Source organism: Sorex fumeus, unplaced genomic scaffold (genome assembly GCF_029834395.1).
Source record: "Sorex fumeus unplaced genomic scaffold, SorFum_2.1 ptg000098l, whole genome shotgun sequence".
Lineage (NCBI taxonomy): Eukaryota > Metazoa > Chordata > Mammalia > Eulipotyphla > Soricidae > Sorex > Sorex fumeus.
In genome coordinates this window covers 78,640,468-78,784,646 of record NW_026606155.1, presented here as the reverse complement: position 1 = coordinate 78,784,646, position 144,179 = coordinate 78,640,468, and the positions used below count along the sequence as shown (strand labels likewise).

General features: G+C 39.1%; 2 protein-coding genes across 2 annotated transcripts; both read left to right on the top strand.

Annotated features, from left to right (window-relative positions):
* Positions 1-25,091: 25,091 nt before the first annotated feature.
* ZNF770 (zinc finger protein 770) lies at positions 25,092-34,449 on the top strand. Its single transcript, XM_056133321.1, has 3 exons — positions 25,092-25,192; positions 26,769-26,911; positions 30,048-34,449. The coding sequence occupies exon 3, from the start codon at positions 30,107-30,109 to the stop codon at positions 32,195-32,197; it is 2,091 nt and encodes a 696-aa protein (XP_055989296.1). The 5' UTR covers positions 25,092-25,192; positions 26,769-26,911; positions 30,048-30,106; the 3' UTR covers positions 32,198-34,449.
* A 5,920-nt stretch (positions 34,450-40,369) lies between these two features.
* Positions 40,370-140,176, top strand: AQR (aquarius intron-binding spliceosomal factor). The gene is made up of 35 exons (XM_056133320.1): positions 40,370-40,546; positions 46,671-46,727; positions 47,495-47,535; positions 53,425-53,460; positions 55,332-55,452; positions 57,716-57,856; positions 62,721-62,789; positions 63,930-64,030; positions 67,394-67,470; positions 71,827-71,891; positions 74,447-74,563; positions 77,997-78,110; positions 80,241-80,344; positions 82,449-82,551; positions 84,266-84,386; positions 87,483-87,624; positions 91,688-91,866; positions 96,383-96,550; positions 97,033-97,202; positions 99,993-100,234; positions 103,017-103,163; positions 107,218-107,287; positions 110,277-110,387; positions 113,862-113,971; positions 117,398-117,533; positions 117,773-117,982; positions 119,675-119,812; positions 124,300-124,371; positions 125,328-125,515; positions 126,299-126,470; positions 130,076-130,246; positions 131,235-131,320; positions 134,320-134,494; positions 135,430-135,543; positions 139,351-140,176. Exons 1-35 carry the CDS (start codon positions 40,472-40,474, stop codon positions 139,663-139,665), a joined length of 4,458 nt encoding a protein of 1,485 aa, XP_055989295.1. The 5' UTR covers positions 40,370-40,471; the 3' UTR covers positions 139,666-140,176.
* Positions 140,177-144,179: the final 4,003 nt, after the last annotated feature.

Here is a 144,179-nt window from a genome sequence, read left to right as displayed (position 1 = left end):
CTGAGGCAGCACCCCATTTCTTTTCAACAACTGACAGTGGGGACTAATAAGACAAAAATAAAAGGAAAATGCCTTATAGAAAAACAGATTTCTTTATAAGAGAATCCCCAGAAAAAAAGAAAAAAATGATCATTTCAGACTCAGAGACTATAAAAACCAGCTCCCGGAAGAGAACAGTGCAGTCTCCTGACCCCGCGCCTGGCTGTCCTCGTCAGGGCCCCTTGGAGGGGAGCGGGTTGAGCTTTCCTCCCTGCCCCGACCAGGGCTCCGGCAGCCAAAGACCTCTAGGACCAGCCACCACCATGCTGAGACCACTCTCCACACACATGAAGGTACTGGCAGAGGGACAAAGCCACACGGGTTCCGGGGCCAAGATCTTTAAGCCTATTCGGATTGGAGTCGAGCATCCTCCACCCAGATCCTCCAAATTCCAGTAGGCGGGGGTCACACCCACCAACTGGCCCCTTGGCGCCCTGTAATCCCATCAACGGCCAAGACTCAGAGACTATAAAAACCAGCTCCCGGAACCGCGCGGCCGCAAATCTTATTGTGACATCTTATTATCTCACTCTTACTTTGGACAAACTGGCAGGCTACCGAATGTAGCCTGCCCACACGGCAGAGTCTGGCAAACTCCCCTGGCATACCCAATATGCCAAATACCAGTAATAATGATGGGTCTCATTCTCCTAAAGAGCCTTGAATATAATCTCAGGGCTAGCATGAAAAAGATGTTACTGGGGCCTGCTGGAGGCAATCGACAAATTGTGGTTTGTGATCATTTCAGCAGGAAGTAGTTTTGACTGGAGACCCCAATTTCCATAGATATGGAAGAAAGAACAGACAATGGGGATTGCAACCAAAGTAAAGACTAATATTAGTCAAGGACAACTGTCCTTGCACTAAAGCCTAAAGGAGAGTTTATCCTCAGTTTACTCCTACCCCTAACTTGATTGAAGTTTAACCCTTACTTTGCTAGATTTTTATATAAGATGGAGTGTGCTTCAAGGAACCAGGCCATGAGGGTATTTTATTGATCATTTCTGGGAGCTTACCCATTCTTTTCTGCTCTTGCCCTTCAGGGGGTAAGAAAAAAAATACTGCTTGTGATGGTGTAACCAAGATGGTTACTATGAGGACATGAGTCCACCATCTTCCAACCTGTTGTCAATAAAGCTCTTTCTCCACTCATCACTGTATCTCTTGTTCGATTGGCCCTTAAGCAACAGTGGAACTGATACTCAGGATTAAAGTCCCAGGACATAATGTTGATATAAGGGCTCCACTTTATTCTGAATTTGTCAGTGGTACTATGCTTCCCCCTGCCACCCTTTCGCTTTTGGATCTCACCCAGAAGTGCTTGAGGGTTGCTTCTGGTTTGTGCTAAGAATCTCTCCTAGTGATGCTCAGGGAGGAGCCAGGTAATCCAGGAATTGAACCCAGAACCTCACATTTGCAAGGCAAGTAATCTATTGCTGAGACAAACAGCATACCAGCAGTACTGCTCTTGATCTGATCGGGAATTATCTTTTGGAACAGGGAAGCCACAGACTTTCCATCTCGGGATCTAGCTTGAAGCAAGTTCTAACACGAAGATAATGTATAATTTGTCACCTGATCTTCATTTTGCCAAACTATAGTTACGATATTGTGGACATACAGTTGACACATTAACCATCACAACAAGAATTATTGAATCTATCCTGATTCTTAATTCTCACGTTGATATTCTTTTTATTTTATTTATTTTGGGGGTAACACCTGGTAGTGCTCAGAGGTTACTCCTGGCTGTGTGCTCAGGGATCACTTTTGGTGAGGTTCAAGGTACCATACGTGGTGTTAGGGATTGAATAAACCTAGGTAAGCTGCATGCAAGGAAAATTCCCTCCCCCCAGCTGTACTATCCAGCCCAATATTATTTTTATTTCTATTGGTATACTTCCCTCTACTCTCTCCTCCACCAAAATAAAGTTCATTAGGTAAAACAAATAATCAATTAGCTGACTATACAATCTTCAATTAAAACTAGTACATTTAATCCAGAATTATGCCTATTGAAAAGTATGTTAACACCACTTCTCATTTAACTTTTCTCTTATCAGTGCATTTTTTAGGATTATGAAGTGTGATTCTATAAAGTTGGTTCTATAAAAATGTATGCATATGATACTTCAAAAGAATAAAGATGGAAAAGCATTTCCTTATAATGATTTAGATGTAGTTCTACCTGGGTGAAAAAAATTAACTTGGAAAATCTCTTCAGTTTACAAATAAACTGAATGACATCAAACATATTATTTACTCTTTTGAGGACTTAAATTCTCTAATTGTAAAATGAGGGAATTGAGTTGAATAATCTAAGTTCCCCTAAAAGTCTAAGGTTTTATGATTGCCTATGATTTTTGTAAGTTGTTCACCTCAAGCTATTTAGCAGAGAAAACTGCAAAGCATGACAAACTTTAGAACTTAACAAAGTAGTGGAAAGTCCATTAGTCAGGAAATGAGGTTAAGTTAGAAAGCAAAGAGTGTAGCTGTCTGAAAAACTTGAGTTCGAAAAGAAATTATTTCTGTTAAACATAAGACTATATAGGCAGTAAAAGAAAAAGAAAGAAAGGGGACTGGAGCGATAGCATAGTGGGTAGGGAATTTGTCTCGCACGCAGCCAACCCCGGTTCAATTCCCAGCATCCCATATGGTCCCCGGAGCACTGCCAGGAATAATTCCTGAGTGCATGAGCCAGGAGTAACCCCTGTGTATTGCCGGGTGTGACCAAAAAAAATTTTAAAAAAGAAAGGAAATTAAACCTCACTCCATCTTTTCCTATTGCTGTCTTGAAAGACAAAGTATGTGATAACTGCTTAACTCTTTAAAATAAGGTAAGGTATAACAAAAATACAGATATAAATCCCCCTCATATGTTGTCTATCATGGTATCTCCTAGAGCTTTAAGTTAATTCTTAAGTTTGAATAACAGTTCTCCCTAGGTATTTTACTGAATACACACAGCAAGTTCATTTTCTCTCCGTCTTTCAGCATAATTTTTCCCCATTCAAATTTCTACAATATGATTCAATGTTGAAACTGGAATTGAAATCTGGTATCAATTCACCCTACAAAAATCACCATCATCATCATCATAATCATCACCATCACCACCACATAATCTCTAGTGATACTATGGAAAAGTCTATACTTCACTGTGAAATTAAATAGTAATACACAAACAAAAATACAAAACTATTTGGGCCAGGTGATTGATCCATTGTTATAGTTAAACTACTCTAGAGAATAAGAATATAGCTAGGAGGAGTAGCTATTTTGTTTTGTATCTTCCTGCTAAAGGTAATTTCCTTTGCCTTCGATACAAAACCATATTCAAGGAAACAAATATACCAAATTCCACAAACTTTGTGATTAATCAAAATGAAGGAAATTGTAAAGGTACAGTGGAAAGGAAACAGTAAAAAAAGACTTGCTAGCTTTCACATGTAGCTAATGAGCTCTTTTCTACATAGTAATGGCTTTATTTCTAAGAGTTGCAGTACTGAAATGTTAAAATGTGAGGTATAAACATATACTACTGTATAAAATCCAAGGGCGGCCAGGGGGAGGCCCTGATGGCTCTTCCCCTTGCCACCTGCTTTTGGGGTGGGCCCAAGTCTCTCCCTTAACCTGTGCGGCCCAGGCCGTGGGACAGACAGTGGAGGAGACAAGGACCAAGCCAGTTGATTGATCAGTTGTCGTTTACTCCATTCTCCCCAAGCACCTGCCCCAGTCTCTCTGAGTCCCCCATTCTAGTCTCACACTGCTCCTCATTCCCGTCTCCTTCTGTCTCTTCCGCTCATCTCTCCGCTCCATCTCGCAGCCTGGGCTCTCTCTCTCCATGTGCCTGCTCCTGTATTTTTCTACATTCTTCTCTCTCTGTCCCCCTTGCTGTTCTCTCCTTGGTCCATCTTGCCACCCTGCTCCCTCTCTCCACCTCTCTTGTCTTTCCCAACTCCCCTGCACTCAGGGCTGACATTGCACCTGATCGTCAATACCCTGCTTTGGGGGGTGCTAGGAAGTAAAGGCAGCTGAGGCTTAGGTGAGAGAACATATGCCAAGGAGGAAAATATCACTAAGAGTTAATAAACTCCCACATTACAAAAGCATAGTGTTTACAATCTTCTTGTGTCCATACAAAAAGGACATTTCTCTGAATTAACTATGCAAAGGACTTAAGGAGAAGAGAAAAACAATATTTATAAGGCACAGAGCACAAAGAAAGAAGTTACAAATAAACACAGAGGAATGGAAACACTGTGATGGGAGCAACCCGATAAACCTAAACTACCTGAGGCTACGCAAGAAGGACAAAACAGTGTTATCCTAAATACTACAATGACTTTTTATTTATTTTCTTGCATTTGGAAAATTTAAAATTCCTGAAAATCCAGAAAACAAACACTATACTTAGGCTTCTAAAATATAACACTCTCTTCTATGCTTATTTTTACAAATTTCCTCTTCTTGTTTTAGTAAGAGGTGGCAGTGGGACAAACCAGTGGTGCTTGAGAACGACTAAGGGGTTGCTCCCAGAGGTGCTCAAGGACAAGTGGTGATGGAGATCAAACTAGGATTATCCATATGCAAGGCAAACAGCAAAATCCTGGTAATATATCTCTAGCCTGTAAATCTCTCTTTGATAAACAATTTCATTGGAAAAAAAACCTATATACTAACAACTGTTTAAGAAACAGACACCTGATATCAGTTTATTTCTTTGAACCCATATTACTTAATTAAATATTATTATTATTATGGGTTAAAAGAAATAATATTATTTCACATCACTAGTTTAAACATCCAGGACAGACAAATAAAACATAAGGATACCGTAAGCACTGAATAGGGAAATGCCTATTTAGAAAAAGGAATAGTAAAGAGGAGAAGGAAAATTTTCACATAATGTTTTGGGCAACTTCAGCCAAATTTGAGGTTTAGGGAAGGTCTTATAACACGTATTATATGCCAAGTCCTTTTATTACTTTACAAATATTAATATTAATCTTTTATTTTTCAAACCAACCTGATAATTCATTTCATTACCATCATTATCATCATCATTACCATTTAAAGTTACTTGCTCAAAGTCTACAGCTAACAAACAACACAACCCACTGTACAGCCACAGAATATATATCCCTAAACATATATTCAGTAAGTCATTATTTGAAACAGAATTTGATGCAGAGAGTAGAAAATGTCCTAGATGCCAGGAGCTTTTAGAATGTCACTTATGGAAATACATCTTTAACTTGAATCTCTTTAGCTTGGAAATTCTTTCTCAGGCTAATGCTTCTTAGATATTTTTGAGATAAAAAGAAATGAAAGAATTTCATTCACCAAAGAATTTTAAGTGTAATCTCAAGAATGACCTTACTTAAGAAGCTGATATCAGTAAACTAAGTGAGAAAATGGCAAGATTTTAATGGTTTCTACTGCATTTGAAACCTCTTAGTCATTCTCATTATTTGCATAAAAATCAATAAAATGTCACCTTTATCACATTCATAAAAATCAATAAAATGCTTTTTGTTGCTGTATTTTTGTTAATATGAATGACTTCTTGCTTACAAAGAAAAGAAAGTATTTTTTAATAAAATCTATATCTTTGTCAAGGACCTTAGGAAAGTAAGGTCCTTTATGTATAACTAGTATTATAAAGTATTATAAAGATGACAATTTGAGGGGGTATGGTGCCGCAAGCAGGTCAATCTGTACCTGTGAGGTGAGTGCATCAGCAGCTTGACGGCACTGTCAGACTTTCAGATACCCCCAAATTGCTACTGTGCCTCTGGCTAGACCCCAAAAACTTGGGACAAAGTTTACCAAGAAAGTAAACGGCCAAAAGTTAGGTATGTGGGAGACACACCCACAAACCACCTCCGGCCCAGCTATATAATTGGAAGCATGGCCTCTCTGGTTCCTGATCGAACTGCTTAATGGCCATAATCCCAGAGACTCAGAAACGAATCTCGGAACCCAAAGGCTTTTGGCAGAAATGCATTCTGTTCCTGCAGTAGGTTTCTGGTGATGGGCCACTCCAGGTGGGAATAGGTTTCATTCCTTGGCCTGTTCCCCTTGGTGGCCCGGTGACCACCATCCTCCAGAGGCCACTGGACAGTCAGGTTTGGGCCTACAGTTATGAGACACCGCAGGGCCTCACCAGATGGAAGTAACTCAGACATCTGTTTATCTTCATGTCTACCTGGCTCCCCATGATTTACAGCTCAGGACACCTGCATTCCGGTGGACGGGGATAAGGGAAGAGTTGCTAGCGGAGGGGCAGATAAGGAAGAGTTACTAATTAGCAGAGCTTAGCTCTGAAATTTCCCTCGGGGTCCCACGGGACTTTACAGTAGAACTACAGCAAATCTGATAGGAAAATTGTGTAGAAGACCATTAAGACCATTAATGAGAGAAAAACAAAATAACACAGAAGGTTCAACTAACACCAACCAGCCCAGAAAATTCTAAAACAATGACTTTATTAATACCATTGTTAGATAAACCAAATATCACAAACTGACTTTTATTGATGTTTTTTGATAATTTCATTTGCCTTTGCATTGCAACAAGCAATATAAATAAAATATGTTTGTGCTTGCTAAGTGGGCAGGCTTGGATAGTGGGTGGGAAACGGAGACATTGGTGAAGGGAAGGACACATTCATAGTGGGATTGGTGTTGGAACACTAAATGCATTAAACAACTGTGTTATAAGCAACTTGGTAAATCACAGTATTATAAAAGATAAACTTTTACTTTATAGACCTCCATTTGATGTCGGTGGGCCCCACGGGTGACTTATGTGAAGCAGGGAGGAGAAAGACGGTCACTTTCTCCCCAACCACCCCTGCCACCCGGGACCAAGGGTTACTGGGTTCTTTTCTCACCTCGCAGAAAGGAATTTCAGGAGTAGACAAACAGTGAAGTAACAGATTTTATTTGGAGCATTTTTAGGGTGTGGAGGGGGATAGAGTGAGAGAGTAACATACTCAAAAGAGAGCACGGGCTTCTCCAAGGGCAGAGAGAGCCCCTACACACATCGTAGCATTAGACACAAAAGCATGAAAGTACACATCTCAAGAGGGGAGATGCTGGCTACACATGTGCTCAGCCCACCACATGTGCTCAGCCACATGGGTGCAAGCAAGACATGAGCTCAGGCAGCATAATGTGCGCCCTTCCTTTGTCCAAGGTGGCCTTTATAGGGTTTCTCCAACCTGCCCCCACGTGGGGCTTCTTCCTAAGTAAAAGTTGCTAAGGAGGTTACCAGGGAGGTTGGGAGTGGTGATGGTCTTCTTTGGGCTGGATCACATTTTAATCAGATTACGGGAGAGGTCCGAGGGTTTGAGGAACTTCATGGAGAGGGGGGGGCAGGGGGGGGGTTGAGGAACTTCATGGGGAGGGGGTCTATATTGTCAGGGTCTGCCAATGGTCTTATCAGGTCTTTGTTTTCTATATCCACAAGGTGGATCAGTCCTAGAATTCTTCTTTCATGAAACTTTGTAATCCAAGTTTCATTGTCAAGGGCCTTTCCCTATCTACCTGCCTACCTCATATCTCCTTGTGGTAGAGCCAATAAATGCATGTGAGTTAAAACTCATGCAAGCAAAGAAAAACAAGCAACTGGAAAGAGATTAATAAATAATTATAAAATGTATATAAGCTAGGGGGATGGAGAGATAGTACAGAAGGTAGGGCATTAGTCTTCTACATGGCTGAACCTAGGTTCACCGCATATGGTCCCACCAAGCCTGATCAGGAGTGAACCCTGAGTACAGAGCCAGGAGTAAATCCTGAGCACTGCCAGTTATGACCCAGAAAACAAAGCAAAAATTTTAAAAGTTTACTTGACCCAGCTAGACAAATTTATCCTATTTAGCATAACAAAGGGATGAAAAATGAATTTAAAAATCTCTTTCTTGTTAATAAAACCTCTTTTAACAAAAGAAAAAAGTATGCATGTACCCAAGGGCATATAGGTCATGTCATTCATGAAATGAAAGATACAAAACTAAATAATATTCTTGGCAATTGCTTCTAAACATTCTCAAAGAACCAAAATGTTAATTAAAATTGTAACTGCAACGCATTTTTTTTGTCATTTACACTTTCATGTTGTTTTCTTCTCATTTTCAATGACTTTCTCTCCTGAGCATGGATAAGAGTTTCTGTCTGAAGACTGGGTGATATCTGGCTCACGAAATGTGTGCTGAGACAGGAACCAGAGCAGCCAACAATCATGGAGTTAGAACTGTCTTAGCCAATTTTGAGCTTTTGGTCACCTTATCCGAGATTATATATAAACTCACTTTTCCACAACTCTCAGAGGCAACTTTTATTATGCAATTTTAAAAGAACTTATTTCATGTACTATTTAATGATTTGAGTTAATTTTAAATAAGCTCTTATGAAATGTGAGCTAGTGCCAGGAAAATGTGAATCTATTGTTGCTTCCCTAGAGAAAGTAATGGTGTTTTTAATAATAGACCCTGGTAAAATATCTATATTTCTTTTAGGACTTGAAAGACAAAGCAAACTATGAGTTGGATAGAAGTTTTTGGCGCTTATGTAAACTATGTTACATATGTTCTAGTAAGAAAAAAGAAGTTCTAATTAACTTTTGTTTGTTCTAAGCAGATAATCATTTAGGTGCCCTTGAAAATAAAGAAAGTATGTAGACATTATATAATTTAGGATTAACACTGCTGCATGTGATAACATTACAGAATACTGTCAGCTTAATAGAATAACATTTGTCTGGCTTTGGGATAGAGGGCATACCTAGCGGTACTCAAGGCTACTACTCCTGGCTCTGTGCCCATGTGTTCCTCTTCATGGTGTTTAGGGGACCATGTAGAGCCAGGGATGGAACAGCGGCCTCAGGCATAAAAAACATTGTCTCAGTCTGCAAAGTTACTTCTCTGGTTCATAATATTTGTTTGTTTTATGAAAGACAAAGGGCAATTCAGAACTGACAAGGCTCTATGATGTCAAAGGATCATTATTCTTCTGATACTTACTACTGGGAATCCTGTAAATGCAAATAAATGTTATGTAGTTTGAAGGGCGAGAGAATGGTATGTTCTCTTCCTCTTAAGACAATATGCCAAACTGCTCATTCCCTAAAATCCCAGTAATCTAAATATAATCACATGGGTATACATAGCCACTTGGAAGGCTAGGAAACACAGTCTTTGTATTAGGAGGTAATGTGCCCAGCTAAGAACTAGGAAACATGGCAAGGGCACTTGCTTAGGAACATGGCAAGGGCAGGTATTGGGGAAAGCAAAGAATTTCTACCTCAAATACACAAGGACTGTGATAAACAAGCCTTTAGACTCAATTTCTGCAGTCTTTGTCTCTCCTGCTCAGATAACTAGTCTTCGTATTCTTAATCTGAAGTGAAAGCTAATTGAAAGAGCAGTAATCCATTCACTTAGTTCATTACTTTGTTTCTATAGGACAGCACACTTTATGGATGGCTGAAACTAGAGCCATGCACAGATTGGGAAACAGGGTCCAGTAAAAATCAAGGCGAGAGAAATGCCGAATAGAGCATAAAATGATACGCCATAGCCATGCCACCGAACCTGGCGCCAGGCTGTTTCATTCGGGGCAAGGCAGAGGGGGAGGGGGAGTGAGGCCCCTCCCCATGCCAACGGAGCTAGCCACGGCAGCCCAAAACCTTCAGAACTCAACTACTACTATGCTCACTGCCACACTCTCAGACGACCCTCGCCTAGGAATGAATCTATTCCTGGACATTTCGTATTTTACACCACCAATGTATTAAGAGTAGCACACCACATTTGATTGGGTTTAAAATAGAAGGCAACCAATCTTAGGGAGAAATAAAAGCACATAAGCCTCAACCTTTAACAAAATGTTACTAATCTCATAGAAGGGCTCCTAAGTGAAATTCAACGATCGTCACATACTTTCCTCTAAAAAACATTTTTGTCTTGTTTTTAGTGGATTATTCATAAGAAAGCGGAAGCGGTCACTGAAGCCCTAGCCAATCAGGGCATTCAAGCCCAATACATCAGGATCCTCCGTGAGCTGTATTGCGGATTCACTACCAGGATCTCACCATTCTACAAAGAAGTGATCATTGATGTCAAGAGAGGGGTGCGGCAGGGTGATATCATTTCACCGAAACTCTTCAGTGCCACCCTCGAGAACATCATGCGACGACTGGAATGGGAAGGAATGGGAGTGAAGATAGATGGTCGGCAACTACACCACCTCCGCTTTGCTGATGACATTGTTTTAATAACACCAAACATCAGCCAAGCGGCACAAATGCTGGCCGACTTTGACCGTGAGTGTGGAAAGGTAGGACTACAGCTGAATCTTACGAAGACAATGTTTATAAGAAACAGCCTCGTTCCTGACGCCCCATTCGCTCTCAACGGAACGACCATCTCCGAATGCAACAGCTATGTGTACCTAGGTCGAGAGGTCAACATGACAAATGACCTGGCACCCGAGCTGCGCAGGAGGAAGAGAGCGGCTTGGAACGCCTTCAAGAACGTCGAAGAAATAGCTAAGAAGACGAAGAACCTCCGGCTCCGGGCACATCTCTTTGATTCCACTGTTCTTCCTGCATTAACATATGCCTCAGAGACCTGGGCCCTACGCAAACAAGATGAGAACGCTATTCAGGTCTCCCAAAGAAGAATAGAAAGAGCTATGCTTGGAATATCACGTTTCACTCAAATGAGAGAAAGAATCCGGAGTTCTGACATCCGTTGACGATCAAGGATCAGGGACGCTGTCTCATTTGCCAAGGTGTCGAAAATCAGATGGGCTGGTCACGTAATGAGATTTAAAGACGACCGTTGGACTAGAGCTGTTACTGATTGGATTCCACGGGATGTCAAGAGACCGCGTGGCCGCCCACCTACCAGATGGTCAGACTTCTTCGTCAAGATCATGAACGATCGGTTTGAGGCCCTTCATGTTCCCGGAGCGAACAGATGCCATTGGGCTACACTAGCACGCGACAGGGACAAATGGAGACGTTACTGGCGCCCACTTGAGCAAATCGACGACTAACGGGAAGTTAAGTGATTAAGTGATTCATAAGAAGCAATGCAAAATAATTTAGACTCTGCTTTGGGGACAGGGTTTGGGGTTTGGGATGGATATATGGTGGGAAGGTGTAATGGTGGTGGGATTGGTGCTCAAATATTAAATGCAGGGGCTAGAGTGATAGTACAGCGAGTAGGGGCATTTGCCTTGCATGCGGCCGACCCAGGTTTGATTCCCAGCATCCCATATGGTACCCTGAGCACCACCAGGAGTAATTCCTGAGTGCATGAGCCAGGAGTAACCCCTGTGCATCGCCAGGTATGACCCAAAGAGAAAAAAAAATGCAACCAAATATTGTGAACAACTTTATAAAAATAACATTTAAAAAAATTTTAAAAAGAGAGAAATAAAACCTGGGAAAGCATTTAACAAGCATATTAATTACCATGATGTATAAGAGTCATCTCTAAGGTACTAATTTAAATTTCAAAAGTCTTTATATAACCTGTGAAAATGCATTTCCAAGTACACTATCATCTCAGGATCTTTTAAAACAAATATCATAAACGTAATACTTGAGCCTCTTTTCCATTCAGTCTGCAAGAAAGCAAGTCTTGAAGATTCCATGTTGCTCCTCATAAATGCACTTACTTTAATTTCTTATTCCCTCTTAGTCTTTACCCTATTAATCTTAAAAAAAAAAAGTTTTCACACCGTGCATGTTCAATCAGGTCCAGTTTATGAATGGAGGGAGAAACAGCAAACATCAAATCCTCTAAAGAGATTCTAAAAAAATTATCATGTAGGACCAGTGTTTTCCATGCACTCACCACATATGGCCCCCTGTGGCACTTCCAAGTGGGATCTCTGAATACAGAGCCAGAAGTGATCCCTGAGCACCACAGGGTGTGGCCCCAAAACAAAATGAAACAAACAAAAATCATGCAGAAGGTTAAAAAATTTGAACTAAAATAAAAGACACCCTACAGAATGAGAGAAAATATTCTCAGATAAATATATCAGATACAGGATTAATATTCAAGATATATAAAGTTCTCACAAAGTTAACAATAGCAAAACCAATAGTCCCATCAAAAAAATTAAGAGATGGACTGGAAAGAGAGTACAAAGATTTAGGTGTTTACCTCGCACATAACCAATTTTCATTCTATCCCTGGCACCACATACAGTTCCTTGAACACTACAAGGAGGGACACCTGAGTATAGCTCAATATGGTCCAAACATCTCCTCCCTGAAATGAGGAGAAAAGATAAACAGACACTTGCTCTGAAAAATACACATAACTGGCCAGTAGGCATATGTAAAAATGTTCATTGTCACTTACCAGGACATGCAAATCAAAACAACAATGAAATACCATTTCACTCCTATGAGAATGTCATATATTAAAAAAAAAAAACTAAAAATAATCAGAATTGATGAAAAAGGATACCTCATTCACCTTTGGTAGGAAAGGTGTCTTGTTCAGTTTTTATGAACATAATTATGAGGTTGCTCAAAAGTTAGAATCCCCATACAACCCCGTGATTCCAAGCACTTACCCCCTAAACACACCTAAAAAAAGATCTATTCACACTTAGGTTTATTATCACACTTGTACAATGAAACCAACCCAAATGCCCAGTGAGAGATGAGTGGTTAAAGATGTTATGGTATATAATGTGGTATATAATACTATGATGATTAAACAAAAAAAATGAGTTTGTTAAGGAAGCAGTCTGCAGAAAGTGGAAGAAAGTCTTGGGACATTGATGAAAGAATGCAGATACTGGTGGTGGATTTAGAATTGGAACATTGTATGCCTGAGACTATTACTAACAGTTTTCCAAATAACACTTCCTAAATTTTTTTTTAAAAATTAAAGAATCTGGGGCTAGGGCGATAGCACAGCGGGTAGGGTGTTTGCCTTGCACGCGGCCGACCCGGGTTCGATTCCCAGCATCCCATATGGTCCCCTGAGCACCGCCAGGGGTAATTCCTGAGTGCAGAGCCAGGAGGAACCCCTGTGCATTGCCAGGTGTGACCCAGAAAGCAAAAAATAAATAAATAAATAAATTTTAAAAAAAATTAAAGAATCTGTGGTTATATACAAAACAACACTTTGTAGCTGTAATAAAAGGTGAAATCATGAAGTATGCTGCAATGTGGATGGAATTAGAGGGCATCATGTAAAGTGAAATACAGTAAAAGAAGGACAAATACCAGATGACCTCACTCATCTGTGAAATACTGAGAGACAAAACAAGAGAATAGACAGTATTGGATATGACTAACCATTGGTCTTATATGTCAATTACCAATCACTGTGAGATAGGGTCTGAGAGGGAATTGATACTGCACTAAAGATGACGAGAGGACAGTGATGGAGGGCTATGACCACTTTGATGATGAGGGTGAAAGAAGAAGCCTCAGTTTCCCCTTGCCAACAAGTGGGGAGCCCACAGCTTCCCCTCACCAGCAATTCCATTTCTCCCAATTGACCTACCATGCCTCACCCCAAAGGCCCTATCTTTAACATTCCTGGAGTTCCCCAGGACTGTATTCTTCTGTCCCAGAAATAGGAGTCACAAGACTTAGATAATGAACAATATCCAAGGCAGGTGACCAGAAAGACAAACCAGTCTGACTATCCTGTAGATTCCCTGAATTCTCTGTCACACAAAGACCTGATTTTCCTATAAAAATCTCAAAAAAAAGAGTCATAGTTAACTTAGTCCTGACGTCAGTGGGCCCCACCGATGGCTTGTGTGAAGTGGGGAGGAGAAAGATGGTCACTTTCTCCCAATCTGCCTCTGCCACCCAGGACCCAGGGTTACTGAGTTCTTGTCTTGTCTCACAGAAAAGAGTTTCAGAAGTAGACAAACAGTGAAGTAAAACATATTTTATTTGGAGGTTTGAAGGGGAGGGGAGGGGAGGGGGGAAAGAGAGAGAGAGAGAGAGAATCAAGAAAGAGTGTGGGCTTCCCCAGAGATGGATAAGCCTTGAAATGGCCTTTAGGACTGTTTTTAATATGCGTATTCTTAAGGATGCCTTAGTCTGGAGTTTTTCTGACAGAGGTGTGGATTAGTCAGTGCCAAAAGAACAGATTTGGAGTTTCTGGTGAATCTCTTTCAGATCCTTAATTGGTCTCTATTTTCTGCTGCTGTCATTCCCATAGAGATAGGGGCCCAGCCTCCTCAGGGTCTGTTACAGACTGGCACAAGTTAGTTCTCCAGGAGATTAGGGCTATTACTTCCCAGAAGATTTACTGCCATTGCCTTGGGAGGGAGTCTTCCCTATCTGCCTGCCTTCCTACATCAGTCCTATGCTAAGTTCCTACCCACTTGGAGAGCTCTTTTTTCTTTCTCTTCTATTTTCAAATAAAGAGTCTGAGCATCTTTATTATTAAATATTTTCATTCTTGAAAATATTGAAGAACCTGGGAATTGTGAATGAACAGAGACCTGCTGCCACCGCTTCTGCCTCATTTGCATCAAGGGGGTCGAATAATTTTGTACATCAATGCCATGGTTATTATAACCATCTTACATAAGTTATAATTAAAAAAATTTTGTTTCCTGGAAATGGATGTTGTTTAACCAAGTTTGCTCAAATTTTTATAGGGAACAAACCATTGTTGGCGTCATTCATTAACCACTGATGTCAGTCCAGACTTCTGTAAGATGGCACTCTCTTCTCCCCTAATCTACAACCCTTGAAGTCTTCTAACTTTCTTTTCCAGCCAACCCTATATAAGTGTCTTGTTCCAATCTGAGAGAAAGATGTGTTAGAGGAAATAAGAAGCCATTTTCTCGTGTTGCTAGGCACATGAATAAAAAAGGTTTATTTTTCACATCAAGTGCCATTTTTGAGCCATTGTCTTCTACCTGTTCCTCAAATAGTAAGAGGTCATTCATGTCAGAGGGCCGTTGTACCAGCTGCCTACAACTCTCTTCCCATTGGTCAATCCTCATATCATTAGGCATTTTCAAGGCAAAGAGGTTTTAGAGAAAGAGAAAAGAAAGGAACTGTCTAATACTGTCTATCGAATACTATCTATGGAGATATTCTGTCCAGCTGTGTCAGCTTGATGGTTCTGTTAGGACGCAGATCGTGATCTCCCTTTAATGACAAAGAGACTTCAGAGACTGCAAACAGCAAGCAGGGTTTATTGCAAGACTGGCTAGCCAGGGTCGAGCCACCTACACAGACAGGCAGGTCTGGCAGGATGAGCAAGACCCCGAGCTTCTCCAAAGAAGATCTTATATAGGCCTTCACCGGCCTTTACAGCAGAGTCGCGCATTTCACAGGCAATAGATTTGTAACAACCCACACTTTTCTGACCAATCCATTTTAAAACACATCACTCCTTAGCCTATAGTTTAAAGATCAGTATTTGCGACAGTGCTTAGAACGTCCTGGTTTTTAGGGCAGTCCTGGGTCTTGTGAGAGACATCTGGTTATCTGGTCTGACCCCCACCCTTCTCGTGACTTGCAACTCAGGGCAACTGTATATGAATTCCTTGCTCAGGGCCAGAAAAACCAGTTATTTTGCAATGCAGGTTACTGTTAAGCTAAATTAATTCTGGTGGTCCATTTTGGGCCTGTCCCTCACAGGTTCAATATTAGGGTTCAATGATAAAGAGACGGGGGCTTTCCCAAGTACTGTTCAAAGGATCCAAGGGCCACTTCTGGAAATACTCTTCCAAACTGTGCCTGCCAGATGATTCAGTGCTCACGTTCCTCTGCCACCTTATGTCTGACGCTTTTTATTTACCCCCTCCATTCTCTCTCCTTCTCTGGTCTTTTCATTTTTATAACCTAGGGTTAAGGGTTTTTCCACCTTTGGTACCTTACATTCTCTTGTCATATTATTCTATACACCACAGATAAATGAAATCATTCAATATTTAACTGTTGGATCCCCTGCAGACTCTGCCTCCAAGCCATGTGGGCGAGGCCACGCTGTTGATTATACATCCAAGGATTCTTCTTGTGGAGAGAGACTTGAGAGACTTTGCCCCAGAAGTGGCAAAGGGCAGTGCCAAAAGGGGCGCTGTCTCTCCATATTTGTAGTTAAGTGTGGCAAGCTACCCATAACGTATTCAATATGCCAAACACAGTAACAACAAGTCTCACGATGGTGACCTTACTGGGCCCGCTCAAGCAAATCACTGAACAAAGGGAGGACAGTGCTACAGTGCTACAGTGCTCCTCTATTAGAAGCATTTTGGCTTGGCTATAGGCCTATTTTTTTTTCTTCACTAGGTGATTGTGTTAATTGAGTTATCTGCCATCCTTTTGTTTCACTGTTAGCAGTGCTATCTGAAACTTTGACACCCTGGGGATACTCACAAATCCCCCCAACCTGTGTTAAACTTCTCCTTTGTGCTATACTTCCCCTGCATTGTTTCCATTCAATCACTACCCCTTCCCCCCCCCCCCCCCCCCCCACTTTCTGGTGGTTCCTCTTCCCTATATTAAGCTTGTTTAATTTGAAATAAAGGTTGCTGATTATTTTCTGGTGATCTGTCTACAACCTGTTCCTCCTCTATCAGCCAGAGATTGTCTATTGTCCCAAACACACCAGGAGACCCCATCACTGTGAATGGAGACTAAGACATTTAGTCTTTTCCTTCTGACTTGCCATACTTAATATAATCCTCCAGTCCCATTCATGTTACAGAAAATCATATAAGTTCATCATTCCCTGAGGCTGAGTGTTAGGATCATAGTACTTATTAGGATATGGATCGTGATCTCCCTTTAACGACAAAGAGACTCCAGAGACTGCAAACAGCAAGCAAGGTTTATTGTAAGATCGGCTAGCCAGGGTTGAGCCGCCTACATAGACACGCAGGTCAGATAGGTGAGGCAAGACCCCGAACTTCTTCAAAGGGAATCTTATATACGCCTTCACTGGCCATTACAGGAAAGCCCGCGCATTTCATAGCTAATAGATTTGTAACAGCATATACTTTCTTGCTCGAGCGGGCCCAGTAACGTCTCCATTGGAGACTTTGTTGTTACTGTGTCTGGCATATCGAACCAGTCCATTTAAAAGTACATCACTTCTTAGCCTATAGATTCAAAGATAGGCATTTACGTACATGGGCATTGTGGCTAGTGGGTATCTGGTAACTCAGACATTTGGTTATCTTCTATGTTTACCTGGATCCCTTTGATTCTCAGCTCATGGCTCCTGCATTCTGCTGGAGGAGGATAAGGGAAAAGTTACTAACAGAGGTAACAGATAAGGAAGGGCCAATAAATGGTTTCAGAATTTACATCCCAACAGGGAAGAGTCAACAAATGGTTTCAGAATTTACATCCCAATAAGGAAGGGAATGGTTTCACACTAAAGCTCTATTAGGGAGGGGGCAGGAAAAGGAGAGTTACTAATTAGCAGCATTTAGCTCTGGAATCTCCCTCGGGGTCCCAAGGGACCTTACAGTACTAAATTCTGGTTTTGTTTTTAGCCACACCTACTACCAGAACAATAACACAGCCTTGCACTTGGTCGACCCAGGTTTGATTCCTCCACCCCTCTCAGAGAGCCCGCAAGCTACTGAGAGTATCTCTCCCGCACAGCAAAGCCTGGCAAGCTACCCATGACATATTCGATATGACAAACACAGTAACAACAAGTCTCACAATGGAGACATTACTGGTGCCCGTTCGAGCAAATCTATGAACAACGGGAGGACAGTGCTACAGTGCTACTACTTTTTTTTTTTTTTTTTTTTTTTTGCTTTTTGGGTCACACCCGGCAATGCACAGGGGTTATTCCTGGCTCATGCACTCAGGAATTACTCCTGGCGGTGCTCAGGGGACCATATGGGATGCTGGGAATCGAACCCTGGTCGGCTGTGTGCAAGGCAAACACCCTACCCGCTGTGCTATCACTCCAGCCCCTACAGTGCTACTACTTTTCAGGGACTAATTCTGATGCTTAGGCATTGCTTACAGCAGTTTTCACAGGACCAAATGGTGGGGAATCTAACAAGGGCTCTAGCATGCACTCTGACCCTTTGTGCTATTTCCCTAGTTTAGCACAAAGGGAGGTGCTATATACCTAGCCTGGTATCTGACTTCTTAACAGTACTTTGCAATATGATAAATTGCATTGGTTTGTAAGTCAGATCTTTGAAAATATAGCAAGTGGAAGGAACAATTTCCTCTGCATTAAAACTTTAAAGACTTTAGCAACATAGAATTCCACTGTTCTATTGGAAAACAATGTGGAGAAAATCAGGCTTGAGAAAGTTTCTGTGAAAGAAATTTGAAGCAAAGAACGATAGTGATGTAGGTAGGTAGACAGGGAAGGACCCCTCCCAAGGCAATGGCAAAATCCAGCCCTCTGCAGAAAACAGGAACTAAGACCTGATAAGACCCTCACCTGGTTCCAGCAAAAAACCCAAGGTAGCTCCTACTGAAAGAAAAGGCCAGGAAAGGAATTTCAAAGAAGATCATCACCATTCCCAATCCCCCTGGTAACCTTAGCAACGAACTTTGATCTAGGTAGAAGCCCTATGTGGGGGAAGGTTGGAGAAATCCTATAAAGGCCACCTTGAACAAAGGAAGGGCGCACATATGCTGCCTGAGCCCTAGTGCTGCTTGCGCCCATGTGGCCAAGCACATGTGTTGCCCTGGCACATGTGTTGCCCGCATCTCCTCTCTTGAGATGTGTACTTTCATGCTTTCATGTCCAATGCTGGGGTGTATGTAGGGACTCTCTCCGCCCTTGGAGAAGCCTGCATTTTCTCTTAAGTGCATTACTCTCTCTTTCTCTCTCACTCTCCCCCTCCACACCTTTAAAAACCTTCCAAATAAAATCTATTTACTTTGCTGCTTGTCTACTCCTGAAATTCCTTTCTGCGAGGCAAGAGACAAGAAACCAGTAACCCTGGGTCCTGAGTGGCAGAGACAGATGGGGAGAAAGTGACTGTCTTTTTCCTCCCTGCTTCACATGTCACCCATGGGGCCCACCGACATTAATAGGAGTTCAGAACCTCCACAAAACTTGAGTTCTTTTCCATTCCATGCTCTTATAAAAATGATTTGTAAAAAGGTAGAAAATTTTTTTACTCAGTGAACTGTTTAAGATTAGAAATATACCCCATAGCTCCCGGAGAATTCTCCAGGTCCCAAACAGAGCCGATATCACTGGGAGGTCCCAGATGGGGTAGGTGCTGCATCCCGCCTTCTCCAGATGGAACCCCGATGACCATGGGCCTGCAAGCAGGTACCAGGACATTCTTTCCAAACTGCATTGTGGCCGCCCCGACTCCCAGGCAACCTCTGATTCCGGAAGTCATGCCCACAATCCGCCCCCCAGCGCCATCTTACAGCACACAGCAACAAAGAAGAAAACCGGCTGGGGGTCCCCAAAGCTCCCAGAGAATGCTCCAGGTCCCAAACAGAGCCGACATCACCAGGAGGTCCCAGATGGGGTAGGTGCTGCATCCCGCTTTCTCCAGATGGAACCCCGATGACCATGAGCCTGCAAGCGGGCACCAGGACATTCTTTCCAAACCGTGCGGCCGCTTATGCGGCCGCGCAACATCTCCTTATATTCAAAGTGATCAATGGAAAGCAAATCACCAAGGTTTCTCCCTGAAAATCAGACTTAACTCTTTTGCAAACCACAACACCCAAAAGGAGAGAGAGAACATAGGAGAATGCCCTGCCACAGAGGCAGGGTGGGATGGCAGGGATGGGGGGTGGGAGGGACAGTGGGATCCGTGGTGGTGGGAAATGGGCACTGGTGGAAGGATGGGTATTCGAAATAAAAAAAAAAAGATTAGAAATATAAGCACCAGTCCAACTTGGACTGAAAAGAAAAATTTTTAGTGGTCATTTTTGGCAGTGATGCTAGGGGACCACCAGGATTACTGGTGGTGATGCCTGGGGAACGATCTTGTGCCAGGGATAAAAACCAGGCTTGTGCTCTACTCCTTTAGTTATATCCTCATCCCAAATACAGGAAGTTATAACTTCAATTTGTCTACTGTTGTAACTCCAATACCTATAACCAGGCTTGTGATATAGCAGCTCTTTAATAAATATATGTAGGATGGATGCATATATATGTGTATGGATATCTGTACATAATCTCAGCTTGGGAACCATCTCCACATGAAGTTCCCAGAGATTTAGATATTCCTTGATACTCCTCCCCCTGCTCAGCCTATATCTCCTTTTATCACACAATACTTGTCAATAAATTGTTCTGACCTGAACAATACAGTAAAGTCAAAGGGTCAGACTATTTCATCCTGATATATATAAAAGAATTATTTTGTGTTTGATAGATGACAATGTCACTCGGTAAACAAATGATTGATTATATCCTTATTTTAAAGTGGAGTAAATGGGGGTTCATAAGGTTAAATAACTTCCAAAGACACACTAGCTATACTGCAGTTAAAGTACAAAGCAAAACAAATGCAAGCCCATTTCTTTAATTTTCCTTATCACATTACTGCATCTCTGTATGATGTTCTATACTTCCACATTTTCTATTTACCCCATACTGTATCCATAATAGAGTTCCAGTTCAAATCTCGTCTAATTCACTGAAGTTTTCCTAATGTGACTATGTGACTAATTCCTCTATGTGACTCTTACTCACATTAATTTCTTCCTTTATTTCCGCCAAAGCCTCCTGAGATAGCTCTCAGGATAAATAAGGGTGGTTTCGAGAGAGTGTATGTATCCTTGAAGAATATCTTATTAATGCCCCAACCACATTCTATAAGCCATGCTCAGGGTTTTGTTGAAAGTCCTGTTTATTTTGCAGATAATATACCAACACTGCAATCCAACCTCAAATTAATATCTCATACTCTATATGCATTTCCTAATGATTTGTGTGGCTGGTAATAGGTATACTTGTTAGTGAGGTTTGGTGAACTGAGCTCACATGGGGGAACTTGAAGAATGAAAATCATCAAGAGTTTTTTGAACAGTCTCTACTCTGAAATTAGTAATATTCAGGACACCTAAAGATTCTCCCACATCTTTCCAGCTTTTGCTTATGTTGACAGAAGGGGCTTTAACCTTTCCCAAATGTGACCCCTCTAAGGTTTCTACAGTAGAAGTAAAGGTTTATTTCCTGTTAACTATTTCTACCTTTATTACCATCCAAAAAGAGACTTCACACAGACCCAAATTTATCTTTTTAAATACAGGGGCATATCACGATCACGATCACGACCACCCTGTTGTTCGTCGATTGCCTCGAGCAGGTGCCAGTAACGTCTTCTTCGTCTTAGCCCTGAGATTTTTTTTTTTAAGTGCCATATTCAAGGCTTTTTCAGGGTTAGGAGAATGAGACCCATCATTGTTACTGGTATTTGGCATATTGGGTATATCACGGGGAGTTTGCCAGACTCTGCCGTGTGGGCATGTTACAATTGGTAGCCTGCCAGTTTGACCAAATTAGGAATGAGATGATAAGATGTCGCGCGGCCGCGAATGCTCTGTCTTGTTCTCTCCCAGGAGCTGAGTGTGATGATCTCTGGATCCTGGCCGTTGTTGGAGTTACACGGCAGTTGGTGGGTGTAACTGTCTAGTTACTGGCAGGTCCAGTCCCAAACTGTACAGGCTTGGAGATCTCAGCCCCGGGTCCCACACACCTGGGTTCCTCTGTCAGTTCTTTTATGCGTGAGGCTCATCCAAGTGTGTGGAGAGTGGTCCCAGCATGGCCTTGGCTGGGCCTCGGTGGTCTTCAGCTGTTGGGCCCTGGTGGAGACAGTCAGGCATAGGGTAGGAGACTCTGCCTTGTTCTCTCCCAGGAGCTGAGTGTGATGATCTCTGGATCCTGGCCGTTGTTGGAGTTACACGGCAGTTGGTGGGTGTAACTGTCTAGTTACTGGCAGGTCCAGTCCCAAACTGTGCAGGCTTGGAGATCTCAGCCCCGGGTCCCACACACCCACAGGGGCATATACCAACATTAAAAACAATTGTCAATGATCTTTGAAAAGTAATGCCAACAGTTACTTAAAATCCAGAATAATGTGCATATCACTTGTCTACTTCCTCATCTCTAAGCCAATGCCATCAGAACCTGCAAAATTTCACAATAAATTCTCTACTTAAAATCTTCAATAGACGCACAAGCATCTTATTGAGTACCAGTGAGTAGGCTTAGATCTTAATTGAAGGGCTAAAGTGTCCATATAAAATGTTGTATTATCTAAAATGTAGGAAGCAGTAGAAGGTTAGAAGGTCAGTCATGGTAGTAAGACTATGGAGAGATGATTCTAGGAACAGAGCCTGTGCTTCCATGCTTGAGGTCTGGGCAAAGCAGGGGAGAATAGAGCACAGATCTGGGAGAAACACCAGAGAATCCCAGGATTGGCTCCAACCAGCCCTTGTAAAACAAAAGACTATTTGTGTTCAAATCTCACTTTCATCTTTCATCAGCTGCTAATGTTAAGTTCCTAAATATGTTTTGCTTTTTCTATTTTAAAAAAAATGGAGGTCACCCGGGTTGGTCCCTGGACCCCACATGGTTGCCCAAGCCCACCCACCAGGACTGATCCCTGAGTCAGAGCCAAGAGTAAGCCCTGAGCACTGCTCACTGGGTATGGCCCAAAAAACAACATAAAAAATGAGATAGGGGGAGTCGGTACACTGGTAACGGGTGTGGTGTTGGGATTATATGCACGAGGAATCATTATTAACAGTATTGTAAACGATGTAATCTCAATCAATAATCACAATCACTATCATCCTGTTGTTCGCCGATTGCCTCGAGCAGGCACCAGTAATGTCTCCTTCGTCCTAGCCCTGAGATTTTAAAAAGTGCCATATTCAAGGCTCTTTCAGGGTTAGGTGAATGAGACCCATCATTGTTACTGGTATTTGGCATACTGGGTACGCCATGACACGGGGAGTTTGCTAGACTCTGCCGTGTGGACAGGTTACATTCGGTAGCCTGCCAGGTTGTCCAAAGCAAGAATGAGATAGTAATGAGATAATAAGATGTCTCCGGGAACTGGGTTTTATAGTCTCTGGGTCTTGGCTGTTGATGGGATTACATGGCGCCAGGCGGGGGTTGGGGGGTGAGGGGGGCAGTTGGTGGGTGTGACCCCTGCTTACTGGAAGATGGAGAATCTGGGTGAATGGCTCGGATCGGGGCTGAGCATCCTCCACCCAGATCCTCCATCTTCCAGTAGGCAGGGGTCACATCCACCAACTGCCACCCCCCGCCCCGTAATCCCATCAACGGCCTAGACCCAGAGACTATAAAACCCAGCTCCCGGAGGAGAACAGCGCAGAGTCTCCTGCACGCGTGCCTGGCTGTCCTCGCCAGGGCCCTTGGAGGGGGGGTGGGTTGAGTTTCCCTCCCCACCGCGAACAGAGCCAGAACCAGCCACAACCATGCTGAGAGCACTCTCCACACGCATGAAGGTATTAGCAGAGGAACAAAGGCATGCGGGTCCCAGGGCCGAGATCTCCAAGTCTACTCGATCAATCAATAGATCAATCAATAATAAGCTCATGATCACAATCATCCTGTTGTTCGTTGATTGCCTCAAGCAGGCACCAGTAACGTCTCCTTTTTCCTAGCCCTGAGATTTTAAAAGAGCCATTTCAATGCTCTTTCAGGGTTAGGAGAATGAGACCCATAATTGTTACTGGTATTTGGCATATTAAGTACGACACAGGAAATTTGTCAGACTCTGCCCTGCGGGCAGGATACTTTTGGTAGCCTGCCAGGTTCTACAATGGAAAAATGAAATAATAAGATGTTGCGCGGCCGCGCTTCCGGGAGCTGGGTTTTATAGTCTCTTTATCTTGTCTGTTGATGGGACCAACCTGGCGCTGGCGGCAGCTGGTGGGTGTGACGCCTACCTACTGGAAGATAGGGGGGGTTTGGGTGGAGAAGGCCCAGCCCCAACCGAGCAGGCTTGGAGATCTCAGCCCTGGGACCCCTATGCCTGGTTCCTCTGCCAGTTCTTTCATGCCTGAGGCCTGTCCTGACGTGTGGCGAATGGTCCCAATATAAATAAGATAAAATTTTAAAAAGGGGTAAGTGTTCCCAAGCAATGCTTTGGTACTCGAGAGTCTCACCAGCATTCACCAGTAGGCTGACGATTCAGTACAAGGACTCAAGATCATGATTCTGCTTTGGCACTGCAATGTGGGGGATACCTAGACAACCAGACACTGGGGACCTCCAGGGTCACATTCATCCGCGCTCAGGTAACATGAGGGGCCCTAACCATTGCACCATCTCCTCATTCCGGTTTTTCCAATTCAGTTTCCATTCCATTCGGTTTTTCCAATTTATTTTTTTTAAATAAGATCCTATCACTTCCTAAGTTTGCGGTCAACAGAAAATCGCACTGAAAGTGATGAAGTCTGCCACTTGAGTGCTTACCACCCACTAGGCATTAAGCGGGCGAAGGTGGGGGTGGGGGGTGAGGGGCATTGTACAATGCGTGTCATCTGACTGTCAGAAAACGCTGAGCACATTTCAACGTGGCCAACCACTGAAGTTTCCAGAACATTGCGGAGGTCCAGGAGAACCGCGTAGGCTGGACATTTGGGAGAGCTGTAAGGGAGTTTAGTCCAGTCCGCCCACACACAACTGCCACTCTCTTCAGACACCGACGAGAGGCCGTGAAAGCGACACCCGGAGACGCCGTAACCTAGAGGGGTTCGCTTCCCCTCCCTCGGTGCTAGCACGGACCCGGCAGGCGACGAGCTCAGGCTCGCCAGTCCGGGCTGCAGTATCTGCAGTTTCCCAGTCAGGAGTCCGGGATGAAAAGGGGACGAGCTCGAAAGCGCTTCTGCAGCCTTGTTTTCTCGACCCCGCGCTGGGTGCTGTGCGCTCGGACCCGCGGCCGGGCGCGCCCCTGGAGGGAGCGGGGTGGAGCGGGTCTCCGGGGAGACGCGGGGCGGAGCGCGCCGCCGCGGGCCCCGGGCGAGGGGGAGCCTGTTTCCAGCCGGACCCGTCCCCGAGCGGCGCTCCCGAGCCGCGCCGCGCCTGCGCACTAGGGCCGTGGTCGTGCCGGCCCGCGGACGCTCGTTCGCTGCCTGCGCGGCGTCCGCCCGGGCCTTTGGAGTGTCGCCGCCGCCTGGCCGGCTCCAGGTGCGTGAGGAGGAGTTCAGGAACCCGGGTGTGCGGTAGAATGCCCTCCCCGCGCGCCCCCCCGGAAGGCTCTGACCTGCCCGCCGTCTGCTCCCCCTCTGACCCCCGCTCCAAGGGCTCCAAGGTGCCCGGGGGATCCGGAGGAGAGGGCGCCGCGTCCTCCCTCCTGCCCGCGGCTCGGGGGACGGGAGTCTCTGAGGATGACAGCGCCAGGGGAAGCCGCTCGGCTCCACCCCGGGTGGCTCCCCGTCGCGTGTTTCTCGGGCTCGCAAGTCCGCCTCCTGCCCCGACCGTTGTCACCCGTGCCCCACCCCCCTCAGCTTGGTCTCGGGTGGAACTCCCGCGGTCCGTCGAGGCGGTGGCGGGTTAGTCGGAACCGGGTTCGCGGTGGGAGCGCCCCGCGAGGAACGAGGAGTGGGGCCGAAACGGCGGTCCGGGGGAGCCGGGCCGAAACGGCTCGTTGGAGCGCAGAAGTCCCGAGCTCAGCGGCCAGAGAGGCTCATTTCCCTCGCCACCGCCGCCACCGCTGACAGGGGCAGAGTTTATCCCTCGCTGCTGCTTTGCTTCGTGTTAACGGAACCGGTTCGACTGGGGGGGGGGGGGGGTGATAAAAAACAAAACACGTTTTCAGCTGGAAGGAATGTTGGAATCTCCCCACCCCTTTCAGTTTTTACAGTCTTCCAACAGAATATTGTCGTTGTCAGGATAAATTCCTGCTGGAACCACTGAGTTTTAGCTCTTCCCCCACTCCCCCCAGTTGAACAGGAAAAACCACCTAGGTTGGACTGGGTTTTTGTTGTTGTTGTTGTTTTTTATTTTCACTATAAGATTTTTTTTTTAAAAAGTGATCAAAAAAGACTCTGTTGAAGTCAGGACTCTTATGAAATTAATATGCACCCTCCGTAAGTCCAGGGGGCCCTGAACTTACAGCTTGGGGATCCCTGAGCTGTCACTTATAAATAGGAGATGAGATCACTACTTGCCATCCTTGCGTCTAGCACTATGGGCTCTTAATGCTTCCCACATGGCGTGGAGGCAGGTGACAATCATTTTCAGCCTTCGTGCTTAATGGTAGGGAATCATCCATAGACTCATTCTGGCACTGGAATTGGAGATCTCAGTTCCCATTATAATCAGAAAAAGTAGTGTGCACTGCTAGTGTGTGAGTGTGTGATTCCCCCTCCCGCCCCCTTTCTATAGAAATGTTTACAGGAAAGGAAGATAGACAAAGGGAATTACAGACTTTGACTCTATACCCAGCCATTGGCAGCCAGCATGGAGAAGCACAAGACGACCTAGCTGCCCTGAGCTGGGGAAAGTTACTCTCCCTACACTACATCTATGCCATTTGGAGAGGGAACCATAGCCATTTTGTGGGAGGCATTTGCATTTGCAGTCAAAGTTTCACCCTTTCCCCTTCCTTAGCCAAGCTCACACTATACTGCATTTCTCACACAGGTACCCAGTATCATTCCGGTCTCCTCCACCAAAAAGGCCATAGTTAGGAGTGGGGAGTGTACATGGGGGAGTTGCTTTTTTTTCATTTTGACCTTTCCCTCCTTCTCCTGGCCTACAGAAGCCGAAGTTAAGAAACTTCTCTGCAGTGAGATGATTGAATGCTATGTAGCCTTCTGTTCCTCACCCACCTCGAATGGTTTCATTTAATGGACCACCAGGGAGGCAGTACTGCATTTATCTTTTCAGTGTTGCAGTCTTGAAGTAAGTGAATAAAGGCTTGATTATTAACTTCAGTTTGGCTCTTTGTCATAATGAACCACCTAATTGAGTACTCACCTGGAATCATAATTCCAGGTTCTTCGCAGTTCATTGAAATTACAACTTAATTCTAATAATTGTGGATGTGGGTATTTAAAGATTTGGAAGTTGATCACCTTCAAGTTTTTAAAATACGTATCAATAACACCAATTGTTGTTTATGAGGATCTAAGTTTTAGCGTGTCCTTTTTAAGTTATAGAGATTTGTAGTCAGATTATTTTGCATAGGTTTGTGTGATATATTCCATTTTTGCCCCTAAGTAGTTTTTTTGTAATAAATATCTTGGATTATATGGATCTATTGAATGAAATAAAAAATATCCCTTTCCATAGTAATCCAGTCTCATCAGATGAACCTGGTCTTAAAAATTACTTGACTGTTTTGAGTACAGTGATTTGTTGTCAGTTTTTCTAGTATTATGTGAAGGGGTATGTGAGGTACAGATTTCATAACTGATTTTTTTTCTTTTAGTGCTTCATATGAAAGCTTCACAAAATGTGACTCAGTTTACTATTTTCTGCCCTTTTTTTTATTAAACGCTGATTATGATCCATTAAGCTGATTTTGCAGGACATTAATAAGTAGTGATATAAGAGTTTGAAAGATACTGTGCGGTAGCTAGTTGAAAATACTTGGGCTGGAAAGAGAGAGCTTAAAGGACTGTAGGACTGAGTGCATACTCTGCATGTAGAATACCAGATCAATTCACAGCACTACATGGTCTGATCACTGTCAGAGTGACCCCTGAGCACTGCCAGGTATTGCCCCAAACCCAGAAATAAATAAGGAGAAAAATTTGGTCATTATAATTTGCGGAGAGGGTAATTCAGAAGACTGTGAGTTTTAGTGTGTTTGTAACTTTGTGTTTTTTAGAATAGGGATTCTATTTATAAACCCTTTCTTCACAAGAAATTTTACATGGCACCAAGGGTATAAGTATACAAAATAAATACAAATATCAAACATTTGCTGATTTTTAAAAAGTCATTTATTTTAAAACAAAATTTTAAGGTTGTTTGCAGCTCCACATTCATATAACCCCGACTCACAGTTGGAAGAAACTAGTATCTAGAAGATACTAATTAGCAAATAGTTTGCATATTGGATTCTTAACACATCAATTGAAAAAAGAATACCAATGAACTTTTTAAATTTCAACTAGAAGACATAACATTAGAATGGGGGACCTAGAACAAATGGTTTCTCTTTCAGCACTGTAGATCAAACCTAGGTCCTCACAAGTAGGAGGTATGCAGTGTACTGCTGAGCCATACTACTAACCCCAGATATTTTTGTTTATTTGGGTCAGACTTCCTTATTTAAGGAAACTGAGTGAAATAAAGTATGAGAGGAAAAATAGCTTATCTGATAAAAGTTAGGGTTTAAGTTGGTTACAAAAGTGCCTGATAAACTTTTACATGTGTCCTATTTTTTTAAAAATACTTTATATTCTATTTTAACTGAAACTAAAATACTTCATTATATTTCCTGAAAAGTGAACCATACTCAACTTTAAATTATTTTAAAATTATTTGTACTTTTAGAAATTCCACAGCAAATTTTAAAAGGATAACTAAAAAGAACTGTGAGTTTACTTATTGTGTCTGAACAGGTATAAATAATAAAATTGATATTAAATAGATAAGAATAAAATTTTGAGAGGCCAGAGAGATAGTACATGCAGCTCTCCCTTACATATAGCTGACCTCTTCAATCTCCAGCACCACCTATGGTCCCCTGAGCACCACTGGATATGCCCCCCGCCAAAAAGAAAAAAGTTTTAAATTTTGATTTAAGTTAAGTAGTGCATTTGCTTATCATCTCAGTTTTCCAACATGTTCAGATGCGTGATCTACACTGAATCTCACAAAAGCTTGATATAGGTAGGCCAGGAAGCATATTACCTTTTTAAGAGATGAAGAACCTATACTTCCTTCTGCTACCAAGATCATATGTGGCAAATTCAGGTCTGGAGCTTAGATTTTATGGTTCTCTTGGTTGTACATGTTCTTATTAATCTAAAAAAGATGTAATTGTCGACTGTCTCGACTGTCCTCCCATTCATCGATTTTCTCAAGTGGGCCCAGTAATGTCTTCATTGTGAGACTTTGTTGTTACTGTGTTTGGCATATTGAATACGTCATGGGTAGCTTGCCAGACTTTGCCGTGCGGGCGAGATATTCTTGGTAGCTTGCCGGGCTCTCCGAGAGGAGCGGAGGAATCGAACTCGGGTCGGCCATGTTGGCTGCGTGCAAGGCAAATGTCCTACCCGCTGTGCTATCACTCCATATATTACTGATATAGATAAGAAATCTAATTTTGATAACCAAGACATTCTATTCTCATATCTATCCATGTTATGCTAAAATATGTCTCATTTGTAATAATGTTTTTATTTCTTATACTAGTTTCCTTTCTTAAGGGTAACTTTAAAAATGACAGCAACTAAATATTCACAAATCTACTTAATGAGTAAATAGCAAAATTGGGATTAAAAATTCTAATGTTAAGAATTTCAAGGATTTTAATATAGTATTTAAATTAATCAGAACTGGAACCAGAGTGAAAGCCAAAGTGGTAGGGCGTTTACCTTGCATGCAGCTGACCCAGGATCAATACCGGACATTACATATGGTCTCCTTAGCACTGCCAGGACTAATTCTTGAGTGCAGAGCCAGGAGTAACCCCTGAGCATCACTGGGTGTGTCCCAAAAAGCCAAAAATAAATAAAAGGAAGAGCTGTATTGCATTTTAAAACATTTCATTTGAAAAATGAAGCATTTATTTATACGATTTCTAAAGTAGTAATCTAAAATGATTATTAACTTACTCCTCTGTGGTGCTTAGGCTCTTGGGGGCATTCCCAACAAATTTGGGGGTCAGGTTTTGTTGGGGATCAAACAGCTTTGTGTATACCATACATACGCATCAGCTCTTTAAACTTCTTAAATTTTTAGCACAGGAAAATATAGATTCTTCTTAATCCTTAATCTCTTTTGTCAAAGGATACTTTAAATTTTACTTGTTTCCTTGTAAATAGATGATTTTAAATTAGCACTTTTTTTTAAAAATTTTTAGGTATCTGTGGAATCTGAAAATACTATGGAGCCCATCAGAGTGTGTCACTGAAGAATAAAATGGCTGAAAAATTTAAAGTGCTAAAGATTCAACAGTGTGTTGTAGCCAACAAACTACCTAAGAATAGACCATATATTTGCAATATTTGCCTCAAGCACTTTGAAACACCATCAAAACTAGCGAGACACTATCTTATTCATACTGGTCAAAAACCATTTGAATGTGATGTGTGTCATAAAACTTTTAGACAGTTAGTCCACCTGGAGAGACATCAGTTAACTCATAATCTGCCTTTTAAATGTAGCATCTGTCAGCGCTACTTTAAAAATATGAAGACATTCATCAAACACCAACAACTTCATAAAGAAACCTACCAGAATGATGTTAAACAGGTCAAAAGATTGTTGGAGGACAAACAAGATAAAACAATGTATGGAGTGTACCACACTTTGACCACAGAGGAGAGACGGACAGTGCATCCACGCTCTAAGTCTGAACCTACATACAACCCTGCAAATAAAAGAAAGAATATTCATGCATGTAAAATCTGTGGCAAGATGTTTCCGTCACAATCAAAACTTGATAGGCATGCACTCATTCATACTGGTCAGAGACCTTTTAAATGTGTCCTGTGCAGCAAATCTTTCCGACAGTCAACTCATTTAAAAATTCACCAACTCACACACTCAGAAGAAAGACCTTTTCAATGTTGTTTTTGTCAAAAAGGATTTAAGATTCAAAGCAAACTTGTGAAGCATAAACAAATCCATACTAGGAATAAGACTTTTCAGACCCTTTCATTAAAAGGAAAGAGTACAGAGTCATGCCCCTTGCCTAGTAAATTAAATGCAAAGCAAGATGGTTTTGAAAATGGTAATGTAGGTGAATCTGAGAAGAATAGTCAACTTGGTATCCACTCTATTTATATCGTCCCTTTTCAATGTCCAGAATGTGAAGAATGTTTTGAATCACAACAGATTCTCAGTGGACACAAGTGTTTTCCTGTCAAAGGTGGCAAAACTCCAAGCAGGCTCAAAAGAAACTACAGCTATAAAACTACTGTTAAAAAAATCTTGACCAAGCTTAAACGTGCTGGGGGTAAAAAATTAGATGACTTTCAATCTGAGAATAAAGTATTTAAAAATAGTTTCTTGAAAAAATATGATCTTGTTTCGGGTGAGCAAAACCCTGAACATTCCCAGAAAGTGCTTATGGGTTCTCTTTTCAATCATGGAACCTATAAGACTGTTGGTAGTAAAAAGAAGAAAGCATTGACTTTGCCATTATCTTGGCAGAAGCACTTCCAAAGCCAAAATTTGGGGAAAAATTTGAAAAGTATCCTTACAGCAGAAAACATGTTGATTCTGGATAACCCAGTGAATAATAAAGATGTGCCTATGTATGACCCATCAGGTGAGAAATTCTCTGATAATTATGAAGTGCTTCAGTGTGGTTTTTCAGTTATAAGCGAAAACATGCATACTGGACATAAGATATGTCCTTGTGACAAATGCGAAAAAGTATTTCCTTCCATATCCAAACTACAAAGACATTATTTAATTCATACTGGACAGAGGCCTTTTGGCTGTAATGTTTGTGGGAAGTCTTTTAGACAGTCAGCTCATTTAAAAAGACATACATTAACTCATACTGAAAAGATTCCTTATAGAAGATCTCTTCGCCAAGTAGAATTGGAACACTTGGACAAACTTTTCAGTTATCCAAGTGATAGTGTTAACTGTAATGCTTCCCAGCAGTGTCAAACTCCTAGTTTTCAAAACCATGAGATCTCAGATTCAGATCAAATACCAGAAATAAAAGTTAAGTCAGAGTCGGAGGATTTCATTCTTGGTACCCCCTACCGGAAAAGGCAGCCCTATCTCTCTAATGAGCTTCTAGACTCACAACAGAACCAACATAGTCATTGCTGTAATTATTCAGAGTCTCCAGAGAGGAATGATGGCCTTCTTTACCAATGCAGTGTTTGTTCTAAGAGTTTTAGGTCTCCATCTAAATTGGAAAGACATTATCTAATTCATGCAGGTCAGAAGCCCTTTGAATGTTCAGTTTGTGGCAAAGCATTCAGACAAGCTCCTCACTGGAAGAGACATCAACTTACTCACTTTAAAGACCGACCATTCGATAAGTAGTTGTCTTAAATTCTCTTATGTAACTGATTGAGCCTTTAACACATTTCTGATTTCTCTGGTGATCTTGTTCTTAGGGCTTGATACACACACACACACACACACACACACACACACACACACACACACACACTTTTTATCAGAAGGCCTACATTAGGTTGAATGATTTCTTAGGTACTTGCTTTTCAAGCATAGTAAAGTAAAACACATAGAAAACTAAATAGTTCATGAACAGCCAAATTCAATATTTAAAAGGAAGAATGTGATGATGACAAACTAAGCGTGTATTTAAGTTTGATAAATACTTTTTATTTATAGTGTTACCTCTCAAAGATGTGCCAATAATGAGTCACATAGGTTTTAGGAATTACTACTTTAACACCTTGATTTCAATACTTAGGTAAAAATGGTGGGTTTTGGCTATAGCAAATAGCCCCACAATATTTCATTATAAAACAGCAGCATATTTTAGTCCATGTATGACTCAAATTCCAGTGCAATCTTTTTCTTATAGTTTTAAAATTATATTAATGAGAAAGTGAAAATGTATTGATCTTTTCCAAATTATAGTTGGGACTCCTGGTTTTACCTCCCTTTCCAACAGATAACTCAAAATGCTTTTTTACCCATCTTGCTTTTGTCTTTCACCAAACAATTTACAAGAGAGAGGGTAGGATATATCTCTATATACTTGCCATATTTACTTACCAGGTATAATGTCCAAGTGCCATATATTTTTGATTTGTATACAGTATTTTGACAGGAAGTACTCTGCTTATTAATGATTGGCAGACTCAGCTATAAACCCTGCATAGCCACAAGAGTTTTGCATTTGTGTTAGTAAAACTTTGTTACAATGCCTCTTTAATTGGATGGTTGTTTTTTGAGTTTACTTGTTAAGTTTGACCAAATGGTAATGACTGTGTGATTTTAGTTTTTGTTACTCATATGATTTGTGCAAGATTAATGCTAAAGAAAATTATTTGAATCCTTAGTAAATTGTTTTAATAAGATAATTTTTAATACTCAGTTCAGAATGTCATTTTTTAAACAGTACTGTCATAATTTGGCAGAGAGGAATATTTCACTTTTAAAAGATTTATAAGGAGAAAGTGTCCTTTATATTTACCATTTTTCTATCAAATCTCTTGGAATGGCATAGACTAGCAACAAAATATTACCAAAATAAAAGAAAAACAGGTGGGTATTTATCCTAGCATGATAAAATACAGTGACAAGCTCTCTATTGGAAATAAATGGCTACATGAACAGTTATAACTTGTACCTTGGACTAAGATCTGTCTTTGGAGGCAGAAAGAGGGATATATTAAGGGTGGTCTGCTGATGTTACAGGTGAATTTTGAGAAACCATTTAAGGAGATGAATACTATTAACATAAAAACCCAAAGATGTGCAAATGTGCAGAATAAGATGTTTTACAAATACTCTCTTTAGGTTTTCTTGATATTCTCAAATGCAAGCAAGTAGATGGTTTGTATAAATTGCTTTACACAAAACCGTTCAAGAATACATCCATTATATGAAAGCAAGAAATAATTAGCTCATATTTTCCAAGAATAAATATTCAAGTGTTTTTTTCTTTTGAAATGCTTGAATTTATATATTTAGAAATTTTCCTAAAATGTTTATGTAATTTTATTTGAAGTAAAATGTCTTGTATACTTATTTCCCACACTACTAGGGAGAGTCCTAATAGTAGGGTACTTGTATGATTATTACACTCTCTCCCCAAGTGGTATTACTATACATTTTATGCTTTTTTTGTCCATCTTTTTTAAAACTGCTTCATATTGAAAGTTGGAATACTGTAAAAATTTGTTTAAAATGTACTGCAGTGCTATTTCAAGTACCCTGTAAGAAAAAGACCTTATTACCTTTGAAAACTTCTTGTAGAAATTTTCATAGGAATGAAAATAAACTATATGTGCATGCTAAGAAGATTAAACTTTGATATTATATAATGATTTTGCTGCGTGCTTTAATGGTATTGTTGAATCAGTGACAGGTTTTCTGGAAAAGAAATAAACCTTGTAAATTTCAAGAGATTAGAAGAAATATTTTTAGGAATTCTAGGTTGTAGCATGGTTATTTACTACAGTAACTTGATTGGCTGAATTACTGGGAATATTTCTTGTTCTATAATAGGGCCTACAATTTTAGTACAAAAATGTGTGTGTGTTCAAGAAAAATAGATGGTGGTTATAATTTTTAAAAACTTTAAATTTCAGAATAAAGTTTCAAGTTAAAAAGTTTGGACTTTTTTTTTCTTTCTTTTTTTTTAAGGGGAAAAAAATCCTGGAACAAGGTACTGAGAGTGAAATACCTTCTTGAGCCTACCTCATTTCATCCTGCTTTGAACTGCTCACATAAATATTCCATTCTTCCTTATTTTTATCTCTTTTATAGTACTTATTACCTACAAAACATGTTAGCTTCATGGCCTGTTGTATTATATGTTACTCATCTATTTATCCTCTTTGGCCTTTCTCTCCAGATTAATGCTAAATAATTAGGAGCCCAGGAATGTGATTCAGTAGTAGAGCACCTGCCTTGCATACATGAGGTTGTGAGTTCTATTTTAGGCACTACTCATGCTAAGTGATCCCTACTTACCACTTCTTGGAAGCTACTCTGTTAATTGTCACTGTAGTGAGTGTCCTTAGTTGTGAACTACACCATTTTTCCCTCATAATGTACCAGTCACATGGTCTGGGTGAAACCCTAAATTGCAGCTCCAGCAGACAGTCATGAGAATACAGCCCATCAGAATACTCTAATCTCCCCTCATGGCTGCTCAGAAATGAGTAACCCAGATCTAGCCCAGCCAGTGTTTAGCATTACCTTGGCCAGAGTAACTGGCTTAGGAGTATTTCACACTATTGACCTTACTGCCTTCTGAAAATTTTTTCTCAATCTGGTTGGTTCCTTTGCTTTCTTTAATTATTGGAAAAATTTGAAAACATGTACAATAAAGAAAAACCATTGAAAGATATAATTATAGAATATCCAAACCATCAACCAAAACTTTGGCTAAGAGAAAAAAGGTGGTGAAATAGTACATATTGTATGGCAACTAAATATATTTTAAACAGATGTTTCCACATGTTTAGATCACTTAAAAGCTGGAGGCTATTGATATAATAGCCTCTTGCTTTAAAAAAAAAAAGACAATTTATAAAGGCATTTAATATGTAAATTGGCGAATTGCTCATCACCTAAATCTCCTTCAGTTACCTGAAACTATATAATGGAAACATGTTTCCTTTGAAAACCTACTTGGGGCTCACTCTAGAGTAGGATATATCACTTACTCCAGGATAGTTAAAGATGTGAAGCAGGTGCTTTGCATGCATGTAATCGTGGATTCAATCCCTGCATATCCCTGGTAACCCCTGAGCATATTTGAGTGTGGCCCTGGTGACCCGCAACACCAGATCTGAGCACTCCATTGGGTCTGCATAGGCAAGTCATCACGAGCAGTGACCTCCAAGTGTCCTAATACCATTGGAGAGTACTGTAGCACTAACACTCCTCCCGTTCATCGATTTGCTCAAGTGGGCACCAGTAATGTCTCACAGCAAATTGTGAGCCTTGTTACTGTTTTTGGCATATCGAATACGTCATGGGTAGCTTGCCAGGCTTTGCCGTGTGGGCGAGATACTCTTGGTAGCTTGCCGGGCTCTTCAAGAGGGGACCATTGGAGAGACCCTGTAAAAATAAATAAAACCTGCTCTATCCTTCTTTGTTGTGCTTTATGATTCCAGTATATTTTCAGTGGTTTAGGATGAGGACCCAGAAAAATGATGCGGTGGCTTAGGATGCCTGTCTCAAAAGCATATGGTCACAATTCAAATTCCCAGAGTCATTGTATGCCACTTGGTGAGATCTTGGCAGTTCTGCTGACTGAGCCACCAGGGAGTTCTACCAGCTTTTCATGGCAGCACAAGCACTTTCTGGCTACACTGCAGCCACTACAAAGGAGTGTGACTACCTGATAAGTTCCACAACTAAAAGATGCATGAGCATCACAGCCAGGAAGTGGGAATCCTGGCAGTTATGATCTACTCAAGCAAACATTGAAACCACAATGTGAGAGCCACAACTAGAGTGCATGCCCACTGGTAAACAGGCATACAAGCACCACAACTAAAAGGGTACAATCCTGACAAATACCACAGTCGAGTGTGCAAGCAATATACTCTGAAATATGACCTCTGTGAGCATCACAACTAAAATGTTAAAGTTACCATGTCTAAACATATTCTTAAATTCTGGTCAGAGCAGCAACATCAACAATAAAGGGAAGGGAAGGAGACAGATGGAAATTTGTTCTAAATTCACTTCGGATTTTTTTTTCAACTCTTTCTTTTCAAGATCGTCCATGGTATTTCCTCTTCACTTTTACTACTAAAAACCAGATTCTGGGCATTTTACTTTGTCTCAGATTTGTAGTAGCCTCCCAGCTGATATTCTCATCTTCATATTACCCAGACCATTTTATTACCATTCCTGAAATAAGCATTTTTGAAAGTTTATTTCATCATGGGAATCCTGATGGACTGCAATAAGAAATACATTTTCCTTCCCTAGCTTTTAAAACATTTTTAAAGATGGTTTATGAAAGTTTATTAAAATTCAAATTCAGTTTACTTTTATTTACTTTTTTTTAAATCCTGAGAATCCATGCAGATACTTTTCAAATGGCCCATGGCATGACTGCTAATATGTCCTTGACATTGCTCCATAGTAACATAACAGAACTTCTACCTCTTTGAAGATAAAGTTTTGTAACTTGACCCTATTTATAATTTCCCTTGTTTTTGTCCTATAGTTAATGGAGGCTTCCTCCACATCAGTGCTTATGCTGACCCAGAGATTTCTGTTGGTCTGGGGTGGTGCCATAGAATTGGATCTAGGGCCTGGAACATGCAATGCTTGAACTCCAAACTTTCAGCTCTCTCTCAGAATCCCTTGCAAACTAATTAAGTAATCTATTCTGTAACACTGTAGCACTGTCCTCCCAGTGTTCATGGATTTGCTCCAACAGGCACCAGTAACATCTCACAACAAATTGTGAGACTTGTTGATACTGTTTTTGGCATAAGGAATATGTCAGCAGGTAACTAGCCAGGCTTTGCCATGCGCCCAAGATACTCTCGGTAGCTTGGCAGGCTCTCTGAGAGGGGTGGAGGAATTGAACCCAGGTTGGCCGCGTTCAAGGTAAACGCCCTACCTGTTGTACTATTGCTCCAGCCCCTATTGAGGGAGATAGTGGATATATCATGAATTGGTGCAAACCCAGTGGACAGTGTTGATTCAAGTTCACTGTTACATCCTGCTCTGGGCACAGAAATGTAATGCACTTGGTGAGGCCTGGCTTCAGTCAACCCCCTAACACTTTCACAATAAAACTAGCCTCACTGTGGAGGCTGGATATTGGGCAGTGATGGGGCTCATGGCAACTTTGTTCAATTTCACTGTATGAATTATTATTTTCTTTTGTTTTTGTTTTGGGCCACACCCAGCTGTGCTGAGAACTTACTTCTGGCTCTGTGTTCCAAGGATCACTCTTGGCAGGGATCAAGGAACCATATGATGTGCTGGAGAATCAATCAAACCAGGTAAGTGCCTTAACCTCCATATTATCTCTCTGGTCCCCCTCACTGTGTGAATCTAAAATTGCTCCAGGGCCAGAGAGATAGCTCAAAGGACCGGATCACATGCTTTAGCCTGAATTCAAACCTTGGCACCACATGGTTGTCCCCGACCCACAGGCATTGAGCACCTCTGCATTAAATTCTCTAAAAACAAAAAAATCCTATTAACCCTTCTTTTTTTTTACTTTCACTTTTCCATTGGAACTAAAGCAGCATAGAACATGTTTACACTAAATCATTAGTTTTCTTTCCATTTATTTATTTATTTATTTATTTATTTATTTTTGGGTCACACCTGACAATGCTCAGGGGTTACTCCTGGCTCTGCACTCAGGAATCACTCCTGGTGGTGCTTGGGGGACCATATGGGATGCTGGGAATCGAACCCTGGTTGGCTGTGTGCAAGGCAAACACCCTGCCTGCTGTACAATCACTCCAGCCCCTGAGGCATTAGTTTTCAAGTAAAAAATTTTTGGTGCAATAAAGATCTAACATTTATTTTCAAGGTACAAGATCAATTTTATAAATATGTTGTCTTATTGCTCACTTCTAATGCTTCATAACTTAACCACATTTTATGTCTTTTTTTATGTCCTCTGACTATCCTAGAAATACTTTGCAGTTTGGGCTTGCCAGAATGTTATCTACCTGGAAGACTTATCATGGAAGCAGTTCAGAAAATATTATACCTATTCTTTTATTCACTTCCTTTATAAATAAATGCCAATTAGACTATTCTGTATTTAACATAAATTGCCTTTGAAATTATCACTTCACTTAATCACTTAACTTCCCGTTAGTCCTTGATTTGCTCGAGCGGACGCCAGTAACGTCTCCATTCATCCCTGTCGCGTGCCAGTGTAGCCCAATGGCATCTGTTCTCTCTGGGAACATGAAGAGCCTCAAACCGATCGTTCATGATCTTGATGAAGAAGTCTGACCATCTGGTAGTTGGGCGGCCACGCGGTCTTTTGACATCCCGTGGAATCCAGTCGGTAACAGCTCTAGTCCAGCGGTCGTCTTTAAATCTCATTACGTGATCAGCCCATCTGATTTTTGACACCTTGGCAAATGAGACAGCGTCCCTGATTTTTGATCATCGACGGAGGTCGGAACTCCGGATTCTTTCTCTCATTTGAATGAAACGTGATATTCCAAGCATAGCTCTTTCAATTCTTCTTTGGGAGACCTGAATTTGAAATTACCAAATTTGAAATTATCAGCATGCAAAATTTTCATCTCTGACTCTATGAACAAACTTTACACAATATTTCAGTGGAAAGAAGAACTCCACATTGAAGCCCGATATCTGCAGATTCTAAGTGAATTTTCCCTCTGTTACAATCTTTATCTTCAAACAGATTAAGGGTTTTAGAATTTCAGATATGGTTAGAATAAATAAAATGTAAAATAAGTCATCACTCCCCTTCTCCATCCTGCCACCTTCCTCTACTGTGGAGGCAACAGTACTACAGGTTTCTAGTGTGTGCTCATCTCAGTAAAGTTTAATGGAGATACATATTTAATGTATGGATGGATTTTGGGAATGGTCAAGGCATTCAAGTTCAGTAATAAAACAAACAATCCAATTGAAAAAAATGGGTGATTAATGAAATATTTTTTCAAAGAATATATATTCTTTCATAGACACAGGGAAACAATACATTATTTGCTATTACAGAAATACAAATTAAGTCCACTGCAGGACTGTAAAATTGGTTAAAATTAAAGTGATGCTAAAAATGAACTGGCGCTCTCACCAGCCACTACAGGATGAACGTAAAATGATACAGCTACTTAAGACAATTGTCATTTTCTTTAAAAGTTAGCTATACATCTACCACAGAATCAAGGCATTCCACTCCTGTGTATTTACCTAATTAAAAGGGAAATGTGCATGTTTCCTGTCTGACTTATGCATAAATATTCACAGCAGTTTTGTTTGCAATAGTCAAATAAGTGAAAGGATCCACATGCTCATTCACAAAAAGCGCAACAAATGGGTATATCAGCGAAACAAACATTAAGAAATAAAATGGAATGAGCTACTGATTTGATTTACTGAAGCATACATAACATGGGTTAATATTAAGACTGTATTGAGTGAAAAAAAAGAGAAAAGGTACATAGTGTATTATTCTATGTATTATTAAATTGCATTATTAAACACAATCCTATTTTTTCAAGCAAATCAATCTATTCACCTATAGCGGCTACACCAGAGATTTTCGACCTTTCTGCACTTGGCGCAACAGAGTCAATTAAGGGGCAGCTGCACGCACACCCTCCACCTGTTACCAGTGGCGTGTCTTCTCACTCTTGATCAACAGGGGGCGTATGCGGCGGAGGTTGAATCTCCTTGCCTCTCTAGCTCAGACCCAGCTCCAGCACGCACTTCCGGCCCTGTTCTTGTCAGTTTCCGTGGGAACGCTGTGGCTACTGTAGTTCCCGGCGGGATCCTGAGGGCTGAGTACTGACCTGGGCCGGCAGGGTTTTCAGTGGCGTAGTCAGCCACAGCCTTTCTTGGAGGAAGAGTATTAGATCCCGGAGTGCTCGGACAGTGCTTTCGTTTCCGTGAGAGCGGAGGGAGAGTGCTGCCATGGCGACTCCTGCTCAGCCCAAGAAAATCGTGGCGCCTACGGTGTCTCAGATCAACGCGGAGTTCGTGACCCAGGTGCGCCCGGGGGGGCTTTGGGATGGGCACAGCGAGACCTGGACGTGGTCTTTTTCTCGAAACTGGGAGCCCCGGCAGGTTTGCGTGTTCGGTTCTTAGGCACAGCCCTGTCGACTCCACTGGCGGCCACCGTGCTAGGGCCTGGGGGGACAGTCGTCCAAGATGCTGCTCCACGCTGAAGAGCACACGTTCCAAGGAACGAACACACACACACACGTACGTTCCAGGGAACGAACGCACACACACACAATGTGCGAGCTCTCGTTCCAGGGAACACACATTCCAGGGAACGAACACACACACACACACACACACACACACACACACACACACACACACACACACACGCATACACGCATACAATGTGCGACCTTTGCTGTAGTTCACTCCATCTCAGCGATGGATTTTGTTTCAGAGAAGGAACCGCTCCACCCGACCTGAGACCGGCAAGAACATTGCATAGCAGAAGTGATGCCGAACTGACTGTTAAAGAATAAATCACCTTTCTCTGGTCTGTAGCGCAACCTTAGTTTTGAACAATTTTGGAGAAGAATCCAAAAACCTTGCTCCAAATAGACGGATCCTCAGAAAACTGTGTTTCTGAGAGCATTCGTATGGAACCTGTACACTCAATGTATTTGGTTGCCTATGAACAAGGGAACATTCCCGTACCCACTAACATTATGCGTTGTTTTAACTATTACTTTGGGCATGGCCTGGGAATTAAAGTAATTTAATGCAGAAAGTGACTTTGTCACTGCTTCTGTTTTTGTCTCAGCATATTTGTGAGGCAGATGACTTGGAGCCTTCCCTTTACTTGGACCACGTATTCAATTTTTTTAAGTATCTTTTAAATTTGCCTGCTTCTCTACACCCTTATATCTTAACCCAAGTCACCACCATTTTTCTGCCTGGACTTAAACATCTTCTCATGTGTCTGGTCCTTGCTCTTGGACTCCAAACCCTCTTTCTTAATGCTGTCAGAGCTATTTTACATAAACACTTACCTGATTAGACCTTAAATTGTTTAGTGTTCTGTGAGATAAGGGACCAGGCAGCGTCAAATGATGAAAAACTCTTGGCCTTTGAGTATAAAACATTGCCAAGAAATAGGGGGGTGTGGGAGGTTTGTGGGTAGGGAAAAGGAAGAGGTAAACTAAGAGTGACTTAGGACAGTGGTGGGAACTTTATGTCCCATTTGGGCACTTGTACCAAAGTGTCCAAGACCATTTTGGTTGTTTGTTTGTTTGTTTGTTTTGGGGATCATACCTGAGTGTTCTCAGGGCTTACTCCTGGTTCTGTGCTCAGACATCACTCCTGGTGGGCTTGGGGCACCTTATGGGATGCAGGGATCCAACCTAATTTTGTATATTCAGTAATTTTGTACATAAGTTCCAAAAACTTAACACTGTTGAAACCATGTTACCTAAACTACAAAAACCACAAAACAAAACTTTAGAGTTCTAATTGCCCCTCAGATAATGACCAAACTTTTTCGGAGTATCGTTTGATTTGCCTTGTGTTAGATTTGTCCTCTCTCTTTCTCTCCCTTTCTAATTCTCTGCTCCAGCCATAGTGGACTGCATTGATTTAATGTCCTAGCTGCGCTTCACCGTTTGCCCCCCCCTTTCCTTTATATGGTTAATTGCTTATCCATTTACATTTACATTATTTTAGAGACACCTTCCTGACAACTTCAACTAGATCGCTGTTTTCCCTTGGAGTTTTTTGTTTGTTTTTTTGAGGGGGGTCAGACCTACATGTGCTCAGGGCTTACTCCTGGTTCTGTGCTCAGACCTCAGTCCTGGTGGGCTTCGGGGACCATATCAGATGTCAGGGATCCGACCTAAGTCAGCCACATGCAGGGCAAGGCCCTACATGCTATACTATCACTCCAGCTTCCATTTTCCTTTTTTTTTTTTTTTTTGAGTAAACACCATTTATTAGTTTCCTTTTCACCTGAAACATACTTTAGAAGGAAGAGTCAGGAACATGAAGTAGTGCTGTGACAAGGACTGGATAGACTGAAAAAACAATAGAAACAGACCTCTCTGAGGTGGCTTTTGAGCGAAGACCTAGTGCAAAAGGAAAAAGAAGCGAGGGTTGGGAAGAACACAGAAAAAGCTCAGGAGATAATAGTGCAAGTATCCTATGATATGAATATAAAGAAGCAAGGGTAGTTGGAACTTAATTGGTAGGCATGGAAATGTTTCAGATAAGGACAGAGAATAATCTGAAGTTTGACTTCCATTTTAAATATAGTAGATATGGAGGGATGCTGGAGATAGTACAGTTGGTAGGGCTCTTTGCATGTGGCTGACCTGGGTTCTATTTCCAGAACCCCAGGTGATCCTTTGCCTCAGCCTTGACAGGAGTGATCCCTGAGTGAGTGAAGAGCCAGGAGCAATCCCTGAGCACTGCCAGTTGTGGCCCCAAACAAACAAACAAAAAAACCCAGTAGATTTTAACTGTCATTTGGTGAGTAAGAATTGAGAAAGAACACTCAAGTTTTATAGGTTTGTATGATTTGGATAAGTGAAAGTAAAAAGTAAAGGCCCTCCTGTTGTTCATCGATTTGCTCGAGCGGGCCCAGTAATGTCTCCATTGGAGACTTTGTTGTTACTGTGTCTGGCATATCGAATATGTCACGGGGAGCACGGCAAAGCCTGGCAAGCTCGATTTGGATAAGTATGTGTGGAATTTGTGGATCCAATGTGTAGTAATTGGAAAATTGAGTAGGGAAGAGAGAGGAAAAGTAACTAATGAGCTTACCACTTCGGCCTGATAAGAAAGGATGGTGGCCTTTATATTCATAACTGAAGGAGATGAAATAGTATAAAACTTGATGTGGAAGGGTGGACAAAGAGACAAAACTAGATCATAGTGTGTACAGCTGGGTGAACGATAAACTCATTTACAAAGATAGGAGGGCTGGAGTGATAGAACAGCGGATAGGGCATTTGTCTTGCAAGCAGTCAACATGGCCAACCCGAGTTCAATTCCTTTGCCCCTCTTGGAGAGCCCAGCAAGCTATGAGAGTATGTTGCCCAAACAGCAAAGCCTGGCAAGCTCCCTGTGACGTATTCAATATGCCAAACACAGTAACAACATGTCTCACAAGGTTACTTGGCCCGCTCGAGCAAATCAAGGAACAACGGGAGGACAGTGACAGTGAACAAGATAGGAAAACCTAGTAAGGACAAGATTTTGTGGAAAATACCTGAAGTTTTTGATCATGTTAAATGTGAGATGTTTAGTTGACATTCAGTTGAAAATGTTGAAAAGGCTATTGAATTAAATTTTTTTTTCCTCTTTGTGATGATCAGGGTCACACACTCATTTGCGATTTTTGCTGAGAGTAATGCTCTGATTGCAGTACTTGCTGGAGTTTGCTCAGTTTATTGTGGCACCAGGGGGTCACAATAGCTGTGCCATCTGATTGTATGTGAGGCAGTGCAAGGAATGGAATTGAGTGACATTATACCTGGGTGGTAGGCACTGTACCTAGCCCACATTATTTGATGAGCATTTAAATAATTAAACAATAAATGAGTGAATTATGGATAAGCATACTAAGATGCAGTGGGAGAATGAAGATTCTCAGTCTCAAGTCTTGGTGATAAGGATCAGATTTTATTCATGTTTGTAGCCTTCAAGAGACTGCAAACATGAATAAAATCTGATCCTTATTTTCTGGGAGTTGAAGTCTGTGGGAGGAGACTTTCAAAAATACATCACAGTATGATGTAATAGTGCCAGAATGTGAAAGAAGTACTTTGATAACCAAGCTTAAAATGCATTTTTGCTGTTGTATTTGTTTTGGGACTACATCCAATGGTGCTCAGGTCTTACTCCTAGCTCTGTACTCAGGAATGACTCCTGGTGGACTCAGGGGACCATATGGGTTGCCAGGGATTGAACCCAGATCAACTGGGTGCAAGGCAAGAAACCTACCTGCTGTTCTATCACTCTGGACACTTAAAATACTTATATATGTGCTGCCAAGTTTTCTACACCAACATTAGAAAAGTGTTCTTCAGGTTGGAGCGATGGTACATTTGCCTTGGACGTGGCTGACCCGGGTTCGATTCCCAGCATCCCATATGGTCCCTCAGCCACTGCCAGGAGTAATTCCTGAGTGTGAGGCCAGGAGTAACATCTGAGCATTGTCGGGTGTGACCCAAAAAGTAAAAATAAATAAATAAGTAATAATAATAATAATAAAGCATTCTTCAGTCTCTGATGTGGTGGCTCAGAGTGAATGGCGGAACACAGGAGAAAAAGAAGGAATATGCAACTCACTCACTGTTATCAGTAGAGCCTGTTCTGCTCCAGAGATGAATATAAAATAATTAAGCTAAAATAAATGATTATACTTGCCTAAGGAAACAATTTCCAGAAAGACTTAATTTATTTATTATTGAATCACTGTGAGATAGTTACAAAACTTTCATGTTGAATTTCAGTCATACAGTGATCAAAAACCCATCCCTCTACCAGTGCACATTTTCCATCACCAGTGTCTCAAGTATAACACCCCCCTCTCCAACCCTCGCCCTGCCTCTGTGGCAGACAATTTCCCCCATACTCTCTCTCTACTTTTGGGACAGTATGGTTGCAATATAGATACTGAGAGACAATCATATTTGGTCCTTTATTTTCAGCACACATCTCCCATCCCGAATGATTCCTCCAACCATCATTGACTTAGTCATTCCTTCTCTATTCCAGCTGCCTTCTCCCCCAATTCATGAAACAAGCTTCCAGCTGTGGAGCAATATTCTTGACGCTTGGGTCTACTGTCCTTGGGTGTCAGTCTCATATTATGTATTTTATATTCCACAAATGTGTGTGGTCCTTCTATGTCTGTCCCTCTCCAGAAAGACTTATCTCATTGAGAAAGTGCCATGTGAGTGGCCAGAAAGGTAGTACAGCAGGTAGGGCAGTTGCACACAGCTGACTCCGGGTTCAATCCTCCAGGACACTCCAGGAGGGATCCCTGAGCTCAGAGCCAAGAGTAAGACAGACAGACAGTCTTTGTATGCGATGTCTTCTACTTTCTGACTCTTGCATCACACTTGGTGGTACTTAGAAATTACTCCTGGCTTTGTACTCAAGGATCATTCCTGGCAGGACTCAGGAGACCATAAGGAGTGCCAGGTCAGCTGCATGCAAGGCAGGTACCTTATAAATTGTACTGTCTCTCTGGCTCCCTCTGACAGCATTTTCTACTTTTCAAGCATTTATTTCTTTAAGAGAAAAATGTTAGTCCGTTCCACTTTGGAATTACCCACATCCCACTTTGGGATGTGCAATTACTTACTTTTACTTCATGAGTCAATCTACTCTGGAGATGCCCACATCCTCTTTGAGCATGCTTTATTTTCTCTCGCTTATAATAAACTCTCTTTACTTCACTTAAAAGAAAAAGAAAAAAATATATCAATACTTGTTTTCTTTATATCCAACTATATGGAGACATTGCGTATGTGTGTTTAAAATTCACAATTTTCAGGTAAAAATCCTCTGAATCTTCTTTCTTTCCCTCTTTGTAATTCTCCATTGATAGACATTAGGTTTTTAGATTTTTCTCGTGTGTCTGACTGTGCTGCAATTTATGAACAATTTCTTGCTTTAAAAAAAATCGATGATATCAAAGATTTTTAGTCTGCTTTTTAGTCTTGGCTCAACTCTCAACTAATTGTAATTTTGACAGCTCATTTAATCTTTCTAAATCTCTGAATTTCCTTATTTGTATACTGAAGATAATTTGACTGGGATTATTTTTTAACTATTGGGGAGGGATCACACCAGCAGTGTTCCCTGACCATGTTTATGAACTGCTGCCTCCTGTTGATTCTGTAGGTATGGTTAGGAAAGTACGTTTCATTTTCTTAAATCTCAGTGGCAGGGTGCAGTGCAGGGCATTACTGGCTTGTACCTAGGTTTGGGGCCTAGGATGCTAACTGGTCCACATATACACATAGACTCTATAGAAGGTAGAAGTATTCCATGCCCAAGTGCCTGTAGTGCCTTTTGTAAACAGATTATCACTAAATGATCTTTATTCTAGCTTTACAGTGCCATGGATCTAACTTTCTCTTTATACTCTTTGCTTTAACAGTTAGCATGTAAATACTGGGCTCCTCATATCAAGAAGAAATCACCTTTTGATATAAAGGTAAGTGTTTATTTTGTTTTGTAACAAACTTTTTGGATGAGAATGCTCTTTCCATCTCTTATGTAATAGTGGATTCAAGAGTTTATCATATTGTTTAAAATATTACAATTACAGTTTTTTAATTACCTAGCCAGTAAATTACTCAGAACAAAAAAAAAAAATTAGACAAAAAATAAAATTATCACACAGACATAATCTCTACTGTCATGTGTATATGGATTTTATCTAAGGGTTCTTAGATTGTTTTAAATTGATCATTATTGAAACTGGAGCAGTAGTACAGCATCTCCAGGTATGGCTCCAAAACTAGACACCAAAACCAAAACAAAAAAACCCAAATTTTATAATTATTATAAATATTTCTTTGAATATATACAAGTTTTTATATACTCTTTGACAGTTCATTTAGGATAGAGTCTTGTTTTTTTATGCTGACAAGCATGAGATACTCTAATAATGGTTAAAAAAAAGTGTGAGTTGTTCAGAGTTGGGGTTTATATGACTTAGGATCAGTATGGGAAAGAATGCCCAATGTCCCATATCTGGTCTCTGGTATCTCACTAGATGTAGCCTATTGGTCCCCGGTGTTGCTGGGATGTTCTGGAAACAAAAACAGTACCTCCTACATATTATTTCAATAGCAGTAACATTTACTAACTTTCTGAAACTTGCTTATTTTATATAATCTCAGTAATTGAAATCTGTAAGCTTAGGGTCTGAAAAAATTGTTGTTTGAGATATTAAACATTTTATATTTTTAATAACAGGTCATTGAAGAAATATATGAGAAGGAGATTGTCAAATCAAGGTAAGGAGTTTAATTTTCATACATTGGGGTTAAGTGAAACCAAATTGGAGCACACGTGAACTTCTACTTGTGATCATCACAATCACAATCACAAATCATCCTGTTAATCATCGATTGCCTCGAGCAGGCCCCAGTAATGTCTCCTTCATCCTAGCCCTGAGATTATATTCAAGGCTCTTTAGGAGAATGAGACCCATCATTGTTACTGGTATTTGGCATATTGGAATGCCTCGGGGAGTTTGCCAGACTCTGCTGTGTGGGCAGGCCAGTTTGTCCAAAGTAGGAATGAGATAATAAGATGTCATAATAGGATGTCGCACAGCCGCATCCGCATCCATGGCCGCGCGGTTCCAGGAGCTGGTTTTTATAGTCTCTGAATCTTGGCCGTTGATGGGATTACATGGCGCCAGGGGGCCAGTTGGTGGATGTGACCCCTGCCTACTGGAATTTGGAGGATCTGGGTGGAGGATGCTCGGCCCAAATCCGAGTAGGCTTGGAGATCTCAGCCCCGGAACCCGCGTGACTTTGTCCCTCTATCAGTACCTTCATGTGTGCGGAGAGTGGTCTCAGCCTGGTGGTGGCTGGTCCTGGAGGTCTTTAGCTGCCGGAGCCCTGGTCGGGGCGGGGAGGGAAGCTCAACCCGCTCCCCTCCAAGGGGCCCTGGCGGCGAGGACAGTCAGGTGCGGGGGCAGGAGACTGTTGTGATCATAACTCTGGACTTTTGGTCTTTAGGGAGATGATGACTAGAAAGAACTTTTAAAATCTTACAACTGAACATCATATATTACCTCTTTGCCTTCTGGGTTTTCTCTCAGATTATAGGTATTAAATTCCATACAACTATTTTACCCTTTTTTTTTTTTTCTTTTTGGGTCACACCCAGCGATGCACAGGGGTTACTCCTGGCTCTGCACTCAGGAATTACCCCTGGCGGTGCTCAGGGGACCATATGGGATGCTGGGAATCTAACCCGGGTCGGCCGCATGCAAGGCAAACGCCCTACCTGCTGTGCTATTACTCCAGCCCCACCTTTTTTTTTTTCAAATAGAGATGGGGTTTGGGGGCTCCCAATCAGCAGCCCCGGAGGGTCAGTCTCTGCAGTTCTTGGCCTTGCTGTGCGGGTTCGTTGCCAGTGCTCTGGCTTGACAGTGCAGTGCTACTCATGCCCACTGGTGATTAGTAACACTGAAACTGCCCTGGCAGCATTTGGGAACTGTCATTGCCATAGTCCGTCTGCCGGGGTTCCTGTGCAGTGCTGCGAATACAACCTGGAGTCTCCACATGTTGCTTATGCACTCCAGGCTCATGAGTCTTTCCCCAGAGTCCTTGTTTAGGTTTAAGAAAGTAAACATGGAGATTTTATGTTAATCCCCTTAAATCTTAACAGATGTTTCTGCTTTATCATTTCATTGAAAAGAGGCATAGCAATTCTGAGCCCAGAGAAATAGCTCAGGGGTGGAGAGCAGGATTTCTTAAACTTTTTTCACTTGCAACACCTTTTTATAAATATATATATATATATATATATATATATATATATATATTCAATTAGTGAATCACCGTGAGGTACTTTTACATACTTAGAAACTTTTGTGTTTGTGTTTCAGTCATATGATGATTGGGTACCCATCCTTCCACCAGTGTGCATTCTCCACCACCAATGATCCCAGTATCCCTCCCACCCCCTCACCCCCATCCCGTCCCCACCCCGCCTCTTTGGCAGGACATTCCCTTTTCTTCTCTCTCTCCTTTTGGGTGTTGTGGTTTGCAATAGAGGTATTAAGTGCCACATGTTCGGTCTATAGTCTATTTTTTTTTTAACGTAACCTCAGGTATACAGGTACATAAAATAGGTAAGCAATATTTACTGATGATAAATCATTAAAAATAATTTTAAAAAAATTAAAAAAAATTTTGTGATGCTCCACATACTGTAGCCCTGTCCTCCTGTTGTTCATCAATTTGCTCAAGCAGGCACCCGTAACATCTCCATTGCGAGTGTGGCTGTTACTGTTTTTGGCATATCGAATACGCCACGGGGAGCTTGTCAGCCTCTGCTGTGCAGGCGGGCTACTCTCACTCCGTAGCTTGCCGGGCTCTCGGAGAGAGACAGAGGAATCAAACCTGGGTCGGCCTCATGCAAGGCAAACACCCTACCTGCTGTGCTATCTGTATATATCCCGACCCTTAACCCTTGTTTCTTTCTTTATGTATCAATCTGTTCTATTCCTACTCTTCCCTACTTTTTTTTTTTTTGGAAGTGTGCATATATACTTTCTGCATCTTGCCTTCTTAAATTTAAGCAGTGTTTTTTTAGGCACAGGTTTGTATCTCTTCCTGTAGACATGTTTTCCAGTGAGTAATTTAGGATAGTTGATTAAGTGTGCTAATATAAAGTAGAAACATTTATGTTATGAATGTTTGAATGTTGCAAACTTTATAACATCTATTATTTATTGAATATTATCAAGCAAATCCTTGACAGTGTCAAAATAGAAACAAAGTGTTTTGTTTCAATAAGGATTCCTGAACTGTAGAAGTAGGCAGGTCTAGAAACCCTATCTCCCTGGGAAGCTTTTGGGAAATGAATCAGCCAGTTCTTAATATTCTTATGATATAAATGATCACTTAAAAGTTATTAAAATTAGGTAGCTCTTTAAATGTATTGCCTAGTTTTCCATGTAATATGTTGCTTATCACTCAATTGAGTTGTATTTGTTTTCCTTATCAAATTTTGATTAGATTATCTTCCAGTAGCTCATTTCCTCACAACAACCCCCTAGGTCACCATTGCGGTTTTCATTTTATTAATGAAGAAATGAAAGTACAATCTCTCTTAACCAACACTCCAATATTCTGCTGAAAACAAAGGCTGACTTGGCAATTAACTTTTGCCAAAAAAGTTGTTCTCATTAAAATTGTTTAACTGGACATGGAGAGTATCATGCTAAGTGAAATGAGTCAGAAAGAGAGGACAGGCATAGAATGACTGCACTGATTTGTGGAATATAAAGTAGCATAATATGAGACTAACAACCTTAGGATAGTAGAGATAAAGGCCAGGAAGATCACTCCATGGTTTGGAAGTTGGCCCCACGTGTCTAGGGGAAAGAGTTGGGATGGAGAAGGGACCACTAAGTAAATGATAATTGGGAGGGGATGAGAGATATGTGCTGAAAGTAGACCAAGGACCAAACATGATGGCCTCTTGGTATCTGTATTGCAAATCATAGCGTCCCAAACTAGAGAGAGAGAGTAAGAAGGATTGTACCTGCCACAGAAGCAGGGAGTGGGATGGGGTGGGGGTAGCAGGAGGCATACTGGGAACAATGGTGGCGAAAAATGTGCACTGGTAGAGGAATGGGTGCTCGATCATTGTATGACTGAAACATAATCATGGAAGTTTGTAATTGTATCCCACAGTGATCCAATAAAGTTTATTTTTAAAAAATTGTTTAACCACCCCTGTACATGAAATGTAATACTGAAAAAGGCATAAAACAAATGTATTGCCTTCTGGATTATTATATTCATTACTCCCACCCAGGTCACACAGTCAACCTTTCCAACAGTTTTTCCTGTATAGTGTGCTTTCACACAATCAGAGCTGGAGAGAAAGCAGGGGCACTTACTGAAGTAAAGGAATTCTCCTTTGTGTACTCTTACCTGTGAGTCCATTAACAAAACAGTTCATGGGCCCCATATGCTGTCCATAAATTCTCTAGCTGTTTTTGATTTAGTGACATACATGTTAAACATATTATCAGGCACAAAACTTGAGAAATAACCATTCCCAAATTTTTCAAGTTATTTGTATTTGTTACTCTTAGAACTTTTTTTTTTATTTGTGTGTGTGGAGTGGAGGTAGTGTGTAAATTATACAAGGGGATACCCCACCAGGGTACTGAACTCTGATTCCTACATGCAAAGCTTGCACTTCTTGCCCTTGAGCTGTTTCCCGGCCCAACTTTTCATTCTTATCATTAGAATTCTTATGGCATGGTGCCTAGTTCCCTAAAATGGATTTTATTTTATTTTTTGCTTTTTGGGTCACACCCGCAGATGTACAGGGGTTACTCCTGGCTTTGCACTCAGGAATTACTCCTGGCGATGCTCAGGGGATCATACGGGATGTTGGGAATCGAACCTGAGTCAGCTGCATACAAGGCAAGCACCCTACCCACTGTACTATTGCTTCAGCCCTAAGGATTTTATGTTTTATTCATGCCTTCAGTTGTATACTCTGTCTGGATCTACTGGCAGAAATATAAAGCTCCAGGTTTAATGACTACCACCAAGATTGCTAAAAGCCAAAACATGTTTTGCTTTTATTTTTGTCTGATGAGACTTCTTCACTTCCCAAGTCATTAGAAGAAAAAAGCTGGCCACTCTTCTCTTTTATACATAAGGAAACTGGGTCTATATTATATGGGTCTATATGGGTCTATATACCATAGACCATGTTTCTATATTATACTTAACATAAAAATGGAGTTAAACAATTTTAACAAAAGCAAAAATTGTGGCAAAAGTTCATTGCTGCCTAAGTCAGCCTTTATCTTCAGCATAATACTGAAGAGTGCTGGTTAAAGGAGATTGTACCTTTATTTCTTGATCCGTAAAGTGAGGATAGTAGCAGTGACCCTATGATCCTCTGGGCTTGTGGTAAGGAATTTAAAAAGATGTGGCCAATTTAACACAGCAAGCCATACTAGAACACAGATTTGTATTATGAGTCAGGATTTTCTTTCATCGTATTGTCCTATCAGTGGCTGGAGAAATTAGTAAGGATATATATATATATATATATATGGATTCAGGAGTGAATTCTATTGCCTGAAGTGCAGCTCAACTAAACATCTTTAGCTGGACATCAAGAAAGTGTCTTATGAGGTACTTTTTCCTCATGTAGCTGGCAGTGCCTTGACAGTATTCTTCTGGTATAATGTGGTATAGTAAAGGCCGTCATTTTATTTGCATTAAAGTTATGTGTCATTGCTTATTTGTGAAGCTATTTCAGAGATCAGAAATATTTCTCCCCTATACTATCTCTTGGGCCCTGTTGGTCAGAGTTTAAGAAATTGAGAAAGGACTGGAGAGAGAATACAGCTGGTAGAGTGCTTACTGTGCACAGGGTCGACCCAGGTTTCATCCTTTGACTGCCACATATAGTTCCTCAAACCCCTCCAGGAGAACTCCCTGAGCAGAGAACAAGGAATATTCCCTGAGCATTATTGGGTGTGACCCAATAGCTCCCTTCCCCCCATACCCCTGAAGAAAAGGAAGACATTTAAGACAGGGCATTGATTGGCAATTTTATGAACCAATATAATGAATATTGACAAATATCCATATGTTGATTAAAGTTATTTGTCTTATTTCATATGCATTTCATTATGTTATAGGGCTGGAGCGATAGCACAGCAGGTAGGGCGTTCGCCTTACAAGCGGCCAACATGGCCGACCCGAGTTCGATTCCTCCGCCCCTCTCGGAGAGCCCGGCAAGCTACCGAGAGTATTCGATATGTCAGACACAGTAACAACAAAGTCTCCAATGGAGACGTTACTGGGCCCGCTCGAGCAAATCGACGATCAACGGGAGGGCCTTTACCTTTTACCTTTACCTTATAGTGTGATTATATTCTTGGTGTAGGATAAGAATTCACCTAAGAAGCTCTTCTTAGTTTTTAAAAATAAAATAACCTGCTATGAAGCAAAATATATAATGAAATCTAAAACAAAATTAACATTTTGCAATGCATATTAAGATTAATATTAATGATTAATATTTCAATATTAAAGTAGGATTTCAAAGTGCATCTGGATTAGTAACAAATATTTTATATTTCCTGAACATTTTTATTTATTTATTTATTTTTATGCTTGTAGGTTTGCCATCAGAAAAATCATGCTCTTGGAATTTAGGTGAGTTGAAAGACTTCAGTTCAATGAAGTAAAAGTTAATGATGTGATAGAACTTTTAACTGAATTCTCTGTCATTTCTGTGAAGTTAAAGAAATCAGAACTTTCAAAATTCATGTTTAGTGATTAACTGATTTTGGGAAAAATGCGTTATATCTTTTATTTTTAGAGATGATATTCTGTTGTCAGTTTAACTTGTATTTTTAAGTTCCTTTGTGAGTTAGTACTGAACAATTTCCAGCTCTCCCTTGGTGCCTAGAGTCATCAGTGGGAATGGGAGTGCATTCTGTTGTCTCTTTTTTCCTACCAGGCTAACTTGTTATAATTGAGGCAGCTCTTTTCTGATCTAGCCACTAATTTATGTCATGGGTAGCTTGCCAGGCTTTGCCATGCGGGCGAGATACTCTTGGTAGCTTGCCAGGCTCTCGGAGAGGGGCAGGGGAATCAAACTCTGGTCAGCCGTGTTGGCCGTGTGCAAGGCAAACACCCTAGGGGCTGGAGCGATAGCACAGCAGGTAGGGCATTTGCCTTGCATGAGGTGGATCAGGCTGACCCAAGTTCGATTCCTCCGCCCCTCTCTGAGAGTATATCGCCCGCGTGGCAAAGCCTGCCAAGCTACCCGTGAGGTATTTGATATGCCAAACACAGTAACAAGTAACAAGTATCACAATGGAGACGTTACTGGGCCGCTTGAGCAAATCGATGAACAATGGGATGACAGTGCTACAGTGCTACAGTGCCACTAATATATCTTATTATTATTAATGTGGAACAAGTTGAGATTCAAGTGGTTATGTAATTTCAGTTATTCATGATAGCACAATAACACAGTTATTAGCAGAGCTGTGATGTCAGTGTTTGATCTCAAACCTCATGACATTTCTGTTTTTCCATGTTACCTAGATGTCTAGTCTGTATCAGAGATCAGACTCTATGCATTAGTAGTTATTTAATACTTCCTATAGTGATTTGATCTTCATCTAAAACAGCATAAGTAAGCAATATTAGCATGCTTGTAGAGGAAAGTTGGAATTTATAGTTACAAAGGAACTTATAACTCAAGTGCCTTCTATTCCTCAGAACTCTGTTACAGTTAAATACTTTATTCTAGTTACTTTCCTCAGTAACCCTTATAAGATCTTTCTTCTTAATTTATAAAGGAGTTCACTGAGGCTAAAAATCAGAACATCTGACTCTTAGATTAGTGTGACCTTTCCATGTTATTATGACATCTTTCCAGATGACAAAAATCAGAAGGATACTCATAAAATTAGAATAGATCTAACCATAATTCTGTTGTCCTGGCAAATATAAGAAACCAAGAGAGCTACTGTGACAAAGCAGCAGAGCAGATTAAAAGGCACCAGTGACTGTGAAAGATTTTTAATAACATAAAACAGAGGACCAAGTATAATACAGCTCAGAAAAAATAACACACAAAAAAAATTTCTTAAAAACCCGATAAAATGGATTATTATATTTTCAGCAACTCTTATGTAAATTTTGTGTGAGACTATACTATTCTTTGTGTTAAGCACCAAATAAAACTAAAGTCTATGATCTATCACAGTGAGAGGTGGTAGCACTGTATCACTGTCCTCCCGTTGTTCATCGATTTGCTTGAGCGAGCACCAGTAATGTCTTCATTGTGAGACTTGTTACTGTTTTGGCGTATTGAATACGCCACGGGGAGCTTGCCAGGCTCTGCCATGTGGGCAGGATACTCTCAGTAGCTTGCTGGGTTTTCCAAGAGGGACAGAGGAATCAAACCCAGGTCGGCTGTGTGCAAGGCTAACACCCTACCCACAGTGCTATTGCTCCAACCCGAGAGATAGTAACTAATGAAATATTCTGTGACTTGTATCTCTTCGCAGCCAGTACCTTGAAAATTATCTCTGGATGAATTATTCTCCAGAAGTGTCCAGCAAGGCCTACTTAATGTCAATCTGCTGTATGGTGAATGAGAAATTCAGAGAAAATGTCCCAGCCTGGGAGGTAACAGATTTCAGTTTAGATTTTAGACTATACTCATTTAAGTCATTATGAAGTAACAGAACTTTTTTTACTGAGAATCACTTGCTTTTAGAACAAAAATTTACCAAATAATAAAGTAAATGTTGAGGGAAAAGGGGATATGTGAAAAATACTTGTTTTCCTCAAACTAATTTTCTGTGACCTGAAAAATTAAGAATGTGTAGTTCATTTTCTGCTTTGTGCTTAAAACAAAGAGTAGCATAAAACTTTAATATTAGATAAAGTTAAACTTACATTAATTAGTATAAATAGATAATGTTCAAATGAAATTGTTTTTCAGTGTCATTTCTCAACATGGGGATATACTTGAAACTATATATGAATAAAGCAGTGTTTTCTAAGAAGCCATATTTATCAATTTACTTTTCTCTTTATTTCTGATTTTGGGATTTGTTTTAGCTTTCCAAAATTTTTAGTAGACTGGTATTTTCTCTTTGTGCTATTTTATGTGATTTCCCCAAAGTGGGTAATCCTATCCCGTTTATCTGGGGATAGTGAAACTGTCCAGGGTACTGGTATAGTTTCAGATACAATTGGGGTATTTTTGTATGCTTGCTTAAAGAAGACAGATTTCGGGGGTGGACTGAATGACTTTTCTTTTTCTGAAAAAAGAGTACTTCACCAATTAAATTTGGAAACTTTTTTTTTTTTGCTTTCTGATAATACTTTTATTGATTTGTACGTAAAATACTATTTTTGAATCCCAGGAATATCACTAGATAATTTTATATGATAATTTTTTAAAAAATTTTTAATAGTGAGACATCATGGGGTACAGTTACAGACTTACACATTTTTGTGCTTGTAAATTTGGAAACATTTTGTACTATTGTAATAGCCAGTTGGTCAATAGACTTCCAAAAATCTACAGAATTTTTTGGCCAACATTAAATGTTCAGTTCATCAAAAAATTTTCTTTCGTTCTAGTTGCACTTTTATCAAAAGAAGAAAAATCCTGAATACTTGTGATCTTCTTTCAGGGAATGATCTGCAAAGTGAGGTGTTAAACTTTTCAACACAAAACTTTGGACTCTTTTCAACTATTAAGTGACAATTACTATCTTAAAGCAAATTAGAGTCCAGTGTAAACTTGGGCCTTGTGTCTTATTGAGAGATTTTAATCTTTCTTGAAGTTGCTTCAAGCTTCCCATAGAAGGGGAATGGTAAACATTTTTGTGAGTCAGGATGAGCTGATCAGTTTTTATGTTTGAAAAATTATGTTAGTAATCAGGGCTTGAAATAGAGAAATGACTGTGTAGGTTAAGAGAAATGGACAAATGCAGACTTAGGAAGTGGAGTTTTGATTGGATTTGATCACTGAAAGCAGAGGTAGGGGTAGGAAAGGGTGTTATTTTCAATAACCCTCTGTACCTGAACACTGTAAATGATAGTACCACTTGCCAAGATCGAATAAAGAGTTGAAAATTATTTGAGATTATATAGAATCATTTAAGTTTTAAACATACTGAGTTTAAATTGTCTTTAGGAAATATTAACTAGGACTCTAAATAGGTAGGGAAATCTGGACTGAAAGTGTATAACTGAAATTATTAGTATATGGTAGTAAAGGGGAAGACTTGAACACCAGAATGCTGTGGTGTAAGTTATTAAAGAATGCACTGAAAAGGAATTTATGGTTAGAATCCATGGACTTGACAGTGTTGATAATAGCTTCAGGAGTGGAAGTCCTATGCTTCAGGCGGATACCGTTTTTGAGAAGTGAATGACAGCATAAGCACTTGTCTATAAGAGAAATTTGATAGTAACAAGATGATGAGGTGGATTAAAGGGATTGAATATATTTTTTACATTTATTTAAGCCTTATTTGTTCAAAAAATAGAACTATATATGAAACAGGAAAAACTATTCTTGGGATTGAGATGGTAATATCAATATTTGCTAAAGGCTTCTTTTGTGTCAAAGGAATCAAAGTACTTCAGATTCTTAATAAGAAAACAGTCTAGTCTAAATATGGGCATACTCCACAAAAGGAAACAATAAAGGAATTACTTGTTTGCTGAAGGTTTCTGTAACTCTCATAGTCCCACCAGAAACCTATAGTTGACACCCACCTTTAATTATAAATAATCTTGTATAACTAAATGATTTTGTTAATGAACTCCTAAAGTCTGTCAGTATTTAAGGGAGAGGAAGAGAGAAACAAGGCAGAATAAATGAATGATAATTAAAAAAATAAAAGAATTTTAATTCTTCTCTTTTCAGACTTTTAAGAAGAAGCCAGATCACTTCCCATTCTTTTTTAAGTGCATCTTGAAAGCGGCATTAGCTGAAACTGATGGTGAATTTTCACTCCATGAACAGACAGTCCTATTGCTTTTTCTTGATCATTGCTTCAATAGTTTGGTAATTTTACTTTTTCTTTTGGGGGAATTTTCACATTTTCTTGATGACCTTTGTAGCCAACTTTTAATTCATAGTAGTGGGGGGGGGGGGAATAAAACTACAAGCTTAAGTTCAGCTACTACTCCATAAAATATTTTAATAAAACCTATCCACTTTTTTAAATATGTCAACAGGTCTGTAGGGGAATTGTGTTTTGAGCTGATTATGTAACTGTGAAAGAATGTTTAAAAAAATTTTTTTTTAATTTTTATGAGTGAAACACGATGAGGTACAGTTGTAGACTTACAAATTTTTGTGCTTGGGTTTCAATTATACAATGATCAAGTACCGATCCCTCCACCAGTGCCCATTCTCCACCACCATGATCCCAGTATCCCTCCCATTCCCCCCTCTCCCCCCATCCCACCCCACCTCTGTGGCAGGGCTTTGCCTTTTGTTCTCTCTCCCCTTTTGGGTGCTGTGGTTTGCAAAAGAGGCATTGAGTGACAGTCATGTTTGGTCTATAGGCTACTTTCAGCATTCATCTCCTATCCTGGGAGTATCCTCCCAGCACCCTTTACTTGGTGCTCTCTTCTCTATCTGAGCTGACTTTTCCCCTAGCATGTGCAGCTGGCCTCCAAGCCATGGAGTGAACCTCCTGGTACTTATCTCAGCTATTCTTGGGTGTTAGTCTCCTATTTTGTTACTTTATATTCCCCAGATGAATGCAGTCTTTCTATGACTGTCCCTCTCTTTCTGATTCATTTCACTTAGCATGATACTTTCCATGTAGTACCACTTGTATATGCATTTCATGACTTCATCTTTTCTAACAGCTCCATAGTACTCCATTGTGTAGATGTACCAAAGTTTCTTTGACCAGTCATTTGTTCTCCGGCACTCGGGTTTTTTCCAGATTTTGGCTATTGTGAACAGTGCAGCAATGAACACAGAAGTGCAGATATCATTTCGACTGTACTTTTTTGTCTCTCCGGATATATTCCTAGGAGTGGTATTGCTGGGTCAAATGGGAGCTCAATTTCTAATTTTTTGAGAATCGTCCATACTGTTTTCCAAAAGGGCTGAACCAGTCGGCATTCCCACCAGCAGTGAAAGAGGGTCCCTTTCTCGCCACATCCACGCCAACACCAGTTGCTTTTGTTCTTTTGGATGTGTGCCAGTCTCTGTGGTATGAGATGATATCTCATTGTTGTTTTGATCTGCATCTCTGATGATTAATGATGTAGAGCATTTTCTCATGTGCCTTTTTGCCATTCAGATTTCCTTTTTGAGAAAGTTTCTGTTCATTTCATCGCCCTATTTTTTAAAGGGGTTGGATGTTTTCTTCTTGTGGAGTTCAACCAGTACTTTGTATATAATTGATATCAACCCCTTGTCAGATGTGTATTTGGTGAATATCCTTTCCCATTCTGTAGACTGTCTTTGTATTTTGGTCACTGTTTCATTTGAGGTGCAAAAGCTTCTTAGTTTAAGATAGTCCCATTTGTCTATCTCTGTTTTCACTTGCTTGGCCAGTGGCGTGTCATCTTTAAAGATACCATTCGCTTCAGTGTTGTGGAGGGTTTTGCCAACTTTGTCTTCAATGTACCTTTTGGATTCCGGTTTGATGTTGAGGTCTTTAATCCATTTTGATCTTACTTTTGTACATGGTGTTAGGCAGAGATCTGAGCCCATTTTTTTGCTTGTAGCTCTCCAGCTTTGCCAGCACAATTTGTTAAAGAGGCTTTCCTTGCTCCACTTCACATTTCTTGCTCCCTTGGCAATACTCCCCAAAGCACTGTACAAATTCAATGTGATCCCTATAATAATACCCAGGACATTCTTCAAAGAAATGGAGCAAACACTTCTGAAATTCATATGGAACAATAAGCCCCCACGAATAGCTAAAGCAATTCTTGGGAAAAAGAAAATGGGAGGAATCAACCTCCCTAACTTCAGACTCTATTACAAAGCAATAATAATTAAAAAATTAATTATTTTAATTATTACCACAAGAGTAATAATTTAAAAATTCCAGCATGGTACTGGAACAAAGGCAGAGCTGCATACCAATGGAACAGGGTTAAATATACTGACATTTTCCACCAAACATAATTTTTTTTAATGTATAAAATGTTTTATATCATTGGCTTACAAAGTTTAGCTTCATGTCTAGCCTCAATATGTGTTTTGTTTTGTTTTGTTTTGTTGGTCACACCCAGCGATACTCGGGTTACTCCTTGCTTTGCACTCAGGAATTACTCCTGGCGGTGCTTGGGGGATCATATGGGATGCCAGGGATCAAACCCAGGTCGGCTGCATGCAAGGCAAACACCCTACCCACTGTGCTATCACTCCGCCACCCTCAATATGTGTTAATACTTCACCACACTGACCACACCAGAGTTTTAGGATCATTCCACTATCAAGTTGCCCTCCTATGTCTTTTCCCTCAAAAACCCCCCTTCCGCTTCTCTGGTACTCCCCACCCCCCTCCATATTTATCATAGTCTGAATTAGTTTTATTACATTTTGTTAGTTTTTTGCTCTAATATGTTTGATCAGAGCGAATTATATATATTAGATGAATGGAGACGTTACTGGTGCCTGCTTGAGCAAATCGATGAAGAATGGGACGACAGTGCAGTGCTGCTACAGTGCAGTGCAGTATATATGATATATTTTCATTCTTCATAAGATTATCTTAGCATTTATTCTGGTTATTTGAAGGCATATACATATTTATGTCAAGGTAAAGTTTCTGAATTGATAGTGTACTTAGACTTACACAGGAGAATGCGTTAAAGTTCTTTCTTATCCTGAGAACTGAATGTTGGTGGGTGGTCCTTAGCTGTTTTTATGTACTGTCTCAAATGGATCCCATAAAGGTATAATAGATTTATAGGACTTCCAGTGGATGAGACTGTTACCTCTTTAATGTATATTACGTTAGAGTAACTATAAGGAGATATCATTCCTTATTAGGAATTCAGTTAAAGCAAGATTTAATTAGTATTAGTAGTTTGGTGTTAGATTTAGCTTATTTAAGGTTTGCTTATTATTTAAATGATTAATATGTAATTTGATACATTATTTTCAGCATAGTAATTTTAGACACTTGACTGAGTTAGCTAAATCTGAGTCATTAGCACTAAGGGTAGTAGAAGTGTGGGTTCCTAAAATCCTCTGGACATGGCATTTCCATCAACCAATTAGTTCATAGCCCGACTTATGTGTGTTTCTATTTAAAAATTCCTTTGTAATAAATATCATTAATGTTAACTCAGTGGCCTTCAGCATTACTTGTTTCATTATGTCTGAATAAAAATATGAATTGAGTAACCATGTATTTCCTGAGCCCAAGACATTTTAATTTTAGCCTTCTTGTGCCTACAGCACTAGGCCACTCTTTGGTAGCAATCTTGGAAACCATTCTAAACTGTAAAATCACCAACAAAAAAACCCACAAAAATACAAAACAAAGCAACAACAACAAAAAAGGTACGAATGAATGATGGATGATAAAAAAGGGCACTTGTTTGCCTAGTAAAGCTAAAGTAAGAAAGGCAAATCACTTTGTTCAGTTTCTGCTAGAAATGTGTGTGTTGAGCAAATTAGTGTTTTGTACTTTGTGTTATCTGTGAATAGCAGTAGTGTTGCGTGTCTTGCATGTGGAGACCCCAAGTTAGATCACTGGCACCTCCCGCTCTCCTCCCCAGCACCAGCAGGTATTTCCTTAGTAGCACCAGCACTGTTAGGCATGAGCTCCAAATCTTTATCAGGCTCACAGAGCTGGACTGACGGTTGTCAGGAGCGACCCTCAAGCCCCCAAGCATGTTGGAGAGGTCCGCGCCTCCTTCCTATCCATGACAAACTTTATTCTTAGAGAGGGGAGATGTAGTTCATTGGTAAGGCACATGACTTGCATGTTTGAAACCCTGGATTTAGTCCCTGAAACCCCTGAACAAATACTGAATCCTCATATGAAATGGCTGAATTATTTTTCTTTTGGATTTTGGGGCCACACTGGTAGTGTTCAGTTGTAGTCGCTTTCAGTGTTGCCTGAGAACTATGGGATCCTGGGTGTCAAACCCTGACCTCTTCTTTTTTTTTTTTTTTTTTTTTTTTTGCTTTTTGGGTCACACTCGGCGATGCACAGGGTTGCTCCTGGTTCATGCACTCAGGTATTACTCCTGGCGGTGCTCCGGGGACCATATGGGATGCTGGAAATTGAACCCTGGTTGACCTCATGCAAGGCAAATGCCCTACCCACTGTGCTATCACTCCAACCCCAAACCCTGATCTCCTGTGTGTAAAGCATAGCCCCTTTAGCCATCTCCCCAACGCAAAGTATGGAATTTTTTAATATTAAAGTAGTATTCATTGGATGTTGGAAGCAGGTCAAGAGACACACTGCATCTATATTGCGAACCATTAATGCCTAAAATGAGAAAGAGAGAAGAGAGGTACCTGCCATAGAGTCAGGCTGGGGTAGGAGGTAGCTTAGTGGTGGGAGGGAAACGGGACACTGGTGCTGGGAAATTCACTGGTGGAGGGATGGGTGTTGGAACATTGTATGACTGAGATGCAATCATGAACAATTTTGTAATGCTCTATCTCATCATGATTCAATAAAAAAAGAGAAAGTATTCATTGAAAGACAGTGACATGTACCTCCACAAACCTCCAGCCCCCTGAACTTAGAAACATGTATTGCTTCCTATCTAAAGATTCAGGCTTAAACTGTTGGTATGTTTCATGTGGAGGTGTGAAGCTGTATTCCCCAAATCTTAATAGTTTATATAAACCAGTGGTAAGGCAGTCAAATTTGATTAATAATGATTCTGGTATGCTTTAAAACCTGTTTTCTTCATGCCTTAACCAGGAAGTGGACCTGATACGGAGTCAAGTGCAGCAGCTCATCTCCCTTCCAATGTGGATGGGCTTACAGTCGGCAAGTATCTTTCAGAAACTCTTATGTTATAATCTGAACATGCAATTTTAGATGGTGCAGCTTTAATATGCATATAAATGTGGTAGCTAAAAATTTCCCTTCCTGCTTATAAAATTTAGCTGTTACTATGCAAAAAAGATGTAATTTTATTTTTAGCTCTAATTTTTTTGGTACAAGCTAAAGTGTGTTTCACCTACTTTCAGTACTAAGTTGAAATAATGTAATATGTGAGTCCATAGAAAAGAGAATTTAATTTGGCAAAGCATCATCCTTCTGTATGCTTCTGGTGTGTATGTTGCTATGCTGGGTTTCAAACCCAAACCCTCATACATGCAGACTTGCTCTACCTCTGAGCTACATAGCAGCCCTACTTTTGGGTATAATTAAATGTAGGCTTGGATCTTTAATTTCCCCTTAATTAGAATATACAAAGCCGTAATTGAAGTTCTAGATCATGTTCATTATAAATAACTTCATTTATTTTATCCAATCTTTATTGGATAACATTAGCAATTTTCTGGTATCAAAGCCAAATTAATAGATTGTAGAGTTAACACTTTAAAATTTCATTTAAATTTTATTTAAAGTTAATACTTCAAAATTTCATTTGCTTTTTCAGAATTCAATTTCCTGCAGGTGATAGTTTATGTGATACCAGATATACAAGTTCATTGGTTGATGGGAATGAAAGCAGACAGATAAAAAATTTCTACTAATTTAAAAAATAAAGTGTCCTACAAGAAGAGGAGGATATAGTGATTTTGATACTATCTTGTTTGGTTGTATTGACTGATCATTGTTTCATTCAAACATTAGTCAATATGCTTTTAAGCTTATTTGCTTATGTTTTCAATATTAAATCCTTAATTTTAGAAATAAAGAAATTTAACTGATTACTGAGCTGAAAGTCTTTTCGAGAAAATGCAGTTTATAATTTTTTTCTGTTAAGAGTTAGAATTATACAGCTTCAAAAAATACAATTTTCAGTTTCTTTGCTTTTAAGTTTTGTCATGTTATTTTCAGTTTTTTCCCATTGCTCCCCAAGTATGCATGTGTTTGAAAACTTAATGATATTAATCTAATCTTTATCCTTGTAAGTTCTGAAGTTACTGATGTTGTAATGCTATATCATTCTTGCAGGCACGATTGGACTTAGAATTAAAAAAGACACCTAAACTAAGAAAATTCTGGAATTTAATTAAAAAGAATGATGAAAAAATGGATCCAGAAGCACGGGAACAGTATGTTGACAAAGTTTCATTCTGTATTGGTTTATTAGTGTGTGTTATGAGTCTTAGGTGATATTGACAGTGTTGTTGCTTCCTTTTTTATTTTGGTTATACTCACATAGATGCTTAGGGCTTACTCCTGGCTCTGCGCTCAGGGATCACTTCTGTTGGACTATATTTGATGTCAGGGATTGACCCTGGATTGGCTGCATGTAAAGCAAGCACCCTACCCACTATACTATTGCTGTGGTCCATGGTTATTGCTTCCTTTGTATATTACTGAAGAAAAAATATGGTTAAGAGGTACTTTTACTTAGTCTCTCATGAAGTATTTTTTCACAGAGGTAAAAAAGAAACTGTAACTCTTATATTTTTCTTTCTACCCAACTGGTAAGTATGGAACTCTTTTCTCTCTGCCTAATGTTCATAGTCTGTCAGAGATGGTTCTCTGTATTCTTTAGTTTTAAGCCATCAATTAATTTATTTTTCTTGCATTCTCACTCTTAATGACTTTTATGTACTCCAACCTTAATTCATTTATTCAACAAATATTGAGTGCCTATTATTTTCCTAGGCACCATTCTAGGTTTTGAGGGTATAACAGAGAAAAAAGGACATTAATATCTGGCCTTGATGAAACTTTATTCTAGTTGAAAAGACCAGAAATAAACCTGAGTTACATAGTTTATTACATAGTACTAAAGGGAAAAGTAATTTGATTATAAAAAGTGAGAGAGATTCTTTTAGTCATTAAATTCAAGTCTAAATTTTCAAGATGCAAATTTTGTAACAGAAAATAGATACTTTTTCCTTCATTTTTGATGAACCCTGCCCTTGTCCTTGTACCTTTTGTTTTTTTTCTGGGATTTTGAGTTACACCTGGCAGTTTGGGCCCATTTCCTGCTCTATGCTTTGTGCTCACCTCTGGTACTGGAGAATTATTTTTTTAATTTTGGAGACCACACAACAGTTAATAGTTTGTTAATTGTGGTCAGATCTAATAGTTTATTGGGGGTACGGTGGGAAGAGGATGGGGGAGAAATTTTTTTTTTTTATTAAATCTGGGGCCATGCACATGTAAGCTACATCCCCTCAGCTCTTCAGCACATTTTTGTCATAAGCTTTTTAACTAGAGTTTTTGAGACTATGTCAATTTTTTTTCAAGTTTCATGTTTTTATCAGCAAATTTTTATTGGCTTAATTTGGTCACAGTTTCTTTGGATTATTTTTAATAGTGAAATTTATTATCAACAGGATAGAAATTTATTGTAGCAAGTCTTGTACAGAATGAAGTGTCATTTGTAGGAGACAGTAATAGATATACATAGTCTAAAAAGTTTGTTTTCTTTTTTTCCTCTTAGTGACCTAAATGCTCTTGCCTTAATTACTTCACACCTGCTTCATCAGTAAACCTTTCTCTTTATCTATCTTTATTGCTCTTTTCCATTCATTTCTTTTTCTCTGCTTACATAAATGTGTTCAGGACTCATTTTCCTTGAGATTTATAATGTTACTCCTTTTATTTTTAATTTACCCTCCTATACGCACAATATACTATACAGTAGTCTGTGTGTATATTCAAATATATTCTTCAAACCATGTTACCCCTACTTCAGTCTGGTTCCAGCTTTCCCATTTCCATTTGAAATTGTTCTTTCTGACTTCTTTGGTCACTGCTAATACCTGCTAGCATCTGATATTCTGGGGTTTTTGTATATTTACTTTGTGTCATTTCCTTTAAATCATCACTTGATTCTGTTGATCCTACTCTGCTTCTTATCCATCCCATCTCCTTTATCTTCTACAACTTTTCTAGTTTTTCTTCTCTATCTTTTCTGGCTCTACCTATTTCTACTTTCAAGTATTAAGATACTTGAAGGTTATTTTTTCTTTTACTATATTTTAATTTGCAGCTCCTTTCTCTACAGATTTATGAAAAGTTAAGATCTGGAAAGAATAAGTGGCTTTCCTCCAAAAGATACACATCTGCAATGTGACAGAGCTAGAACTTAAACTTAATTCCTTTATCAACATTTTTTTTTCTTTTTTGGGTCACACCCGGCAATGCATGGGGCTTACTCCTGGCTTTGCACTCAGGAATTACTCCTGGCTGTGCTCAGGGGATCATATAGGATGCTGGGAATCGAACCGGGGTCAGCCGTGTGCAAGGCAAATGCCCTCCCTGCTGTGCTATCGCTCCAGCACCTTCAAGATTTTTTTTGATCTTTGCACTGTCACGCACTGTTCTCCTGTTGTTTATCGATTTGCTCAAGCGGACCCAGTAATGTCTCCATCTTTTTGAGACTTGTTGTTACTGTGTTTGGCATATTGAATATGTCGCGGGTAGCTTGCCAGGCTTTGCCGCATGGGTGAGACACTCTCAATAGCTTGCCGGGCTCTCCGAGAGGGGCAGAGGAATCGAACCCAGCCTGGCCAGGCTGGCTGTGCGCAAAGCAAATGCCTGCCACTGTGCTATCGCTCCAGCCCCTTGATGTTTGCAAGAAATTAAAATTTGATGTTCTCTATGACAGAATACTCCCAAATATTTTTTTTTATTAATTGAGTGATATAATTGGATTTACATTTTGGAAAGATCTTTTTTGGAAACAACAGATTTTAAGTGGAATACACGAGATAGTAATAGAAGGTGATTTTAAAACTTGGGCAAGAGATACTAAGAGCAAAGCGTAAGCTAATGATGATTGTAGAAATAAAGAGATGGTGAAATGTAATAAATTTAGGAGCTGTTTATTGGATGTGAGTTGACAAGAAATTTATTTACAGAGTAGGCATTGGGTGGATATTTATCAAGATGAGGGCTATATTCCTTCAAGTGGTGGCAGGGGAGAGGGCAGTTAGACTAGAGAAGGGACCACTATGACACTGATCATTAGAAATGATTACTGTGAATAAGAACTGCATGTGAAGGAGCAAACCTGATAATCTTTCAGTACCTGTATTGCAAACCATAATGCTTGAAGCAAAGGGAGAGAGAGAGAGAGAAAGAAGAAAAGTGCCTGCCATAGAGGCAAGCTTTGTATGTGTTTGGGTGGGGTGGTGGTGGCAGGGGACCGAGAAATGTACACTGGTGAAGGACCAGGTGTTGGAACATTATATGACTGAAATCAAATCATAAACAACTTTGTAACTGTATTTCATGGTGATTCAATTTAGAAAAAAAGGATGGGGGTTATAAGAGGGAAAGTTAGATTCATAGTAAAGTGGGTGAATTTAATTTTGCTGTGCTAAGTGAAGAGATCTCCAGCAGAAAATTGAGCTGGAATAGTCTCCATATAGTATGGTCCAAAGACCAAAATAATAATAATTAGAAGAAGAAGAAGAAGAAGAATTTGATGTCATCTCTCTGATTTTAAGGGCCTATCAAGAAAGAAGATTTCTTTCACGACTTATCCAGAAGTTTATCTCTGTGCTGAATTCAGTCCCACTGTCAGGTAAATATTTTCTTTTTTATTTGACTTATAGTTCAGAAGCCCTGAAGCTATTTATTAATTTTGAGTCTGAAAGGTTTCTTAGAATTATCTTAAACTGTTATAGACCAAACATGATTGTCACTCAGTGCTTCTTTTGCAAACCTCAGCAACCAAAAGAAGAGAGAGAACAAAAGGGAATGCCCTGCCACAGAGGTGGAACGAGATGGGGGTATGGGAGGGGTGGGAAGGATACTGGGATCATTGGGGGTGGAGAATGGGCACTGGTGGAGGGATGGGTACTCAATCATTGTATAACTGAAACCCAAGCACAAAAACTTGTAATGTCCACAACTATACCTCATGGTTTTCACTAATGAAAATAAAAAAAATATAAATTAAAAAAAGAATTATCTTAAACTGTAATAACAAAGTGTATATCTACCATTATTCAAATATCTTGCCAGTGTGAGTGTTGTGACTGCGTCAAAAAACTCACATTTAAATGAAATGTTCATTTAGTTAGCAAATACCTTTGGTAGTGTTAGAAGACCCAGCTCCTGGGAGATAGTGGTAAACAAGACTGTTACACACCCCTTGACATTTGCAGTGTGGGGCACAGGGTCTTCCTTCAGGTTACACAACTATTGCGGAAAGAAAGGAAGAGACTGATTTTTAAGTCATGAGAAACTAGAGGAAATAGATTTTCCTCCATGGTGGCTCCATGTATTCATGGGAAAAAAATGTAAGCATGTACTCTGTAGAAAAGCATATGCTGTATATACTTTGAAATGGACCATAATTAACCTATATATAGATATGTATATGTCATATACTTAAATACTAAAAGGTCCTAATTGCACTGGATTTGCAAGATCCTTATAAGCACTCGGTGAATGAAAATAAAATACTATTAACTTGACAAAGGCTAATATAATCTATGAAATCTGGTATTATTTAAGAACATGTTACTTCTTAACTGGAATATAATCTAGGAGCAGGTCAATAAATATATATACCATAGCTATATTTTCCAACTTCTGAAAAATATAAATATCATAGGTTGAAAAATATGAAAAAACAGATTATTTATAATCTTATAAAGTGTTGATCCTCCAAGTAATAAGTTGCAACTAAAAATCATACCTATAATTAATTGAGGCATAGAAATTAACTGTTTCTATTTAGGACACATTTCTCATATCAGAATAATTATGAAAAAGTTTTATCATATGTTTCTAACCTAAAATTTTAATAGTAGTACGTTTAAATCTTTCAGTTAATGTGGAGGGATGGGTATTTGATCATTGTATAACAAACCCAAGCACAAAAATTTGTAAGTCTACAACTGAACCTCGGTGTCTCACTAATAAAAAAAAAAAAATCAGTCAAGTAGCTTCAACGAGGAAAAAAGACTCAGGGCTTTTTGGGTAGGGATTAGGTGCAATGGCAATATGTGTGCTTAGAACTACAAATTTCTGTAATAACTACAGTCAGAAAAATTGAATATCTGACTTCAGAATGTTTATCTGTGTTCATTTAGAAAACTTGCAAAAGTAAGTCACAGGGGCCAGAGTAGACTAGGGGACTGGAGTACATGCACTGAACAGGGAATAGTAATCCCTGAGCATACCAGTATAACCCCCAAACCAAAAATAATACACACAGTCACACAAAAGCAAGGAGCAAAAACTTGCAATGTTTTTAAACACCCTTTACAATAGTCTTAGTATTTTCGTTTACGGATTATAACTTAACAAAATTTCCTAGATTGACATTACACTTTAATCAAAATGTTTTAACTCTCTAGCCAAGACGTCAACATGATGATGAAAAGTACCAGTTTGGAGAGAGTGTAAAGATACATGGATTGTGAGGGCCAGAGAGATAGTACAGTGGGTGAGGAGAATACTTCCGTTCCACGTGTCTGGCCCAGAATCTATCCCCAGTACTCATAGGTCCACTGAACCCTGCCAGGAGTGATCCCTGAGTGCAGAGATGGGAATCAGTTCTGAGCAACACTGGTGTGACCCCCAAACAAAATCAACCAAATATATAAAGCATATATAAACTATATGTTTATGGATTGTGTAATTAGGAAGCCAAAGAAATTTGAAAAATATGGCTTATATATTTTATAGGGTCATTCAAAGGAACACTTACTTGTTATGAAGGAAATATGCGTAGCATTATCACAGATGCGGGACTGCTGTTAGGAAAAAGAAGCCAAAACACAACCCACTAAAACAAATAATGAGGATATATTGATATTTGAAATTGGCATGAGGGGGTTTCAGCTCTGACAGTAGGCCCTAGAAAGCTGTCTCATCATAGAAGCTTGTAGTCTTGTGTAACTGAATGTGAGGATCAAGAAAAATTTGGCAACAATAAAAGGTTTTTGAAGGCACAAAGACCAAAACTTAATTCAAAACTAGTCATATGGCACCAGAGTGATAGTACAGTGACTAGGGCATTTTCCTTGCATGCAGCCAACCCAGATTCAATCCCCAGCATCCCATATGGTCCCCCAGCACCGCCAGGAGTAATTCCTGAGTACAGAGCCTGGAGTAACCCCTGAGCACTGCCAGGTATGAACCAAAAAGCCAAAAAAAAGAAAAATCCCAAAAGACAAAAAACAAATATAAAACCTAGTCATGTAGCCAATCCTAGTATTTCTGGCTACATTCACCCATGTTGCATTTTTCAGGTAAATAAGGGTCACAAGTAGACAAAGTTTATAAAGCTCTGATTTTAAGTAGAGTGTTTTGTTCTAATTATAAATATGTTTTTCTTGCTGGTGATTTTCTCAAACTATATGTGCTTGGGTTTCAATTATACAATGATCAAATACCCATTCCTCCACCAGTGCCCATTTTCCACCACCACGGGTCCCAGTATCCCTCCCACTGCCCATCCCCTCCATCCCAACTTGCCTCTGTGGCAGGGCATTCCCTTTTGTTCTCTCTCTCCTTTTGGGTGCTGTGGTTTGTAAAAGAGGCAATGGGTGACAATCATGTTTGGTCTATAGTCTACTTTCAGCATGCATCTCCCATTCTGGGAGGATCCTCCCAACACCCTTTATTTGGTTCTCCCTTCTCTATCTGAGCTGCCCTTTCCCGTAGCATGTGCGGCTGGCCTCCAAGCCATGGAGCAGAATTCCTGTTACTAATCTCGGCTATTCTTGGGTGTTAGTCTCCTAATTAAATATATATTTTTAAATGGTGCTGTGGATAGCATGAAGTAAGATAGTGGTTTAAACATTGCTGGGCTGGGGAGATGGCTCAAAAGACAGAAGCATATGTTTTGCATGTGGAGGGCTAGGTTTCATCCCTGGCACCTCAGTCCCTTGAGCAATGCCTTGAGTGATCTCTGAGTACCCCTGGGTGTGACCCAGACATAACATATTTGTATTGTATTGCTCTGTGTTACTGACATATCAAAATACAACATTTATGGTCGGAGGAATATCATAAAAATGATTCTTCATTGATTGGTAGATCTGCTTCCCACCCTTTTTTGTTTTTTCCTTTTCATTATTACAGTGATGGGTGGGAGCTGTCAGCACACACTTGGGGTTTTGCTGCCTGCTGAGTCACCATCTGGGCCAGCTTTCATGCCCTTAGCCATGGTCTTCACTGGATGACACATACTTCTAGTTCTGGTGCTCACACACATTCTTGCTTTCAGAGCTTGCTGTGGGTCTCATGGTGCTCACACCTGTGCTTACTGGGTGGGGTTGGGGATGGGGGATCCACACTCCTGGCCACTTGCTTGACCTGGCTGTGCTGCTTAGGAGATCACATAGTGTCGCAGCGCCAGGGCCCCCCAAATAGTAGAGCTGCTGAGGATACACTTTGTGCTTGTGGATGGCCCTAGGGACCAAACTTGCAAAGGCAAGTCCTCATATTTGCTAGTCTCTGAGCCGTGCTCCACGCCCTTCCCACTCATTTTCCATCCTGGTCTGTAAAGATATAAACCCATGTGTCTAGATAGGGAAATTTGGGGTGTTTAGTATGAAGCAAGAATGGATCGAAAATTGCCTTCCCAGCTTTTATGTTTCCAAGTAATTTTCAAAATCTAATTGTTTGATAAAGATTTTTCTAGAGGAACACGTTTAAAAGACCTTTGCAGATCCGATTTTTAAAATGCATTTTTAAAAGTGTTTTAGAAGTCAAGTTAGGTGTTTCATTTTCCCATATTTATAGAGCCTAAATATAAAGTCTGCTTTTTTTTTTTCTCTCAAATGTAAGACATTCTGATTTTGAATCAGTTCAGTCCTGATGAGTAATAAAAAAACTCAACAACTGCTAAAGTTAATATATAGTACACAAACTGACCCAAGTGAAAAAGTTTTATTGTGTTTTTTTCTCTTTTATCTAGAGTCTGTCACTATGGACAAGGTTCATTACTGTGAAAGATTCATTGAACTCATGATTGATCTAGAGGTAAGAAATGTGCTGGTCATTTAGGGGACTAAAGTGAAGCATATGATTCATGTGTTATGGAATACTTCAGTTGTGGTGGTATTCTGGGTTGCACTTGTTGAAGTGCTAGTGATTATCCTTTTGCTGCGGAGAGATCATGCTTGATATTGTGGAGTGGGATGGGTATCAAAGACCAGGGCCTCAGGCATGCAAGGCCTGTGCTCTACCACTAAGTCACATCTTTTTTTTTTTTTTTAATGTAGCAGTATTGCTCTTCATTTAGCCAATGATTAAGCTGATTGAATTGGGGATGAGCTCCACGTTACTTTAAAAAAAAAAATTTGTAATTGGATATCCATGAGATAGACCATTACAAAGCTGTTCATAATTGGGTTTCAGTCATACAATGATCCAACACCCATCCCTCCACCAGTGTATATTTCCCCCCACCAATGTCCCCTGTTTCCCCACCACCATCTCCCAACAACCAATCCATCACCCCCTACCCTCAGCCTTCCTCTTTCTCCTTTTCCTTTTATGCATTAGAAGTGCCAAGAGGTCTTGGTGTTTGTTCAGGGCATTCAGTATTTTTATTGAGACAGTAAGGCTGGAGTAGCTTTTCAATTGGGTGGCAGCTTTGAGGTGTGGATGTGACTGCTGAGGCTTCTGCCGGAAGTACAGGGAGGTGGGGAGAGGTAGCCCATTCCAGCCCTAAGAAAGCCTGCAGGTTTCAGTCACAAAACCTGCATACCAAAGTTTTCAGCTGACTATATCTTGGTGATATAATCATCCTGAGATGGTGGAGTTGAGTCAAGGATATGGCAGCAATTTTGGATTGTGGAAGCAAGTAGCTGCTGGGGGCTCTACTAGGGCAGGCACAGGCCAACCGGCCTCCCTCCAATTTACCCCAGTCTGTTCAGCCATGCTCAGGTCCGAGATTAACTGTGGCTTTTGATCTCTTTTGAGATTTATCTATGGGTCTCTGAAATAAGGCCAATAAATGAGCTTATATAGCTGAGCAGGAGGGAGTTTGTGGGTGTGGCTTCCATATACCTAACTTTTGGCTCTTTATTTTCTTGGTAAACTTGGTCCCAAGTTGTTGGGGTCTGGCCAAAGGCACAGCAGCAATTTTGGGGTGTCAGGAAGCCTGAAGGCATCATCAGGCTTCTGATGCCCTCGCCCCGCAGGTATAGGTTGACCTGTTGGTGTCACCATACTCCCTTAGTCACATCCTTGAGTCCTTAAATATCTGGTGCCTAAAATTGGCCTTAGTTTGTGCGTAGTTCGAGATGTCCCATAGAAAAGGATGTTAAAAGCAATTGGTCCCTGAAGGTTTTAGATAAATTTTCCCATTCCACATGGTCTACTAAGAGTACAAAAACACTTGGTAACGTTTTTAAATATGTGTCTAGCAATGGCAGTTTGATTTCTGTTGTTTTGATTCCCCCAGATAGAGTTGTTTGTTTTCAACAAGCAGTGCTTCACATATTTAAAGCACGTATTCTACCCGTGAGCAATGTCCTCAGACCTTCGTAGTTTTAGGGGTGGGGCTGGGAGAGGGGAGGGGGCAGTGGATGAGGGGAATGAGGCTATACTCAGCAATTCTCAGAACTTACTCCTCACTCTGTGATCAGGAATCACTCCTGGCGGTGTGCAGGGACCCATACATGGTGCTGGGGAATGAACCCAGTTGTCATGTAAGGCAAGTGTCTTACCTGCTGTACTCTTTCAGTAACCCACACCCACTGCCTCATAGTGTGCAATATTTTCTTGGGTTAGTGGGCAAAATTTTAATCATCCCACTTGTTTAAATGTTTCTAAAATTACTGATCGAAAAAAATTGATGTAGCTGCTGTAGCCTACTTTAAAAATTAAGATTCTGAAGATCTCAGTACTATTACTAGATAAAGTATTTTGATGGTAAGTTCAGGTGCAGAGTCAAAGGGCAGAGGTGATGTAGTTTATACTATATTTCTTTCCTTAGGAAATTAAAAATAATAATCTTGTTCTTATCTAGAGAGATAGGGTTTGTTTTTCTTGACATGAGAATTATTGTATTAAACTAAGTCATTTATGAGATCGTCATTCAAATTCTGACTTTGCCAGTAACTATTCTAATTTATAAGAATCTTGGTCACCTCATCAGTAAAATTAAGAAGGACATTAGTTCGGTGGTTTGCAAATTGTCACAGTTTTTCAGCATTGCTTTCCAATCTTGGAGGGAAGAGAAAGTAGTAAAGTTAATTCCACTTTGGGTCCCTTGTCCACTTTTCTCTTAAAGCAATCCCATTTGGAAAACCTATGTGCAGTACATGTTGGGATTTCATATAGAATCTTAGTTGAAAGCTTCTAGAACATGAAAGTTGTCTTCCAGTGCTGGGTTTTATAGAAACATTGCCACTGAGTTTATTTATTTATAACATGGACCAGATCCTTTGCTTTGTACACAATGACTTTAGGGAGCCAGGAATTACTTTGTGTATGATTAACACTTCTGAATCAAATACTTGCAGACTTAGTCTCTAGCTTAGAGAATATGTGCAAACTTATTGCTGGGGTGGTTATTTTTTTTTTAGGCCCTACTCCCCACAAGACGCTGGTTTAATACCATCCTCGATGACTCCCACCTTTTGGTTCACTGTTACCTTTCCAATCTCGTTCATAGGGAAGAGGATGGCCATCTTTTCTCTCAGGTGAGCATTGATATATTTGAATATATTTTGTGTATTCATTTCTAATCTTTCCTTTTCTTGGCTGGGCAGTGGCAAAGGAAGTGCCAGAACGTGGCACAAAGTAATTTTTACTAAATGTTGAATTAAATAATGTAATTTTTACTAAATGTTGAATTAAATAATGTAGATTTTTAATTAGTTTTTCTAAAGTTAAATCAGTATACAAATTGAGTGGATACATGGTTAGCTAGCCTCTAGTCATTATGTAGTATCACTGTCACTGTCACTGTCCTCCCGTTGTTCATCGATTTGCTTGAGCGGACCCAGTAATGTCTCCATTGGAGACTTTGTTGTTACTGTGTTTGGCATATCGAATACATCATGGGTAGCTTGCCAGGCTTTGCCGTGCGGGCAAGATACTCTCGGTAGCTTGCTGGGCTCTCCGAGTGGGGCGGAGGAATTGAACTTGGGTCGGCCATGTTGGATGCGTGCAAGGCAAATGCTCTACCCACTGTGTTATTGTTCCAGCCCATTATATAGTATAATGTTAATTATATGTTATTCTGATATTGAACTTAGTTATGACTTGGTCCTACCTGTCTATATATTTTGAGCTTGTGTTGGTAATGATTGGAATATAATAGATTATGAGTATTTTAGGCAAACTATCCTTAACCATCCTCTGCTAGCTTTATAGGGCTGGAGTGATAGCACAGCGGGTAGGGCGTTCGCCTTACAAGCGGCCAACATGGCCGACCCGAGTTCGATTCCTCCGCCCCTCTCGGAGAGCCCGGCAAGCTACCGAGAGTATTCGATATGCCAGACACAGTAACAACAAAGTCTCCAATGGAGACGTTACTGGGCCCGCTTGAGCAAATCGACGATCAACGGGAGGACCTTTACCTTTACCTTTACCTTTATCCTTAATATCAGAACTCTCCTCAATATTATAAGCAGACAGTTGGTAGTACGTAAGTAATAAAAATATGTGTATGTGTGTATGTATGTATATTTGTGTGTGTGTGTTTGTGTATGTGTGCACGCACACATACACAGAGTCTGCTGCCTTGAGTAGAAAAGAAAATAAAACGTCATTTGCTGGGGATGGAGCAATAACACAGTGGATGGGGCGTTTGCCTTGCATGCAGCCAACCTGGGTTCTATTCCCAGCATCCCATATGGTTCCCTGAGCACCACCAGGAATAATTCCTGAGTGCAGAGCCAGTAGTAACCCCTGTGCATTGCCGGGTGTGACCCAAAAAAGAAAAAAAATAAAAATAAAACGTCATTTGCTGCATTGGTTGTGAAGAGAGTAAGTATAGTAGTTTTGTTTTGTTTTTTAAGACTTAATTTAGTTTATTTATTTATTTATGTAGGAGTACTGCTATTCAGCCACTGATTAGGCTGAATGAATTGTGAATGAACGCCACCTTACTTTTTTTCCCCATTTTTTATAATTTTATTTATTGAATCATCATGAGAGCAGCTACAAAACTTTTGGGTTTAAGTCTCAGTCATACAATGAAACATCCGTACCTTCACCAGTGCCCATTCTTCACCACCAAAAACCCCAGGATACTCCTATCCCACACCTTTCCCTACCTGTGGGGTAGATAATTTCCAAATTACTCTCTCTCTACTTTGATTGCATTCAATATTTTGACATCAGATCCACCATTATTATTTGGGGTTTTACCCCAACACTCAGATCTGCTGAAAAGGCAACAGTAGACAATTTGTTTTCTATTGTTGGTTATGAATAACATATGATGTCGTGTGGCTGCAGTAGTGGCCGCACGATTTTGAAATTTCAAAATTTTAGCAATTAAATCTAGAGGGATTTCTTGCCAAAACCTGCTGGGTTCCGAGATTTGTTCCTGAGTCTCTGGGATCATGGCCATTAAGCAGCTTGATCAGGAGCAGGTGGAAGGACAACACCCTTTCCTCCTTGGGTGACCCGGTGACAATAACCTACTGCGGGGTCTGGATGCATATCTTCCAAAAGCCACTGGGTTTTGAGATTTGTTTCTGAGTCTCTGGGATCATGGCTGTTAAGCAGCTTGATCAGAAGCCAGAGAGGCCGTTCATGGACGGTGACTCAGGGTCTTGTTGGACAGGGACGAAAGGCCAGGCTCCACCCCCATCCCATGAGGCCCCGCGTATTCCTCACTGCGGGCCAAACCTGACTGTCCAGTGGCCTCTGGAGGATGGTGACCACTGGGCCGCTAGGGGGAACAGGCCAAGGCATGAAACCTATTCCCACCTGGGGTGACCCAGCGCCTGTAACCCATAGCAGGGACTGGAAGCAATTCTCCCAAAAGCCATTGGGTTTTGAGATTTGTTTCTGAGCCTCTGGGATCATGGCCATTAAGCAGTTTGATCAGGAACCAGAGAGGCCATGCCTCCAATTATATAGCTGAGCTGAAGGTGGTTTGTGGGTGTGTCTCCCACATACCTAAACTTTTGGCTGTTTACTTTTTTGGTAAACTTTGCCCCATGTTTTTGGGGTCTGGCCAAAGGCACAGCAGCAATTTTGGGGTATCTGGAAGTCTGAAGGCACCATCAGGCTGCTGATGCACTCGCCTCACAGATTGACCTGCTGGCAGCACCATACGCTTAGAAGTATAGTGTTTTGTTTCCTGTAATATCATCTAGAAAAAAAAATGTCTTCCAACACTTGCCTTCCAGTGAGATCACAGAGATGCAGTTTTTAAATATTTATAGATTTTTGAAGTATATTTTAATCTCTGTGTAAGTATTCATTTTTTTCTCATGACCTCACTAAACTTCCTTCCAGTGATTTGCCTCACACATTAAAAAATACTAAAATCCTTTCTGATGTGCCATAGGTTTGATTTTGAGTGATGTGCCAGAGATTTGATTTTGTTGAGAGTGCTGCCACAAGGGAACCATACCTTCATTAGCAGCAGGAACTAAGCCACAGAAAGCACTTGTGACCATGAAACTGCTGGGGGGAATAAGTAAACAGCTTAGCTTTCCCCAGACTGCTGTGTTTCTCTAATAGGAGCCACATGTTGAGAAGAGCATCTCCACTAGGAATTCTGAAACCCCTGCTCAGAAACTTCTATATAAGCAATTTAAGTAAAAGACCTCAGGAGTCCTCTGGTGGAATACTTTTAAGAATTTGTAGTTACACAGCTGAATCTGTTTTCTTCTTCATTAAACTTTGTGTTTGCTTTGATTAGACCCTTCATATCTCTTAAGTTCTCTGTAAATGTAGGTCATGTATATGAAATACATTTAATTATTTTTGAGGCACACACTTAATTTTCACATAAACTAAGTTCTGTTGGGAAATGCTTATTGGGTGTTTTCATTTCAAAAATTTTTAGCACCTTAAGAGGATATGTGGACTCATTAATTTTATTGGTGTGTGTTCATGTTTTTTTTTTTTAAATCTTATACATCTGTTAATTGAAATATATTCTTTCAGCTTTTGGACATGCTTAAATTCTATACTGGTTTTGAGATTAATGACCAGACTGGAAATGCTCTGACAGAGAATGAGATGACCACAATTCACTATGATAGAATTACTTCTTTACAGGTAATTGAAATGTGGAAAACTGGGTCCTGACTAGGGAGCTGGATAGATCATAGAGCCCTTCTCTCGTATGTTTGAGGCTGGGATTCAATTCCTGGCACCACAAAGTAAGGAAGGAAGAGAGAGAGAAGGGGGAGAGAGAGAGAAAGAAGGAAGAAAGTGAGGAGAGAAGGAGGAATGGAGGGAGGAAGGGGAAGGACGAAAGAAGTGAAGAGAGGGAGACTAAACATAAGTTTAGGTCCTATTATTGTTTCGGTTTTGTAGACTGTACAGAAAAAGTTAAGGATTTAATGGTGTTTTTATCTTGAACTTTGAAATTTTTGATAAAATTTAAATTCTGATAAATTAATAAGTTAGCTTTCTTTCATCGTTCTTAACCTAATCAACTACTGTATGCTACTCAGAAATATAGTTACTACATTTACATACCAGTTTATGAAAATTTAACATTTTGACTTGACAGAGTATGTGCATACATTTTGTATGCTTTTAAAGTAAAAATCGAGCTTAAATTTGCAAAAGAAAATATCTTTGTTTTCTGCTACTAATCACATCATTCCCTTGAGCTCTATTTAACCTGGTGTAGAAAGTAGCTTTTACGTTTTAATTTAAATTCTTTTCTTTTTTTATTCTCCAGTTTTGTCTTGAGGCCACACCCAGTAGTGCACAGGCCTCCCCCCTAATTCTTTCCTTCTGGCTCTATGCTGAGGGATCACTCCTGACAAGGGTTGGAGGGGAACATGTGGGATACCGGAGCTTGAACCTGGGTTGGTTGTGTGCAAGTCAAGCGCCCTACCCACTGTATTATCTCTCCAGCCCCAGCAATAGTGTTTTGGTCCTGCCTCTGCTCTCAGAGTGACAAGGCTTGTGTGTATGTGTCTATCCTCATGGCAGATACACTGCTTGACTGCTTCCCGGTGACAAGATCCCAGGCTTGGGGAAGGTGCTCAGGCTCTAATAGGGGCTGACTATTCCTCATTTACTTGAGCTCAGGCTTCTCTCAGGCTCTGTTTGCCATTGCCTTGAGTGATTCCCGTGGCCGGCTGATGTACAACCTTGGCTCCCTTCTCTGTCTTCCACTATGGGGCACACAAAAACTTCATCTTCTCTGTGCCACTGGACTTTATGGAAGACCAGGGGTATCTCATATGGCTTACTAAATTGCCATGATACCATTCTAGTTTTTGAAGGTTTGTTTTGAGTGGTTTTTTGGCTTGCTTGTTTTGGGGCCACACCAATGGTGCCCAGGGCCTACTTCTGGCTCTGGGTTCAGCGATCGGTCCTGACCAACTTGGGAAATAGTGTCCAGTGCTGGGGTTAAACCCAGCTCAGCTATATGCAAGGGAAGAGTGTTACCTTTTAGTTGTACTATCTCTCTGGCCTTCCTTTTGCACTTTTTGCCTCATGATAATTGGGCAAACTGTATAAGATCCTCTCTCTGTAGAGTTCTAAAATAAAGCTGGAAGAGCCACACGTTGCTGTGATCTCTGCCATGAAGCTTCTGTGTATGATAGGAATTTCCCTTGGGACTTTGTCCCCATCCCATCTTTTTTTTTTTTTTTTTGAGGGGTTGCCATAATCCTCATTAGTCCATTTTTTTTTACTAATAAAATGTTTTGTTTTCCTCCCCTTCCCTGACCACTCAGACATAACCTTATGCCCTTTTTTTTAATAAGATTTTTATTGAAATTTACTTAGAAAGATGTGAAAGAAGACAAAGAGAGGGAATGTATTCAAGATAGAACACAGGAAGCATAGAAACATAGACACAAACAAAGTGAGATTCGTCTGCAAAGGAGAACACAGGTTGTAGAGTGAGCCTATGCCAATTTTTATGTATAATGAAAACAAAACTTTAGAAATTTAAAAATTAAACATTTGCTTTTTTTTGGCCATTACTGCTAGAATAGCTGTAGGTCCTTTCCCGTCCCCATCTGCTACTGTACTGAATATTTCTGGCTGAATAAGGCGAGGTCACATTGAGAAGTAGTACATTGAGAAATGTAAGAAAAGTGCATTTATAGTTTTTAAAATACTGTTTTCACCTTATAGTAGATAGCTTGTAGTTGGTTGTACTTGTAGATATTACTGATTGTGGTTGTTTTATTTATTTAATTTGCTGTTCTTTTCTAGAGAGCTGCTTTTGCACATTTTCCTGAACTTTATGACTTTGCCCTCTCAAATGTGGCAGAAGTAGATACTCGGGAATCCTTGGTCAAGTTCTTTGGACCTCTTAGGTAAGACATCACACAGGCAAACTTACTTTGCTGCTTTTTTCCTGAATTTTTCCTCTGGACTAGAATATATATATATATTTTAATTTCGGTAATATTATTTGTTGAATCACCTTAATGACATCTGGACAAAGCTGTGTTTAGAATTTGGTTATCTTCCATACTAACTGACTGACACCCAAGGACAGTAGACACAAGGGCCAGGAATAATGCCCCATAGATGGATGCCTGTCTCATGAGCTGAGGGAGAAGGCAGCTGGAATAGAGAAGGTATCCCTAAGTCAATGATGGTTGGAGGGATCATTCGGGATGGGAGATACGTGCTGAAAGTAGATGAAGGATCAAACGTGATAACCTCTCAGTATCTGTATGCAAACTATAATGCCCAAAAGTAGAGAGAGAGTATCGGAGGCAGGGGGAGAGTTTGAAAGGGGGAGTATACTGGGGACATTGGTAGTGGAGAATGTGCACGGGTGGAGGGATGGGTGTTTGATCATTGTATGACTGAAACTCAAACACAGAAGCTTTGTTTTCTGTATCTCACAGTGATTCAATTAAAAAAAAAAAGAAATTTGGTTATCTTGGGGTCAGAGCGATAGTATAGCAGGTAGGGCGTTTGCCTTGCACTCAGCTGACCCGGGTTCAATCCCTGCAACACCTGGAAGCTCTTGGTGACTGATTCTGATTCTGTGCTTAGGAGTGACCTCTGGTGGTGCTGAGGCAGCCATATGTGGTGTAGAGGATTCGAGCTCAAGGCTAGTGCCTTACCTCATATTATCACTGGTCCTCATATATGACATTTTTGAATTATCTAAGTATTATCCATCTTTTTTGTGATTTTGGTAAATTCTGTATTTCTCATAATTTATGTTTTCCTAGATAGTAAATTTTTCTTCAATTAGAACATAAAGTTGGTGGAGCTGGAGAGACAGTGCAGCAGGTAGGGCATTTAACTGGCATGCAGCGGACCCGGGTTTAATCCTTGGTACCACCATGAGGTCCCCCATTCTCCACCAGGGGTGACCCCTGAATTCCCGAGCAAGGAGTAAGCCCTAAGCACCGCCAGGTGTGCTACCCAGCCTCGTGCCTAAAAAGAGAGAGAGACAGAGACAGAGAGAGAGAGAGAAAAGAAAACCCATAAAGCTGGTATCCCATTATTCAGTCACTTATAAGCATAATACAAATATATATGCAGTATATGTCATACTATTAGTATGCCTTTGAAAAAATTTCATATGTCTAGTATTCATGAAAAAATAATATTCTCTGGCACTTGCCTGCTAATATACTTTTTAAAAATAATAAAAATCATGATATAAATACTATAGTCTTCAAAACTTTCATGTAAATGTATAACCATTTTGAAGTACACAGTCGTTGATTACCACCTTGCTTAGATGATACAGTGGTTTAGTAACAGGATTTGAAGAGAGGTGGTACAATTCCTTAGCCCTTCTTCACCTTCTAACTTTACCTACTCTGCTTAGTCATGTCCTCGTTGTTCTGCATTCTTGGGGGAAATTACATCCAGTGCATGACTTCTTAAGCAAAGCGAGGTGGATCAATGAAAATGGCAAAAGAAAAGAGAAGAAAAATAAAATAAATGGATATGTTATCATAAGTTACTGAATGCCCTTTGAAGCTGGCTTTCAACACTAACCTACCTGTGTCGACATCAGGGATGCAAACTGTCCACGTGCACTACTGTGTGACACCTTAGCACTACTTGCTGCCACTGCCTTGATTCACGCTAGTCGTTCCCCAGCTACCCAGCCATTGCTTTGCTCTTTCACCGTAGAAACAAAAAGTCAACAGGTGTATGTGTGGCGTTGGCAGGGATGGGGGGCAGCAGAGGGGAAGGAATAGGGGGTGGGGCTTGGCAAAATAACATCATCCTAACAGTCATATTGCTTGAAAGCATCTAGGAGCCACGTGAGGTTTGTAGAACACATTTTGAGAACCATATACTAGGGGTTTAACTTTCGTTGCTGTCTTACTGTTTGCTTTGATAGAATTAGACCTAGCTAAAAACTCTTTGAGCCACTTACGGTGTTTCAAAAGTGAACGGAAGAACAAAATTCTGAGCTGCCTCCTCTTCATTTTGCAGTTCAAATACTCTCCACCAGGTGGCATCATACCTCTGCTTGTTACCCACGCTCCCTAAAAATGAAGATACGACTTTTGATAAGAAATTTCTCCTAGAATTGCTGGTAAATACCAATTGAATTGTCTGTGAATTTTGCATGCAGTTTCCTTCCCTCTTTTGAATAATTATGAAAGATATCGACATGTACAAATTAGTTTTCTGGACTAACGATTTATTAGATAGTTCCTACCTGTTTTAGAATTCTTTCATTTGATTTTGTCAGATTTTCCTCCCCCTCATTTCTTGGATTTCTTTTTCATTTCTTTTATCTCTCTCTCTCTCTCTGTCTCTCTCTCTAGGGTTGTTGTAAGACTGAGTAGTTTTTCCTGTTTCATACATTTCTTTTTACCTATACACATTTTTTACACATACACGGGTGTGTTTTGTACAGTTTAGGGATTTATAGTCCAAGCTGTTGCTTTTAATATATTTTGAAAAATACAGTCCTTTATTGTCGAATGGACGATAGTCTCTGCCTGTTTTGAGGGTAGTGCAGAAAGCTGTTTGTAGTGTTTTCAGCCTGGTGACAGGTGTTTAAGTGCCATTTGGAAGAAATCTTTGGGAAGAGTTTTTAATTAATTAAAGTTTGAAAAATATTTACAGTTGATATATTTACTTGTATGACCTTTATATACTTGCATCATCATCATCTTTGCCTTTCTTCTTACAAATCCGTTTTCCTTGTATCTGACTACATGTACTTTCTAAAAATTCCTTGTCCTATTTTCCATCAGTGTAAAAATATCTCATTAAGTCAGGTTTTGAGGATTAACAATAAATCCTTACTATAGAAAGAAATGAGTATTCCCTCCCTCTCCCCTCCACCCCCCACCCCTGGAATCTTTCTAATGGAAGTAGAATTATGTATAAAATTAATAGTGCCTATTGGATCTTATAGCTGAAATTTCACCCTTAAAACTGAAATAGCTATGCTTGATAAAACAATGTTAAAGATTTATATTGCCAGAGTCTTTCCATATTTTTCTTTCATAAAGTTGAAATACACATATTGTTTGGATAATATCACATACCTTCTTCCATAAAATAATGCTTTCTTTACAGAAAAGATTGTGGTGCATTTTTCAAATGTATCGCTCTTTTAACGTCTAATTAGGTAGGAAATTTATTTCTACTTTGAGACATTAACAGCAGAAGGGTATTAGTGTAGGTTATCAAATTCAATGCTTCTTTGACAAAGTAGGGAGTCCAGCAGATTAATAGCCTTTCCAGAGATTATTTAGCTAGTTTGTATCAGAATGGAAACTCTTTCTTTTTTCTGTTTTGTGGGGTTTTTTGGGGGGGCCACACACGTGGTACTAGGACTAACTCCTGGCTTCGTGCTCTCAGGGATCACTCTTGGCTGTGTTCTGGGGACCATGTGGTGTGCCAGGGATCAAGCCTTGTCAGCAGTATGCAACACAAGTGCCCTACTCACTGTACTATGTCTCCAGCTCCCAGAATGGAAACTGTACCCAGAATTAGGGCTTAACTGAAAAGGACACCAAGATCTGGAAGTCACTTGCCCTTCTTTTACATAGTTCCTAAGTTAAAAGTATTTGGAGTTGAACTCGGATCTCTCAGTTCCAAAATCCCTCATGTTTGATTCCTCTTTCAGTTCTGAGTTATAAAGAAAGTGGGGGGAAAAAGTTTTAATTGCTGCAGTAACTCAAAGATGAAACTTCACATTGTGTGCTTTGTAGGGACTTTCTTTATAAATTATATTGATGTAGAAAAATGTTCCTGACTTTGCCATGGACCTGGTTTTTTTTTTTTTTTAGGTATCCCGTCATGAACGACGAATTTCTCAAATTCAGCAGTTAAACCAGATGCCTTTATATCCAACTGAGAAAATCATATGGGATGAAAATATTGTCCCAACTGAGTACTATTCTGGAGAAGGTATAAGACATTTAGAATTCAGGACTAACATCTAACTTTCATTGTGTCACTCTAACAGCTTTGTTTGGTAGCATGTTTATTTTTCAAAGCCTTTTGAGAGTAGGGGGTGGGAAATATTTTTAATTCCTTAATTTATAATTTGTCATATACAGTTGAATCTATTTAATCTACATATTAAAATAATGTTCTAATTTATTAATTAAATTAATTCTTTTGTCTTAGAATTGAACACATAGCATTAAGGATTTTTATTAAGTTTAACCATGACTTTTTACCATGTATTTATCCATGTATAGATATATCTCCCTGTAAGACCTATGACCATAATGAAGTTGTGTTAAGGAGACCTAGTAATATGGAAATTATAGCTCTCATTATGTCACTATAACACTTTAGTAGTGCTTTATTTTTCAAAGCCTTTTGAGAGTAGGGGTGGGACATCTTCTTAATACTTTTATTTATTTGTTTTTGGATCACCACCAGGTGTGATCTTACTCTTGACTGAACTGAGGCATCACTCCTGGAGAGGTTTAGGGGACCATATGGGATGCTGGGGATCAAACCCTCATCAGCAGTATGCAAGCCAAGCTTCTTATCTGCAGTACTATCTCTCCAGCCCCCAAAATAGTTTGTCTTTTTAGTAAAATAAAGTTATGTTTATACTTATATAGTAATATAACATTATTCGTACCAAATAATGTTATGTTTACTACTATTTTGGGTACCTTTGGTACTATTTTCGGATTTTGACTCAGTTCAAAGTGTTTCTTAGTATAATTTTTCACTTTTTTTTCATTCCTATTATTTTCTAAATTTCCACTGAAGTGGAAAGGAGTTATTTAAAGAATTTAAGTCCTTGTACTTTTATAGAAGAGAAACATTTGAGAACAACATTTGGTTGTCAAATGGTGTCAGATGGACAACTGGTTCCGTCTTTTCTTTGTTCTTCGTTGACCTTGGATGGCACTTTGTCTGAGTCAGTATCTGCTGCTTTAAAATAGACAGAGGTCAAAGCTAATACTGCATAATTGAGTAGATTGCTTGTAGCTCCCCAGGAGAGACAATAAGTATGAACTTGGAATAGATACTTAATATATACATAGGAATTGTACAGAAAATTTTTTATAAAAGGTTTAATATTATCAATCATTTTCTTATAAAATATTCACGTACAGAGAACCATCTAAAATGAAGTAAATCTTATTATTATCTAGGGAACAACACCGGTCAGCTGTCCTAGCATCTTCTTGTGTGTCCTGCTAGTTCCTCCCTCACCCAGAAGTAACTATTCCTGGCCTTAATAGCACTTGCTAACTTGTACTTCTTCATAGTTAATCTCCCATATGTCTGCCCCTACAGATTGTAGTTTTGTACATTTTTGAAATATCTCTTATTCTAGAACTACTCTCTCTGTGTCTCCCTTCCTTTCTGATCTGTTCAAGAACTTTAATTGTTCATCTGTAGTTTCCCATCTGCATTTTTTTTAATGAAAAAATTGCACCCTGTACTGCTTAGTACTTCCTTCCGCTCAGGATCTCACTTAACAGAGTTCAGGGGACCAAATGGGGTACCATGGATCGAATCCAGTTGGTAATATGTAAGACAAGTGGCTCTACATTTCTCTCGGCTCTACATTTTTTTCTAATTGACAGCTCATGGTGTAACAAGGCTCTTGTGTGTCGCACCTCGGTGAGACAAAGTTCTTGGTGGTGCACCACCGTGTTTCCTAGCCTCTTTATGATTAAAAAAAAAATGAAGCATTGCTGCTTAACACCTAGATTTTTTCATTCAGCAAGGATTATAAAATGGTGCAATATTTTTTGGTCATTTTAAAAAATAAAAATAGGCTATTGAAAGATGCTTTTTCTTAGCATCTGGCCTGAAAGAAATTTCATTTGATTGAATCAGAGTTTACAAACAAGTGATGAGACATTTTTGCACATCAATGTTTCTTCTGTTAGGTCTGTTTTTACCTTGGTAAATATGAGATAAGATGAAAAAAATGACATTTTATTATAGATAGAACAGAGTGACTCCAGGAAAAGCATAATCAATGCCTTATTTATATTTATTTATTTATTTATTTATTGCTTTTTGGGTCACACCTGGCGAGCACAGAGGTTACTTCTGGCTTATGCACTCAGTAATCACTCCTGGCGGTGCTCAGGGGACCATATGGGATGCTGGGACTCGAACCCTGGTTGGCCACATGCAAGGCAAACTGCTACCCGCTGTGCCATCGCTCCAGCCCCTCAATGCCTTATTTTTAAAGTGTAATAAAAACATTAACTTTTGAAATAGCATAGTAATCGTTAAAAATTTATGCTGCAGGGGCTGGAATGATAGCACAGTGGGTAGGGTGTTTGCCTTGCATGAGGCCAACCTGAGTTCGATTCCCAGCATCCCATATGGTCCCCCGAACACTGCCGGGAATAATTCCTGAGTGCATGAGCCAGGAGTAACCCCTGTGCATCGCCAAGTGTGACCCAAAAGAAGGGGAAAAAAAACAAAACAAAAAGATTTATGCTGCAGTGTAATATGCCAAGTTAGTTTTCTTACTACATATTATCATGAGCTAGGTTTATGGTAACATTATTTATTACAGGATTTGTGACATATAAATTTGGTGGTATTTGTTTGTTTGAGCCTAGCAGTGCTCAGGAGCTACTCCTGAGTAGAGCTTGGGGGTCGTTCCTGGTAGACCGTGAGGGACCTGGCTATAGAGAGGATTGAGCCTGGGGCTCCCACATGCAGAGCATGTTCTCCAGCCTGGGAATTATGTCCCCTGCTCAAGACTTACTTTTAAATATCTTCAGATACATTTTAGAAGCACCGTTGATACATAAGTTATTGATATGCAAGTTATACATATTAACAGAACTCATCCTTCGTTCCCAACGCAATTGCCACTTGCTAAATTGGTTTCTATCTTTGTGAAAATAAAATTAAGACCTTATCAAATACTGTATGCTACAGTCAGGTCATTTAGTTAGAGTCATACCAAATTTATGGTGCAGATATTTATGGTGCAGTCATACCAAATTTATAAAGCAGATACCTGATTAAATATTCAAAATTGGACTTTTTTTTCCCCAGGTTGTCTTGCTCTTCCCAAGCTGAATTTGCAGTTTTTGACTCTTCATGATTATCTCCTAAGGAACTTCAATCTCTTCCGCTTAGAATCAACCTATGAAATTAGACAGGACATCGAGGACAGTGTCAGCAGAATGAAGCCGTGGTTAGTAAATTGGTTCCACTTATAATGAAGAGAAGCAAACTGTAGAGATCCACTTATGTCAGAAAACTCAGTTTATTGAGGAATGATATACTTCGGCACTAAGAACCCTTCTAGATATAGGCTATTGACTCTTTGAAAAAATATCTTTAATATGACTTAGTCTTATCAAAATGTATTAACATAAAAATAGGTTTCTGAGTAATTGGGATTGGAGCTGGGATATGGGGGATGAGACCACCATTGAGGGAGAAATGTGAAAGGAAGTGGGTTAGATATTAATGAGAGTAATAAGCTTCTGTTAGTTTACATCCTGACAGAAACTTATGGTAAAGAGGTATTTTACTGCCCAACTGCTCTTGAAGCTGTTGCCATTGGTCTTAATCAGCCTTTCCAAAGGACTTAGTCAAAGATGAGGGCTGTTGGCGAACATTGGGTAGACTGAGTAGAGCACTAGCCTTCAGTCTGTAGTTGCCTACAAGAGACTAAATTCTGAGCATTTATTTTTGGGGACAATTGAGTAATTTTTTTTATGAGGAAGTATTGAACTCTACTCCCTACCTGCTAATCATGTCTGGAATTCCTTTAACTAAGGATTTTTATTCTAGTTTCTGCATATTGGTATCTCCATGTTTTGAGATTTGTAAAGGTCAGTTTTGTCTTTTTGTTTTATTTTGGGGTCACACCTGGTGGTACTCAGGAGTTACTCCTGGCTCTGCACTCAGAGACTACCCCGGGCAGTAGTTGGGGGACCATATGAGATGCCAGGGATTGAACTCGGGCCAGCCATGTGCAAGGCAAGCTCCTTACCCACTATAGTATAGCTCTAACCCTTAGTTTTGCCTTTTAAACATGACTGACTGGGGGGCTGGAGAGATAATACAGCTGGTAGGGTGCTTGCCTTGCATGCACTGGACCCAGGTTCAATTCTCGACATCCCATATAGTTCCCCAAGCACCACCAGGAGTAATCCCTGAGTACAGAGCCAGGAGTAATGCCTGAACATTGCCGGGTGTGACCAAAAAACCAAAAATAAGTTAAAAATAAAAAATATGACTGATTGGGTAGAGACCCTTCATTTTAAGTATGAAAGTGATGAAAATATTATATACCAGAGGTGATTATAAATGAGTAAAGCTAGTTCCATAAAATGAATTATTGTCATTCCATGCATGCACATACAATTAGACAACATTTTTTAATAAATTCTTTTGAATAAGAACCAATTCAGGTATCCTCTAGGCTTCTCTCCTTGCTAATTACAGAGGGCAACATGGACACTGTGATTATGATCTATTTTTTTTTACTTCTATATTTTATTTCATAGTTCTATTTTTTAATTAATTATTATGTGAAAAGTTATTCTGGGTGAGACTATAGAACACAACATAAAGTATTTTTGACTTAATAATCAGTTGAGTCAGTAGGCAGGCTAGCACTGTGAGATTTGTATACCCACTGGCTGATCATCCCTGCCCACAGCTTTGCTGAAATTGTTGCCCATTGTTTGGACCCCGGGGGAGTGCTTGATTAAAAAGCTCCCTTAAAATTTCTGATTACCTTGTGTCTACAGGCACAAAATCTGGACCTAACTTTGCCCTTTTACAAACTGGGCATTTATTAAGTACCAGTTCATCCTAGAATTCTCTTATGTTTTGCTTAAGTGCCAAATAAAGCAAAAATGCTTAGAGATTTTATGGTCAACTAATAAAAAGATTATTTACTTGATATAATTACTTCTGGGGTCTGGAAGTTTTGATTTCTGGAACTATGTTATTCACACTTAAGATAATACATTTTTCTGAGATTTCATTCAGACTGCCCATCATTTAAACTGTTAAATATGACTAGATCTATATGTGGACTGGATTTCTTTCTATTCCATATTCTCTGATTAAAAAAAAAATTGTATATTGGGCCCAAAAACATAGCATAGCAGGTAAAGTGCTTGCTTTGCACATGGCTAACTGGGTTTCATTGCCCAGCATTGCATATGGTTCCCCAAGCTCTGCCAGGAATGATTCCTGAGCACAGAGACATGAGTAAGCCAGGTGTGCCCTCCTCCCCCAACCCCCCCCAAAAAATCGTTGTATATTTGTAATAAATTTTATGGTATGTGAACTATGCTATAGTAAAGTACAATTGAGAAAGTAATTACTTAAAAAAAAAAAACTTTTAAAAAGGATTTAGGCACAGGTAATGCTGTAATGCTTTTTGTTTTTGGTTTCGGGGCTCTACACAGCAGTGTTGGACGGCAACTCCAGTCGTGATAAATAACAATTGCTCCCGGCAGTGCCCAGGAGACCACATGGTGCTGGAAGTCTGAACTTGGGCTTCCTGTGAGCAAAATGCATGCTCCAGTCCTTTGAGCTATTTCCCAGGCCCCAAGCTAATACCTTTTAGAAATTGTCTCAGCACTAACAAAGTCATTGAAATCTAGAACATTAATTTTTTTATTTTAATTAGTTTTTCTCTGTGATGTTAATGAAGTCCTATGATTTTTTGTTATACCACAAAGCCTTTGGGGGGCTGGAGCGATAGCAAAGCGGTAGGGCCTTTGCCTTACAAGCGGCCAACATGGCCGACCCGAGTTCGATTCCTCCACCCCTCTCGGAGAGCCTGGCAAGCTACCGAGAGTATCTCGCCCGCACGGCAGAGCCTGGCAAGCTCCCCGCGACGTATTCGATATGCCAGACACAGTAACAACAAAGTCTCATGATGGAAACGTTACTGGTCCCACTCAAGCAAATCGATGAACAACGGGAGGACCGTGACCATGACCACAAAGCCTTTACATTGAATTGTTAAAATATATGTATATGTTTTATACTATCTCTCTGACTTAGACTATACATTTTTTTTTAAGAAGTTTTACTGGATCACTGTGAGATAGTTACAAACTTGCATGATTACATTTTAGTCAAACAGTGCTTGAGCGCCCATCCCCCCACCAGTACACATTTTCTGCCACCATTGTTCCCAGTGTCCCACCTGTCAGCCCCACCCCACTCCCTTCCTCTGTGGCAGGTACAATCGTACTTTCTCATTTTGGACATTATGATATGCAGTACAGATACTGAGAGTTCATTGTGTCTACTTTCAGCACACATCTCCCATCCCGGTCGATCCCTCCAATCATCATTTACTTAGTGGTCCCTTCTCCATTCCAGCTGCCTTTCCCTCCAGCATGTGAGGCCAGCTTCTAAACCATGGTGTGATCTTCCTGACACTTATCTCTACTGTCCTTAGGTGTTACACTGTACAGTTTTGTACCATCATCTATACTTACCTTTATATATGTATATATATACATGTAAAGGTGTTTTTGGCAATACTTTGCAATTTTGACACGTTGCTAAAGTTTTTAGAGTATAAAAGGTAAAGGTAAAGGCCCTCCCGTTGATCGTCGATTTGCTCGAGCGGGCCCAGTAACGTCTCCATTGGAGACTTTGTTGTTACTGTGTCTGGCATATCGAATACTCTCGGTAGCTTGCCGGGCTCTTCCCAAATATACTATTTAATGTTAAAAGCTAGAGCACTAGATGGACTGATATGAGACAAAACAATGGATATTTGGGTGTTAGTGGCTATAGTTATTACAACTAACTTGATTATTTCTCCCAGATCTCTGAGCAGCATCTTTTAAATAGTTTAAATATTATGTTTCCTAAAGGATGCATTTGCACAGTTATTTGTTTTTAAGTTTTTAAATTCTGACATGTTCTAAAACATTTTTAAAATAGCTTATAGAAATTCATGAAGTACATAAGGAAAAATAGTTGAGCCTGTTTCAATGCGAGGGGTAAGTTAAGAAAGTAAGATAAAACTAAATTTGCTATATTATTTTATTCATTGAAAGATGGATCAGCTAGTGTGCACATCATTTTAACCTTATTTTTCCCAGGGGTGTGGATAGTATTCTATTTTTCTTTTTGTTCAAGTTTAGAAATTAGAATTACTAATATAAGGGCTTAAATACTGACTGGACATGCGCTTTTATTTACTGGTCGAAATGTAGGGAAGAGTGAATTTTGTCTTAGTAACAATCCACTTCTTTGGTTTTCAGGCAGTCTGAGTATGGTGGTGTGGTGTTTGGTGGCTGGGCACGAATGGCCCAGCCCATTGTGGCCTTCACTGTAGTTGAAGTTGCCAAACCCAACATAGGTGAAAACTGGCCAACACGAGTGCGTGCGGACGTGACCATCAATCTGAATGTCAGAGATCACATCAAAGATGAGTGGGAAGGTAATTTTGTGTTTCACAAAGTGAAAATTCCTTTGCCTTTTGGTTTATTTTACCATAGCATACCCTTATGCTTATCTTACTTTATCTTACACTTTCCATAGTTAGAGAACAGTTTTACTAAAGATTATCTTTTTGAACATTCATTGACTTTGATCTTTGAAGTTTGATTTAGAAACTGACCATTGTCAGGGGCCAGACAAGTGCTACAGCGGGTAAGGCACAGCCTTGTATGCGTCCCCATCTGCATTCACTCCCACATATAACTTGCATGAGTGTATGTCAAGTGGGAGAAAATTAGAAAATTGGTAATTTTAAAAGATAAAAATAGCCAAAATTGAAGAGAACAAGGATTATCATTTTCACTGTAAGAATAAGACTAATAATTACGTGCATATGATTTGTGAGAAAGAGAGACACAAAATCAACTCAAAAGGAATTTTATGGCGGCCTAACTAATTGCCTCAGAAAGAAAGGATAATAGATCACCAAGGGGAGGAAGTCAGAATAAAATCAATGAAATCAGTTGTTCTAAAGATAAATAGTATTTGTAAAGAAATTAAATTATTTTCTCTGTCCCTTACTAGTAATATTTTAGGGGTGGGGGTTCTATGTTACAATCAATTTTATTTAGAAGCAGAATTTGTTCATAGCTACAAAGTTAAGACAAATAATTTAAACATTGACACCTGTGTTAGAAATGACACATGAACTCATTTTTAATTGGCAATTTTATATTTTTCTCCCAACTGTCACTGAAAGATTTAAGGAACAGTTGCCCATAAGTTTTGCATCCTTTTACCTTCTTGGCATTTCAGAAGGAAAAGGATAGTCCCTTAGCAGGTTTCATAAATTTAATGCTTTCCCTTAGCTTTTTACAACCACAGAAACTGTGTGATATATTATCAAACAATTCTCAAAGAATTCAGCGGCAAAACTGGCCAAATGTTTAACAGATGGCCATTGTAATGGATATAGTCTCTACCAGATTGTTTCTGTGATTCCTGTATTCTTCAAAAGAGTTTCAGTCTGGTATGTTCCACAAGTAGGATAGTGTTATTACTATCATTGCTTTCCTATTGCTGAATCTCAAGGAGGACATTAAGTTGCTGGAGAAGGTCTTTTATTTATCAAAAGGTATTAATTCAGATTTTTTTTTTACACAGTAGATAATTAACCCCTCTCGGAGAGCCCAGCAAACTACTGAGAGTATCTTGCCCACACGGCAAAGCCTGGCAAGCTACCCGTGACATATTCGATATGCCAAAAACAATAACAACAAGTCTCACAATTTGTTGTGAGACTTTACTGGTGTCCACTTGAGCATATCGATGAATAACTGGAGGACAGTTCTACAGAGCAGATAATTAACAGTCTACTCCTAGAAGTTATGCTACTAACAATAGCAAGTACCATTCCCTTTAAATAAATAGCAGTATAAAAACTGATCCTTTTTAATAGCTTGTAGATGACAGATTACCGAACAAGTTTATATGATAGTTTTAGAAGGGAAGGGGGTGAAATTTTAGTCAGTTTACTTATTTGTGAGGAGCAGTTTGATCCTGTGGTCTGGGGCTGCTCCTGGAGGAGTTTGGTGGAAGATGTAGTTTGGAAGACTGACTGGTTCCAGGGCTTAGATGAGGACCATGTGGTGCCAGGGACTCAACCCATAATGACTTAATGTAGGGCAAGCTGCTTAACACCTCTGCTATCTCTCACACAGTTTTACCCGACCCCCTTTTCTGTTTTGGGGGGAAGACCATCACATAACCTTTTATTTGTTGTCTTTCCTTTTATAAGCATAGATCTCTAGTAGAATAAAAAATAGAATGGGTCAGTTTCGATGGTCAGAATAGGAAATAGAAGGATATTGTGGAATCAGTGTTTTATATCATAGGACATGGTGGCAGAAAAGTGTTTTCCATGGGAGCAGATAAACTCAAACACTGTGTGGATCTGTGATGGAATAACCAAGTAAGAAATGATGCCAAAAGTGAGAGGAGTTCAACGAAGTATGAACTAATATTGTTCTGTCAAAAGGGAATAATTTTTTAAAAGTTATTTAAAATATCTATCTTTTGATTTTTTCATTTTCTTTTATTAAACCACAATGAGATGTACAGTTACATAGTCACTTATGATAGCATTTCAACACTGGTCCTTTCATTACTGTACATTTTCCACCACCAAGGTCCCCAGAAAGGGAAAAGTTTTTAAGAGTTAAGACTAAGGGCTGGAGCGATAGCACAGCTGGTAGGGCAGGTAGGCCTTGCACGCGGCCCTCCTGGGTTCCATTCCTCCATCCCTCTCAGAGAGCCCGGCAAGCTACTGAGAGTTTCCAGCCCGCATGGCAGATCCTGACAAGCTACCCGTGGCGTATTCGATATGCCAAAATCAGTAACAATAAGTCTCACTTCGTGTTCCTGGATCCAGCAGACAGGGACAAATGGAGACGTTACTGGTGCTTGCTCGAGCAAAATTGATGAACAACAGGATGACAGTGCAGTGCAGTGCTGCTGTAGGGCAATGGAAATAGCTTGTGTAATAGCATGTGTAATTCATTTCCAACACCACCAGCTGTAGCCTAAAGGCCCCCAAGCACCACCAGTGTGATACTAATGGCTCCTAATGCCACCTGGGCTTAGCAGTTTTGCATCATTCAGCCTTAGCATTGAATCATCAAGCCTGAGCAGGGAGTAACTATTCAGGCCCCCAAGAATACTGTTTGGGAAGACCCAGAATAAGTAAATTAAGTATAATGTCAAACGTTCTTTTTCTCGCTTCAAGGATTTTAATTAAGCTCAGTTCTTTAGCTTCCTCATCAACCCATTTGAAGGGAAGGAAATGGAATTAATAAAACTGGAATTCTGTATTCTGCTTAGGGTTGTCACAGCCAGGATGGAGTAGATACTAATGGTTGAAAGGCGAGAGGTAATTGAACTCATTGTAATAAATGTGTTTTTAAATAGATAAGATATCCCACTTAAAATGTTGTTCTTTCGTGGGGAATAAACAATCATTCCTCAATTTTGCCATAAAGTGACATTAATAGATACTAAACTACTTCTCAGGACCACTTAGTAGTCCTAAGATTTGGATATTTGATGATCAGAATTATACAGATCAGAAGATGTAGAACTTCTAGTCCTCCTTTTTGTTGTTGCCTAGTTGTGCTTTTGCTTCTTTACACAGTGTTTGTTGAGGAATAAAATTATTATTTCAACAAACTTGAATCCCACTTTATATTAACTCAAACCAATTTGGTCTCTACTATAAGCCATATACTCATTTTACTGGGTTGATAGTAACGGTGGCTAACAAAAATGCATAAGGAAAGAAGAAAAGATTAAGTGGTATGACATTTCATGCTGTGTGGTCTCATTTTGATGCCTTTGTCTGGTAGCCTCTTCTACTTTTCTTGGAAATTCAGTTAAGTTCATTATTTGATCAGATAACTAAGAGACTATGGATTTGGACAAATCTTTCATTTCTTATTCATGTATAAAATGTGTTTAAACAAAGTAACAAAAGTATCAAAATAGGAGACTAACACCCAAGAGTGGCCGTGATTAGTACCAGGAGGTTTACTCCATGGCTTGGAGGCCAGCCACACATGCTATGGGAAACGGGAACTCACATAGAGAAGGGAGCACCAAATAAAGGGTGTTGGGAGGATCCTCCCAGGATGGGAGAAGCATGCTGAAAGTAGACTATAGACCAAACATGATTGCCACTCAATGCCTCTTTTGCAAACCTCAGCACCCAAAAGGAGAGAGAGAATAAAAGGGAATGCCCTGCCACAGAGGCAGGGTGGGATAGGGGAATGGGGGAGGTGGGAGGGATACTGGGACCCATGGTGGTGGAAAATGGGCACTGGTGGAGGGATGGGTACTTAATCATTGTATAATTGAAACCCAAGCACAAAAATTTGTAAGTCTACAATTGTACCTCATGGTGTTTCACTAATAAAATTTTTTTTTAAAAATGTGTTTGATATTTTCTATCTGAAACTACAGTCATCTACAGATGATATCCATAACAATGTTTTTGATGAATTATTATTGAGTTAACTAATGAAATGCAATTAGGCTATTGTTGGGATGACACTAATAGTTTAAACTGATCATAAAAACTAGCTAAATGTGACAGAAGTAAAATATGTTATCCATATTTTTTGGTTACTTATAAGATTGATAAAAGCAAGAATGATCAGAAGTATCTTATTGTGGAGCATGTGTGGAGGACTTATCCAATAATGTATCCATGGCAGAAAGAATTCTAATTTTAATGCAAAGAGAAATTTTTACCCAAATTATTGCTGTCAAACATTAAGTATTGTAGAGTATAGGAAAACCCATTATTGCATTGCAATGCAGATATAGTCATTGATCACCTCTGATATTTTCAAAGATAATATATATATTTTTATATCTTTATTCTAAAGATAAAATGAGGATTTACCAACAATAGAATAAAAATAATAGCATCTGATTAAGTAAGAATGTCTTTATTTCACCAGGACTTCGTAAACACGATGTATGCTTTTTAATTACCGTGCGCCCCACAAAACCTTATGGCACCAAGTTTGACCGAAGGAGACCATTTATTGAGCAGGTTGGCCTGGTTTATGTCAGAGGCTGTGAAATCCAGGGCATGCTGGATGATAAAGGACGTGTCATTGAAGATGGTATGATAAATCATACATATTTTAAAGAGAATATGTCCATAGTGATAAATTTCTTTGCTTTTTTTTTTTTTTTTGAGGTAATTTAAAAAATTGCTTTACCTACTAAATCAACAAAGAGAACTGAATATAAAATTTGTTTAGGATATCTACCACCCAGTATTAGAAATAGATTGTATGGTTTCTGTGTTAGATACTGTATTTTTAATAAAATAACTTTAATTTTAGACTTTTCCCTGTAATACTTTATAATACTGTTTTAAAACCATTTAAAGGCAGTTATTCAATTCTTACGTATTTTACTTTTTTGTTTCCTCCTTAGTTTTACTGATTGGAATTTTTACAGCAATGGTTCTCAGTTGGGAAAAGCATTATCCTATGTTTTGAAATGTGTGGAAAAGGATAAAGTAATCTATATGCCAGGGAGATAAGCATTTAATTTTAAAGTAAACATTTTATTTAAGAAACTTTTTCAAAATGTTCAGGACCTGAACCCAGACCCAATCTTAGAGGAGAGTCAAGGACATTTAGAGTGTTTTTGGATCCAAACCAGTATCAACAAGATATGACCAATACTATACAAAGTGGAGCAGAAGATGTATATGAAACTTTCAATGTAATAATGAGGAGAAAACCAAAGGAAAATAATTTTAAGGTAAATTCTGGGTTGTGTAACCAAAATTACTGTTATAATTCAAATAACCTTCAAGTTGTAGATGTAAATTCAGATATACTGTGTAAGATAAAGGTATTAAGAAATAATGATTGGCTTTATTTTGATTCTAAACAGCTGTATGAAATTCCTAACATATTAAATCTAAAAGGTTAAGGACTTTGTCTTAATCTCTGCTTTTATTCCTACTTTTCCTGTCCCTCCCCTGTTCTCCAGGTAGCAACTAACTGAACATCAATTATACCCAGTACTTGGCAGGGGGAATGAAGGGGGTTGCGGGAGGGATACTGGGAACATTGATGGTGGAGAATGGGCACTAGAGATGCGATCATTGTATTACTGAAACATAATCACGAAAGTTTATAAATCTGTAACTGTATCTCATGGAGATTCATTAAAAATTTAAAAAAGAATTATACCCAATACTCTTGTTCAACATTCTGTTGCTGTTGTTAAAGTCACATTATGTTAGCATAGACCAAGAGACTCCTTCATAGTCGGTTCTCTGCTTACCTCTCCAATATAATTTTCTGAAATGTTTCCTTCCTTCATTTACACCATGCCAGTCATACTAACCTGTTTGCCCTTCTTTAATAATCCAAATCTTCTCACATATTGTTTCCTTGACTCCACAGTTTTCCCTCCATCCTTGCATGATTTGTTCTCTCATTTTAGTAGGGACAACACTGTTTAAATACCGTCTACTGAGAAAACCGCTTTCTGGCAGCCTTACTTAACGCAGTTACTGTCTTCTTCTCTTATCACTAATTCGATCACTTGTATTTTTTCCTGACAGCCTTCACTAGATCTGATGATTGCATATGTCTTATTTATCAGACTTCTCCATTAAAATGCGTATCTGTGACAGCAGGGTTTCTTTTTTGTCAGTCTCTGTTTCTCAGTAATGATTAGTTTGGGTCATGGAAATAAAAGTATTATACTAAGTTTTAATACAGATCTAATAGCGATGTATAAGACAGTTTATATGTGCCTTTAGGGAGTGTAGACTAGAGATAAGATATATTTGTTGAAATATAAAGAACTATCATGAAAGGTTAGAAGGTGCCAGAAGTTCTAAGAAGGATGCTAATAAAAAATGCCAGAAAGTGATGAAAAGAGGCATTTAGGGGTTTTTTCCCCATAGAGAGGGAGTTTATCTATGTTTGGAAAGAAAAAGTGCTCATTGAGTATCTTTACGGTTTTATCATTTACCCTGCACAGCATCATTTCATTTCTCTTTTCTCGTGGCCCTGTCCTAATATGAATACTTCATATGAAACTGTTTTATTCACCTCCTCTATCTCTACCCCTATCTTCGATATAGAATTTCATGTAATCACACTGTATTTCATATACTTACACAGATTCTTGTGCTCTCAAAGTTCTTATATAAGTCTTTTACTTTGATCTAAGTTGAAATGCCACTTTCCTCTGTGTGGCCTTTCCAGAATCAAAAATCTCTCCAACATTTGTCTCTCCCACCTCCATTTATTGAACTGTATCTTCATTCTATTTTGTAATATTCTTTACCGTTTGCCACATTCTCCTGCACTGTATTGGTAAGAACATATTTGATCTCTGCAATAAAATTTTTATTTTTTTCAGAGCAGCGCCCTCATCTTATCATTATGTAAGCATTCTCATTTTTCTGTCCTTCTGTCCATTTACCTAGCCCATATTCAAATTCTTCTAGACCTCTGCTATCATGGAAATGTTAACCTTATGGAGATTAGCCAAGTAATAAACAAGTAGCCAAGTACCTAAATAAGAATATTTAGATAGTTATAAGAGCAAGAAAGTAAAGATAATGTGATTATACTGTCTCGTTATTTCGTTATCCTGTTTCAACTGTACAGCATTTTTTTAAACTTTATTGAATCACCTTGAGATAGACCATTACAAAACTGTTCATGATTGAATTTCAGTCATACAGTATTCCAATACCCATCCCTCCACCAGTGTACATTTTCTAGCATCTCAACTTTATAGCATTTATGATTGAAAGAAATGGCTAATTTAATTATTCTTTGAAATTAATAGCCTAGCCTGATTTCCATATGCAGGACTAATCACTTTGTTAAAATAATTAATGGGAAATCTAAGAAATTACCTTGGTTTTTCATTATTACTTTTGGCAATATATATATATTAACTGCTATAATTACTTTTTATTGTAGTCTTGCTTCTTTCATTTTGAAGTGTTCTCTGACATTTCATTTAGTTAGAAATTTTGGTTCTCAATTTGGTTTAACTAATTACCATTAATTTAGTATTAATTAACATTAACTGTTTAATATTTCTAAGTTGTGATTTGATTTATAGTTCTGGCACATATTAATGTTCTTTTTTGTCAGTAGTGATGGTAGGTTTGAGGAACTACGGAATATAAAGAAAAAAAACTCAAGGAGTTTCTGAAAGGATGCATTTTCGTTTAAGAGTTTGTTCTGTATTGTTTTCTTGCTGTTTTGATTGAGTTTTCCTCCAATTCATCAGGGCTCAAGTGGTAAACTCATTTATGACATTCTGTCTAAATGAACTTCTAATGGATAAACTGTTCTTGCTAAATTTGGTCTTTTGTTAAACTCAGTGTATGGTATCAGTTGAAAATGTAGCTGTTGCTTCAGTCTAGCCAAGCACCTGTCAGCAGAAAATAGCTTCTTGCCGTGAAACACTCAGGAATTCTGGATTAGTGAGGCCAGCTCTGCATTCCACTGGAGTGCAAATGTTTGAGATGTCTTCTTGACACAATCCTTTTCTGTCCTTTTATGACAGGCTGTGTTGGAAACCATTCGGAACTTGATGAATACTGATTGTGTGGTACCTGACTGGCTGCATGACATCATTTTAGGTTATGGGGATCCAAGTAGTGCACATTACTCCAAAATGCCCAATCAGATTGCCACCCTTGATTTCAACGATACTTTTCTCTCCATTGAACATTTAAAAGCCAGCTTTCCCGGTCACAATGTTAAAGTAACTGTGGATGACCCTGCTCTACAGATACCCCCTTTCAGGTAAAATCAGAGTTGGATAGATTCCTTCCAAGCTTTCTGTAGTCACAAATCCAAATTAAGCACTCAGAACTATAAAGCAAGTTTGAATATTATATCTAGATTTTATTTGTAATTTTTTTTCTTTAAAAGCACTAAGATCAATTCAATTTTTGAACTCTATCTAAATCTTAGTATTGAAGTTAGGTTTTTTTTGGTGGGGGGATGTGGGTAGACACACTCTGTGATACTAAGGGGTTACTCCCGGCTCTGTGCTTAGGAATCACTTCTAGCAGTACTTGGAGAATCACATGGGATGCCGGAGATTGAACCTGATGTACTATCTCTCCAATCACATATTGAAGTTGCTTTTCTTGTTGTCTGAAAGGTGCCATATGAATCTATAGCATTGACTAAAGAAGAGTGTCTTTGCAGGGTTTTTTGCAATTATTTCCATATTCTGACATTTTTCCTAATTAATGTACATAGGAATAGAGGATATTGACTTTTTTGTCCCTAGGAAAGCATACTGGGTTTCTTTTAACCTAAGTTTAGCAAATTTGAAATAATCACAAGATGGTTATATTTATTATTAAGTGTGCTTTTATTTTAAAAGTTTCTAATTTGAGAAAAAAATAGAACTGAGATCTTGAAGCATGCAATTGCTGTTCCCTAAATTCTATTATAGGGATTAGTGGTCAGGCCCACAGTATATCGATAGATGGTAGCAAAGGGCTTGTCTTCTTAGTTGGAAGTTAGAATTCCCAAATCTAATGTAAACTTCTAAATGTAAATATTTAGCTATTAAATATAATTTCACTTGTTCTGGTGCTGGAGCAATAGCACAGCGGCCGACCCAGGTTCGATTCCCAACATCCCATATGGTCCCCTGAGCCCTGCCAGGAGTGATTCCTGAGTGCATGAACCAGGAGTAACCCCTGTGCATCGCTGGGTGTGACCCAAAAAGCAAAAAAATAAGTAAATAAATAAAATTAAAAGATTAAATATAATTCCATTTTTCAAGACATCTATCCTTTATAACACCCAAGCCTAGTCTTCCTCCAGACCTTCCTAATAAATGTCCATGTAACCCAGCTTGGAGTCTCCTTTAACTCCTACTGTGTCCTATGAATTCAGCTAGGAGGATCCTTTTGCTGTTGTTGTGATGCAATCTGCAATAGTTGCAATGTGGCTGAGCCAATCCCTCTGCAGATGTGTTCAGGTTACTGCACTTTTATCCCAATGTCCCTCCACTTTCTCCTTCCTTAGTCTCCATTCTTCCTCCGTTTCCAGTTTCATTGATCCCATGGCAGGGTTTGTTTCCACTGGAGATTGTTAGGTCCCTTTATTTCTGTATACTCTTGCATATGGGTGGGTCATTCTTTGTTTGATTTTCGGTTGTTTTTTTTTTTTTAATTTTATTTTCTGACTCACTTCTCTTAGTATGACACTAAGGATCCTTTCCAAAGGATCCTTTTGTTGTTGTTGTTTGCTTTTTAATGTCATTCCTGGCTGCTACCCATTAGGCCTTCCACACTTTCAATCTTTTGCTCACCTCTTCTGTCTCTTCACACGAACCTATTGCATGACTTACTGCTAGAGTCATTCCCCTCCTTAGCTAAAAAGCTGATTTTTTTTCCCCTTTTATTTAGCAAAATAAGGCTGACTTGTTTACTGCTTTGAGTCTTAGCTTTTTGGGGTCAGTACCTAGCTATTATTCTCCAGAGAAGGGCTGAGAAAACTGAAGACACAGTCAGCATTTTGGGTTTAATTTTAAGAAATTCAGTGACTTTCCTGGGTTCCTGTGGTGGTTGCCTTCTGAGGTATCACTGACTGCAGGCTAAGAGCATCTCTCAAATACATCTCAAATACAAATAAATAAGAGCATCTCTGTATTTTCAGGGTGTCATAAAAAGGGCCATCCAGTCTCTCTTTAGCCTTATTGTCTTTTATCTCACATCCTGAAAAAAGTACAAACTTTTCATTTTTTTGGTGTTTTTTATTTTGGTGTCATACTTGGTCCTCAGTGAGGTTACCCCTGAGGGTGCTTGAAGAACATTGGAATTCTGGGTCTCGAACCTGCAAATCCTGCATACAAAGCATGTGTGCCAGACCATTGAACTCTTTCCCTGGCCCCCAACTCTTTCCCCTACTTTTAAACTTTCATTGTTCCTTCTTTCTTTCTGGATTTTTTTTCTTACATTTTTGATGTCTAGATTTTTGAACTCCAGATACCTTTTTTTTTTAATTTTGCTTTTTGGGTCACACCCAGCGATGCACAGGACTTACTCCTGGTTCATGCACTCGGGAATTACTCCTGGCCATGCTCGGGTGGGGACCATATGGGATGCTGGGAATTGAACCTTGGTCAGGCTGCGTGTGAGGCAAATGCCCTACCCGCTGTGCTATCACTCCAGCCCCATCCCCAGATACCTTTGAATATGCATGTTGGTGCTTTTACATCTGATTGTTAAAAAATAATTTATGTATACTTACTGTATTTCTCTAGAACAAATATGTTTCTTACCAGATTGCTTCATATACAGTGTCATGCACAAAATAGATGTTTGATAAATTAGCACTGTCTGTAGCACTGTCCTCCCATTGTTAATCGATTTGCTCGAGCGGGTCCAGTGACGTCTCCATTGTGAGACTTGTTACTGTGTTTGACATATCGAATACGTCACGGGTCACTTGCCAGGCTTTGCCGTGCAGGTGAGATACTCTCGGTAGCGCCAAGCTTATTAACGCTTGATAAATTATCATTCGTTAATCATAAAAATGAACAAAGGTTTTGATCTTCTAGGATAACTTTTCCAGTAAGAAGTGGAAAGGGAAAGAAAAGGAAAGATGCAGATGGGGAAGATGAAGATGCAGAAGAGGCAAGAACCTTAATTGTGGAACCTCATGTTATTCCTAATAGGGGTCCTTATCCTTACAATCAACCCAAACGGTAATTCCTACTTTCTATGCTATTTGTAATGATGAGTAAAAAATGGTTTGTTGTTTTAAATGGATTGGTAATTTTAAATATTCTTTGTTTACATTGAAGTATACATTTATTCCTATCTTATTGAAGTAGCCTTATAATACTGGATTTTGGTGTTCATTACTGAAAATCATCATGGTCATCCATTTGTCTCTATTTCTGTGCACATCACCCCCTCCTTCATCCTGCCCCTTTGGCCTTTGTCCTTTCTTTACAGTAATCACTAATTACCTTATACTCTAGAAATTTAATGATATTTTTAATCACTTAATCACTTAATCCCCGTTATTCATCGATTTATTCGAGCGGGTGCCAGTAACGTCTCCATTCATCCCGGTTGCGTGCTAGCGTAGCCCAATGGTATCTGTTCGTTTTAGGAACATGTAGAGCCTCAAACCGATCATTTAGGGTCTTGACGAAGAAGTCTGACCATCTTATAGGTGGGCGTCCACGTGATCTTTTGATGTCTCGTGGAATCCAATCAGTAATGGCTCTAGTCCAGCGGTTGTCTGTAAACCTCATTACATGTCCAGCCCATCTGATTTTTGATGTCTTGGCAAATGAGACAGCGTCTCTGATTCTTGAGCGTTGACGAAGATCAGAACTCCGGATTCTATCTCTCATTTGAGTGAATCGTGATATTCCAAGCATAGTTCTTTCGATTCCTCTTTGAGAGACCCGAATAGTGTTCTCATCCTGTTTTCGTAGGGTCCAGGTCTCTGAGGCATATGTTAATGCAGGAAGAATAGTGGAATCAAAGAGATGTGCTCGTAGTTGGAGGTTCTTTGTCCTTTTAGTTATTTCTTCAATGCTCTTGAAGGCATTCCAAGCCGCTCTCTTCCTCCTGCGTAACTCAGGTGCCAGGTCATTCATCATGTTGATTTCTCGACCTAAGTATATATAACTGTTGCATTCGGAGATGGTGGTTCCGTTGAGAGCGAATGGAGCGTCAGGAACAAGGCTGTTTCTCATAAACATTGTCTTCGTAAGATTCAGCTGTAGTCCAACCTTTCCACACTCACGGTCAAAGTCCGCAAGCATTTGTGCCGCTTGGCTGATGTTTGGTGTTATTAGAACAATGTCATCAGCAAAGCGGAGGTGGTGTAGTTGCCGACCATCTATCTTCACTCCCATGTTTTCCCATTCTAGTCGTCGCATGATGTTCTCGAGGGTGGCACTGAAGAGTTTTGGTGAAATGGTATCACCCTGCCGAACCCCTCTCTTGATATGGATGATTACTTCTTTGTAGAATGGTGAGATCTTGGTAGTGAATCCGCAATAGAGCTCACGAAGGATCCTGATGTATTGAGTTTGTACGCCCTGATTGGCTAGGGCTTCCATGACCGCTTCCGTCTCAACAGAATCAAAGGCCTTCTTTAAATCAATGAACGTTAGACAGAGCGGCATCTTGAACTCCCGAGATACCTCAATGAGCTTGGTTATTGTGTGGATATGGTCGATGGTACTGAATCCTTTTCGGAATCCAGCTTGTTCACATGGTTGTCCTTCATCTAGTGTTCTGCTAATCCTATTCAGGATGACTCGAGTGAATAGTTTGTAGATGACAGACAATAGGCAGATTGGGCGATAGTTGCCAATGTCGTGGATGTCTCCTTTCTTGTATAGTAGTACAGTCTTGCTGGTTTTCCATTGGGATGGAACCTTGCATTCAGACAGGTAGCGTGTGAAGAGTCGAGCTAATGTATTGATGAGTACTGATGGTAAGTTCTTCAGGTGTTCAGGTCTGATCTTGTCTGGGCCAGGTGCTTTTTGTTTCTTTACCGACGAGATGGCATGTTGGATTTCGGAAGGGAGAACATTGGGAACGACATATCCATCATGTGGTATGTGGTATGTGGGCAAGTGGATGTGGCTATTAAAGAGATCTGAGTAGAATTCATGAATAATCTTCTCCATTGCCCTTCTGGAAGATGTGATAGATCCATCATGATGTCGGAGGGCAGTCATCTTGGTTTTGTAGTTGGTGAAGGACAGGCGGGCATTACGAATGTTTTTCCCAGCTTCTGCTGCATCTACCAGTACTGCTGCTCTCCTGTTTTTGAGGTCATCCTGATATTTTTAATTTCCATTAATTTTTTACATCTGGGGGTAGGATGAGGGTTGGGCCAGACCCAGTGGTGTTCAGGACTGATTCCTGACTCCACCCAGATTTCACTCCTGGCTCTGCTCAGGAGGCCATATATGGGTGGTGCCAGGGATCAAACCCGGATCTGCTGGGTACAAGGCAAATATACCTTACCTGTTGTACTGTTTCTCCAGTCCCTGTTTAATACTGTTTTGTTTAAGACTGTTTTTTGGTTTTCTCTATATGCCACATATAAGTGAAATCATATGGTGCTTGTTTTTCTTCTTCTTACTTACTCAGAATGATACCCTCTAGCTCAATCCAGGTTGTCACTAATGACAGGATTTCATCTTTCTTTCAGCTGAATAGTAATCCATTGTGTATAGATATCACATTTTTGTTCTTCTTCAGTTGGTATCCCCCTTAGATTGCTTCCAGTTTTTGGCTATTGTAAATAGTGCTACAGTGACCATGCCTATGCAATTCTTCATATTAGCATTTTTGTACACTGGTGGTTGTTAATCCCCCAAAGTGAGATTTCTAGATCATATAGAATTTGTTTTTATATTTTTATTTATTTTGGTTTGAGGGCCACACCTGCCTCTGCTCAGGACTTACTTCTAGCTCTGTGCTCAGGGATCCCTCTTTGAGGCACTCAGGGGACTATTTAGAATGCCAGGAGGTGACCCCAGGTCTGCCACATGTTTTTAACTTTCTGAGGAATCTCCATATTGTTTTCCCTAATAACTGTACCTAATAACAATTTACATCTCTACCAGCAATATATAAAGACTTGCTTTTCTTTAGATCCTCTCCAAGGAAAGAGCTTCCCTCCCCTCACCCCTCTTTTCTCTTTGGTGCTGATATTCAAACCTAGAACCTCGTGCATGCAAGGCGTAAATGCTGTATGAGCTACATCTCTAGCCAGCATTTAAATTTTCTGATGCTTTAAATTTATGTTAAATTTATGTGTCTGGGCCTTCCTTCTGTTTGGTTGATTGAACAGTTCAGATAGTTTTGGCTATTCTAATCATTTTTTATAAGTTATGTTCAGAGACCATGAAGAGTAAATATTAGAGAGCAACTTTAATTTGAGCATAGGGTTTTTCACTTCTCATGGCTGAGTATTACATGTGGCAGTTGTAACTACCCTCATACATGTCTGACTGACTTACATTTGGTAGTTGGTCAGGAACTAGAACTTCGATACTCCAGATGAAGTATGGGATGCCTTAAGTGTATGGGGAATTAATTGTAGTCTTTACTTTGGGCTGGAGCGATAGCAAGGGCTGGAGCGATAGCACAGCGGTAGGGCGTTTGCCTTGCACGCAGCCAACATGGCCGACCCGAGTTCGATTCCTCTGCCCCTCTCGGAGAGCCCGGCAAGCTACCGAGAGTATCTCACCCGCACGGCAGGGCCTAGCAAGCTCCCCGTGATGTATTCGATATGCCAAATACAGTAACAGTAACAACTTTGTACAAGGATTGGAGCCATAGCACAGTGGATAGGACATTTGCCTTGCACGTGGCTGACAGGGATTTGATTCCTCCATCCCTCTCAGAGAGCCTGGTAAGCTACAGAGAGCATCCTGCCTGCACAGCAGAGCCTGGCAAGCTCCCCTTGGCATATTCGATATGCCAAAAAGAGTAACAACAAGTCTCACAAATGGAGAGTTACTGGTGCCCGCTCAAGCCTATTGATGAACAAGGACAGTGCTAGAGCGCTACTTTGTACAAACCTCATTCAGTTTAGCTATCCTTGAAGGGGTAAAGAAACTCATCAGAAGAGATTACTTCAGTTTTCTCAGATATGAAGTTCTGTGATTAGGAGAATAGAGGCAAATACAAAGCAAATGTTTAGACATCTAGTCATTGTTGTCTTTGTTTTCATTTGTATTTGTAACCCTAATTTTTTTCTACTCTTATTTGCAGTAATACAATTCAGTTCACTCATACACAGATAGAGGCCATTCGTGCTGGAATGCAGCCTGGACTAACTATGGTAAGAAAATTATTGTTAGACATGTTCTTAATGGGTTTAGACTAGAAGCATAAACTTTTAGCGTACATTCTGTTTGAAGTACAAAAAAATTCAACCAACTTTAAGTGTTTATAAATAGTTATGACATTGTATGCATATAGATGTCTTGCCACTCATTTTAGTGTTCATAAAGGTTTGTGATGGGGGGAGGGGGAATTGTGGGGTAGGAGGCCTCCAAACAGTGCTCAGAATACCCATGAGCCACTCCTGATAATGCTTGGCCAGCCTGGCAGGATGTTCAATTCTCAGGCCTAGACTGCAGTGCAGCTTCAGCCCTGCAATGCTGAAGACCAGCAGGTCATCCCCAGTAGTAGGGGCCTCCAGGGTTAGCAGTTCTTAGTGGCCTCCAGGGCTACACCCAGAATGCTCAGGAGACCTTGTATTACAAGCGATGAAACCTGGGTCAGGTCCATGCTCTTCAGATTCAACCACTCTAATATCCCATAGCCCCATAAATAAAGTTTTACCATAATATAACTAACTGTTCATTTGTTGGTCTTGTGCCTGTGACTACTTTTATGCAGCACTAGCAGAGTTTTAATACTTGGAACAGAGAATGTGTAGCTTTTAAACCCTAAAATGTTTACTTGCTGATTTATTACAGAAAGTTTGCAGACAACTAATTTATTTAGACATCCGTTTAACTTAATTTGAAGATTTCTTATTTTCCTGTTACTGACCTCTGATCTAAATTCATTATGGTCAGAGAACTTTGTGTGGCAATGATCTTTTATCTTTTTAAAATTTTAAAGAATATGATTTATCCTGAGGAATATTCTCTGTGTGCTTAAAAAGAATGTATATACTATTATTTAGTGGTGTATGTCCTGTGTCAGTTAGATCCATTTGTTTCATTGTACTGTTCAGTATTTCTCTCTTTCCATATATTTCTCCTATTATTTCTGTTGATCAGAGGAGAATATTTAATCTCTAGTTAACAGTTACACATTTGTCTGTTTATGTTCTGTCCATTTTTGTTTCATGTATTTAAAGCCTTTGGATAGCTGTATATTCATGAATTGATGCTTTTATTTGCTCGAGCGGGCCCAGTAACGTCTCCATTGGAGACTTTGTTGTTACTGTGTCTGGCATATTGAATACTCTCGGTAGCTTGCCAGGCTCTCCGAGAGGGGGAATCGATGCTTTTATTATTATATAATAATACCTCTCTTTACCATGAGTAACAAATGGTAATTTTTGCTTTGAAATCTACTCTGATATTACTATAGCCACTCCAACTTTATTTTCATTAACATTTTAATTGGATATATCTTTTCTCATCACTTTTAATTTCATTTATGACTTACGTATTGTTGTTGAAGTATATTGTTTTATCCATTCAATAGCACAGCAGGTAGGGCGTTTGCCTTGCACTCAGCCAACCTGGGTTCAATTCCTCCGCCCTCTTGGAGAGCCCGGCAAGCTACCAAGAGTATCTCGCCCACACGGCAAAGCCTGGCAAGCTACCCATGACATATTGTTTTGACACTTTTTACTGGGCCAAAAACAGTAACAAGTCTCACAATTTGTTGTTAGATGTTACTGGTGCCCGCTCGAGCAAATCCATGAACAACAGGACAACAGTGCTACAGTATATTTAGACCATTTACATTAAATCTACCTGTTGATGTGTTTGGAGTCAGGCCTACCATTTTATTACTCATTTTGTTTGTGTCCTCTTTTTTGTTTTTCCTATTTCCTTTTTTCTTGCTTTCTTTTGTATAGGTTAATGTTATTTGTTTTGCATAGGTTAAGGTTATTTGCATAACTTTAAAGTCCCATTTTAATGTATTGGTTGTCTTGTATTATGGTGTCTCTTTCATAGCTTCTCTTTATTATACAAGACAGCTCTAGACCATTACAATTACAATATACTTTTTCAGTCTGCTTAAAATCGGTATTTTTATAAGTTGAATTGGAGAAATGTTACCTTATACAGTTCGCATTCCTTTTTTGCATTGTAGTAACTCTAAGCATTACACCTAAATTCTTGGGAAATACCATCAGTGTTGGAATTTTGCTTGAAAATATCAAACATATTTTTAAGAATTCTGAAGAGGATAGTCCTACTGTATTTTGTATACTTCATTCCTCTCATTTTATGTTTCCTCTGATAGTGCTTCCTTTTTATCTAAAGAACAGTTTTACCACTTTTAATAATAGCTCTGTTAGCAATAAATTATTTTTATTTTTATTGACATAGGAGTATCTTTAACTCACCTTCATTAAGTAAATATGTTGTCACTGGACATAGAATTTTTTCCATGGTGTCTGAGACAAATCCACAGTCATTTGAAATACCTTTTTAGCCCTGGGGTGATATAAAAATTTTTCTGATTATTTTGTTTTGTTTTATAACCTCTAGTTTTTAGCCATTTATATCTGGACTTGGGTTTCTTTGCTATTATTTTTTGAGGGGCTCATCAATTCTCTTTAGTTTGTAGATTATGTCATCAGATTTGTGAAGTTTCCAACCATTATTTTCTCCAAATATTTTTCTACAGTCTTTGCTTTTTCCCCTAGGAATACAGTAACATGAAATGTAGAACTTTATTATTGCCTCATAGATTCATGAGGCTGTGTATTTTTGTTTATTTGTTACAATCTATTTTTCTTGTTAAGATCAGGTTATTTCTGTTCAGGCTTACTGATTCTGTTCTGCTTTTGAACTCATCCAAAATTTTAAAATTTCTTTTAGGGCTAGAGAATGATAGCACAGTAGGTAAGGCACTTGCCTTGCATGTGACTGACCCAGATCCATCACTAGTGGGTGGAACCACCATATATGGTCCCCTGAGCACCGCCAGAAGTAAGCCCTGAGTACTACCAAGGGTGTCCCCAAAACCAAATTAAAATAAAATAAAAATTTATTTTATCTTCCACTTCTCAAATTATCATTATAACAGTGTAATAACTTAATAGTTTGCTCTGTCTTCATTATCTTTTTCAGGTTGTGGGTCCACCGGGTACTGGAAAAACAGATGTGGCAGTCCAAATCATATCTAACATCTACCACAATTTCCCAGAGCAGAGAACTCTGATTGTAACTCATTCCAATCAGGTAAGGGTGTCTATAAGAGAATGAGGTGGGGGGAGGGAGGAAGAGAGAGAGAGAGAGAGAGAGATTGAGAGAGAGAGAGAGAGAGAGAGAGAGAGAGAGAGAGAGACTTAAGTGGGTGAATGCCTACCTACTCACAGATATAGAATGAACATGGAGGAAGGTAAATAAGGCATGGGAGTGGGGGAGGGGTGCGGCAGGGGGTAAGTGAAAGTACAATGGAGATTTCTATTTATTTGGTAACTGGAGCCTTGGTACCACAGAATTTCAGGAAATGTGGATGAGTAGTGACTGTTGGAGAGTTACTCTTAAATTGCCTTTTGACCAAACTGTAATAAAGAAAATATAAAATTGACATTTCTATTAGATGGAGTCAAAATTAAAAAAAAACTGGGAATATTTGCACATATGGTCATATATTTGGATTCAATTGTGTTTCCTCTCAAATTCCATACTAAGCTAGAGCTTTAACTTTGAGATTGTGGGGCCGGAGGGACAGGACAGCAGGGAGAACATTTGTCTTGCACATGGCTGACCCAGGTTCAATCCCTGGCATCCCATATGGCCCCCCAAACACTGTCAGGGTTAATTCCTGAGTGCAGAGCCAGGAGTAATCCCTAAACCCTGAGCATCACCAGGTGTGACCCAAAAAGCAGGGGGGGAAAAAAGCTTTGAGATTGAAAGCATTGAGTTTTAGTATTTAGTATTTTTCTTCATTTTCATTCATTTTGTAGGATTAATATTTCTAAAAGTCTTCCTTGATGTCTGTTAAATTGTTGGTTTGTTGATTTTTATTTATTCCCCCCTCATTTTATTGACCCCCATTTTTTATTGATTCACCATGAGATACAGTTACAAAGCTTTCATGTTTGTGCTACGGTTGTACAATCACTGGTGCCCTTTCACATTTTCCACCACAAAATCCCCAGTAAACCGCCGCACCCCCCCCCCCCCCATTCTAGTTCTTCTCCTACCTGTATGGCAGACAATTTCCCCCATGATCTCTCTACTTTGGTTACATTCGATATTTCAACACCAGTCCCAACACCACTCAAACCTGCCAAAAAGGCAATGCTAGACAGTTTGTTTTCTGTTGCTTATTATGGACAGAATATAATGTCGTGCTCTTGGAATTATAAAATTTTAATAATTAGGGTCTTGGAGAGATCTCTGCAGCAAGCTGCTGGGTTCCAAGATTTGTGTGCGTGCGTGTGTGTGTGTGTGTGTGTGTGTGTGTGTGTCTGGATCATGGCCATGTAGGGGCTTAAGTAGCCAGTGGCAGTTTGTGGACGTCATCTTAGAGTCCCATGGGGTGGGGGGAAGGAGAGAGACCGGCTCCTCCCCTGTCCCGTGAGGCCTGATGTTTGCCACCACGCTACCACTGCTACTACGTACCTGGGCCTTTCATTGAGTTCTAGAAGATGGTGGCCACCAGGATTCCCAGGGGCCAGGTGAAGGGATGGCACTTCCTCCTGTCTGGAGTGGCCCAGTGAAAGTGGGCTATTACAAAATACAGAGACATTTCTGCAGTGAGCTGCTCATTTCTGAGATTCATGTGTGTCTCTCTCGGTTTGTTATTTTTTTTTTATAACTGCTTTATCAGCTGATCATTTTCAAAATAATTGAAGCAGTTCTCTAGTATCACTCTTAATTTGCAATCAAATGTTAACAATATTTTTTTCTGGTTTTCAATGTGAATATATCTTCTGGCTCTGAATCTGTTTACTTTCTGAGTTGTGGTAGCAAGGTGTGCATCATGTGTAATATCAATTGGAATGACTTATTAGGTCTTAAGTTACACCTGGAAGGTAGCAAGAATTTGGATAGTGGGCACTTTTTTTTTTTTTGGCTGAGAATTTGTCATCTCCAGTTCCTGTTGTCTAATTGCTAGAATATCTATAAAGATTGTAATAGCATTTTATAACCTGGATGCTAATGAGAACAGATGGAATGGAAGTTGATTTGATGGGCAGGATTAGACTTATGGTCAGTTAGGAAAGGTACTGGGTGGGGTTTAATTTTTAAATGATGCCCTTATTAGTGTGTTTCTATACTAGGAAACCTTTTTGCCTTTTTATAACTTTGAACTGTATTTTTTCAGATAATAATAAAATTTGATAAATGAAAGCGCTTTATAGGTAGGAATAGGGGTGACTTCTAAATAATTTTCATTAGAATAGTCTAATAAATCAGTGTTCAGCTCACTGTTGCATAGCAGTTGCTTTGGACTTTAAGACCCAATGTTGCACTTTACCTTTTCACTTGCTGTGTTTTTAATGCTGAGAGATCTCCTCCAAACAAAAAAGTTTTTTAGTTCTCTGAAACCCATGAAAATACCTGTTTTCTTTGTATTTTGATTTCTTCCTGGGGGCGGGGGAGGGTAGTTTATCCCATACCCAGCGGTGCTCAGGTATTTGCCCTGGTTCTGTGCTTAGTGGTGACCCCTGGCGGTGCTTTGGAAAACATACAAAGTACAGGGGATCAAACCAGGATCTGTGGCATGCTAGGTAAGAGTCTTACCACCTGGGCTATCTCTCTGCCCTTGATTTTGATTTTCTGATTGTTTGTATTTTGGGGGCCGCATCTGGCAGTGCCCAGGTCTTATTCCTGACTTTGTACTATGGTGGGCTCAGGGGACCATATGTGGCCCCAGAAATTGAACCTGGGTGGGCTGCATGCAAGGCAAGTATTATCTGTGCATTGTGCTAGCCCTGATTTTTTTTTTTTAGTGTAGGAGTACTGCTATTTATTCAGCCATTGATTAAGCTGATTGAATTGGGCGTGAACTCTACATTACTTTTTTTTTATTGAATCACCATGATACAGTTACAAAGCTTTCATATTCGAGATTCAGCCATATAATGATAGAACACCCATCCCTCCATCAGTTCCCACTTTCCACCACCAGTGTCCCCAGTATAACGCCCCCCTCCCCCAATCCCAGTCTTCACCCTGCCTCCATGGTAGGCAATTTCCCCAGTACTCTTTCTATACTTTTGGGCACTATGTTTTGCTCGAATTTTCCCACCACCATTCAAGCCTGCCTGCCAGGAGCAGATGCTAGATCATTTATTGCCATTGCTCATTTTGAATATCATGGGTGCCGTGGCTGTGCACTTCTGGAATCCTAGAATGTAAATGGTTGGGTTCCAGAGACATTTCTGTAGGGCACTAATCCATTTGGGATTCAGTTGGGCATCTCTGGACTAGGGATGTTGGTATGCTAAGATGGTGCCCAGAGGCACATTGTAGGTGTGACAGCCAGGCCAAGGAGTAGGCAGGGAGCCAGGAAGGGACAGCCGGCATCTCTGCCACCATGTGGCATGGAAATTTAGTCCTGGAGCTAGCCCTGATTTGATTCATACCTAACTGAGCAATACCCATTGCTTTCAGTCCTTCTATATGTTAGTGTTCATTACTTTAAGTTGAGTGTACTGATTCTTTAAATATCATCATCCTTTTTGTTTCATTCTCCAGGCCCTGAACCAGTTGTTTGAGAAAATCATGGCTTTAGACATTGATGAGCGCCACCTCCTGCGTCTTGGTCATGGGGAAGAAGAGCTGGAGACAGAGAAAGATTTCAGCAGGTGAGCAAATGGATGTACAAAAGAATGTTTCATCTTCTCTTCCTTTATTAAAGAAATATCAAGGTAGAGAGTAATGAAATACTACAACCTAATTCTGAAAGCTTCTGGTATAACCTACTTAGACTACATAGGCTGGCCCTGTAATTGTAGTCATTATTTCCTTCAGCTTCATGATACCTATTTAATACTGGCATTTCACGCATCAGTTGTACAAAAATTTCATTGATGAGAGTTATCTTTTTATCTTTTTAAAAATGCAGATTGACGTTTGCATTAGATTCTTTAGTAATTTTAATGTCGCCATTTCAGATTTGTACAACTTTGCATGATTCCTTTTTGAATTTCATTCGTAAATTTAACTCACATGTGTCTTAGATGCCATTAAAGTAGTTGTGGGGTGATAGTACAGTGAGTAGGGTATTTGCCTTGCACACAGCCAACCCAGGTTTGATCCCTTGCATCCCATTATGGTCACAAGGAATACTCCTAAGTGAGAGCCAGGAGTAACCCCTGAGTATCACCTGGGTGTTACCCAAAAGCCAAAAGAAAAAAAAAATTAAGTAGTTGATTCATTCAATGAAATCAGTTAAAGATTAATGATAATGCAAGTTTTTAGGTTTTATTATTATTAATGATAATACCAGTTTAGGTTCTTCCAGTTTAACTGGACTTTATATTTAATATTACATATTCTAAAGTGAATAAAATTTCGTAGATTGAAGTTCCTCTGTCATTACTATTTTGTTTTCTTTTTCTTTTTGAGTTCCTTTATAATAGCTCGTTTCATTTATATTTAAATCTGTTTTAAGGCATGATTTCACATAATAGGTGTAATTAACAGCTGCACATATTTAATATAGTCTTTAGCTATTGAATATGACCTTTAACTAAATTGATCGTAGACATCAAATGAGCTAAAGAGTATTAAATTATTATGTTGCATCTATTTTGAGATCTTATATTATTAGAGCTCACCAAATATTTGTAGCTTCTAAAAAGTCAGATTGAAGAGCAACACACATTAAGTTAATTGGGGCTCTGAGTCTTAATTTTGTATTAGCCAGTGATACTTGTCTCTAAATTTTTTAGTAAAGAGAAGAATCTTTTTCACCCATTTACTTTATATTAAAGTCTGTTTACAAAAGTGAGCTAGACTCTAAAATCTACCAATTTAGAATTTGGTAAGTATAAAGATAATAATAGAATGGTGAATGCAATATTTTAGTGCAACAGAACTTATAGTTTGTTAGGAATATTGTAATAAAAAATGAACAAAATTTTCAAAGTATTTATCAGGTTTTTTTGAGTGGAGATACCTTGTGCTTTCTGATACAGAAGTAAAGTCCCAGTTTTATTAGTATATATGAGTGTGTCAGTTCAGTTGGCATTTTCTTTTCTCTCCCTATGCCAGTTTTTTTTTTATTAATTTTTATTAGTGAAACACCATGAGGTGCAGTTGTAGACTTACAAATTTTTATGCTTGGGTTTCAGTTATACAATGATTGAGTACCCATTCCTGCAGCAGTGCCCATTCCCCACTTCAATGCTCCCAGCATCCCTCCCACTCCCCCAACCCCTCCATCCCACCTCAGCCCTGTGGCAGGGCATTCCCTTTTGTTCTCTCTCTCCTTTTGGGTGCTGTGGTTTGCAAAAGAGGCATTGAGTGGCTATCATGTTCGGTCTATAGTCTATTTTCAGCATGCGTCTCTCATCCTGGGAGAATCCTCCCAACACCCTTTACTTGGTGCTCCCTTCTCTATCTGAGCTGCCTTTTCCCCCAGCATGTGCCCCTATGCCACAGTTTAAAAAAAAAAACAAATATTTAATATTGAAGCAAATACTGCTTTCCCTAACAGAAAATTTTAAAACATAGTGATTTAATGATCATACGTAATTTGCTAGTTCCAAAATAAGATTTTGTCTGTTTTAAAAATAATCAGCTATAATCATGCTATTATTTATATATATTTATATTGCTTTTTTAAAATCAATAGATTATTTTTAGAATAATTGGGAGACTATTTGAAGGATAAATGAGTAAACAGTGCATTGAATTTCAATATATAGCATTAAATTTAGCATATCATAAGAATTTTGTCTTTTTCTGTTAGTCTTTTTAAGCTTTACTACTTTTATTTCTTATTGGCAAGCATGCCTTGTAGGGAAAATTACAAATTATAGAAGAGGTAATAGAAAAAATGTATCTGCTATAGTGTTTATATTCTACTAAGCTGAAAAACTAAAATAGACCAGTTCTAAGATCTTTTTTGCTCTAGATCATTCTTTTGATCCTTCAAAGGTGAGCTATGGAGCAGTAGGAATATAACTTGCTTTCATTATTGACTCTTTAAATATAACAGCAGTGTTTATACTTTTTAAATTTAGTGTTATAAATTATAGGACTTTGTTATTGTGGGGAAAATATATAGACTTTGCTATCCAGCTCTTCTTCTTTGTGTGTATGTGTGTATATGTGTTTTGTTTTGGGTCCACACCCAACAGTACTCTGGGCTCAGGGATTACTCCTGGTTTTGTTCCAAGAACCATATGAGGTGCTGGGATTTCAAATAGTGTTAGCCACCTAGAAGACACAAACCGTACCTCCTGTAGTATCCATTTGGCCTTTTCTCTTATATTTTTACTTCACTACTTACCTTTGAGCTAGGTACTCTACAAATTTGAGGGTTCCCCCCCACCTTTAATTCAGCAAGTATCTATGAAGCCGCTAGGTTTAGGTCTCATGTTTCATGCTAGGATATATAGGTAATAAAGTGATAAACAACATGAAAACACTTGTTTTCAAAATCTTTAGACCAAATCTACTTTTATGATAGTATAAAAATCACTCTCCAAAATATCTAATCTGCAGGAGGCCTGGGTTCAATCCATGTCACTGCATGTTCCCCTGAATGACCCCAAGCAACCCACTGAGAATATATCCGGAGCAACACCTGGTGTGACCCAAAAACAAACAGAAAAAGTCAATCCAGAAACTGTCTTTGTGTGATGAGACAGACTCCTAGTAGCAGAATGCCCTGCATTGCCTCCTTTGTAAAGGTCTAGTGGTGGTGCAGAGCAGGGATTGACTAAATGGTATTTTTAGTGATGATTGATTTTCCTTCCTCACAGGCCACTAACACATATTTTGTACATCAGAACTGAGCCATCAGGTACATTTTAAGTAGCTGTGATATAAAATAGCTATCATTTACTACCATTTACAGGTGAAAATTATTTCTTTTATTTTTACTGATATTTTTTGTGACCTCTTATAATTTCCATTTTGATTGTTTTTCATTCTAGTTTTATTTTTGTAATTGAAACAGCATTGGTTATGCCACTTTATTATTATTTTCTTGAATATTTTACTAAATTTCTTAAAGTGTTTTTATGATATAATTTCCTATTCTTAATTGACATTTTTAGGTATGGGAGAGTTAATTATGTTCTGGCTCGAAGAATAGAACTTTTAGAAGAAGTTAAACGATTGCAGAAGAGTCTTGGCGTTCCAGGTGATGCTTCGTATACTTGTGAAACCGCAGGATATTTCTTTTTATACCAGGTAAGACATAAGTGGAAGTTGTGTTTTATTGTAGTATAGTTGTCTTCCATTAGAAACTGGGATATTTTCTTGACATCCTTCTTTAGGCTTGCTTTTCGTTATTATTAAATAGATAAAACTATATTTGTGAACATAAAATTTGATTGGATTAGAAAAGACTTCCCCTGTATTTATAATTTATTGTTGAAAATTTAATTATTTTCTGGCAAATTTAACCTCACATCCCTTTTTCTGGATAGGTAATGTCTCGTTGGGAAGAGTATATCAGCAAAGTGAAAAATAAAGGTAATACATTGCCAGACGTTACGGAAGTCTCCACTTTTTTCCCTTTTCATGAATACTTTGCAAATGCCCCTCAGCCCATTTTTAAAAGCCGATCTTATGAAGAAGATATGGAAATTGCCGAAGGCTGTTTTAGGCATATTAAGAAAATCTTTACTCAACTTGAGGTAAGGATTCCCAAGTTCTTTTAGCTGCTATTTTGTTTTGGTTTTTCAAGGTCTTATTTTCAGTTGTCTTGATTTTAATGAAATCGATGTGGAATGTTCAAATCTCGTAAGCAGGCCAAGAGTTAGTACAGTGGTGAGAGTCATGCCTAGCATGCACCTGGCTTGGCTTTGCTTATAAGCACCACATGATCCCCTAAGCATCGCCAGTGTATATGCAGGCCTCTGAGCACCACTTGGGAGGCACAAAAAGCAAATAAAAGTCTTATAAGCTAGATTATTGCTTATAAGTATGATTGATATGAGCATTTAGATATAGTTTTTTTAAGCAACAAGTAAAAATCAAGATATCATTTGGGTATCCATTATTCTCGCCTTTCTGGTATAATGTCTTTAGCATTTAAGAAAGGAATATTTCCATTAGGAGATTCATCAATACTTTGGATTAGAATTTAAAACTGCCACATGATCTGCCTTAGTTTTTTCAATGCCTTTTAACTAGTTGGCAAAACGTTGGCTTGTCATGTTAGCCAGGATTATCAATCTCGATGATTAATGAAGAAATAAGAATCACTGTCACTGTCACTGTCCTCCCGTTGTTCATCAATTTGCTCGAGCGGGCCCAGTAACGTCTCCATTGGAGACTTTGTTGTTACTGTGTCTGGCATATCGAATACGTCACGGGGAGCTTGCCAGGCTCTGCCGTGCGGGCGAGATACTCTCGGTAGCTTGCCGGGCTCTCTGAGAGGGGCGGAGGAATCGAACTCGGGTTGGCCATGTCGGCTGCATGCAAGGCATAAGCTTTAAAAAAGAAGACAGAGAAGCATACAGGAATTCTCCCAATTTAAGGGTAAAAGTAATTTATAATATTGTAGCTGTTTTATGTTGGAGTGAGGACAAAGATGCAAGAATGTGACATAATCAGAAACTTGACATTTCTTGGCTTGGATTTGTTTGCTCCTCATCTCCGTTATTCATTCCTATGATTGGCAATGTAGATGATCCTTTACCATGTTTTAGGATGGGATTGATCCCTGGAAGTTGGGTTTCTCAGACTTCTTTAATAAATTGACCAGTGAGTGGGGTTAACCAGTGAAATACACGGCAGGAGTTGAAGAGAGAAAACAGGATATTTGTCCACCAGCCTTCTTTGCCTATGGCTTCATACTTCTCGTGGTCCCAGTTTCTGCTTGTTTAACCACCGTTAATTATTTCCACTTAATTTTGGCATCTCAGTCTCTGGGCTGTGATAACACTTGGCTCAAGGCTGGTAGTAGTAACTTCTTCTATTGCTATCCTTTGGGTCACTTCACATTCTCATGTTGGGTTTTCTTTTCCTCGTCTCCCCTGTGTAGCCACTGTTATGCATTAAGTTTCCTTTGTTTCAAATACTTGGAATGTTTCTGTTTTTCTAACTGGACCTCTAATGAGGTACATACAGTGATAATTAATGCTCTGTTCATTATTCTTATTTTTATTGTAAAATTTCTAATGATAAATTGTAGTTCAAATATCAACTATTATTTGAACTCAGTTCATACCCAATAATGAACAGAATTGTAACAGAGTAGGTGTAGCTTAGACTTATAGTAATCTTTTAGAAATTAGATCTGATTAAATTGTATGAATGTACATGTAAACTTTATTTTCCAAATAATCTTTCATTGTTTCCTTCCTCTCTCCCTCGACTCGTAGGAATTCAGGGCCTCCGAATTGCTTCGAAGTGGACTGGACAGATCCAAATACCTTTTGGTGAAAGAAGCCAAAATCATTGCTATGACTTGTACTCATGCTGCCTTAAAACGACATGACTTAGTCAAGTTAGGCTTCAAGGTAAAAACTTATTTTAGTTCCTTCATTCAATTTATTTTTCTCCTTTTCCCGTTTCCTTTTCCTTTCCCTTTCCATTCCTTCATTCTTCCCTCTCTTTTCCCCTCCCTCCTCTATTCTTCCTTCTCCTTCCCACTTCTCCCTGCGCCTGCCACCTCTCCCCTTCCCTTCATTGCCCTTTGAGATTGGCTCACTTAATTTCTAAGTTCATATATTAATTACTTAAAAATATCTCTTTTAAATAAACAAGGAAATAAACAAGGAAACTCCCCTTGTTTATATTAGTGAACTCTAAATCTAATATATCTAATCTAGTTACTATCAGTATGTCCTATACATAATGTTATAACAATATGATTGTCCAAACTCTTTAGTCACTAAGGTGTTTTAGTCTGTTTTCACTATCTTAAAAAAAAAATAAAATAAATCTCTGAACAGGAGCCCGAGAAATAGATAGTACAAGGTGGTAAGCCTCATGCCTTGCATGTGACCAACCCCTATTCAATGTCCAGCACCACGTAGTCCACCAAGTTTTACCGGGTACATCTCTGGATGCAATAAACTGCAGGGTTCCATCTTTTCTTATAGCTTAGGAGTGTACCACAGTTAGGCCCATCTCTTCCATTTCTTTTTTTCCTGATTTTCTGTCTGGTCAATCTATCCAATAGTGAGAGAGACTGTTAAAATCTGCTGCTACTGTTGTGTTTCTGGCAATATCTCTAGAGCTTGTTTGGAGGTTCTTGCTGGGGAACCCTCAACTTGTATACCTTCAACTGAAGAATGGCAGTTGCTGTTTGGGGAAGGTTGTCCTCTCTGACTCATGATGCAGCTTTGGAAAGGACACACATGGACCAATGAGGGTGGCAGGGGATGCAGGCCTACCCAGTCTGATCCGCTTAATCAATCCCAGTCATCAGTGGGATAACGTATTGGAGCCCCATCACTCTCACTTGCTGTCACTGCATCTTTCCTCAGATCTGTTAGCAATTGCTCTGTAAATCTTGATACTCCTTCATTTGATGGCACATATAAGTAAATGAGTGTAATGTTCTCTTGATGCATATAGATCTTTTGATAAATAAGTCACAGGTCAGCCTTCTCCATCATCTTGGCTACACCTTCATTTTACCTATTTTTTGTTTTGTTTTGCAACACTGCGTATATTTTAGGAGCACATTTTCATACCTTCAGATGTCTGTCATCCCATTACCAAAGCTCCAGAAACTCTTCACTCAGTCAGATGTACCTCCTTCTCCCTTGGGTCCTCATCCCCTCTCCCATCCTGGGAACCTCAGTTCCACAGTCTAACTACAAGGGGGTTTTTTTTGTATTTAAAGTAACTGACAATGCTCTGTGCTCCCTGGAAGGCAGGTAGGTGCTAAATTAATTCAAAGTGAAAAAATTGTTGCTATCTCTGTTGAAAAGCTTCTCGGCAAGGTGGGCAAATATGGTAATTTAATTAACAGGTAATATGAACTTGCCTTGTTGATGTCAGGTTAAGTTTTCATAAACACGAATGAGCATTTTCCACTTAAATATTTCATGCTGAGGAATGATATAGAATATTTTTAGAATTTGATATTAAATTGGATCAGTTAAGCAATAGGAAATGGTGGAATTATAATTTTTATTGATACTTTTGAGTAGCATCTCAAAGCAGATTCTACAAAACATTACTCGCAGTTTATCAGATTTTCATTAATCCTTATCTTTACATAAATCTAAAGATAGCTTGAATACTGAATGAGGTATCCCTTAGACTTTTTTATATTTTCAGTTTCAATATATTTTTATCAAGCTTACACATATCTGGTTAAAAAATTTTAAGAATATTATTATTTTTTAAATGCCAGCCTGATCTGTCCCCTATTTCCTTTGTCCTTTTCATTTATATCAAAGAATGTTAAGTTTCCATTTTAGGATTTGTCTTGATTGTGTTGTACCCGAGGAGGCATACATGCACTTTGGTCTTTCTTTTCTTTCCTATGACAAAACTCCTAGTATAGTTTTTTTGGTCATAGTTTTGCTTTGCAATTAAAATCTCCTTTTTAAAGAGCAGGATCTATAGATAGATTTGTGGCACCTAAATTGCATTAGATGTTCAGAATTGTTTTTCAGAGAGCAGACTCTTTAACCTGCCTTCTCCGAGCTACTCCCACTCTGTTGTGAGTATTGTATCTATTATCCTCAGAGTCCTTGCAGGGACTTCTGGCAACTGTGATTCTTTGAACTCCTCCTTCTTCTAAGCTCCCACCAGAATGACCTGATAAATCATAGCAGAAGGAAAATTTGGCATCTGTTAGTGCTAGAGAAGCAGGACTTGCCTAAACCTTCAGATAGTTTTCATTAGAAATAAGGCAGAATTAAACCTTTCATCATGTCCAGTGGAATCTAAATCAGGTACCAAACTTGGGCAGTTATAGATAGAAGCATATTTTAAATTAAATGAATAGCACAGAAATTGCAGAACGTATAAACAGTTAGCTTCAGAGCTTTTATGTGAATCAATAAGAGTATTTAGTTGTGTGAAAGGACTTCCATGTCCCCCCAGAAAACTAAAGAAAACTAGAGGGGCCAGAGTGATAGCACAGTGGGTAGGGCATTTGTCTTGCATGTGGCCGACCTGAGCTCGATCACCGGCATCTCATATGGTCCCCCAAGCACCGCCAGGAGGAATTCCTGAGTGCAGAGCAAGGAGTAACCCCTGAGCATCACCAGGTGTGACCAAAAAGCAAATAAATAAATAAAGGAAAGAAAACTAGAGAAGAAAAACCTTAAAAACAGAGAGTGGAAAGCCCATTAATTTGTAGTTAATGAGAGTTAAAAGAAGGTAGCACTGCACTGCACTGTCCTCCAGTTGTTCATCAATTTGCTCAAGCGGGCACCAGTAACGGCTCCATTGTGAGACTTGTTACTGCTTTTGGCATCTCGAGTACGTCATGAGTAGCGTGCCAGGCTTGTCATGTGGGTGGGATACTCTTGGTAGCTTGCTGGGCTCTCCGAGAGGGGTGGAGGAATTGAACCCGAGTCAGCTGCATGCAAAGCAAATGCCCTATGTGCTGTGCTATCACTCCAGCCCCAAAGAAGGTACTTTACCAATAAAAGTAGGAACAGGATATCATAAATAGCCGTCAGAATTAGAAGGGAGGAAAATAATAGAACACATTGATAGTAGATCTGGAAGAAAACTGGACAGATGAAAGAGGTCATCATCAAAGAAAAAAGAATAAAATTTATTTATGTTAAAGAAAGACTTTACTATTTTGAATGACTATGCAGCACCCAGCATCACAGGACACTTGGGCTAGTCGGAGGGTTCAGATAGTAAATTGTTGTGAAACAAAGGAACAGAGCACTGTGAACCACATTTTGTTTTGAGAAGAAAAGGTCTGGTAAAGTAGGCTTTAAGCTGGTATGTGTAGGGAGCTGTTGAGGAGTGAGAGTGGCATCGTGAAAGATCTAGCCCTAGGCCTCACGTATGCAAGATATGCACCTAATCGCTGAGCCTCACCTCTTACCCCATGAACTGATATTTTAAGAAAATTAGGGGAAAAAAAAAACAGAAGAAAAGTAAAGTGGGAAATACCTTCTAAGAAAATGAAACAGGTTACTGAAGGTGAAAACGAGTGAATAAGGAGTAAGTATGCTATCATATTAAATAGATGAAGAAGGCAGGGACTAGATTAAATCCAGACTTTGGTTAACCCATCTTGTACAGACCATCTTTCTTTACCCCAAAGACAATGAAGGGTTTGAAATCAGAAAGTAGTGTCTCCTAGTAACTGTTTTATCAATGGTTTATGGAAAGATAAAAAGAGATTGGAATTAGTAAAGAGATAGCTGGTAGTAATCAGAATGGTGGCTTGGACTAAGATGTAATGGTAGTAGAAGTGGAGAAAAATAATCAAAAGATTTGGAAGTAGGGGCCATAGTGATGATAGCATACTGGTAGAGCATTTGTCTTGCATGTGGCTGGGTTTTGGATGGCTAAAAAACAAACAGAAAAAATAAAAGAGATCTGGAAATAAAATTAGCGTGCTTTAAGTACAGATTGAATGCTTGGGGTGGAGAAGTGCGTTGTTGAGTGAGTACTAGGTAGAATTTACATGCAGCCTAAACATTTGCCCCCACCTCCCAAATTATCTAGAGGAAAAGTGTCAATAGAAAGAATATTATTATTAATCATAGAGTGTTTTTTAAATCATGTTGAACTTAAATAACTGAGTTGAAAATAACTAAGTTGATATTATAACCTAAGAAATGAGATCTCATTGTAGAGTTATATATTGAGGGGACTTTCTTAAAGTTGCAGGCTTGAATTGTAGATGCAGGAGTATAACGCTAAAAAAGATATTGAACTTTCTCTTTGGATCATTTATATATTGTTATTCTTATCTGAAATTTGGGGTTTTTTTTTTCTGGATGACACTACAGCTATGGTAATAATTGGTTTTAAGCTTTTGACTAACTTTCCTTTTTCTCTTTCTCAGTATGACAATATCTTAATGGAAGAGGCTGCTCAGATTTTGGAGATAGAAACATTTATACCTCTTCTTTTACAGGTAAGAAATTAAAAATCAAGAAAAATAAAGGATATCTTTAACATTTCTGAGGTTAGCATCAGAAAGCTTAGTGCTGGAGTACTAATTGCCATAATTATATATTCTCTTAGCCTTATTATATTTGATACATCTTTTAAGTCAACAAACTTTCTTTAATGTATTCACTAGTTTTTAGTATGTTTATAGTTCCTGGGAATACTACATTGTTAATCACTCACCAGAAGATAGATGAGCTATTATTTCATTTCTTTTGTTAAAGTTGCTTTTAGATTTATTTTTGAGTTCTCACTGAGTACATTGCTTTCCTGTATGCCTATATTCTCTTTAGCTAAATTGTAATAAAATATTTCTTCTTATACAGTAGTTTTTACTTATGGGAACATTAACAATAAAATATTGAATTACCAACCAAATTATTAAGAGAATGGCTTAATACTGGGTTCCAAAAGTTGCATTTCTATGCACCAAGTGAGTGAAGGCTTGGAATATGTTTCATCAGTCTATGTTTCAAGCAGCATGAAGACTTGTAGAGTAGGAAATGTATGAAAGTAATATAGGAAATTTAAAGGGAAATATATTTTACTGTTGGCATAGCATTCAGAACTCACTCCCAGCATACTTCTAATTCAATCTGCTCTCCCATTTTTCTTCTTGGGCACTGTATCTGTGCAACCTTTGGCTAATTCTGATCTAATCTACCAGACCGCTCTAAGTACCCTACCGTGCTTGCTTTTTCAATTCTTCTGCTCTCCCCTTTACACCATTAGCCAAGAGTGATGGTACCTACTATGCTTGGTTCAGATGTCATTCTATAAACTTGCCAGATGGCTCTCTGGAGCCAGGAAATAGTAAACTAATAAAATCACTTTGTGAATAGCAAGACTCTTATGTAATATATTGTTGAGTAGTGTGCTAATATTTTAGTATGAGTATTTTTCCTCCCTTTTCATTTCTAGAATCCGCAGGATGGTTTCAGCCGTCTTAAACGATGGATTATGATTGGTGATCATCACCAATTACCTCCAGTCATTAAGAACATGGCCTTTCAGAAATATTCTAACATGGAACAGTCTCTCTTTACTCGTTTTGTCCGGGTAGGAGTTCCTACTGTAGACCTTGATGCCCAAGGGAGAGCCAGAGCAAGGTAAAAGCAGGAGTGGCAGTCACGGGGGAGGAAGGGTTGGGAATTCTTCTATTTAAGGATATCCAAATAGCATCCATGATCCAAATAGCATCTTCTAGACTCAGCATTCCCCACTTTCCAAATTCTTACTGCCAACAAGTCAGAAGGCACCTGTTTTGTCTTGGTATGACGTATGGAATGAACAAATGATTTCCTTCACTTAATTTTTTTTTTTTTGAGTGGGTGTAAACCACATCCTGCAGTTCTCAGGGGTTACTCCTGGTGGACTGAGGGAACCATATAGGATGCCAGGGATCAAATCAGGTCAACCATGTACAAGGCATGCGCCCTATCTACTATATACTCTCAGTCTAGTCCGAGCTTCACTTTATTTTGATTTAAGTATCTGTACACATAGTTTATTTCCACTGTCCCTTCCTCTTTCTTTATATCCCCCAAAGGTATATGGTATAGCATCATTTTGAAATCTAAAGAGAAGTAAACACTGAGAAGGTGCAAAGACCCCATGTGTAGCTGAACATTTTCCTCAACTTTCAGACTCTTGATTGTTTAATTTAAGAGTTAAAGATGGCGTTTATCTCTGAGAACACTGGAACAGTCATTTAAATACTATACTGTTCTCTTTGGTTACTTGAAATAGAGAAGCAAAGGTTTGAAAAGCATTGCTAAAATGATTAGTATAACATGCGTGAAAAATTGAAACAATCCTTAGGAACTTATATATATTAAAATAGATTTTATTTGCTAACATTTTCTGCGTGGTGGGGGATTTGTCTTTGAAAGCCTTTGCAACCTCTACAACTGGCGGTACAAGAATCTAGGAAACTTGCCTCACGTGCAGCTTTTGCCGGAGTTCAGTACAGCAAATGCTGGTTTGCTGTATGATTTCCAGCTCATCAACGTTGAAGACTTTCAGGGAGTAGGAGAATCAGAACCCAATCCTTACTTTTATCAGGTAAGAAAAATATGTGGAGACAGAAAGGGAAAAAATTAAAGGTACAGGGGGGTTGGGCCACATCCTACAGTGCTCAGGACTTGCTCTTGACTCTGTGTTCAGGCAACACTTAATGGTGCTGCTCAAGAGGTCATATAGGGTTCCAGGGACCAGGGCTCAAACCCTGTCTGCTGTATGCAAGTGTAGCAGTTTACCTTACCTACTATATTTCTGAGGGGAGAAGGAAAAACTAAAACCCCATCTCATATACAGCACAAAAAAAATATTTTCAAATTTTCTAGAGAAGAATTAAAGATGTATTCACCAAAGAAAATAAATTGTAAACATAGTAGGAAGGGTTCAGTAGAGGTAGCCAGTAGACATCTGCGGCCGCACGATATCTTATTATGACATCTTATTATCTCATTCCTACTTTGGACAAATTGGCAGGCTACCGAATGTAGCCTGCCCACACGGCAGAGTCTGGCAAACTCCCCATGGCGTACCCAATATGCCAAATACCAGTAATAATGATGGATCTCATTCTCCTAAAGAGCCTTGAGTATAATCTCAGGGCTAGGATGAAGGAGACGTTACTGGGGCCTGCTCGAGGCAATTGACGAATAACAGGATGGTTGTGATTCGTGATAGTAGGAAGAGGAAAAGATTGATGATTATGGGGCCAGAACGATAGATAATACAGTGGGTTGGGTGTTGGCCTTGCACGTGGCCAACCTGGGTTCATTCAATCCTTGGAACCTCACATGTTCCTCCAAACCTGAGTGATCCTTGAACATGGAGCCAGAGTCAGCTCTCATCACTGCCAGGTGTGGCCCCAAAACAAACGATTGACATAATATTGGGGTTAAGAAAGGTTACTAGAAGTAAAAATTACTTCACAATATAATAAATGAATGAATTGGGGGAAGGACATGGGCATCCAAGGATCACTCTCAGCAACGCTTCACCATCAGTGCCAGGGCCCAAAGATGTGTTGGTCCTTGGACCTGTTATGCTGGGGGCTTTTGGGCTCACCTCGGCAGTGCTGAGTGCAGGGGATGGGGAGGGTGAGGGCCCAAAATTTATTTTTGACATTTAATAGCAAGTTAAAGTGTGAACATATATACAACTCTAATAAGTCTCTTAAAAAAAAAAAAACTCCAAAGGAAATGCTATCTGAACAAGAATATTGGGCTGCAGAGATATAGCACAGGGGTTACTGTGCTTGCCAGGAGCGAGTCCCATACTAGTTCAATTCCTGAACCACCTGTGTATGGTCCTCAGGGTGCTACAGGAGTGGTCCATGAGCACAAGCTGGGAGTATGCCCTAAGCACAGCCAACTTGGCCCAAAAATAAAAACAAGAATAAGAATATAATGCCAGATTTATGGCATATAGAAATCACTGGAATGTATGTTCACCTCTTACCATACTTGTAGTTGGGGATGTTTTAGGGAAATTCTGGTGGTCCTCTGCCCAGCAATTGTTACTTATGCCTAGCAATGTTGGACACTCTCCCAGGTCCACACCTGATGCTGATGGGAGAATTCCCAGGTCTATACCTGGCAATTGAGGGGCTATGTGATGCTGGGAACTGAACTCAGGACCTCACATATGTTGGCCATATACTCCACCACTTTGAGCTTTATCTTGAGCCCTAACACAAATTAGACCTACCTAAATGGCTTTCAATAGGGACTGGAGAGATAGCACAGCGGGTAGGGCGTTTGCCTTGCACGCGGCCAACCCAGGTTCGATTCCCAGCATCCCATATGGTCCCCTGAGCTCCGCCAGGAGTAACTCCTGAGTGCAGAGCCAGGAGTAACCCCTGTGCAACGCCGGGTGTGACCCAAAAAAATAAAATGTTCATAAATGGCTTTCAATTGAGATTAATTATAATATTACATAATCCATGTAAAGAAATGTTGCATAACCATTAAGCATGTAATGAGAATTACATGTAATGAGAACCATTAAGAATTCTGCTGTATGACATACTGAAAGTAGACTATAGACCAAACATGATTGCCACTCAATGCCTCTTTTGCAAACCACAACACCCAAAAGGAGAAAGAGAACAAAAGGAAATACCCTGCCACAGAGGCAGGGTGGAATGGGGGGAAGGAGGGTGGGAGGGATACTGGGACCCGTGGTGGTGGAAAATGGGCACTGGTGGAGGGATGGGTGTTTGATCATTGTATAATTGAAAGCCAAGCACAAAAATTTGTAAATCTACAACTGTACCTCACGGTGTTTCACTAATAAAATTTTTTTTTAATTTTTTTAAAAATTCTGCTGTATAAATAGAGAAAAAAATGATAGGTAGAAAAATACAGTGTCCTGCGTAATTTATTTTTAAGAGACTGCAATGCATACAGAAGTTTTTTTTATTTTGAGGGGCAAGGTAGTGCCATACCTGGTGGTGTTCAGGACTTCTGTCTGGGTCTGCACTCAGGCATCACTCCTGGTGGGTCTTGGGGACCATATGAAGTACCAAGGATTGATCACCTCCCCATGTTGGCTGCTTACAAGCCAACCACCTTGCCTGCTGTTCTACTTCTCTGGTCCCATATATAGAAGTTCATACAAAAATATCTCACAGCATATGTTTATGTGTGTGTGTGTATGTGTGTGTGTGTGTGTTTGTGTGTGTAACTCATATCTCAGGATATTTGTTTTTTAATATAAGGACTGATGTTTAGATGAATGTAATTTTCTACAAAAATAGAAAATGAAAAACTTTGCAGTTATGTCACTTCTCTTTTTCTTTTCTTCCAAATAAATTTAAATGAAGAAATAATTTAGTTTTTTGTCACCAACAGCCAGAATATAAATGGCATCACTATGGTTGATCCTGTAATTTCTCTGTTGCCTATACATGGAATCTAGCTCCTTTTTTAAAATTCCTATTGTGTTTTTCTTCTCTCATCTGTTACTTTCTGTTTAGTATTTACTAAGTTGAATTAAACATTAGCCTTTTTATGTATCCTTGATTTCAAGTTCAGTTAAGCTTTTGGTTTTAAGCTCCTTTCCCTACTCTTTAACTGGAGCTTTGTCACAATAAGCCAGGCTGACCATTTGGAAGCTACATTCTTTTTCAATCCCAAATGGTCTGGGAGAGGTGGCAACCTTAAGCAGAAAATCAAAACCAAAACACACATGCAAAACACTGAAAAGTATGAGAAAAATGAAGACACTCTGTCAATTCAAGAATTAAAGTACTGCTAGATTATGCCAGTGAACTAGATTCTATTGTGACCTTGATCCTTTATGTGAATTATTGCTTTCCCTCCCAGTAGCTACAGTACAGTTTAACTAAATATTAATACTGTTATTATTGTTTCCAGAAATTAGCCCTTAAGTTGGTAGTTCGTGATTATCCGAGTTTTGCAAATATATTGCAAATGTCAAAGCGAAATCGCTGCCACAAGCCCTATTTTTATTTAACAGTAGTAGTCTAGGGTAAGGTTATCTCTCACTTTTTATGAAAGGTGTTCAGTCATCCAAGTTATTAAGCCTTCACTGCTGAGATGTGATAAGTAAACAGTTATGCTCATTAGCCATTTTCTCTTTAAAAATTTAAAGGAAATAAATAAATGCACAATCTGGTTTTATTTGCATTACAGAATCTTGGGGAGGCAGAATACGTGGTAGCACTTTTTATGTACATGTGCTTGCTTGGTTATCCTGCTGACAAGATCAGTATTCTAACAACATACAATGGGCAAAAGCATCTGATTCGTGACATCATCAACAGACGATGTGGGAGCAATCCTTTGATTGGAAGACCAAATAAGGTATTTTTATGAGTATTATGTGTTCTCTCTTCATCATGTTGACAAGATGAAAAGATTTATTTATTATGACTTATTTATATTGTTCTACTTTGTCTCTCTGCTATCTCCTTTTGAGACATGTGAGGAAATGAAATAATAGAAACTATAAATTTGAGGTCATCCTACCTGACAATATTCCTGGTTTACTATGAATCTTTGTCTATCATGTTGAAGATTTTCATAGTAATGAGAGAAAAATGTTTCTGACACCTATTAGTGAAATGATAAATAATGAATTTATGTCCTGTTACAGTAAAAGAAGTAGGAAATCATCTTTCACTTTATTTTTATAAAAGTCTAAATTTTGCTGCTTTTTATTATATTTGTTATAAGGGCTTGTTTCTTTGTCCTGGTGATAGATTGTATTAAGCATTTAAACTTTAAAATCTTTTTTTTCTTTTTTTTTGGGGGGGTGTCATACCTGGTGATGCAAGGGGTTATTCCTGGCTCTGCACTGAGGAGTTACTCCTGGCGGAGCTCAGGGGACCATATGGGATGCTGGGAATCGAACCCGGGCCGGCCACGTGCAAGGCAAACGCCCTACCCACTGTGCTATCTCTCCAGCCCCCTAAACTTTAGAATCTTTTTTAACTTAATTTTTTATGTGATATGATGGAAAAATATCAGATAAAAATAAAGATCCTTGAGGGTCAACTAAATAGAAAAGAACAAAATCATATATAAAAATATAATATTGCCAGTAATGAAATTTGGACTTCAGTTGTGAACCCAGCTATATAAAAACTCACCTTTACTTGAAAATCATTGGTTTACTGAGATTAAGTTTCAGTGTTTATTGACTCGTTCTTTCAGTTCAATAATTGCTGTGTTTATGTAGCAATTATTTTAAGGGCAGGATTTTTATTTCTACTATATTATTTAACTTTCTCTAGATTTTTGTTCTTATGCTTTTGAAATGCACCATATTTCCTTTATTTTTTCTTTCTAGGTGACAACTGTTGACAGATTTCAAGGGCAACAGAATGATTACATTCTTCTGTCTCTAGTACGAACCAGGGCAGTAGGCCATCTGAGGTATGTCAGGAAAATTTTCTATTGGTCGCTCCTCTCTTCCATTTTGAATCTTAGTGACTAAATAGTTTAAAATTGTTTTAAGTTGAATAATAGTTAATGGCAACTTTTGGTGTTTTGTTTTAAAATAGAAAAAATATCTGAATTATTGTATAGTTAGCCACAACCAGTACTTCTGAATTTTTTTTATTCTTAAGTTTTCGGTAATTTTAGCTTTTTTTATTCTTTAATAACATTCAGAGATAAACTTTTATTATAAATCACTCATGTAGTTCATAGTGTATATATACCATATATAATGCACATGCATTATATATAGCTACATAGATCCTGTATCTATAAGAAACAATGTTGTAAAATACTAGGTAAAGATCAAAATCTCTTCAGAATAAATTCTTCATTGCAGAGGATTTGTGACTTTTGCCCACATAGGCTTCCAGCTTTTATGTTAGAAAAGAAATGAACAATGTTCTACCAGGATTAAGAATTTTCAGAATGAACTACCTTTTTTTTATCATTTATTGTGATGTATTTATGTGCTACAGATTTATAGCCCTAATATCTCCTTATTACAAAGCAGTATTTCGGTTTTATATAAACTTTTATATGATGTGCTTTCAAGACATAAGGGGAATTCATTTTTATTATTTTATTTTGTAGATATAAAAAGAAATTTTCCAAGCTTTCATAATGTTTTCAAGTCCAGGTCTCTTTGAAGCTTAATCTGGTGATCAGGTTACATTACTGATAACTTTCATGTGAAAGTAAGCAAACAAGTAATGTTTCCAAAAAAATATTTCAAGACAATAGCATTCTAAATTTTTACTTGAGTGTTAAGTTTAAGCTTGTAATTGGAAGCTAACTTTTCTAAAAAGCAATTTACTTTTTATATTGTGCAACATCAAGAGTTGCATGACTATAAGTTCTCAAAAAATGAATGCATGAATTTTGTTTGTTCTCCTTCCTGTCTCCCCATTTCCCCACCCTTTTTCTTATGCTGTAGTGCCCTCCCCAGATTCCTGTGACTTTATAGCTATGCTGTTCTTTGTCTGACTTTTCTGGAAATCTGAAGAAAAGAAAGATAATGATGATAAAATACTTTTTATAAATACTTCTATACTTATGGAGTACTTTCTTTGAAGAAAGAATTTCTAAAAATGAACTTGATGTAGTACTGGTTCTTTTGCACGTTAAATTTTCTTATCCAAAATACCTTTCTCTGAATTAGTCTATCATCTCTGTATTGGCCAAAATTTGCTTTTGAAAGTTCAGCTTCTTCCCTGCAGGAAGAAAGGAGAGATAGTGCTACTGGTGATGTTAATGCATATCAGTTTAACTTTTACTTAGGTAACTTAGATGCCTTAATTAGATTTTATCAGACTTCATAAAATCTTTTGGTTTGCAGATAAATATCTTAGGTTGTAAATTTTCTATTATGTTCAAACATATTTTGTTTTCCAAATTTTAAGACTAAGGAAATCTCCCTAATTTCTCTTTATGCTTTCATAGCAGTAATTCATATAATATATGCCTTCCTTATCCTGTTTTAAGGATACAATTTAATGATTCAATATTTCCCTGTATAATTCTATGATTTTTACTGTATTCATAGAATTAATGCAACTTTATTTAGAATTTTATAATGTTTTCATCACCGCATCCCCACCCCAACAAGAAATCTCATACATAGTTCTTGATCTATAGTAGTAAATCTGTAACACTACTGCCCAAAGGGGTATGCGTTCTCCTTTGACCTAAATGAACCTCTCAGTTTGTGTAGCAGAAGGGTGGTGGAGGTGGTGGTGGTGGTGGTGATGCTGTTGAAAGAGAAAGAAGAATTTCATCTTCTCCCTCAAAGGAACATTACTATTACTATGTACTTTACATCAAACCTACTTTCTGTTAAAAGAAATTAGGTCCATATCAAAGCCGTAAAGAGCCATAGAAAATGAGGTTGAATTAAATGAATTCCTCAATCTTGCATTCTCCAAAGACACAGAAAAGCCATTTGATAAATATTCCAATTTCTACTCCTTATTATACAGTCTTTATAACACTTGATTTCTATAAAACTCTAACACAGGATTAGGAATGATAGTTTTAGACTTTGATGAAAGTTTTCTCTTTTATAACATACTCAAAGAATCAAATAACCATCCAAAAGCATGTCAAGAAAATGGTCTTCGGTATTTAAAACTAATTTTTTTTCACTAAAGCACATTTCAATTAATAGTGAAGTGACATTTGATTTGATTAGTATGGCCACTTTTATAAATTTATTCAGTTCAAATAAATAAGCTCAAATAAAGTATTAAACAATTCTTGTTAAATGACAAAGAAAATTGACTATCTGATTCAGCTACGTATATAGCTGGATCATTTGGTTTAGCCATTTTGTTAGTTTATGTGAACATTGAGTAGTTCTGGACCAGACATTAAGTCTAAGTACTAGGATAAATATATAAATTAAATGTGGCATTGTTCTATATTATACTATATTTGTAATTACTATTATAAGTAAGTATAAAACAGAGTGGTTAGAGTTACCTTGGAAGTAAAGTGATTTATCTAGGAATATAAAACAGGGTGGTAAGAGTTAACCTAGGAAGCAAAATTTGACCTTGATCAAGCCTGGGGATTTGAGAAGTGAAAAAGTGGAAAGGGCTGGCTCAAACTGACACAGTTGTGATGATTCAGTAAATTGGTGACTGACAGCTAATTTGTATCCTAATACTAATATAGCTACTTAGATCACTTCGTGGTTTCCTTTTCCCTTTCTTCCCCCAAACAAGAGTCTGGTAATAATAAAGCACTAACTTTCTACTCTATTCAATCACATAACATTGGCCTATGTACAGTTTATTAAGTTTTTAAGAAACTTGGGTTTTTTAATTACCATATCCTAATAGATATGTATATATATGATAATAAAAATATAAGGGGGAAGCTCTGAAAATATATAATGGATCACGAAATATGCTAACTTGTTTTGTTTTCCAAAGGGATGTTCGACGCTTGGTGGTGGCCATGTCTAGAGCCAGACTTGGACTGTATATCTTTGCCAGAGTATCCCTCTTCCAGAACTGTTTTGAACTAACTCCAGCTTTCAGCCAACTTACAGCCCGTCCCCTTCATTTGCATATAATTCCAACTGAACCCTTTCCAACCAGTAGAAAGGTAGGTCCTTTTTTTAATTATTACATAGAGAAACACTTGGACCTTAGCAAGTAGAAACATCATCCCAGAGTTCTGATCATAACTTTGAGTGATTCTTACACAAAGAAGATGAATTAGATCTTCTGTGTGCAAGTATTTTAATACCTAGCTAACATTCATGAGTATTGAGCATCACAATTTGTTTCTTTATAGACATTATCTTGTTTTGTTTTGTCTTTTTTTTTTTTTTTTTTTTTTCAGAAATAGCCCTTTGATCTGTTTTCTTACTTAACTGCCAGAGTAGTGATACAACATAAGACACTTGCCAACTTGGGTTCAATTGCCGATACCCCATATAGTCCCCTGAGCCTGTCATGAGTGATCCTATAGTGCAGAACTAGGAGTAAGCCCTGAGCATAGCTGAGTGTGCCCCAAACCCTCCCCACCACCCACCAATGCCCACTTAAAAAAATAATCTTCTAAATAATCATTCTATATCTGTAAGTAAACTGATATTTTACTACCCTGAAATTGTCTTCAAAGTTTCTGTTTACTCTCTCCTAATGTCCACCTAGGGAATTGAATTCTCTTCATGAAGTTCTTATTGAACTCAAAACTACGCCTTTTTTTGTTTGTTTGTTTGTTTGTTTGTTTCATGGTGGGGATCAATTCAAGGGCCTCATACATACAACGCATGCAGTCTACCACTGCGCTACATCTATGGTCATCTAATACATAAGTCTTATGTCCGCCACACCTCTAATAGTACATACAATGAAAAACATGGATTTCTTTTGGACTATTAGCTTTTAGCTATATGTAACTTTTTTCTTTCTTTTTGTTCCCTCCCAGAAAAATGCTTTATTCAACTTAATGAACAATATGTCTTTTCTTTGAACAGGTTAGTTTAAAACCAAACAAAACTTATATGTAACTTTCTTTTTTTTGCCTTCTAGAATGGAGAAAGACCATCTCATGAAGTACAGATAATAAAGAATATGCCCCAGATGGCAAACTTTGTATACAACATGTATATGCATTTGATACAGACCACACATCATTATCATCAAGTAAGTTCTCTCAAAACTGACCTTATTTTTTTTGTAAGAAGAAATTCCTTTCAATAAATTACGTTACTTTTTTTAAAGTATCTGGTTCCTTGTGGAAACCATTTAAACCAAAGTAAATTGTTAATATCTATGTAACATCGACATTTATAAGACCTATTTGTATAGCTATAATTTGATTTGCAATTAAGTTCTGTATGTTTAAACCTTGTTATGGCATGTATATACCTATTAAACCTTAAAACACAGTCAAGGTAATGAGCATTTGGGCATTTGGGGTGGAGCGATAGCACAGTAGGTAGGGCTTTTGCCTTGCACGTGGCCCACCCGGGTTCGACTCCCAGCATCCTATATGGTCCTCTGAGCCCCTCCAGGAGTAATTCCTGAGTGCATGAGCCAGGAGTAACCCCTGTGCATTGTTGGGTAAGGTAAGGTAAAGGTAAAGGCCCTCCCGTTGATCATCGATTTGCTCGAGCGGGCCCAGTAACGTCTCCATTGGAGACTTTGTTGTTACTGTGTCTGGCATATCGAGTACGTCATGGGGAGCTTGCCAGGCTCTGCCATGCGGGCGAGATACTCTCGGTAGCTTGCCAGGCTCTCCGAGAGGGGCGGAGGAATCAAACTCAGGTCGGCCATGTTGGCTGCGTGCAAGGCAAACGCCCTACCGCTGTGCTAAAAAGAAAAACAACAACTACAACAAAAAGACAATGAGCATATTCATATCCTAGAAAATTTGTCACAAGCCCCTTGGGCATCTCTCTCATCCTTCACCAACATGTTTGTACTCAAGGCAACCAAGGATCTGCTGTCAATTAATAGAGATTAAACTCTATTTCTATGCACATTTTTTAAATAGACATATACAACCTGTTTTCTTTTTTTTCTTTTACCCACATTTATTCAAACTAATTATGTCTTGGGGGAATATTCAAAGATACAACTAGCTTGTGAAACAGATTGGCACTTTATTAAAAAACTGAATGTACATTCATCTTATCCATCCACTCTATACCTAGGATTTTACCCACGATAAGGTGCAGAGATTTTATTAGTAATAGCTAGTCAATTGAGCCTGAGCCTAAATATCTACCACCAGGTGAACAGGTAAACTCAGTGGGTTACCGTTCAGTAATGAAAGAAAAGAACTACTGATATATGCAAAAACAAGAGAGAACAAACCTCACATACCTACCCCCCAACCTCCCTTCAAATGAATTTGCATTTCTCTAATAAATGATGTCACCATCTTTTCCTGTGGTCATTTGCCAATTGTATATCATCTCACTCAAATGGGATTATTCTAATAAATTTTAAGATTATAATGATTATAGTACCCTTATCAAATACTTTTTTTAAATTGAATCACCATGAGATTCAGTTACAAAGCTTTCATTTTTGAGTTTCAGTCATACATTGATTGAACATCCATCCCTCTACCAGTGCACATTTTCCACCACCAGTGTCCCCAGTGTCCCCCCTCCCATCCTCACCTTCTCTCTGCCTCTATGGCAGTTTTGCCTATGTTGTCTCTACTTTCAAATACTTTTTTAATAAATATGTCTCATGATCTGTGATTTTTTAAATTTTATTTTAAATATTCTCAAAGAACAGAAATTATAAAATTTTTGTGAACTTCAATGTACAAGTTGTTATTTTGTGATTTACGGTTTGGGTTGGAGTTGGGAACCTCCAGGTGGTACTCAGAGGCCTGAGGGCCACTCCTAGCTATACTTGGCCATTGGGCTGGTGGTTCAGTGTGAGGGCTGCTACCTTAGCCTGGCAGTGCTCTACGCAGTGGCCTCCAGGCCCAAACCCAGCAAAGCTCAGGAGTACATGTGGTGCTGGGGATCAACCACTATACTATATCCCACCCCCAACTCATACTCTGTGTTTAGCCCAAGCCAAAATTGCAGTTGTTTTCGTCTAGAAGTGTTATAGTTTTATTGACATTTTTACGTATGATACATTTTTAGTTAAGTTCTATAAAAAGTCCAGGATAGAATCAGGGAAATATCTCTAAGAGCTTGAGAAAATGCTTAGCATTCAGAGACCCACTGTATGGTCAACCAAGCACCTGGAGGTTGGCCCAGTGATCCCCAGTACTTTTGAGCCCAAGAAGCATTGAGTTGAATATCACTGGGAATGATCCCCAAACCCCATAAGCATTGCTTGAGAGACTTCCATTCCATCCCCCACCCCCCCAAAAAAATAATAATATAAAAGAGGTTGTGTTTTAATCAGTTGCATATAGTTATCCAAATAGTTTAGCTACATTTCCTGAATAAACTACATTTTTCTCTATTGAGTTGCTTTGACATCTTTTTTTAATTAAAGAAAAAATATTTAATTGAGTTACAATAAATGACATAGCTTTGAGCATGCAGCATAACAATTCGATATTTGTACAATGGCAAAATGACCACAGTAAGTCTAATAGCCACCACGTTGTACTAAATCAGGACATGTAGTTACCGATTTTTTTTCTCTTTATGATGAAAACTTTAAAGATTTTGCCCTGTCATGTTAGTAAATAAATGAGTTGGTGGCACATATGTGCTTAAATTCAGGGATTTCTCTTCTTTTCTGTTGATCTGTTCTCCTGTCCTTTTGCTACCACATGACCTATCTTGGATTGGGTATATAGTAAACCTTGAAGTTATATGTAAGTCCTTCAGTTTTGTTCTTCGTCAGAATTGCTTTGGCTATTCCATTCCCTTACTTTTCTATTTTCTAGAAGTCTAAAAGCAGCTGGCCAGGTTGGTTGCTCCCCCAGCAAAATATGATGAGTTTTTAAGTAAGAATGTTTTAAAGAGTGGTAGTGCTTAGGATCAATTGGTGAGATTAACATATTCACAGTACTGAGTTTTTGTTTCTATAAATATGACACTCTGATTGTTTAGGTGTTCTTTGAATTCTCTTATCAGTATTTTACACTTTTAAGCACTCAGTCCTTACACATATATGTTTAGTCTTATGTTTTTGTCTGGGAGCCACTCAGAGTGGTGCTCAGGGATGACTCCTGGCTCTGCTCAGAGATGACTGTGAACAATGCTCAGGGGAAAAAAATGTGGTTCCAGAGATCAGACCAGAACTGTCCATATGCAAGGCAAACCCCTTACCCTCTGTATTGTCTCTCAGATCCCCTTGTGATTAGTTCTGTTGTAATATATTTCATATTTTTTGTTGCTACTGTTAGTGGTATTTTTAAAAAGTTTCCATTTCCAACAAGAAAACAGAATGGAGGAGAGAAGCCAAACCTTAGCTCCATAGTAAAGAGGAAAAGGGAAAGCCAGGATTCTAGAGCTGCCCGGTGTTGTGGTTGAATGGGATGGAAGGCTGTGCCCTGCCTTTCCCTTCCGGCATGGCCTTGTCTCAAGACTGGGTTCCTCCCCGCTCTCACAGGCCTCCTTGATTGGCCCTTTCTTAGGTTGGTATGGCAATTAGTCCTAATCAGCCACTATTTTCCAGAAGTGTTCCAGCAAATTACTCTGCTAAAAAAAATCTAAAAGCTTCTTCTTATGTTGTTTTCTTCTCTGAAGATATAATATGTACTTCGATCATCATTGTGTAATATCTATGTAAGCATATTCCAAGGCATCAGCAAAGCTGACGCCATTGTTATCAGAGTTGTTCCATCTCTAATTGTTGTTGCATCTATTAGAAATGAAACAACTCTGACAAGAAAATATTTGGTGAACAGTATTGGAGAGCTCTAAAGAATTACCTCTTCAGAAGATGTTCACCTGAGATCCTAACTTTTTTTTTTTTTTTGAACTCCTATTGATTTTTTTCTGTTTCTTTTTCTACTAGACTTTATTACAGCTCCCACCTGCTATGGTCGAAGAAAGTGAAGAAGTTCAAAGTCAGGAAATAGAATTGGAAACGGAAGAAGACTCCATGGCTTCTCAAGCTGATGTTCTACCCAGTGTAACAGAGGCCAGTTCCAGTCAGGAAACCGCAGCCCCTGATACTGAGGCCGCTTCCAGTCAGACAGGAGCCACTTCCGATCCAGAAGCCACCCCTGCTCTCTCTGGGGTCCCTGCCACTGTGGCAAAACCTGGAGCTGAACCAGAAGAGGCTGACACCCCTCAGGAGTCCACATCCACCCCAACTGAGACCAAGTAGCCCTTACCAGGGAGGACAATTTATTTATAAAATCTAAGGAAAATCACTTTGTTGTATTTTACATTCAAGTGGTACTAGTTTGTATCCATTCCTCATTTTTGTAACTAATTTCAATGTTTTTCTTCTTGGATATATTAAAATGTGGTTTTTGTATATGAAGAGCTCCAGTTTTATTTGTTTGGACAGAAGAATAAATGACCCTTCCTTTGACATTTTGATCAACTGTTATAGCTATAATGATTCCTAAATCAAGAGTTTTCTATTGAATAAAACTTCACACATTTTTAGTGAAATTCTCTTTTTTTGAAAAGGGATAAAATATGTTAAGATTAAGTGATTCTAAGCACGTATTCAAAGCAGTTTCTTCTGTTGTAGTGTAGGATATTCAAATCATACTGTTTTTATCTCCCCCACCTTCCTTCACTGTCTTGCTTGATAAAAAGGCATTGATGCACCTATTGGATTGACTGTATCTGAAGAACCTTTGAAGAATTAAGCAGGTACTACACAGTCACTGAAATGATTCTGTTTCTGTTTTTAAAGTGGTGAGTTTGTATGGAGATTCAACCCAGAAAGTCAAGCCAATAATATTTTTGAATAACCAGTATGTGCTCAACATGTAGTGGCCATGAATCAGACTATCATTTTAACAGTTGCTATATCAGAACACTTGTATTATAGAGTGAAGAATGGTAAATGAAGGTGATGGGATAATCAGGTGAAATGCCAAGAAAATGTACTAGGAAACCACATCTCCTTGTTACAAGAGTAAGAATTGACCCAGATAGTCTATTACATAGTTAACCTGATTATAAGAACTTAATAGCAAATACTGTGGGCATCTATATGCAAAAAAATAATTCTTTTTTGTAAACATATAGTATCAGACTAAGCAAAAAAGAAGCCTTTACTATTTTCCTGGAAAAGATTGACTTTTTTTTTTAGAGGCTCTAAATCAATACCTACAACCAAATTTAGCAAACATGGTCTGCTTCTTCATTAAATAAATCATTTCCCAAACACTATATCATCCTGTGTTGCTAAGTAATGGTGCTATTTTCTTTCATATTTGATTCTCTATCTCATTTAATCTTCAATTAAATTTTAAAAAGATAATTTAATTGGAAGATGGATAAGTAAGTCTTCTGCCTTTATCAAATAAAAAATTGGGGGGAGGGACATTGTTCCACATACGGTATTGCTCAAGGCCTACTCATAGCTCGGTGCTCAGGGATCACTCCTGGCAATGTGCTCTTAGGAGGGACTGTATGTGATACTCAGGATTAAACCTGGGTTGGCCACTTGCACAGCAACTTACAACTGCTGTGGTCAAGGATCACTCCTGATAGTGCTGAGGGATCGTAGGTGGTGCAGGGATTCAGCCACATATAAGACAAGCACCTTACCCCTGTACGGTCTTCAGACCCTGTCAAAAAAAATTTTTTAAAGGAATGATGGTGGTGAATTATTTAAAGCTTAATTCACTGGAATGACTAGTGAGTCACAGTGGATTATTGAAACATTTTGTTTTGTTTTTTTCTCAAATAACCTCTATTGAGGGCTGCAGCAATAGCACAGCGGGTGGGGCGTTTGCCTTGCACATGGCCGATCCGGGTTCAATTCCTCCACCCATCTCGGAATGCCCAACAAGCTACCTAGAGTATCTCACCCACATGGCAGAGCCTGGCAAGCTCCCCATGGCATATTCAATATGCCAAAAACAGTAACAACAAGTGTCACAATTTGTTGTGAGATGTTACTGGTGCCTGCTCGAGCAAATCGATGAACAATGGGAGGGCAGTGCTACAGTGCTAACCTCTATTGAAATAATGGTTTATAACATCATCTTTGAGTGTATATCACTGAGAATTAATGTGTTGATTTCCAAAACTAGATTAAAATCACCACTAAAAGCCCCATTTTAAAGAAAACTACAAACAGAAGTGTCACTAATAAAGAATTCGGTAGGTGAAATTAAAAACTCAATGGGTGCCCTCAACAGTAGAATGACAACAGCAAAAGACAGTGAGCTTGAACATGAGCTGCAGAAAGCATACAGGCAATAACATACAATGGAAAAAAACCTCAAAATAACTCAAGGTCAAATAAAAGTCCCATTTTATCCTTCACCATACATATCCCCTTGTCCCAATTTATGCACCTTTCCCTTATGATAGTTGTTTTTAAAAGCTCATTTTTGTTTCACTTAATTCATCTTAGTTTTCTGTATATGCCTTTTATGAGTAAAATCATATGGTTTTTGTCCTCGCCCATCTGGCTTAATTCCCTAAGTATGATACCTCCAGCATCTTCTGTGTTACTTATTTAAAATTACAAGTGTAAGGTGTTTACTTTGCATGTGACCAACTAGGTTTGATCTTGGTCATCATATGTGGTCCCCTATGACTACCAGAAGTGATCCCTGAGCATAGACCAAGAGTAAGTAAGCCCTGAGCACCACTGCATGGCACCCAAAAACTGAAAAGAAAAATAAAATTCAGGATTTTACCTTTTCTTAATAGATGAATAACATTCCATTGTATGTTATGTATACCACATCTTCTTTATTCATGTCTTAGTCTGTGAGCACTTAAATTGTTTCCAGTTCTAGATTACTATAAATCATACACCAAATTACTATAAATCATACATATACAGGGGATCAAAGTCAGGGCCTGCCTTACACATGCAAGGCTTTGTATTTTTTTATTTTATTGATTCATTTTCCAAAATGGTTTTAATTGTGGTATTCTAGTTTTCTTAGCACTGATACAATTTTAGAATCTCAGTGCTGATACTCCGAGCCCACCCATGGCAAGATCCTGCCACCATTATCGTAAAGCCTCTCCCCACCCCTTCAGCATCCCTAATTTACAGATGGAATTTTAAAAAAACTTAAGAACTACTCTTAAATAACGGAAACTGAGTTAGTCTTTTTTTTTTGTAATCTGTAACATTAGTAATCTTTTTTTTCAACAGTTGCAAAGCTTTTATGTTTAACTTTCCATCATACAATGGTCAAACACCCATCCCTCCACCAGTGCACATTCTCCACCACCAATGACTTCAGTGTACCCCCCTTTCCAACCCTCTCCTTGCCTCCATAGCAGACAATTTTCCCCATACTCTCTCTACTTCTGGGCATTATGATTTGCAGTACAGATACTGAGAGGTTATCACGTTTGGTCCTTTATCTACTTTCAGCTCACATCTCCCAGAGGGTTTTTTGGGGGTTTTTTTGTTTTGTTTTTTCTTTTGGGGTCACACCAAGTAATGGTCAGGGGTTACTCCTGGCTCTGCACTCAGGAATCACTCCTGGCGGTACTTGGGGGACCATATGGGATGCCAAGTATCAAACCCAGGCCGGCCGCGTGCAAGGCAAACTCCTCACCCGCTGTGCTATCGCTCTGGCCCCTCTCCCAGAGTTTTTAACCAGTGTGGCAACTGTAAAAGGATAGAATCAAAGGGTGCAGTCCTGGGGTGGTGTTTTGTGTATTTTTGCCAATTACGAATTGCTTCATAAATTCACTTCGATTTGGAATTACCAGAGCCCCAGGTACTCTAGTCATGTGACTATTTCAGATGAGTGTCCCCATTGCTCTCCATCCTGTTTTTCATCTTTGAATACGTCATGATTTTAAAATCTATTTTTAAAAGCAAACCAAATGATGCATGCCAAGAAAATGAGCACGAAATGAAGCAATTCAAGCATTTAGACTGTTTTTCACAAAATGCTGAGTTAAGGAAGTTCATTACCAGCAGTTGAGAATAAATAGCTCCATAGATTTGGCAAATGAATAAGAAGATCTAAACATTATCAGGTCTTGAAGTTATTGTGAAGTTAAAAGTTGATATGTTTTGCTAGAGAAATGTCATGAGGGGCTACTCATGTTTCTATATAAAATAAAGTTATGACTAAGATACAGCCTGATCTTGAAAAATAGACTTTGAACTCACTCAGACCTGTTTTCAGTAGTATTACCTTATTTGTGCAACAGTATTTGCAGTGATTTGGGACAGAATTTATAACTTCACTAAGCCCCTGTTTTATTTACAAAATGAAAATTTGTTGATTGGATACCGTTTATGAAATTTTCTGGCACTTAGGTGCTTAGTTAATATGTATTCCTTTCTATATTCTCCAGATATTTGAGATAATCTGAGTTATTTAACTACCAACTTTCTAACTTAACACTTTGCTTAACACTATCCTGGAAAAAGGGAGAATGATAAAGAAGGAATATACAGTTGTACATGATCTTTCAGTGCTTTGGGATACACAAAATCAGAGATTGTAAGAGTAAGAATGGTTGCTACTGAAGTTAAAACTGATAAAATAACATTATCAAAGGAAAGGCCCTAAGTGCAAGCATCCTGATATGTTGATAACATCAATTCTGAATCATACACTCTCCTACCCCTATGTCAATTTTATCGTTGCATTTATTTAGTTTGTCTTAGATGCCCTTTTTTCCCTTACAGTCACTCCAGGGATATTTTTAGATATGTCTTCA

Coding starts and splice junctions, on each gene's coding strand:
- AQR (XM_056133320.1), top strand. CDS start 40,472: ATGGCGACTCCTGCTCAGCCCAAGAAAATCGTGGCGCCTACGGTGTCT. Junction 87,625..91,687: donor GTCAGCAGAATGAAGCCGTG/GTTAGTAAATTG, acceptor TTTGGTTTTCAG/GCAGTCTGAGTATGGTGGTG. Junction 131,321..134,319: donor AGGGCAGTAGGCCATCTGAG/GTATGTCAGGAA, acceptor TGTTTTCCAAAG/GGATGTTCGACGCTTGGTGG.
- ZNF770 (XM_056133321.1), top strand. CDS start 30,107: ATGGCTGAAAAATTTAAAGTGCTAAAGATTCAACAGTGTGTTGTAGCC.